The sequence below is a fragment of the Mytilus trossulus genome, chromosome 1 (assembly GCF_036588685.1).
Source record: "Mytilus trossulus isolate FHL-02 chromosome 1, PNRI_Mtr1.1.1.hap1, whole genome shotgun sequence".
NCBI classification, from domain to species: Eukaryota; Metazoa; Mollusca; class Bivalvia; order Mytilida; family Mytilidae; genus Mytilus; species Mytilus trossulus.
Genome location: NC_086373.1, coordinates 26,985,621 through 27,129,799, shown reverse-complemented (window position 1 = coordinate 27,129,799; position 144,179 = coordinate 26,985,621). Strand labels below are relative to the sequence as shown.

General features: G+C 32.1%; 4 protein-coding genes across 10 annotated transcripts in view; 1 reads left to right on the top strand and 3 right to left on the bottom strand.

Annotated features, from left to right (window-relative positions):
- LOC134720695 (tyrosine-protein phosphatase 99A-like) overlaps positions 1 to 29,669 on the top strand; it is a 43,104-nt gene extending 13,435 nt beyond the window's left edge. Inside the window, exons 5-30 of one of the 7 annotated variants that reach the window (XM_063583144.1) lie at positions 1,113 to 1,294; positions 1,853 to 2,034; positions 2,386 to 2,500; positions 2,932 to 3,132; positions 3,468 to 3,563; positions 4,369 to 4,541; positions 5,318 to 5,477; positions 6,165 to 6,185; positions 7,120 to 7,185; positions 8,402 to 8,413; positions 9,528 to 9,642; positions 10,551 to 10,657; positions 11,352 to 11,449; positions 12,182 to 12,275; positions 12,995 to 13,080; positions 13,867 to 14,001; positions 15,186 to 15,320; positions 15,874 to 16,022; positions 17,076 to 17,211; positions 17,899 to 18,045; positions 18,525 to 18,695; positions 19,290 to 19,421; positions 19,992 to 20,123; positions 21,564 to 21,709; positions 22,258 to 22,393; positions 23,066 to 29,669. In XM_063583144.1, coding sequence (XP_063439214.1) covers positions 1,113 to 1,294; positions 1,853 to 2,034; positions 2,386 to 2,500; positions 2,932 to 3,132; positions 3,468 to 3,563; positions 4,369 to 4,541; positions 5,318 to 5,477; positions 6,165 to 6,185; positions 7,120 to 7,185; positions 8,402 to 8,413; positions 9,528 to 9,642; positions 10,551 to 10,657; positions 11,352 to 11,449; positions 12,182 to 12,275; positions 12,995 to 13,080; positions 13,867 to 14,001; positions 15,186 to 15,320; positions 15,874 to 16,022; positions 17,076 to 17,211; positions 17,899 to 18,045; positions 18,525 to 18,695; positions 19,290 to 19,421; positions 19,992 to 20,123; positions 21,564 to 21,709; positions 22,258 to 22,393; positions 23,066 to 23,296 — 3,358 coding nt within the window. In that variant the 3' untranslated portion in view covers positions 23,297 to 29,669. Of the gene's footprint in view, positions 1 to 1,112; positions 1,295 to 1,852; positions 2,035 to 2,385; positions 2,501 to 2,931; positions 3,133 to 3,467; positions 3,564 to 4,368; positions 4,542 to 5,317; positions 5,478 to 6,164; positions 6,186 to 7,119; positions 7,186 to 8,401; positions 8,414 to 9,527; positions 9,643 to 10,550; positions 10,658 to 11,351; positions 11,450 to 12,181; positions 12,276 to 12,994; positions 13,081 to 13,866; positions 14,002 to 15,185; positions 15,321 to 15,873; positions 16,023 to 17,075; positions 17,212 to 17,898; positions 18,046 to 18,524; positions 18,696 to 19,289; positions 19,422 to 19,988; positions 20,124 to 21,563; positions 21,710 to 22,257; positions 22,394 to 23,065 lie in introns of all 7 variants that reach the window. The other 6 variants (XM_063583134.1, XM_063583160.1, XM_063583152.1 and 3 more) reach the window with 6 other exon arrangements.
- Positions 29,670 to 33,405: 3,736 nt separating this feature from the next.
- LOC134708875 (serine-rich adhesin for platelets-like) lies at positions 33,406 to 48,955 on the bottom strand. Its single transcript, XM_063569326.1, has 11 exons — positions 48,827 to 48,955; positions 45,679 to 45,753; positions 45,171 to 45,262; positions 44,654 to 44,927; positions 44,262 to 44,332; positions 42,718 to 43,738; positions 40,100 to 41,644; positions 37,342 to 38,775; positions 35,565 to 35,786; positions 34,151 to 34,520; positions 33,406 to 33,829 (listed from the first exon to the last, which is right to left on the bottom strand). Exons 1-11 carry the CDS (start codon positions 48,828 to 48,830, stop codon positions 33,406 to 33,408), a joined length of 5,532 nt encoding a protein of 1,843 aa, XP_063425396.1. The 5' UTR covers positions 48,831 to 48,955.
- A 20,081-nt stretch (positions 48,956 to 69,036) lies between these two features.
- LOC134708714 (TPR and ankyrin repeat-containing protein 1-like) lies at positions 69,037 to 109,672 on the bottom strand. The gene is made up of 20 exons (XM_063569317.1): positions 109,429 to 109,672; positions 108,504 to 108,757; positions 106,721 to 106,904; positions 104,962 to 105,279; positions 102,837 to 103,121; positions 101,537 to 101,851; positions 100,065 to 100,337; positions 98,813 to 98,971; positions 98,041 to 98,600; positions 96,850 to 96,915; positions 88,526 to 89,390; positions 84,500 to 85,695; positions 83,734 to 84,144; positions 82,527 to 82,623; positions 81,346 to 81,543; positions 79,219 to 79,529; positions 76,568 to 76,720; positions 75,316 to 75,538; positions 71,550 to 74,704; positions 69,037 to 70,393 (listed from the first exon to the last, which is right to left on the bottom strand). The coding sequence occupies exons 1-20, from the start codon at positions 109,670 to 109,672 to the stop codon at positions 70,262 to 70,264; spliced, it is 9,399 nt and encodes a 3,132-aa protein (XP_063425387.1). The 3' UTR covers positions 69,037 to 70,261.
- Positions 109,435 to 132,720, bottom strand: LOC134708589 (uncharacterized). Its single transcript, XM_063569272.1, has 10 exons — positions 132,615 to 132,720; positions 131,403 to 131,650; positions 125,323 to 125,488; positions 119,511 to 119,882; positions 116,606 to 116,878; positions 115,497 to 115,744; positions 113,073 to 113,232; positions 111,961 to 112,116; positions 111,235 to 111,447; positions 109,435 to 109,695 (listed from the first exon to the last, which is right to left on the bottom strand). The coding sequence occupies exons 1-7, from the start codon at positions 132,667 to 132,669 to the stop codon at positions 113,224 to 113,226; spliced, it is 1,371 nt and encodes a 456-aa protein (XP_063425342.1). The 5' UTR covers positions 132,670 to 132,720; the 3' UTR covers positions 109,435 to 109,695; positions 111,235 to 111,447; positions 111,961 to 112,116; positions 113,073 to 113,223.
- Positions 132,721 to 144,179: the final 11,459 nt, after the last annotated feature.

Genomic DNA, 144,179 nt, shown 5'->3' with positions numbered 1-144,179 from the left:
GTGAAATTTTTACATTGTTTACAACATGTACAAGTTAGTGTTTTGGTTATTGTAAATGAAACAACTTATGATAAGTCAATGGTATTTGGTAAACAGTTTTATTATTTCCATTAGGTTATTTAATCTTGCATAGTTTACATGTTTAAATATGGTAATTTGGATTTAATATTTGCTTTTTACAATCAAATTTTCAAAACGACAAGACATATCTGTCCAATGATTATTTTATTTGTTTCAAAGATTTGAATAAAGTCAACTTCTCAATCAAGCTTGTATAGCATATTCTTGAAAAATTAGATAGAAAATCAACCATTTTTCATCCAAAATAGATATAAGAAGATGTGTTATGAGTGTCAATGAGACAACTCTCCATGCAAGTAACAATTTATAAAAGTAAACCATTATAGGTCAAGTTACATCCTTCAACACAGAGCCTCTGCTCACATCGAACAGCAAGCTATAAAGGGCCCTAAAATGACTGGTGTTAAAACCATTCAAACTGGAAAACCATGCTTGTCAAGGGAAATAACTAAAAATGACTGGTGTTAAAACCATTCATACTGGAAAACCAGGTTTTTCAAGGGAAATAACTTAAAATGACTGGTGTTAAAACCATACATACTGTAAAACCATGTTTGTCAAGGGAAATAACTAAAAATGACTAGTGTTAAAACTATTCATACTGGAAAACCAGGTTTGTCAAGGGAAATAACTAAAAATGACTGGTGTTAAAACCATTCATACTGGAAAACCAGGTTTGTCAAGGAAAATAACTAAAAATGACTGGTGTTAAAACTATTCATACTGGAAAACCATGTTTGTCAAGGGAAATAACTAAAAATGACTGGTGTTAGAACCATTCATACTGGAAAACCATGCTTGTCAAGGGAAATAACTCAAAATGCATCCTTTAGAAACCTATCTATTCAGTTATAAGGTAGGCATATCATTTAGCCCTTTGATATAGTAATTTATATGAACCAATCATGAGTGCTAACACAAACTAAAAAAAGGTACCAAGCTGCTTTTAAATACTTTATATAAATTTTGGGACAGAATAGAATTGTGTTTCATTTGACTTGAAATGTAGAATTGTATATTTATATATTTAGGACAAATACAGAAAACTGGGTATTAGGAAATCAAGTGACAACAAACATACACCAGAAGAATATAACAACTAACATGAGCCTGCGACCGTATACTTCTTACAAGTTAAGGATTGTAGCTGTCAATAGTATAGGAGAGAGCATGCCCAGTGAACCAAGCATGTTCTTTATTACTCCTTCTGAAGGTCAGTGTAACATAATGGATTAAAATCTGAATATTTTTTGAAAAGCCATAAAAAAAAACTACAAAGAAAAATGTAGAAAGTTTTGGTATTGAATCTCCATTTTGTGACATATTATGCAAAGACAAATATGATGGAGAAGTTAGAGGGTTGGAGGAAATAAAGCTTAAATTGGAATTCATCAAGCGTTTTTATTATGCCCCACCTACGATAGTAGAGGGGCATTATGTTTTCTGGTCTGTGCCTCCGTTCGTTCGTCCGTCTGTGCTTCCGTCCATCTGTCCTTCTTCAGGTTAAAGTTTTTAGTCAAGGTAGTTTTTGACGAAGTTGAAGTCCAATCAACTTGAAACCATGTACTGTGGACACATTCTTGTTTTTTAATGTACAGAATGAAATAAATGAAAAAGTACATTAAGAACCTGATTATAATTATGATTAAAATAATGCACTTCGGCAGATTAGAATATATGCAGCTGTGGTAGAAATTTATCAACATTATTGTACCGTTATAGGATCTTCTTATGTTTGAATATTCTTGTAAAATTATTTTTTTATTTGTAGAACCTGAAGCACCACCAAGTAACCTCTTGGCAACCAGTAATAACAGTTCTGTGATACATATTAAGTGGGACCATCCAGCATCAGAGAAGATCAATGGAGAATTAAAGGGTTACCAGGTCATGTATAGTGAAGCAAACAAAAAAGTGTTCAGTGTTATAACATTTGAAAGAACAGATAAAACTGTAAGTAATTTTAGCATTCTTAAATCAGTGTTGTTTAAAAAAAATATTGATAGAAATTAGCTGTTACTCTAGGTAACTAGAAATAACACCTTGACTAAAAGAAATTTTTTTTTGAATTTGGCCATTTGACAAAAATGTAAAAAAAGATCACAAAACTTGAACCACAAACTTTATGGGGGAAATTTCATTGGATAAATAGCAGATTGACAACTTCTAATTTTGATCATTGAGAAGCTTAATATTTCTGTAACAGTTGAACACAAGAAAAAGAGTTATCTCCCTGTAGTGTGATGTACCACCTTAAACTATAAATATAACCTCAAGTTATGATCTGTGTGTGATTTTTTTCAGGAATTAGATATTCCAGGTGTGAAATCCTATACTGAATACCTGATCCAGGTTGCAGCAATAAATACTGAAGGACCTGGCCCTGTTGCCAATGCTGCTGTAGTTACTGCTGAAGGAAGTAAGTACCAGTAGTGTTTAATTTTATTGAGCAGTAGCCAAAAATTCAACTTGACATTTTGAAATTTTAAAAGAAGGATAAAACTTGTGAAAATAATAGATACTGGTGCAAGACTTGTTACAATCACTTGTCATTTTAGAAGTTTTTATAAAAACTGTGGATTTCTAATGGTATTGGTCCTCGAACAGTGCTAGCAGTTGGAACAAAAATGGGGAGCTTTAAACAAAAAAATAAATTTGAGACCATTGAGTTTGCAATCATTTTGGTTCTTTGAAAAAGTGGTTTAAAAATAAGTTGTAATTAAAGGTATAAAAATATGAACGTGATTGTTTTTCATTTTTCCATAATTTTTGTACCTGGCGACTTACTGAGAAGGAAAAGAAATTGCACATATATATCTTTTTAAAATTTATTCATTATTTTTGTTTTAGAACCATCAAAACCAAGAATCACTCACATATCAAGAAATACCCCATCTACAGTGAAAGTTCATTGGGTAGAACCAAAGGTGATTAATGGGAGACTACAAAGTTATGAATTACAGTGGATTAACACAAATACTGGTGTTGTCAGGACTAAAGTTATAAATGGCGTACTGAGGAATAAAATCTCAGAAAATATCACTAACTTAGGTATGCTATGTTTAGATTAGAAGTGAAAGCTTAGTTGGAAAGTTAGAAGATACATGTATATAGAAGTATTGCTAATAGATTTGTTGTCTAAATATATTGTAAATTCAGAAGTGTTGTTATGGGAAAAATGCAATAGAAAAAACTCTGGCATTTATAAAAAAAATTAAAATATTTGAATGTAATATTTTCTGTAATTGTTATAATTTAATCATCCACTTTTGTTCATTGTTCAACAATTGCCAAAAGGTTATGTCATTTCAATTATACGGTTGGATTATTATTTATAGTAGAAGGTTTGATACCCAGTATGTTACAGTGAATTTTCTTTTTTACAGATCCTTATACACAGTATGATGTAAGAGTAAGAGCTGTAACAGGTGGGGGCAAAGGTCAATTTAGTGATAGATATCCTGCAATGACAGATGTAACAGGTAAGGTCATAGGTCAAGTACAATTTATAAATTCTGAAATTACAAGGTTATCCATGTCATTAATTTAAATTACAAAATGCATTGAACATTTTTCTTTTCTTTCAAGTTCTTATAGCGAACCAATGAAACATTTTAACAGAGTCATCTTCTCTTGTTCAACTATTTAAACTTTTGTCATTTCTATTGTCCCATTGAATAAATACACAGGTTATTATTCTCTGTGCTGTTTATTCACAGTGACCTTAAAATTTCTTTTAAGAAAAATTCCTCATTCATTGACTAATTTACCTGAGTAAAAAAAATATCTTCTAGTACAGGCATCAACACACAAAACTGTATGTGATGTGGAATTGATTCAATATTCTAAACCCCAACAAACATCATAAAAAAGTATCTTTAAGGACATGCATCAACACACAAAACTGGATGTGATGTGGAATTGATTCAATATTCTAAACCCCAACAAACATCATAAAAAAGTATCTTTTAGGACATGCATCAACACACAAAACTGGATGTGATGTGGAATTGATTCAATATTCTAAACCCCAACAAACATCATAAAAAAGAATGCATGTAAGGATCAGGTTTCCATTTACTGTAGATTCATTTATTTTGGAGGATATTTGATTACATGGGGTTGGCAAAATTTTGCATTTAGGTCAAGAAAATTTGTAATTCATTGAATATTTAGATTTAGTTCACTTATGTTAATGAAAATAATAAAAATTGGTATTTTTTTTTATAAATATGAATTTACAGTAATAGATGATACTATAATAACTTACTGCTTTATCAATTTTAGCGCCAGGAGCACCTACAATTTTAAATGCTACAACAATAGGGACGGATACAGTTTATCTGCGATGGCTTCGTCCAAAAAAGTTCTACCGTGATGTGGAAGAATATTTAATAGAATTTATTGATCTCGACTCATACTTTACAAAGACTAAAAAGATTCCTGAAAAAGAATATGAGGTAAGATTTAAGTTGAAACTTTTTCTTTTTTTTGCATGCATTACATTCAGTCATTGCCCTTTATTTCACTAGTTCATTCATTTGTCTAATATTTATTAGAAAGTATGGTTCAAACTTATCTTAACTGTACTGTTAGTTATCAAATGACTTTTTAAAAATAAGAATAAGATTTGGTATGACTGAATGAAGCAAATTTTGTCCACCAGAGATACACAGCACAACAAAAGAACTATAAAAATATGTTGGAAAGGGATATCAGATTTGTAATCACCACAAAAATATAAAAAGACTAAAGACACAAAGTATTGCTCTAATGCTGAGTTCACACGTAATTCCAATTCGAAACGTTTTACGTTCTAATGTCAATTCTAATTCAAATTACAATGTGCGTCAAATTCTCTAAACTGTCCAAACGACGTTGACTTTCAATTGGAATTAACAAAAGCGTATTTCTAATGAGAATTGGATAAATCGAATTAGCTTCGATTTAATAAAGAAGAGTGTGTGAATGCGATTAGCGAATTCGATTCTCATTCGATTGGAATTAAATGTACGTGTGAATGAGGCATAAGATTTTTTGTGAAAAGTGTAGCAGTTTACACAATAAAAAAATTCAATATCCAAATTCGAATCTTCTTAACTTATTATTTATTTCTGATTTATCATCATTAGTAAGGAATACTTTGACCCTTGTTAACCTTTTATACATTGGACGGAGAGTTGTCTCATTGGCACTCATACCACCTCATCTTATTTATATTATGTATATGTTTTAGGTTGTAAAATCCAATGATATGACTTGGATTGAATCTGCTGTTAGTAACTTACCCTCTAATCGCCATTATTCTGTCAGGATTGCTGGACTTACTCAGAGTCTATTTAATGCTCATCAATATCCAGGGAATTATTCAGCTAAAGAGTTCTTCTATCTCCAAGGTGAATTTTCATGTTATATTTTCTTAATTGTATACTAACTTTTATGTTTGGTGAACTATGAGTGTTCTGCACATTTTTTCCTGTAATAATTTTGTGAAATATTTCATATTTGATTGAGAACTGATCAAAATGTTGTGTTTGTTACTTGTATTGGATTTGATTTAACGTTAAAATAAAGTAGATATAAAAATAATTCTTTTCAGATTTATTTGTAAAAATTATGCAAACAGATGGTAAATTAAATTAACTCTCACCAATGATGTCATTTAATGTTATTGGATATACTGTATACATCATGCTTTACCATGATATAATTGGTGAAAGATTTCTACCTTCATTATTGAAAGCTATCATTTGGCATTGGTCATAATATCATGGTGTAATTAAGATAAAGCCAATAGAGCTCACAGCCACATGAATTCAATGTATCTCATACCATTTAAAGACATAGTTTGACAAACTTAAAGTTTGGATATAATTTTGAAAATATTTTTGACAAATTTATCATTTGAATTTCAGCTTAGACCTTTAAAAATATTTTTGACACAATTAAATTTCGAACATCAAAACATAAAAAGTTGGCTATATAATCCAATATCCTATAACTATATATGTTTGTCCCATCATCATTTGTAACTCCACCTTCTGTGTGCAATATACTAAGAGTGAACGCTTTTAAAATTGCAGGAGACTCGCTGACCACCAAAGGTGATTATCTTCCCTTTGTATTAACTGTGTGCATTCATCACTTGGTATAAACAAAGCATGCAATATATATATCAGTCTCAAGATAATATCTCCCACAATTAGGCTATAAAGCACAATATTATTCACATATACATGTATTTACTAAAAGTGATATCTATTTTTAGACCAAATATCTATTTTTAGGCCAAATATCTATTTTAGACCAAATATCTATTTTTAGACCATATATCTATTTTTAGACCAAGGCTGTATTTCTTTTTTTAATGTATAGATATTATGCATAGACTATCAAATATAAATGCCACCCTTGACACAAAATTAAACTGACTAAATAAGAGATGTAGAATTGAGGCTCAAATGTATAGGTATTACGTGGGACCATAAGTGGGTCCTTGAGTTTTGACTCATTCTTTTATGAGAACACAAGTGTATACATAGTTAAGTCTACAATTTCTTGAAATAGTTTTTTAAAAAATCCAAACCGTACCTTTGCAACTTAATATCTTGACACATGTGTATATATTGCTTGCAATGTAAATTAAATATTGTAAAATTGGTATCATGTCAAAAAACAGCACCTATACTCAGTGTTGCAAAACTCTGTGCACCCAATCCTGTGTCAAAGGGGTAGAATTATTTACTTAATTTTAGATTAAATGGAAATTCAGCATAATTGACTCATAGCATTCATGCAGATAATGTTTCATGCTTTCCATTTTTATAGAAATTAACAAAAACATATACATTTGCTTTTGTGACAATTTCTCCAACACACATTAAAAAGTTAATAACTGAATACAAAATGATAATTTGTTCATATGCTTTATTTTTACTATTGGGATGAAAAATTGTTTCATGAAGATATTATTGGAGTAGCTATATTCATCATGTTTGTTACTAGTATTGACCTATATTTTGACCTTTCACTTCTCAGGTGGCAATGAGAGTAACACAACAGAACCAGATATACCCTCCAATCATTCGAATGTTATCATAGCAGGTGACCAAATGTTGTAAATGTGTATTGGTTTTACATCCCACATTTAGGTTACATGCCACAGTTTTACACTCAAAAGTTTATGCAGAATATGTAAAGACAAGTTTTTTTAGTTTTTTTAATTTTTAATTTAAATTTTAGTGAAATGGGGCAGATTTAAATGGTCCTTTTGGAATCTAAAGGACTATAGTTAATTTGATTGTACATACCCCACTATGTAAAATAACATCACATGTGTTGAATTTTGATTGTAAAGATGGTGTAAGCCTGTCACAACGTTTTGGTGAAAATATTATCCATAATGCATTAGATTCTGAAAAGGCTATATATAATTAGGGAAGCTATAGAATTTTAATTAGAATTGGTAAATAATTCTAGATTTTTGTAGAAAAATGATGATTTTAAGTTTGAAGGATATTTTCTTTCTTTTAGAATATCACTAACTGCATTAGATCTTGATAAGAAAAACTGTGGCAGGGTTGCATGTTTTATACCAAATAGTAGCCAACTCACAAAAAATTGTTAAAAAACTTTTTTTATTTTGCATTTGTTTTTATGTTGTTCAAATTTATGGCTGTGTAAATTTTAGATTTACCCAGTATGGCTTTATTTTTGTTTTGTTTTGATAGAGCATTTACGAATACAGAATGTTTGTAGATATAAACCTATGCATCGAATAACTGCAAAACTACGCTGTTTCTATGACTTACAAAATAAAGAAACAATAATCTATTTGTAGAGATAATGTAGAAAACTTTTTGTGGGTCTTTGAGGAAGTAATATTAAGATTTATCTAGATCATGTTACAATTGTAAATTATCCAACAAAATAATGTGTTTACCAATATTTCTTCATTGTTGATAAGAATAAAGTGCCCAAGGGCACCCAAATAATTTTGTTGGTCATTCCATCCTTCTATAGTCAAAGAGTTGTCTGAACTTTTTTTATATGCCTGAAAGCTATGAAGCTAAAGTAAAGTGTATGAAAGAATTTGCTTTTTCGTAAACAGTTTTATGAATATTTTGTCTTTAAAATTTGTTCCCTTTGACTTTTCTAGTTAGCCCACAGAATTGCCGCTGATTTTGGTACATGTGGTTATAATGATCATTACAGATGTTCAGTATTGTTTGTCATTATACATGTTATATCCATTGAAATTTTTATGATAAAATTGATTCTAATGATATTAGTCTGATCATATAAATTCTGTATTTTTCAGATATCACTCCTGGTATTTAAGATTCAAAATATTGATTTCATTAGTTTGGGTTTCGTGAATTGTTGAACAGATCTTTGCTAACTTATTTTCATTAATTAAACTTTCAATTTGTTTGCATTGGTACTTGGAAATCTTGGTTAATATGCATGTTTTTAATTTTTGTTTGTTATTATTTTAATGGTCTGTTTTAAAATTTCATCGTGGGCAAGGAAAATAATTAACATTGGGAATACAAAAGTAGAGTTTAACATTGTTAATTTTCATCAATACGTGACTTATATTGAAAGATGATTTGTTTTTTACACTTTGTTAGAAATGGAGTATTAAGAAAAGAATGAACATAATAAGATGGTTTCACATGATAAAATGGTGAAAAACATTTAAACATCCAAGGAAAAAACCTCTTATAGCTGTTTTGTAACCATGATGAATTTCAACTAAGCAAAGAAATGTATCATGAAAGACAAATATACCATCTTCCACTTATTCTTTTCTTTTCTTCATAAAAATGATGTCATTGAATTTCTAGAAATAAATTACTATACAAAATGTATTGGTGTAATTTTGTGACACTTAATTATAATATGTTATTTATAAATTGTTTCATATCATTTTTGCTTCATTTGCTTTCAATGTTCTCATCCAATGTATGTGTGTGTGTTTGTTTTTTTGTGTAGTTCGTCAATTTCAGAAATGTGTAAAACATACATTTACAAAAATAAAAAATAATAATTTTAAAACTTTTTATGCTCTGTGTGCATTTTTATCTGTCCATCTGCATGTTTTTCTTGAGGTTAAGGTTCAGTTTAATGTATTTTGATTTTAAGAGCAGATTGAACATATTTTTGTATACATTGTGTGTAGACAACATATAGTGTGTTGTACAGTACACACAATCTGATTTAACATAGCTTGCATATATTTTTCTTTTTCAAAAATATTGTCATTTTCTGAAAACATTTCTGAAATGATGAGCTGTGTGTTGTTTTCGTAAACATCATATAATCATTTATATTTGTGAAATCATTTTAGAATTGTAACAAAAACAAATGTCGTATGAAATATCATTGAAATTTTAGGATGATATTTGTGTACTATTTTATTTATCGTATTATTCTTTTTACAGATCCGAGAGCCATCCAAGCTGCTGAGCAGGACATCATGTCTGCTGGTATAGTGGCAGGCATTGTCTGTGGGATACTGGTAGTACTCTTAGCTTCACTTGTATTCATTGGTTGTAGGTAAGTCAAACATATTAGTTTTTGTATGAGTAAATTTTGTTTAAACACAGTGATAAACAGATTTTTTTTTTTAATTATAAAAATATTAGGATGATTTTTTATACGCCCGTCAAAAATTTGATGAGACGTATTATGTAATACAAATGTCCGGTGTCCGTCCATCTGTCTGTCTCTCTGTCCAGCGTAAACATGTTGCACCGTAACTTGAGAACAACTTATCTAAATTTCATGACTCTTATCATAGTTGTTTCTTATGATGGTCAAATGATCTGTATACTTTTTGGTGAAAATAAGATTAAAACTTTTTGAGTTACGACACTTTGTAACTAAAGCAGGAGTGTGTACTTTTTAGTTTTGATTCAAAATTTTATTTTAGTGATATTTAGTTTTTTTGTAAAATAGAAGAAGGAAGGGGGGGGGGGGGTGTTCATATGTCTCACCGTATCTCAAAAACAATATATGGTTATTGCTCAAAACTTTCTCAGAAACTATTTATGATTGTTGCATAAAACTTTACACAAGACGACAGGTGTATCATGGGCTCATGGCGCAGCTGTTTATTGTTTATTTCTGTTTGAATTAGGTTTATAGAGATCAATAGTACCTTATTTAAGATCAATTTAAATATGAAAAAAATTCCAAAAAGACCCTTTCAGAAAAAAATATTAATGTATATTCCATGCATAACATTCCAGATAGCACGTTCAATTCAGAATTTTAAAGTGGAGGATCTAAAGACGATAAGACATATTTTAAAATAAATGAAACTAAAAATCATTGACCTAAGCAGTGACTAAAAATATAATAGAACCATTTCAATAGTGGTAACCCTAATGATATGTTATTGATTACTTTGAGTTGACTTGAATTACCATTATTTGATAACATTTTAACATTTTAAATTTCAGATCATTAACCTGCAGAAAATATTACCAGGCTGCTTACAATTACCTGGCTGTACCAACCAACTCTAATCATTTTCCTTCAACCGTCATAACTATAGCAGAACCCTTTGGTAAGTCACATGTTTATGTTGAGGCTACTTAGGAGGGGTTCAAATTTGCATTGGATAATGAATTGTCCATAACCATTTGATTATTATAATGTGAAAGGTCCTCCTTATGGGGGAGTCCAGGGCCCATTCCATTCAATGTCAAGAATGGGAGGCCATTTTCTTTTGTTTATATTTGTTATATATTATATTAAGATTATTTAAAAAGATAACTGAGATGGGATGTCCAAAGCTGCAATATTTGAAATGATTAAATCAAATACTTCTATAGGATTATTTTCAAATACAACTACTAGCTATCACATTTAATAAAGTGCTGTAATTCCTCAGTTCTGTCCCTTATAAAAACAAAAGATCTCTTGAAAAAACATAAGAGTGGAGTTTACAAAAATTAAATTTTGATAATGTGTCATTTAACGAATTTTTATTCCCGCACTGTTTAACCATTGTGAATGTATGTTCATCTCTACGTTCTTAAATAAGTTTTCATTCGCAAACTGGTTTACCTCAACTAGATATTATGAAACTTACACACAAAGCTTACAGAATTTATATCAAGTTTAAATTTCTGTGGCATCACTTTCACTGTACTTAAGTGTCTCTTTATAAAGGAAAAAAATGTCTATTTTTGTACTCTAACTTTAGTTTGCCTCAACCAAAGGTTATAAACTTATGTTGTATTGTATTTGTATTTTAGTTGAGAAGACTTATCTTGAAGTAAAAGTAGAAGACTTTATTCAGCATGTAAAGATATTGCATGCTGACACAGATGACAAATTCTCACAAGAATATAGCGTAAGTCAAAGTAAAAAATAATCTCTTATTCTTATTAGAGAGTTTGCAAGGTTGGTTACTGAATAATGAAAAATTGGTAAAAATAGTAAGAATAGAGAATTAAGGGGTGCTAAATATTAACATTGGTAAATTATGGCAACAAAAAAGGAATAGAGAATTATGGTGTTAAAATTGAGGCTTTCAGAAATAAAGACCCTTGTATCCAGACCCTCCAAATGATAATTTAAAGTAGGTCACTGAATCAATATCCTCATATGAGAATTGAAAGTAGGCTGCAATGTGTCAAATAATCATTTGACACAAAAAGTCAAAACAGTTAAGTTCAAAGTGAAAAAAAGAAAACATCAATATATAATGGTGCATCAGTTTTCTGAAGTACAAATGCAGGGATTTGAATGAGTATGGATGAGGTACAGGATTTTTGTTGTTCTATAAGGAGCTTTCATCATTTTACTACGAAGAAAGTCTAATGGTTGCTTCATTCTTCATTTTACTACAAAGAAAGTCTAATGGATGCTTCTAAACACTCACCTTGCTTGAAGTCTAATGGATGCTTCTAAACACTCACTTGCTTGAAGGATAATGGATAATGCACAATTTTTTATTTAAGATTTGCATGGTAAGATACCTGTACTTTTATTTTTCTATAAGATTAAAAAATTGATAAGTAGTAATGTTTATGTATCAGTTTTAATGGGTCACTCAATTATAAGTATATTTTTTGTCTTTCAGGATGTAAACAAGAATACACGAACAGACCTTAAGGCAGATACATCTAATATGCATGAAAATAAGTCAAAGAATAGATATGTAAATATAACAGCATGTAAGTAGAACTTTGTTACTATGTATTTATGCATAATATCTTTTATAGTGAATTCATGTCTCTAACTACCAACAAGGCAAAAAAGGATATGTTTATGTTTACTGTTTCTTGACTGTCCCTAAACAATATTTTTTGTACTTTAAAAAAGAACTGTTTAGTAATTTTTCTATTTAGCACATAATTCTTGTATGAACAAAATTGTGCGTTTGCATTACTTAATAAAATGTAGATAAAAAAGGCTTAATATGCTGATTCTTTTTCATGTATTTCAAGTAAAACTGTTTTTATGCCCCACCTACGATAGTAGAGGGGCATTATGTTTTCTGGTCTGCGTCTGTTTGTCCGTCTGTTCGTTAGTCTGTCCCGCTTCAGGTTAAAGTTTTTGGTCAAGGTAGTTTTTGATGAAGTTGAAGTCCAATCAACTTGAAACTTAGTACAAATGTTCCTTATAATATGATCTTTCTAATTTTAATGCCTTATTATATTTTTTTATCCAATTTCATGGTCCATTGAACATGGAAAATGATAGTGTGAGTGGGGCATCCGTGTACTTTGGACACATTCTTGTTTGTGAATCTGTTAAAGATGTTGTAAAATGTAACAATTGAATTATTGGGGGGGGGGGACACAAATAAGTAGAAGGAAGATGATTTAATGCATGAAACTAGTTGAATTATTTGAATTTATAAAATAAATTGTTTTAATGATTTTATTTTCAGTTGATCATTCCAGGGTATATTTAGCTAAGCAGCCTCAAAGTGAAAAAATCCGTCAGTCTGACTATATAAATGCTAATTATGTTGATGTAAGTAAATATGGTTTGATTGTTTCTTGAAAATCATTTGCCATATTAAGCAACAATTCTAGTTACTGGAAACTAGTTAATTCAAATAGTTTTGATTTATATATTTTGTCTATGCAAATCATCCTGCTTAAATTGAAATATATAAAATAAAGCTAATATAAATAACACAGAAGTTATCAACCTTAAGTTAAGAAGCTCTAGCATGAAGTAGTGAAGACCTTTATTACCTTAATTGTTAGGCTTTTAAGTATAGGAATAGCTTTCATGAATTTTAGACAGCATAGATTATAAAAGAAGGTGAGACCATCGCTCAGTTTGACCTACTGTGTTTTTAGTGAAATCCACTAATTGTAAAACTGCATGCATATTGATTGCTGTGAGTTGTTTCTGTCTTAAAATAATTGCTGTTGCTGGAGAAGCAAATTGGCCAATATAATATAGATACAGTGAAACCTGTCTAAAACAAACCTGGACATAAGAATTTGTTTGGTTTTGGCAGATGTTCAGTTTAACCAGGTTTGCTAAACATAAAATTTGATATGACACGACTAATGAACAAGTTTGGTAAGGACAGATCTTCTGGTTACACAAGATTCGTTTAAGACAGGTTTTCACTGTAATTTGAAAAGTAAGTGAGGATTACACTTTACTGAAAAATTGTTACAAGGATAATTTCAAAAGTAAGATAAGTCTAAAATATCAATGAACTATAAGATTCAAGAATATTCTTCCAATATTTTCATGAAATTTTGTCAATTTTTGTAAAGTTTAAACCTTTTAATGCAGGGATATCACAAATCCAAAGCTTATATAGCTACACAGGGACCAATGCCATCAACATTTGGTGATTTTTGGAGAATGGTCTGGGAGCAGAAGTCTGTTGTCATAGTGATGATAACTAAACTGATGGAAAAAGGAAGGGTAAGTTTTAAATATCAGATTGGATTTATAAATATATATTACAGACTTTTCTATATTTTTTTTTCTTTCAAATCAACCTCATTGACCTTTTTATACCCCCGCTTTAAAAAAAGGGGGGTATACTGTTTTACCTCTGTCAGTCCGTCCGTCAGTCTGTCCGTCCGTCCGTCCGTCCGTCCGTCCGTCCGTCCGTCCGTCCGTCCGTCAGTCCGTCCCATGAATATTTTTTGTCGCATTTTTCTCAGGAACTACAATATAAGGATTTCTGAAATTTGGTTTCAGGGTTTATTTAAGTCAGCTATACCGTGTGATGCCTTTTCAGATTGATCACTTGAAAACTTCCTGTTTACCGAACACTTGTATGATTTTACACATGATAGCCAAGTTGAAAATTTTCGTCACACTTTTCTCAGGAACTACAATACAAGGATTTCTGAAATTTAATTTCAGGATTCATATAAGTTAGCTATACCGTGTGATGTGTTTTCAGATTCATCACTCGACAACTTCCTGTTTACCGAACACTTGCATATTTTTACACTATTTATTTTTTCGTCGCATTTTTCTTAGGAACTACAATACAAGGATTTCTGAAATTTGGTTTCAGGGTTTATCTAAGTCAGCTATATCGTGTGATGCGTTTTCAGATTGATCACTTGACAACTTCCTGTTAGCGAAAACACTTGTATGATTTTACACATGATGGCCAAGTTGAAAATTTTCGTCACATTTTTCTCAGGAACTACAATACAAGGATTTCTGAAATTTGGTTTCAGGATTTATATAAGTCAGCTATACCGTGTGATGCGTTTTCAGATTCATCACTCGACAACTTCCTGTTTACCGAACACTTGCATATTTTTACACTATTAATATTATCCACTTGCGGCGGGGGTAATCATTAGTGAGCAGTAGCTCGCAGTTTCACTTGTTTTTTCTTTTTTCTTTTTATTTTAGAAAAATCATAATATTGCATTCTTTGAAAGGACATTAATGTGAAGAAACATAACATTTTGTATTTTCAATTATATTCTACTGAAAGTATGAAGGAGATAACAATCTATTTTCAAAGAACAAACTTGACAAGCCAAAAAGAAGTATACACTTTTTATATGCTTTAGAGATATTTGTAGCAATCACAAGATAAAATGTAGATATTTTATTGAGCATTTTTTTTATTTCAGAAAAAATGTGATAAATACTGGCCAGAAGAAGGCCTAGAACAGCATGGAAATATTGCTGTAAAACATTTGAACACCTTTTCTAGAGCTCATTATACTGTTAGAATGTTCTCACTCAAAGATACTAAAGCTAAAAAGGTAAGTTGTGATAAAAGGACTATATGGTATATTGTATCTTTATTTGACCTTTAAGATGCTGAAAGTGTAATTGTTCCTCGAAGGTCAAATGTCACCATTGACAAAGTTGATTAAAATGTGCAAAATTTTTGATAGAAATGTGGTCCTGTTTCACAGGAAAAAAAATTTAAATGCTGAGATTAAGTTCTAGAGCAGTTGTGCATTGTCAATGTAATTTGAGAATATACTTACAAAAGTATCCATGCAAAATTTTTACATTAAATTATCTTTTATCTCACTGAAATAAGCTAAATTGTCAAAGCAGAAAAAAAAACCTAATCGCAACATTCTTTGAAAATTCAAAGTTGATAACTGATCAAAGACATAATATGATTTAAAAAAATACATATATTGAAAATATGTGCATTTTGTGTTCACCCTCATTATGAAGGATAATTCAGATTAAACTCTTTCAATACACACAATGCAGTGATTACATAGCCAAATCTGTAGATAGTTTTGAAGTATACTTTACATCTATATCAACTGATGCATGATAAATTTTCAATTGTAGCAATCTTCAGAAAGAATAGTATACCAATTCCACTATACAGAATGGCCAGATCATGGAGTACCAGATTTTACATTGCCTGTTCTTAAATTTGTACAGAAATCAGCATTTGCTAATCCACCAGGGGCTGGACCCATTGTTGTACATTGCAGGTATGGAATTTTCAAGGACAATTTTTTTCAATTTTCTGAAAAATTAAAAGAACTTTTGATTTAGATGACTTTTTCAAATCAGTTTTTAGTATCATGATTAACTCCTTCAAAATTATTTTATGTTTAAGTTTTAACCCTTTAAACTCTATACACGGCATATGCTGCGATGACGTACGCCATCCTTCACTGCTATTTCCGGCATATGTTGCGATGACAATGGATTACTCATCAGGACTCTTAAACCATTCCGTTTTCATTCGGGTCCTCTAATTTATCCTCTTATGAATCGAGGATATTCAAGGTCTCATTTGCACTTGAAATCACGGCATAGTAAAATCATGGAGTAAAAGGAAATTAGAAGGAAAATAAAAAGAAATATTTTGACAAATGCAAATGGCGGAAACGAAGCTGTAAATATGGAAATATTTCAGCATTTCTATGGTGAAACTGACAACGAGGATTAGTTAAAAGGTTTCTTGTTATCTCAATGTGTTTATTACATTTAATTTGTGTGGGAAATATGATTTGATTGATCATTACGAGACGTTGAAAAAGGGGGGAAAAAGGAGGTTGACTGAAAATTTTAAAGACCGAGCCTTTTTTTTGTTCCACAATTACATAATACGTTGTACATGGTGCAATACGCTACGGAATTGAGCAACTGATGTCTGTTTATTATATTGCAGATAAGACAACAAAATAGATGAAGACTAAAAGTAGTTTTTATTCAAATTCAACACAATTGTAATAAATTACACCTATTACCTGTTAATTACCTGAAAATACAGGAAACCTGATAAAAATATTACTGTAATGATTGCTTAACATTACAGTTCCTGCTCTCCTGAGCATTTTTTATGCAATAGCTTTCTCTGTATCTTTTATAATAAAAAAGATACAGAAGTCTGAAAAGGAATATACTATTCTAATGAATGAACACAAAAAAAATGCAGCAGCAGCAGCCATTTTTTTATTTTTTGTGTAGCGTTGAAAGGGTTAAAGTAAAAAATTAAAAAAATGTAAATGAAAAATTATTGTGATATTTATTGACAGTGCTGGTGTAGGAAGAACTGGTACCTACATCCTTATAGATGCTATGATAGAGCAGCTTAAAGACAAGGGTACCATCAATATACCACAGTTTTTATTGAAAATTAGACAGCAGAGAAATTTCCTAGTCCAAACAGAGGTAAGATTAGATACACATTATTACAAACTGCTTTCTACCTATTTAAAGTTCTCTCTCTCTGAGCACTCCTGGTTTCTCAATGAAATACAGGGGTGGATCCAGTCACTTTAGAAAGGGAGGGTTTCCCAACCCAGGACATAGTGGGGGTCAAACTATATGTCCCCATTTAATTGAATTGATCGTCCAATAAAAGGGGGGATTCCAACCTGCGGAACCCTCACCTTGGATCTGCCAATGAAATTTCACAATAATGTTGAAACTCCAATCAATCAATCAATAAATATCTTTATTTTGGTATCAGCCACACCTATTATCTCATACAATAATGGCTTAAATTGCATTATGTCAACAGAAAGCTTTCTTATGTCAAAATTTACGGGAACACTTATTCTATCCAGATATGATGGACAAATAGAAATAAGGTGTATAAGTTCAGTTGTTTCTGTTTGTTAGCACTTTTGGGTAACATGACCTCCTGACAGACATCTAATTTACTTCCTGTTTGCTTATACTTTTTCTTCCCACTTTTCTCTAAAAGAACTGAACAGAATGAAGGACTACAATTAGTCGGACAGTGATAAGTTGTAAAGTGTAAAAACAAATAATTTCTGTCATATACCTTCTTCCTGTCTGTAAGCCATGGTTTGTTTAACAACAAGCATTCATTCTTATATATTTATTCTTTAGGAACAGTACATGTTAATTCATGATGCATTGGTGGAATATTTACTGAGCCATGATACAGAAGTCAGAAATGGCGAAATAAACAAATATATACAGAATCTTACAAAAATTCAGGAGGATAAGTCTTCATTACTCCAGAAACAGTTTGAGGTAATTATGGATATTTAAAAAAAAAAATTAAGATGATGTAAAATTGATTAGACTTGGCTATCATATCAGAATTTTTACAAATTTGGAATAAAAGAGTGGGACCAAGAATACCTAAATTAGGACTTTTTAGGGTCTTTGTAGTATAACATCTGCACACTAATATTTTCAATCTAAAATATTAGTCATCATTATCCATTTATGTATCATAAGCCAGATTCAGTTCTACAGGGTTTATAATAAAAAGTATAGAAATTACAAGTCCAGGAGTGGTAGCCTTGTTATAGATTGGTTCAACTGGAACAAATTGCTAATTCTATCTTTTAGTCATCATAACACACTTACACTTATATAAAACATATATGTTAGCTTGAATACAAAAAATGATAAGTTTGATATCATGGTATTTAATTTTTATCTTCCAAAGTATTTTTGTTTGTATTTACTTTCAAATTTATACATGTTTTAAATATATATTTCAGCTTCTTGTAGCTTATTGTCCCAAAGAGATAGATAAATATCCAGCCTTGGAAGAATATAATGTGCCAAAGAATCGTAGAGAAGAACTTGTTCCCATGACAACTAAGAGAGTCCAAATTCCCACTAAACCAGGCATACCAGGATCTGATTATATTAATGCAACTTTCCTGCAGGTGAAGGATGATATTGATTTATGATTATTGCATCAAACTTTACACACTTCTTTGTTATATTAAACATTAGATCTGTATACTTTTTAGTGATGATTCAAAACTTTATTTTTGAGTTATTGAGTATTTTGTAAAACAGGGGAGGGTGGTTTTTTTTTACATGTCGTGCTGTATCTCAAAAATGATATATGATTATTGCTTAAAACTTTACACACTTCTTTGTTATATTAATCTAAAAATCTGTATACTTTTTGTTGGTTTTAATTCAAAATTTTATTTTAGTGATATTTAGTTTTTTTTTACAAAAAAACAGGGTAGGGGGTTTCACATGTCCGGCCGTGCCTCAAAAACAATATATGGTTATTGCTTAAAACTTTCTCAGAAACTATTTATGATAATTGCTTAAAACTTCCTTACAAGCTGTTTATTGAATTGTGTGCATTCAGAAAATGATTTTATTTTAAGAGAAATTGCTATTTATAGATAAGTAAAGTTTGTGTTATCATGACTTTTTTTTTAATTTGTATGATCTATTTGTTGGTGTATTATCTATAAAGAAATAAATAACATAAAGAAGAAATGTTTTATTTATTTTAGGGATATACAAAAACCAATGAGTTCATTTTAACACAACATCCAATGGAATCTACGATAGACGATTTCTGGAGAATGGTCTGGGATAAAAATTGTTCTGTTATAGTGCTGTTGTCTGATATAGTCGATGATGAGGTAAGAGTTTCAATAGTGGTGTTGGTATATAGGAAATAATATTTGTTTATTTGTTTCTAGTAAAGTATGTATAAGTCAAAAAATGTTCCTAAGTATGTAAGGTTTTGGATATATTTCCTGGTTCTGTCAAATCAGTCCTTTAAAATTGGTAATTGATTGTTCTCTGTCAATATTGCAGCATAATGGAAATAGAACAGATAAGTTATAAGTCAGGGTAGATTTTCTCAACTTTATGAGAACTGCTTACTTGAGAGCTTATATGTTTCAATTTGAACCTGTGTACAGTTCAGTACAAAGCAGGTTATTTTATTATTCAAAATATAGATGTAATATAAGCCAGTGGGAAATGTTTTTTTTGTGTTACATACTAATTTTTTTGTGTCTTTCCAATGTCTAGTTTCAAGTTTTCTTTACATTTGTAATTTTATTTTTCAAACCTAGCTGAAATGAAACACAAGTTATTATCCCTAAATCACTAGAAAATAGTTCCACTTAGATTTACTGTTAAATGGTATTTGATTCATTGTGGATTTTGAACCATCTCTATATTGTGCAATCCTTTTATAGCAGGAATTTATCAAGTTCTGGCCAGAAGAAGATACTCCACTACAAGTAGACACAGGAATATTTAAGTTAACATGTCGTGAAGAAGAAACAGGTTACATGTATACAACCAGAGATTTCTTATTGGAATCTACACAGGTAACCTTCATTTCTGAACAAAATCACCTAATATGTGTGTACTGCAGAAAGGATGCTAGTCTTGAATAACTTATGGTTGCCTTTGATTGCTTACATCCACTTTAATTGAACTTTGCTGGATTGACATCTCATTTACAATCATAGCACATCTTGAGAAACAATGTGACTCTGTCGGAAGGGGACTCATATTAAGAGAGAGCCACATCTCTTGCAAGTAAACAACCCCACTATAGATTTCAAAAAGGGCAGGCTAATGCTGCTACACAGCAGCACTTGCACCCTATAAGTGGAAAGTGATAAATATAATTTTTTTTCCCAATCCACTATTAAAAATTATGTTCAAGCTAAAGAAAGCCATTTTATATACAAGTGGAGGATTTTTCGCAAATACCCTACAAACATGATATATCTGTTTTCATTACACCGAATGTTGATGTACAAAAATGCTTTGATGATCGTGACGTTACAAGCATCCAGTCGTATAGAGTATTTATTGGCAAATACCTCAGCAGAGAGGGCAAAAAAGGCATATCCTTTTGGCAAATACCCTAGCGGCTTTAAAAATGAACGATATTCATTTGATTACAGTTAATTGGTGAAAAATACACTGGCTATTAACCAATTAAAATCCAGGATTCTTACATAAGGTGTAATTATAAGTTTTAATCAAAAGGATTTTGAAATAATCTGATACAAAACGATATTGATGAAGATTCCTGGGTGTAAATGAATAACTGTAATTTGAATTCAAGAAATAAGTTTGCCTGTGATTTGAATGGTTTTACACTAGTAATTTTGGGGCCCTTTATAGCTTGTTGTTCGGTGTGAGCCAAGGCTCTGTGTTGAAGGCTGTACATTGACCTATAATGGTTTACTTTTTTATGCCCCACCTACGATAGTAGAGGGGCATTATGTTTTCTGGTCTGTGCGTCCTTTCGTCTGTTCATCCGTCTGTTCGTTCCTCAGTCCTTCTGTTCGTTCGTCCGTCTGTCCCACTTCAGGTTAAAGTTTTTGGTCAAGAAAGTTTCTGATGAAGTTGAAGTCCAATCAACTTGAAACTTAGTATACATGTTCCCTTTGATAAGATCTTTCTTATTTTAATGCCAAATTATAGAATTTATTCCAATTTCACGGTCCACTAAACATAGAAAATGATAGTGTGAGTTGGGCATCCGTGTACTGTAGACACATTCTTGTTTTAAATTGTTATTTGGATGGAGAGTTGTCTCATTGGCACTCACACCACATCTTCCTATATCTATTAAAAAATATACACCAACTTAAGAGTATTTAAAAGATGCAGAAAAGAATTCTATTAAAGGTTTTCTATTTTTCTATCACTTCTTGTACCATGCATCAAGGCTTCTATAAAATGCCTAGTTTAAGAAGAAATAAAAATAAATATATTTGCCTAGATTTAATTATAAAATGTATTTATAGGATGACTATGTTCTTATGACTAAAATGATATCCTGTTCAAACTGGCCAAGAGATGACCAGCCCTTATGTAAAGCCTTTGATCTGATAGACACTATAAGAGACATCCATAGACTAAACGATATTGGACCTGTTATTGTGGTAGATAGGTAAGATTGTAATTTTAGAAAGAGATAGATCTTTAACTAGGTGTAGAATGGTGAAAAGTTAGACTTATATTTTCTTAAAAAAAAGGGAAAGTTAAGGCACAATTCAGTATAATTCAGATGAAGGAAAATAGTATTAGTAAAAATGTAGAAAAGGTCATATGGGTATATTTCGATAGGGCAGCAATCGAAATAAATTTCGCTAAGAAAACATGAAAAGGCATCTAGAGATTATCACATGGTCTTTATATGTATATCAGTTTTTTAGTCCATTTATATAACCAAGAATTTCAGCTAAAGGATTTTTGTCAACAAAAGAGCTCAGGCTTTTGATTTTGTGTAACACTAGGGTAGCTCTCCCTGATTGTAACACACTCTCATTCTAAAGGACGTGTAATTGTTACAACTTTACTGTATTACCTGTACTAAGTTTGTATTGAATTGCCCTTATTCAGATCTTGATTATATGTATAAGTGTAGTGTGTTAGAAAGTTTAGGACTCCATTTCATTTCAATTTATGAATATGAAATAAGTTTTATTGTAATTTTAGATATGGAGGTGTTACTGGATGTAAATTCTGTGCTCTTTGGTCCTCATTAGATCAGTTACAACATGATAAGACAATAGATATTTATCACTTATGTAAACTTTATCACAAGAAGAGAGCTGGAATCATTGGATCAGTGGTAAGATATAGCAATGGGTTCATGTATTTACCAACTTTCCTGCATAGATGAAAAATTGTGTTTTTAGGATATGTGGATTAGCTTGAAAACTTGTCCTTAGTTGAAACATTTTAATTCATGATTAAATCATACCCAAAAAATCATTGAAAGATGGTTTCTTACGAATAATAACGAACCCAAAGTAACATTATAACAAGAATGTTCTTGTAATTACAAGTCATCAAGGAATACAAATGATGATGGACAAAATGCTTACAATGAATAATTTGTTTTGTATAACATTTAATTTGGTGAATTGATCACTTGTTTTATACTTTATTCATTTTTAAAAGGAGATAACCCCATTTGATTAACCTCTCTTTCTTCAAAAATTACTTAAACTGGAGCAGTATTGTTATACTTAAAAAAACATTAAAATAAACCTCAAGCGAAAAATAAAAATACATTTGATATAATGTGCTGAAAATATCTAAGCAAACTAGCTTCTTATGTTGCATCTACTGTTATTCTTCATTCAATATGCAAATGATAAATCATTTTAAGTATAAAGTTAACTAATCATAGATACCTGACTAATTTTACATTTGTTTCTTAACTAGAAATGTCATTTGTGGGTTGAAGATGGAAATTTGTTACTTTTAATTGTAATCAATGTTGTTTATTTTCTAACAGGGTGATTACTTATTCCTGTATAGTGCTGTAGAAAGTTATTGTAATGACCAAAATGAAAAAGACTCGGCTTTAGCGTCAAATCATTTGATTTTAAGATCATCAAAAAAGAATGGAACTATTCCTCGAAGTCCGTCAATACAAAATAAAGTTCCTCGGAGTCCATCCTTACCAAATAATCACCATTCTAGTAAAGCAGAAACAAATTCTAGTAAAGCAGAAACAAATGTGTGACACATGCTAAAAACCTGAAAACCATAAAAACTTCTTGCTATATTATGTGTTCAATGGATGTACTCAGTGACTATTAATTTAAACAAATTGAACAATCAAGTGCTTTTATTAGAGTCAGATTATGTATCCAAGTGCAGTATTTAGGATTTTTTTCTGACTATATCATATATAAGTCGGTAGTATTGACTAGTATGCATATATATCATAAAATAGAGTATGAAAGACACTCTAAACTCTTTATATATGCACTCTTCAGTGTAAGCTGTGAATATATTACCTCAGCTCACGTAAATATGTGTCAACAGGTATCTGTCATTCTGCAAAATATGCTTTGTATTAATTTTTTTTAATTTGGGCGATCTCATCATTTGTAACATCTAATTTTATTTTAATCACTAAAGGGTAGTTGTGTTTTTAAATATTACACAAAAGAGTTTCTTTTTTTGAGAAATTTCACATATCATTTCTTGCAACCATGAAATCAATCTTATTTTGTTAAAACCATTTTGAAACTGCTGACTTTTTAAATATAATTAACCAACTTCCTTTAGATCTGTCCTTTCTTTCTTTAATAGAACATTTAAAGATGTAATGATGATCATCCTCAATTTGTTTACAATTGGTCCCATGTTTTAATACCTCGATCAGGCAGAATGCCTTGATGAAGTGACATTCCAGTTTAAGGATACAAACTAACAAGTATTATTCACATAGAAACATGTGTTTAATTTATATATAATTTGTTTTTGAAATAAGTCCAGGTTAGATTACAAACTAGTATTGAAAAAAATTATCTTTTTTACTGTGTTAGTGAATAAAACTCAATTAGCTTTGAAATTTGTGTTTGCAAGATGTTTTTAAATTTCATAGATAAACAAATTGAAAACATATATCATGTCATTTTAGAAGAACCTATTTTGGGGGCATTTTAAACAGGTTGTCATACAAACATGTGATATTTCTTTTATTTTACAACTTTTACACCAATAAAGCATTCAATGTTTTATGTTGTGTAATTCTTTGTTGTCTTTTTTGTATTTGTTTTATCTTGTTAATCTGTATTTTATATATACAATTATTGTTTTCGTGCATGTGTATTGTGTATTTGATACTCAGTTTTATTATGTAAATATGTATGATTATGATCTTATTTATAAATACTCATTGAAGAGTTCATTTCACTTGATTTGGTATATTATATATATGTAGATATTAGAAGAGAAAAGTAGATTTTTGTTTCCCAACATATTTTAGCATTAAATCATGATGGCAGACATTTTGAATCATGGCTTTAAAATTTTGTAATAGTATAAGGTTTTTGGGTGGCTTTCTTTTTAATAAAAAAAGGTTGGATAAGTTTTTGATAAAAGATATTAGAAATAATTTATATATCATTTGGTTTTGTTTATGGAAAGAAAAAATATGATCGTGATCAGTGTACAGGCTTTCCAATTTCTTCTTTATTATGATCAAGTATTCTATCATATTTTTCATAATCCTGATGTTAATTTGATGTAAGATAGTTTTTCCTTCAATTTTCACTGAAATACTTGTTAAAATGTACATCAATCTAAACAACACTTCAGTGGCGTCTGCTATTCTGAATTGGTAGGAGTTTTAGATTTTGTCCTTTTTATATTCAAATATATAAAATTTACATAAATAATGTGCAAACTGCAGTGCCTGAAGAAAAACCTGCTACCACATTATCAACATTATCTGTATTAATGTGTCAAAATTAACTGATAATGTCTATTACAATTGAAATGTCTCGATTTTTGTTAGAACAAAACCCCGTATCGTAAGCACCTTTGTTTTTTAAGGCACTGATGAAGAAACTTTACTACATCTATGTTGATTTTTTTTGTATTTTGAAACCATAAATGGATTTACATATTTCTGAATTTATGGTTAATGTTTAAATTAACATGTGCTTTTGTATAACTTGAGCAGCTAACATCAATGTGTCTTGCCATAAACAGTTGTACATATATCGTCCGTTTTTTTGTACATTTGTATATTTTCTTACACCAAGTCATTAAGGTGCTAGCTTTTAAACGTATTCACTTATAAATGAAGTAGCTATGGACAAAATATACAGTAGTTCTTCCATTCATTTAACTGACCATTCTTCTTGAGAAATATGAAAATGAATGTTAAAAAAGAAATATATAACTGAAAACAGTTTGTAAAATTATGCATGGTATTTTTTAATTTTTTTTATCATAAATACCACTGTCATTTGTTGTTATAGTGTAGAAGATTTCTAAATATCAACGAAATAATGTTTTATGTAGAAACATAGAAGTAGGCATATTGTATTAGTTTTCCAAAATGGCAAGAATTTTGTTTTAGGAACGAAAGTAAAAATATTTTAGCAGAATTAAAATCATGCACATAAAATGACTAAAAAATGCTTTGAACATACACAAAGGCAAACTTGGGATTCATTACATTTCAAAGGAACTGAAATAAATTCTCTAATACAGGTAGATATTTTTTCTCCGAAAATGATAGGTTTACTGAATTTTATTTTGCATTTACCCAAAAGTGTTTTCAGAGTAACCTCAGACTGAAATTTAAGTTTTTTTTTAGGTTATGTTCAACTTGATTAGTTACAAAAATCTTTGGTTTCACCTTAGAACTTGAACTTTACCCTTACAGTTATCTTTCCTTTAGTTTATTGCCATTTAGTGATTTATTTGTTTTGACAATCATTGTTTTATGTTAGGACCCAGACTTTGTTGGTTCAGTTTTAAAACATTTTTATATCATTTTACAAGAATGGCATAATTCATACACATGTAGTGGTTGGTACAAGATTTCATACTCTGTATACTGTGGATTCATTATTTTTTCGTTGGATACCAATTTTCATGGATTTTGTGGATATAGGTGAACCACGGAATTCAATGTTCAACAAATGACAAATTTTCTATAGGCTGTATGTAGACTTCATCAAAACCAGGAAATTAAAAATCCACAAATATGCAAGTTCTCCATAATCCACAAAAAATTTGTACCCTTAAAAATAAATGAATCCACAGCGTTGATCAAGATAGGTTGTTTTGTTTCAATGTAGATGCTTTCAATTCATATCAGATGTACAAATGTCTTATCAAAGCATTGCTTGAAATATTGGTTTTCCATTCCAGGATAATTTTATTCCACAGAATACTGCTCCATGCTTGATAATTTTAGATGGTCAGCTCATTTCCCTAGTCACATATAGCTGACCCATTTTAATCATTATGTAATTCATATAGAAATTTGCCAGGTTATGAAAAACTATGTTTGGGTTTTGCTACATTCATAAATTCTTATAATTTGCTCTTTCCAACTAGATCATTAGATCACTAAGGAAACCATATGTCAAAAAATTATGAATGGTAAATTATAAGAAGTCCTTTTCTTTTCATTGAATGTCTACAACTTTGAGAAAAATATAAGAATCTGGTAACATAGAAGATGTTACTCTTTTTTAACATTTTTTGTGTCCATTGTTATATTTTGTTTTGTTGTAGGGTATAAAATATAAGCCTTAGTTTTAAAGGTCTGATTAAGTTTTTTACGTTTTTGGGTTTTTAACTGGTGTTGGATCAACTTTTGGCTTTCTAGTCGGGCTTCACTTTGTACAGAGTGTATGTCGGTTGATTGATGGTTTTTAACCCCACTTTCAACACTAGTGGCGGTCGGTTTTTATTGGTGGAGAAAGTCTTAGAGAACCATCAATCTTCAGTAATAAAATTGACATTCCATGTCCATTAAGATTAGAATCAAGCGCACCTGCTGTGTGTGGGATTGATATTGACAAACCTTAGTGTTGACAGGCTAATGTTCAGTTCTGTATAATAGAGAATGAAATAACAATTACATGTCTGTCTGATAACTCTTCTTTAGGGATATCAATTTAAAATTTGTTATAAAAGGAAAACTTGAGAAGTTTCTAGCTAAAAATAACATACACATTGGAAATCTTGTGTTGTTTATAAAGGTGTAATATGTGAAATGATTTTTATGGTTGTATTCAATTTTACTTTAGTTAAATTACTATATACCAATGTGTCCTCAGCATAGGTAAAAATCCTGCTTTAAAATGTTATACTGATCAAGAATATACTGGATAATGTAAAATGTAAAAGATTTTTTTGTTACTTTTATAGGTCTATATACTTATATCTAGATACTATTTATTATCAGTTATAGCCTTATAAGTGAGCAATTTTCATGAAGTTTTATATTTATGAGAATTAGTTTGCCTGTACTTGTGCCATTTCAAAGTTATGGTGCTTATTGCACTACACTAGTGGACAGTGTTTTTGCAGGAATGTATGCCAAGATTGGTTTATTTTCAGTAAACACAGAATTTTCAATGCTATTTATTTGGTCTTTTTTCTTCTTTTACTATAAGAGTATATTGTTTTTTTTTTTACTAAATTCTCTTTCGTAATCATATTTTCATAGTTTATTTGACAATATTCATGAAAAAACTATGATTTTTTGGAAAAACTAAGGATTTTCGTATTCCAGGCATAGATTACCTTAGCAGTATTTGGCACAACATTTTGGAATTTTGGATCCTTAATGCTCTTCAACTTTGTACTTGTTTGGCTTTATAAATATTTTGATATGAGCATCACTGATGAGTCTTATGTTGATGAAAAGCGTGTCTGGCATACTTAATTATAATCCTGGTACCTTTGATAACTATACATATATCTCCCCTGTGCTGTTCAGTGACTCAAGTTTCCAGACTTGTCATTCCATAATAAATCGGTTTTATGTTTTGTTGTTGCATGAGTTTGGACTAAAAGAACATTTTCAGATTATTGGTGATAACTGTATAAAAGCTTTTTATCCACATACTTCCTTCTAGACTGCATTTGAATAATGGAGAAAGGAAAATCTATGACATTTTCTTCTCTAAAAATTTACTAAGTTATTTTTCTCAATAGAAATTGAACTAGGAACTTCATCTTCGACTATTTGCCATACACCTTAATACGATATACAGTTTTATTATATACTTAGTAGTAAATACAGATAAATTGTATGTGTAATACAGTCAATGGCAAGCGTGCTGTATCAGCCACCCGTGATGATATTGATATCAGCACGGTTGCAAAAGCTTTATCACACCTTTAATCTGTACGACGTCACGTCATCTATTGCAGTCACTGTTGCAAAGGCTTTATCAAAACCCTAATCTGTATGACGTAATTCCAAGCCTCCTTATCTGTATGACGTCATGTCACATAAAAACATCTACTTGAGGTATTTGTATATAATAAAGTGTATATGATATGGCTTTTTCAATATCACACACCGTATCAACCCTCAACCAATATAATCCCTCGAGCAGAGCTCTTGGGATTATATTGGTGTCTCGGGTTGATACGGATGCGATATTGAAAATGCCATATGATATTCTCTATTTAGCAGGTTTTCAATATGAATCTGATATCTTATTACTACTTTGCCTGTACTTACATTACCCATTTAAATGATTGCTGCAAACTACAAATTTGCTTTAAGTCAGCTTTATTGTTGTTTATGAAAATTGCTTAAAAGATGCATAATGAATAATTAATATTTACATTAATTGCCTGTATAAATGCTTTATAAGTTTAAACAAGAAATTTATTGTTTGCTATTGTTTACATATACACGAACCTGATATGTTCAGGAATAAATGAAAATAATTATAAAATGTAAACAAGGTTGTGTCAATGTATGTATTGTATTTCTGTTGTAAATGCACAGGACTTCTGTGAAATTTTTGTACACAGCTGGTTTGCATTTTTGTTGATAAAAGATATTTTGTACCAATCCATTTTTGAGTAGCTATTTTTGAAAAATTGATTCATTAGCATGTAAAGTGATTGTTTTGTATATGTTCATAATTATTTAATGAAATCATTGTCATTTGCATATGTTTATATGAGCTTTAAAGGGAAGATTGCAGTATCTGTATTACATTACATTTTGAATATTTATCATTTTTGTACGCTAAATATATTTATCATATTTGATTTCTCAACCATTAATCTGACCTTCAACTACCAATTATTGATCTTGAAAAGAGTTATTAGTGACTGACACTTTGTTTTTTAACTGTTAAGCTAACAAACTTTTTATATATTTGTGTAACACTTCTTTCAGTACACACCAATAATTTACTAAGTTTTGTATATAATTGATCTAAAAATTTCATAAAAAATATACATATTAACTTAAATGTTTAAATGGTACCTGAATCTCATATTTTGAATAAGAAAAAAGTACACTTATTTGAATTAATTGTAAGTCAGTGTATGTATTGAATTCTCCACTGTCTTTCTACCCTAGCTTGAATAAACCACATTCAAATATATATGTATAGTGTAATCTTGTAAGCCTTTTTTACGGCCTGTTCCCAGTTTGAGATATATGAACAACAGTCTGTGACCTTGTAATGTTGTACTTCATGATCACACTCCATATTTGCATAGACTGTCCTACAGGTCAGAATAAACATATAAATACTATAATGTTTATCTGTCCTGCAACAGCAACAAAAGTTTAAAAATTAAAGAAATGGGATGCAAATCTCCTAGCAGCGGAATAGCTTTTATTAATCAGAAAAAGACTTTGATGGTTCATGCCTTGTATAAAAGATATCTCATGCTAAGAAGTTTCTATCTGTCATATGTGAATTGTCCATGACCTCTGTGTCAGAGTTCATTGACTGTACAAAAACGATATAGTTTTTGGGGTCGCCTGCAACAAATGAGACATTGCTATTGCTTTTTTGGCAAAACTTGTGATAAATTAGTATTTTCTATAAAGTGGCATTACTATCAATACTTGTTAGTTTGACAAAGATATTGATGCACTGCCCTCTATGTCATGGTCCTGTAGATTTCAAAGAATTAGCAATGTTGTTGTCCATCAAATTGTCTGTTTATCTTGTGTAACATAGTACCCAACATTTGTATTAAATAAGGATGATATTATGACCTGGAAATTTATGATGAGAAGTTGTACATGGTTACAAGTTTTCAAATCTCTAAGGCAATCAGATCTTTTTGACAATGCTTTAAATTTTTATGACTGAGGCTAGAACTTCATTATAAGTATGCCAGCACTTGCATAACATTACAAGTAAATGATTGATTCATCTTATTTTGTCTATTCTTTGGAACTCTGACATTTATTTCAAGGCTAATACATATTAAGCTATCTTTCAAATAATTAAAAAAAGTCATAAACATCCCTTCCTTTATCAAATTAAAGGTTCTAACACACAAAAGGAAGTATGAATACATATATTTCACTTGTTCCATTGATTAATAGTGTTTGGTTAAGTCAGTCAAGGTCTATTGACTTTGTAATTTTTTCTAAGTTTTCTTTTATTAGTTTGTGAATAGTTATTAGATGTAGGTCAGTTTTAAGGGAACCAATAAGGGTAAGTTAATTATGTTTGGTGTGCAGTTGTATGAGCATTGGTATATCTCATTTCAATAGAGATTATTTAGCCCCTCTCTCCCTCAGTCATGGTCTTTTGACTTTGAAACTTTTGCATAGTTTGTGATGAGGTCAATTTATGGCAAACTACTAGTGACAGGTCAATGCTATTTGTTATGCAGTTGTAGTAGCATTTGCATATCCCATTACCTTAGAGATTATGTGACTCCGCCCCCTCAGTTATGGTTTTATTTGGATTGAAATTTTGCTTAGTGTATATTTATTAGTTTGTGTTTAGGTTGTTTAAAGGGAACGACTTATGATAAGTCAATGGTATTTGGTATGCAGTTCTATTAGCATGGGGATTGTTTAGCCATGTACCTACAGTCATTAACTTTGAAAATTTGCAAAACTTGCGTGTTTAAAGATAGTGTTGCTTTTTTAATTTCAACATTTGCACTATTGAAATATCAGACATATCTCTGTGATAACGGTTTATTTTACATTTGCATCAATCTTTTCAAAAGTATTGTTAGTATCATTAGAAATCATGCTATAATATTCTTAGTACTAATAAAATGACATATCATGATATGGGTGGTAGAACTGATGTTTCGAAAAGTATGACCTGACTCAATTTGAACATATGTTAAAGACCATAAACTACAGGTGAAAATGATTTTGATGAATTTGATCGATCAAGAGTTATACTTGTTATATTCGTGAAAATTGCGGGGTGTATTTTTTTGGTTATTTGCAGACAAAAGTACCAATTGACAAAACTTTTACACGATGCCATTAACCGTAAACTACACACATCGTTGTCAATTTAATGGAATTCGATGCAACTGTTAAACAAGTGAGAGGTTTAGCTAGCTTCAAAATCATGTTTAATCCACCATTTTCAACATAAGAAAATGCATGTACCAAGTCAGAAATATGCACTTTATCCATTTGTTTGATGTGTTTGAGCTTTTAATTTTGCCATTTGTTTAGCAAGTTCAGTATTTTTGTGATTTTACTTTCTAATGATGAAGTATTAGTTTTACAAATTTGACATCATTGATCAAACTAAGGGATCTTTAGTTTTCTTTCGGTTTTGTTTCTTTTTAAACTTGATGATGGTATATGTTCTACTCAACAAAAACTTTTAAGACTTTCATCACAATGTCGTGAACAAATGATATTTAGGTCGAGGTAGATTTTGACAGTTCACATAGTCATTCTGCGGCTATATGTGACCAGTAGACCACCGAACTCTCGTTTGCTAGATTTGTTTACTCCAAACTTATAGCTTTGAATATAATGAACTCCCTTTGAATTCTACAAAATCAATGAATTGTTGATCCTAAATGTAGATCAAGGTACATAGATAAAAAACAAAATGAGACAAAATCCTGTTTCTACATAAATAAGGCTGTTAGTTTTCTCGATTGAATTGTTTTACATCGTCATTTCGAGGCCTTGTATAGCTGACTGTGCGGTATGGGCTTTTGATCATTGTTAAAGGTGTCTTGTAGTTGTTAATTTCTTAGTCATTTTGGTATCTTGTGGACAGTTTTCTCATTGGCAATCATACCACATCTTCTTTTTTTTTTAGTTTAGTTTAAACATTATTTTTGCTGAAATTTAAGGAAACAAAAAGGACAAATCCGACTAACTGAACAAAAGTAACACCACTTGGAAAGTGCCTTCTACTATAAGAATTCAAACTTTCCGGAAAAAGAAAAGCAAATCTAATTTCACATAAGGTTTATATATAAACCAAATTTTGTGTGTCATTTGGTCTCTTGTGAAGAGAAATCGCATTAGCAATCGTACCACAACTTTTCTCCTTTTTTTACCTATCCAATAGCCAGATTTGGATTTCAATTAGTACCAAAGTAGCAAATATTCGAAGGGACACATATTGCAAGTTTGGTTAATATTGGAACAGTGGTTCAAGAAGACTATTTTTGAAAGAAGACAATTTAGAGCTATCATGGCCACTCGGACCCATATCTAACTTTTCAACTTGATGATGGGTACCTTCTAAAGATATTATTAGTGTCTAAGAGTTTCACTTTCTCAAGATCATGCGTTTTCAATTTACTTGTTTGATATTTTTTCATAATATTCGACAATATCCGATATTTTCTTGCAATGAGTAACACAAAGGGTGCCACTAGTGAAGCATGGGCTGCTTACTATTTCAAACCATCCATGGTTTCCATGGTGTTGGTTTTTTTTTTTAGGTTTCTGATGATCTGTTTAGACTGTATGCTTAATTGTAATATCTTATTATGTGTTGTTTGAACGTGTGGGTTTTCCCCTCGTGATGTTGCCTGTTTCGAAACCAACAAAACAACACGATAATTAATATCAATCAAGTTTTTAGTTTTTAAAGTTGTCATGTCTTGGCTGATTGCAAGATGAACTTGTTATTTCCCTCGGTGATCTGTTTCATTTAATAATACGTCTTACTTTTTCTTTCTTTATTTATTTACGTCATGTTATAATTGTAGCATAACATATGTCATGCAGCTGTACAGAGATGAACACTTTTTCTATATTTGGTTTTTATTTTTAAAATTTTACATTTATCAACAAACATATTTTTTCTAATAAAACAAATCTTAGTTCTTATCATTTGATTTTTTTCTAAAAACCTGCCTTTGAAAACCCTAAATTTGAATTTTCGTCTCCCCTATGTAATCAAATGTTTGACAAACAGATCCATCAACCATACGAAGAGAGTCCCATATTCGGTAATCAGGTGTCCATGTATTGGTCACGCTTTTAATGCTAAACGTATTATTGCAAACAGGTGGTCTACCAATAACAGATTTCAATGGCGCCTTTTTTTGTCTGTATCTCTTCTGAGAAACAACTACATTGATACCAGTAGTAGGATCTTCGTTGCAGTTGTAGTTTATATTTCGTTCTGAAATTTCAGAATCTGAACTCTCGTATGAATTTATCGCAAAATCATCGTCCATCTTTCTTTTATCCATATAATCACGGAAATTTCTTTTACAACATGATTCTGAACTATCTGGCGAGTTCTGAATAAAGTCGTCATCCATTTCGATATTAGATCTCAAGTCCCTTTGAGTATTAATTTCAAGATGAAAATCTTCTGCAAGTTCAAACGATGGCATAGAAAATGTTTCTGTACTTGAATTTCCATGAACGTCTTTTGTCTGATGTACCGGTTGAGCTTTTATTTTGTTTGCTTTCTTTTTAGTTTTTGATTTTTTAACATTGGATTCTGTTGTTTTCTTTCTTTTTGGCGATTTCACTTTTTCTTGCTTTATCGTTTCTTGTATTGGTTTGAGTGGGGCGAGAATTCCCTGACGTTTTAAGGGCTTTCCTATGAGTTTTTTTTCTAATGGTTTGAAACTTGGCATTTGATTTGGTGAATTGTACACATAATCGACAGAAGTTATATCATTTGACATCTTCTGTGTTTGATTCAGCATTGGTGTTCCTCTTAATGGCAATAGAGGCTGCATTCTTGATTTACTGATAGTTTTATCATTCTGGTTATTTTTGTGATCAGGTATCATCCTTTGAAATAAACATGTTTGGATCTGTTCTGTGGCAATATTTTGATCTTCATCGCATTTCTGTAATGGTTGATTTTTAGATTCTTGCCATCTTTCTAATTCACTTTTTGGCATATCGATGACTGAACAGTCGTCGGTTGTATCACCGCCACCGTCATCAATTACTAATGCTCCTCGATACAAAATATTTCTTCCAACTGTTTCAATTGCTCCTTCAAGATTTTCGCTGTCTTCAAATCCGATGTTTGTATTTTCCAATTTATTTTTGTTTAATTCTTCATTCAAATGTTTTTTTGAAAGAATTTCATCTGGCCCACACTTGTGTAAGGTTGGAAGACGTTTCTTTGATAAAAAGACATCTTCGACATCTATAGGAATCTCAGATTTACCTGTATAGTAAAGAGGATTGTGTTGATTAAAATATGTGACATATATATGTGTAGGACTCATAACCGCGATGGTACTCTGAAACGTTTTATTCACACTGAGACGATAAAATGCGATTTTTATCACGTTGATTTGCGATAGTGGCATTGTGCCACTCTCTTGTTTATAGCTTCGCAGAAATGCGTTGGTAGTAACGCTGAAGTGCAATGGATTACAAAACAAGAATGTATCCCTAGTACACGGATGCACCATCCGCACTATCATTTTCTATGTTCAGTGGACCGTGAAAATGGAATAAAAACTCTAATTTGGCATTAAATTTAGAAAGATCATATTATAACGAAAATGGTGAAAACCATCGAACACCAACGTGACCGACGCATTTTAGCGTGACCATCGCACTTCAGTGTACCCATCGAACCTCTAACTCTTACTTATATAGATGGTATACGAATACATATACAATATTAACTTGTAATAATATAGGTTCATGTACTCATAGGAGCATTCCTTAAATTAACACAACTATTTTTATGGAAGTATGTATTAAAGTCTTATGAAACAAGACACGGGTGACTGGTGAAATATAATGTTTATCCAATTCTCGGACCTATGCATTTATACATAAAAAACTTAGTAATCAGTTTTATCATTTTTCATGCATCCATATCGTATAATCGTAAAAAGTGGGTCTATTTTGATGTGAAAATATAACAACTAATTAAATGTCGTGTTTTGAAGCAGCAGTTTACCGATCACAACCTTAGTAAACAAACAACAAAGAAGCCTGGATATTGAGTTCTGTTTTGAATGCGAAGCTTCATATGACTAGTAACACTTATCCTCCAATTTTGAGTTTCTACATTTTTTCATTTATTATCATTTACATTTTGATTTAGTTTCAGATTGTGTAGATTTTTGTTGAAAACAGCCTCTTTCGTTCTCTCTATGTTGCAAATACCCTCGGCTTTCTATCGATTCATTATTACTATGAATATCTTTGTTTGATAGTTGCGTCTTTGATTCATTACCAACTAACGTATCCGTTTTAGGAATTTGTACAGTAGGTTGATCTATACGTTTGATGTCTGCAATGATACTTTTGGTTTCTGAAAGTATAACATCGCTCCAAAGTTAAGAAAACTTCAATAAGGCAACATAAAGCTTAAGAATATCTAAAGGAACTCACACTGTTTTCCATAACGGAAATAAATCTGAATGGTATGGGAATCACTAAATGTTCTAATCACTATCTATAAAGTCATGAGTTGTCAACATGACTTTTTGTTTTTTGTTATAGACCTGTACAAAAACAAGTACAAAATATTCCTTCCTGTTGGAACACATATTCTATTTCATTTTTTGGACGAAGAACACGTTTTGTTTCTAGTGGAAATTGTATCCTAATGGAAGAAATATCATATAGTCTATATGCTATTTTTTCCATCAGGAACTAATATTATAAAGAAACTTATTCCATGTCTAGTGATCCAGTTATTATCATAGCATTCAAATGTTTATTTCTATGTCATTTTGTCTCTTGTTGTAGGGAGTAGTCTCAATGGCACTTATACCGAATCTTCTTATTTTTATATATAATATCAAATGCATTAAAACAACTACTTATATAGTTACCGTAGTATCGATCATTTATCTCTCTAGTGCGTATGGAAAGGGGATAACGGATATGAATTTTTCTCCTTTGGACTGTTTGATTATTTCGAAATATAATTTTAAGAAGAGGAGAGAACATAGTTTATGACAGATATGAAAAAAAGCAACATCGATTCAAAAGAATCTACTTCCTCTGTGCTATTTTAAAACAAATAGTTCCCCCCTTCTTTGTTTTTTTTATTAAAGTTAAATAAACATGTCCCAATAAGCTGATCGATATCTGAATTATCTGATTTTATCTCGATACTGCGATAAAGCAAGACTATTTAGGCGGATATATGATGGTGCAGGGAGATAACTCTTTAAATCAGATTGCGTTTCATCAATGTATTTTAAGCATTTAACTGATACAGATTGGAAATAATCTTTGTAGCATAGAAGCTTAGAATATACTTTTGAAAATGACTGACACAAACGTACTGAGTTATACCCTTAACCTAGGTCTACCTACTTAAAACAATAAAGCTTCCTAATGAAATTAAATCGCACTCAATTATTTCACTTGTGATGGAATTAAATATCAAAGAAAACTAAATGTATTAAATACCCCAAAAATAAAGCTTGTAGTTAAAAAGCTTTACAGTTATTAATCAGTTGACAACTACTTAATACGTTTTGCCGTCTAAAATTACTGTCCACTTAGCTGTATGAATAGATACTTTAAATTACTTCAAAATGGTTAATTTTAATGAGTATATATTAGAAGCTACAATTAAATTTATATTTATTTCAAAAGATCAGAAAAATCCTGCGAAATCTGGTACCTTTTTTTTAAACGGTATAAAATAATTTTAAAATATGAATGCTAATTTGATTGCATGGTAAATTGCTCGTGACATTGTAGTAAAATAAAACGTGGTTTAACCTGGTATACAATCAATGATATTTATGTTAGAAGCAGTTTGAAAAGTGATCAAATTATACAGGAATAAGATGAACTTTCAGCACATCGTAAAAAACTAAGTTAGACTGAAGAGTTTTCATACATACCTTGTAATGGCTCCAGTTGTTTATTTCCATGTATTTGCATTTTTGTACTGTCTGATTCAAGCAAACTCTGCATATGTTTACTAGCTGTCATATTTATAAAATCGTCTTTGTCAATTTCTGAATCGCTATCCCAAGAACAACAACTTGTTACAGATGCATCATCATTATTCAGTAAGTTTTGGCGTTCTGATCTGTCGCTGTCCCAGGAACCATCGCTTTTGATAGATGCTTCATCGAAATTAACTGTATTTTCTCTTATTTTACTGACCACTGGTCCAATATTTTCGACTAAATCATTGTCAAGGTGTATTTCATTTCCTTTGTTTAAGCACGACGAAAAACTTTTGGTGTTAAGAATCTCATCAACAGTAAAAACCTCATTGTCTATATGCCTATTTTTCATTTTTGTTCCACTGCTTGCAGCTGATTTTGTTTCACTGATTGCAGCTGATTTTGTTTCACTGTTTGCAGCTAATTTTGTTTCACTCTTTGCAACTGATTTTGTTTCACTGTTTGCAGCTGCTTTTGTTTCACTGTTTGCAATTGATTTTGTCTCACTGTTTGCAGCTGATTTTGTGTCACTGTTTGCAGCTGATTTTGTTTCACTGTTTGCAGCTGATTTTGTTTCACTGTTTGCAGCTGATTTTGTTTCACTGTTTGCAGCTGATTTTGTTTCACTGATTGCAGCTGATTTTGTTTCTCTGTTTGCAGCTGATTTTGGTTGACTGTTTGCAACTGATTTTGGTTCACTGTTTGCAGCTGATTTTGGTTCACTGTTTGCAGCTGATTTTGGTTCACTGTTTACAACTGATTTTGGTTCACTGTTTGCAGCTGATTTTGGTTCACTGTTTGCAGCTGATTTTGTGTCACTGATTGCAGCTGATTTTGTTTCACTGTTTGCAGCTGATTTTGTTTCACTGTTTGCAGCTGATTTGGTTTCACTGTTTGCAGCTGATTTTGTGTCACTGACTGCAGCTGATTTTGTTTCACTGTTTGCAGCTGATTTTGTTTCACTGTTTGCAGTTGATTTTGTTTCACTGTTTGCAGCTGATTTTGTGTCACTGTTTGCAGTTGATTTTGTTTCACTGTTTGCAGCTGATTTTGTGTCACTGTTTGCAGCTGGTTTTGTTTCACTGTTTGCAGCTGATTTTGATTCACTGTTTGCAGCTGGTTTTGTTTCACTGTTTGCAGCTGAAACAACAAGATCAACAGGTCCTGTGTCACCTGAATGACTACTATTCCATGAACAAATATTCGTGTTGCCTGTCACATCATGTTTTATATCGGGTTTATTGGAAAACACACTGAATATAGACGACTGGTCACTTTTCTTCGATGTATCTTCAAAATTGTTGATTTCATAATTATCAGCATAATGTTCCTTGTCACACTGACCAATTTTGAAATTGTTTTTATGTTCAATACTTTGATGTTCTGAAAAAAAGTCAACAGTAGCTTTGTTTTATAAAAGCGTAAATTGACACAGTCTGAAGGGTAGTCTAGTATTCGGCAATTCCGTGTTGACATGAATATCAATTATAGGTCATGGTCATTTTTATAAATCTACTGTTTGCAAAAGTATGAATTATTCGAAGTACCAAGGATTTTCTTATCCAAGGCGTAAATTACCTTAACCGTATTTGGCACAACTTTATGAATTTTGGGTCCTCAATGCTCTTCAACTTTGTACGTATTTGGCTTTCTTTCTCTTTTGATCTGAGCGTCACTGATGCGTCTTATGTAGACGAAAAGCGCGTCTGACGTATTAAATTATAAGCCTGGTACCTTTGATTACTACATTCTCGGTAATTGTATTCGGTTCTCTGATGTTTCTGACTTTTGAAGTTATAATTTTTCTATTCACCAAAGGAAAAACGAGTAAAACGTTGCATTTAAAAAAAATGGAGTAAAAAAGTAAGAAGATACAAACGGGAATACAGTATCAAAAATAAAAAAAGAGTATAAAAAAATAGCAGTCGACAAACTACAACACAGGCTGTGAGAGGTTCATGGTCCATAAATGATTCTCATAAACAGTAGGTAATGGGATATATAGATAGTTTATTATAATTATACCTTTTGGTATTTTACTTCAACTGAACATTTACAACCATATCAATATATGTATCTGAATTATGAAAACGAGTAGATCCAGTAAGGACAGATTTTTGCCTCAAATTTCAAGTTTATCTGAAGAAAATTTTTAAACAATTAAGTGTCTACTCCAGTCGATTCAATTTGTTTATGTGAAAGATTTTAACTGAATTAGTCATTAAATACGCTTAAGTTCAAGCTTAAATATGAAAATATTTCAAATATGCCATAATATGTCACTTTTTATATAGATTTTGTTAAAAATGAATGTGGCCGCATGCTCTGTGTTTATCCTCAACCTTTATATATGTTATGTATTATCGTCAAATATAACTTAAATTTAGATATTAAAAATGAGCACAATTGCGGCCACTTCCACTTGAGACTAAAACCGTCTAATATTTAACTGAAATGCTAAAATTGTGAAAATTTCAGTAATTTAGCATGAATTTATGATGCTAGTACCCGATATATGTGCATTGTATTGTCAAAAACTGCCCATATATATATATAGGAGAAGCATTCTATTTCTCATAAATGTCTAAGAGATTACATTTTACCAATTTTGTATAACTGCTATATTTTAGGGCCAAAAAAAGGGGTCTTACTGGTCTTACTCCTTTGTCATGAAAGCAAAACAGAAATTATATTATAACTATTATACCTTCGATGTTTTTCATCTTGCTACCAGACAAGTCACTGGGTTCATCCGTTGTCTCTATACTTTTTGGAAGTAGATCGTCATTATCGAGCTGGTTCAGAGGATTTGAAATATCTTCGATTTTCTTGGTAGTAATGAGCTTGCACACTGAAACACCATCGAATGTCCTATTTTTCTTTTCTGAACATTCGAAAAGACCGGGTTGACATTCCTCTTCGCTGAAGTCTGATTCTGTAGATGCCAAGTCTGATCTGCAAGAAGGCGTTGATGGACATTCAGATATGGTTCTAATTTCAGTTTTGTTAATGCCTTGTATAACGGACGGACAGTCCGATGTTGATAATGGTGTACGTAGACATTCAGGTACCGATTTGACTTCAGCACTGTAACAGTTTTGTTGATCGTTGGGTATATTTTGCAAACGATCATTTTTTATATGGACAGGCAATTCTTTATGATCACTGTAGAGGGGTGTTTCGATCTCATAATTGTGATTTACAACATTTTGTTTCTTACTTTCATTACGTTTTAAAGATTTCTGTGTCTTTTGTATCAACGTATCCTCATTGTTAATGGATGTATCCTTGACATCACTAAGTTTTTCTGTTGTCATGGGGTCCGTTACCATGTGATCGTCTGCGCGAAATTCTGGTTTAATTGTAGAAGTGTCACATAACGTGTTCAAACCGTAATGTGGGGATTCCGATGGGATCGTTGGAATATTCCAAGAGCAGCTGTCGCTTGACAAGTCATCGGGAAGATCGGACATACGATTAGCGTGGTCTCTTTGTAGAGTTTCAACAACACTACTTATGATATTTGGAATAATATCAGAACTCAGCGATTCACTAGAAAGGGATACATGTGGTTGGTTATCTATTATATCCTCGTTGGTGTGTTCATAGAGACTCTTTCGATCCTGGGGTTCAATCGACTTCATTGTAAGTTCATTGTCATCTGTCGATTCCTCTAGTTTAGTCTTTATTTGACCATTATAAGCCAAATTGGCTGCTTCATTTTGTAAAGCAGTCCCTGAAACAGATACATGAACTAAACTGCTAGGACTGCTAATGAAAACTTGCTCAGTTGGTTTATCAAATTTTTCCAAGGAGCATTCTCTTCCTCTGGACTGACTTGAGTTGCTTGATTTGTCTGATTGATATGAACTTCGACTGCCAAATTGATCATTTCTTGGATGTGATTTTGTTAAAGATGAAGATAGATTTTTATAGCTATTTATGTCTCTTGTGACTACGTCATTGTTCAAATTTTCAATCTGGAAAAGACTTTTACAATCTTCTAATTCTTTTTTCATCTCCATGTATGTGACAGCAGCAAGAACCCATTTCGCCGACTTCAAAATTCGTCTTTTCATATCAGTCTTAGTACTAGGAGATAATATTTCTAGATCGAATGTTTTGTATGCATTTTCTTCTTGATTAGAAGTTTTAGAACTGACATCGACAGAATTTGAATCTAGTTCTTTCTCTTCATGTAAAATTCGTGTATTTGCACTCTCTAAAATTCTTTTTCTCTTTTCTCTGAGTTCTGTTATAGTAAAGAAGAAATGTTTGTTTCACTAATAAGACATTTTACAATTTACCTTAACAAAATATTGTTTAACAGTACACTAAGATACATTATAAACATAGATCATTGTACACTAAGATACATTATAAATATAGATCACTGTTGGCAAATGCAACTTAGTTATAACAAAAATACTGTTTTGCCTTTATACATTATGTAAATTAATTACCATATTTCATATGCAATATTATGCAGTTTTTCAATGTATAATTATTAAAAGTAACTTTACTTGTAATATAATTCTGTTATTTCTCTATGACGTACAAGTATACACTTTGAAGGGTCAAGTTTGTCTTGTCTTAAAAGTTATATATTTTGAGTTAGAGAAAATGTACGATTAATACGGGGTAGTTTTTAGTTCCCTTTTATAACTATGAGAGTAGTTTTGATCGTGTACAAATTCTGTTTCAATTGTTTGATTTGACTTAAATGAAATAGAATGGAAAACTGACTTTTTGTCAAGTATTATAAGAAAGATCAAGCATAAGGAATGATATGTTACAAATGTATGAGTCCTTGCATTCAAATATGCCAGTTGATACACAAACGATAACTTATGATTTTTCACTTACTACGTACAATGTATATTAAGGGTAAATAAAAGATACTGCTATTTTTTGAAATCCAACAGAATATGCATTTCTCTTAATTTGGGGATAGACAAATCCGAATTAAATTATGGTGTTGCAGTCAACCGGCCTTGTTTGACCATTCTGTAATCAACCTAATAGAAAAGTGGTTGTTCACAATTACAAATAAATGGTTTTGAATAAAAGTAGATGTTTAGTCACGAGAAAGGTATATCTAGACGATAGCTATATTCCCGACGAAGCTATCAATAATAGACATTTTATAAACCACAAAATATAATTAAAAATAATTTAATTTAATATCTAAATGTCACATCCTAATCAATAGTTTTGTTTGAAGGCAGACAAGTGTAGTGACCAAATTGAACTAAACCTACAGTACACTGACTTATGTGCAAAGACGGATAATCAACACCGAAAGAAAAGTAAAAGTATATTTACCTGTGTTCGAATCATAACCAATTCTTTTAATTAGGTTTTTGATGGGTTTCACTGCACATTCTGGTATCTTTTCAATAGATTCATCTATATCAAAAGCAGGTTCAACTAAAGGATTACTTGTTACATTTGGTCTAGTAGAAAGATTAAATGATGATTCGTCTGTGGTTTTTCCAGTTATGTCTTTATCTTGATTTTTACTTCGCAAATACATCTGAAAGCTTCTGTCAGAAGATTCGCTTTCTGACCAAAGCGAACTATCAGTATCATGAAACGATATCGGCACATCCTCCAGTCTTGTGAACATAAGATCCAGTTTTGGCACAACTAACTCTTCTCTATAGTATTCGTCATCAACCACGTCATCGCATGGATCAGGACCATTTCTTGCCCAGTTAAATGGCACCGCACTCTCTGGTAGATAGTATGAAAATGTAGACGGATGTGACTTTGATTCATTAGGTTTGATGCCAATGTGTTCTTCGTCCCTTGTTGTTGTTGATTGGGAAACATTTGCTGCCCGTAGATCGTCTTCAGAAGAATAATATTCAAACGTTGTCGGGGGACTTACTGTTCTACTAGAACCCATGACATTTGAAATCATGTTCTCATTGTCGTTGTCTGTTGTTTCTAATGAGATACCATGTCTTTCCATTTCATGATTAGATGTATATTTTTGATTTGAAATGTCAACAGAATCTGAAACATCAGCAGATACTTGACGTTGATAGGATTTTTTTTCACTGGCAATACGATTTCTGGTGTTCAAGTAATCAACTATAATTTTATCTTTACTGGATTTACATCCTAGGCTCTTGGCGCGCTTATTGCAAGCGTCAACCGTTGCGTTGATAATCGATTGCATCCGGGTCTCAAAATAATCATCATCGATCATATATTTAGAATTCCTATGACTATTCCAGATTTCGTCGATGTCTGTGTTATTTCTGAATAGTTCATTTTTACTATCATTAGTCAAATCATTATTGTCATGTGTATATCTATTACAATAAAATGACATAGCCTGAAAATGAAAATAAAATTATGATAGAATGACCCTCTGGTATCTTTCGTTCCTCTTTTATTGCAATTTTGAAAAAATTATGTACATGCCAATGATACTGATGCTTTATTTTCTCAAGCAATAATCATCGTGATTATTTTCCGTATTGGGTGATTTTAATAATGTATTCTTCTGACGTTTCATTGGAATCTCGTTCGTGAATTATTTCCAACACTTGTGATATAAGTGGAAAATAGCAATGAATTTAAATAAATATCATTATCAAACTTAACTCTATACAAAAAATGTATATTTACAATAAGTAGTTTTTGAGTAATATTTTTTTTATTACCAATCAAGTCAGTCGTTTTATCCAAAATTTTGAGAAAATGGGTGAGGGTTACAAGAAATGATTTTCCCAGAAACATGTACATCCAATATCACTTTTTTTGCTTTTTAATTTATCTTTAATATGTATTTTATCATTCAGTATTAACAAACTAGCATTTTTACTGCTATTTATAGGATAGAAAAATGTGCTTACCTCATCATTTTTGTTAACAAGATGGCCCATGCAGCAGTCAAGGAAACACTTTACATTGCTGATCGAACTATCTGAAAAGCAAACAACGCAATGAAATACACATAAAACAAATACAACATATAAGTTTATAATATTTCTGAATATATTAACCCATGGACGATATATAAAGTATCAGCCATATTTTTTACCAAGTTATTATGTCTCTTCTTCATCATCTTAGTTTTCGTGTAATTTAAAATCATTTGTGTTTATGCTCATTATACACAGAATTTCGTGGTTAATAACAACGTAAGTTATTTCCCTTTGAAAAGTCGAAATGCCTTATAAGAAACGACACTGCTATTTGCATTTAAGCATGGCTGTAATTTATTTTTCATCACTTTAAAACCTACCTGGAATCTTTTCAACTGCAAACTCCATTAAAGTTTTCAGTTTGTTCATATCAACTGTTTTCTCTGTGTTGTTTTCTGTTTGTGTTTCTGTGTCTTTCATATTGCCATACTGATGACTGAAGTATTTAGGAAGCAATTCTTTGAGTATTGCTGTTGCTTTGAGTAATTTATCACCATCAGTGTCACTCTCGGTGTTGTTTTCGAACCTCTCGTTGTTGTTTTCGAACCTTCTTGGTGATCGAAATGCCAATTTATGACGATTGTTATTTGAATTCTGGAAGCAACCAAAAATTTGTATCTAAATGTGAACAAAATCCTTTCAATATGCAATTATTTTGAAGAGATATATTAATAAATAAAATAAAAAAGAAATATCCCTGCCATTCGATTATAAATTACTATTAAAGTGTCATTTCATTTGATGTCTTGAAACATTTTCACTGCATCTAAACATATTTTTAATAATGATAGCAAAGCGATTCAAATCTACAAAGACCTGGGTATCTTTTTATCTTACCTGAAGAAAGAATTCTCGACCATTACGTTTTAAGTCCATAATTCTTTGTCGGGTTTCCTGTATTTCTGATAAATCTTTGAACTGCTCAATCTCTGTATAAAATTATTTGAAGTTAAATCAAGATTTGATATATTAAATAGCTTTAATAAGGGAACTGATTTGACATGTTTTTCATGAATTGTGAAACTGATCTTTCCTCCTTGCATTGGTTAGACACTTATGCTATTATCAGAACTGTGATTTGTTTTATGACGGATAAAAGCTCAAAAGTCGTAGCTATTTATTGCTTGAAGAATTAAGATATTCGATAAATCAAAAGTTCCAAAAGAATTCTTAAAAAATAAGTCTGAAGCGTGAGTCAGAGAAAACAAAATAAAACTCATACATGACTATGAAAGATTGTATAAATGTTTCAAAAACAAAGCTCAACTCTGAAAAGTCGAAAAAAACACTATTGCATCATACATTTTCTATCAAACAAAGTTTCTAATTAACTCATTTTACTTACGGTTCTTTGTTAAAGGACCAGTAATCCTTAAGATGTCTAACATATAAGATGACAATCGGCATTCACCATGGATATCTAAAACGATACCAAAATGGAATAAAGTGCTGGCTGTCGAAAATGGTATCAATACAATATTATATATATTAAAGTCCCTGTTGCATGCTTTTATTAGAAGTAAGGAAAAGTCTAGTGATTTGTCATCTATACCTTTTCTTTTATACTCGTATACAGATCTTTAAATAGAATCATGTTTGGTTATCTCGTTTGAAATGTTTCACATTTTATCATGCCTCCGTTTTTTAGTTGACTTTACAGTATTGGTTTTGCGTTCTGTTGAACCATGTGGTGACACAAAGAGGCCATAGTTGTTTTCAGCCATGTATTTTGGACACTATCGGTTAGTTGACTCATTTGTAATCACACCATATTCCCATATTTTATATCGCATTTTTTTTTTAAATGTATGATTATAGATGGATGGATTCTTAACGTCCATCAACAGATGCTATATGCATATTTTATGTGTATATACCCTGCTTTGTACTTTATCTACCCATTGACTTATATGTTTAACTGCAAATTTGGGTAATACAGGTACGGATGCTAAACTTTAGCTTGACAAAAATGATCATTTGCAGTTGAGGTTGAACACTCCCTAACGATACCAAAGTTAAGCATCGGATGTAATGTCTTCCTTCCGATCAGACCTGTGGTCGTTCTTATTTGTCCTACAGTCGGACACCTCTCTGGACGAGTTTTAGTGTGGACGGGAGAAGTCCCAATGATTTTATTTTTTGTACACAAGTCAATCCTATGTGTGAATAATAAAGTCGATTGGACTTCAACTTCATCAAAAACTACCTTGACCAAAAACTTTAACCTGGAGCGGGACAGACGGACGAACGGACGGACGGACGGAAGGACAGACAGACAGACGGAAGGACAGACGGACAGACGGACGAACGGACGAACGGACGCACAGACCAGAAAACATAATGCCCCTCTACTATCATAGGTGGGGCATAAAAAATTAGTGTTAACCCACATCCATTTAATGTTATAATGATGCATTATATAATAATAATAAATGGTCCATGTTTTGATATACTCAACCTATTTTACCAAAAATTAGTATTTTAGATGTAAAATAACAAAACAGTTCAAATTAATTTCAGTTTAGTTTTGTTAATTCTAAGTAAATTTGTTTATTTTCGGAAATTTCAATTTGTGTATAGTAAGATAAGGATTTCCTTTTTATAATTATTTTAATTAATCCGCGCAAACGAAGTAAATTTTCAACAGATAAATTGCGCGCAAACGTAATGCTTTTTTTTTTTAGAATATGATAATTGTAATTCATTCTTGTGATGTGTTTGGGCTTTTCATTTTGACATTTGATTACGAACTATCCCACGACGACATATGAAAAATCGAGGAGCAAGTAACTTATTCAAATATGATTGACTTGTTTCTATTTCAATTTTTGGAACAATTTTTTTTCACTTGTTAATGTTTTTTGTTTTCAACCTATAAATCATTGTGTTTTATGCTGATATTTTAGTCCATGTAAGATATTCTTCAAACGAAATCATTCACCATCGATTGCGGGTTACAACAGGTAAAATGTACATTTCATCGTGTTGTATATTTGGGCGTATGACATTTGCGTCGATTTTGAAAATTTTCATTCTTTCATTTGTGCCGATTTCATTTTTTCATTTGAGCCGATTTTTTCTCTCTCTCCTAATTGGTAAGTTACGGGTAAGTGAATACTTTTACATGGGCTGAGCAGAGAGTATAAAGACAAATTAAGCAAAATTGGTAATTGGTTATCCAATTTTTTCGGGTTACCATTCCTTCCCCTAAATGAAATCGATGACTGCTTCACGTTTGACAATATGTCTGACGCTCTTTCTGATGACAAATGTCTTACATTCTTAGCCTACAGACTAAGTACATATATATGCACAATATAACGCTACCCACCTCATTTTCTGAGCAGCTGCACCCCAACTTATATGTTTTTATAGATTTTATCAAGAAAATCCAGGCCGTAACGTATGTTAAAATGCGAACTCTATAGAAATGCTCGCATCAGTACGTAATCCAGACAAAGAAAATATGGACCTCGTTAGCGAAACTAATAGGAATATATTAGATGTGTTGCCTATAAAAAAATCGGCAAAAATGATATGCAGATCGGTGCAAATGCAAAACGCCGGTATATTTCTCCGCCTGTATGATATAAGGCCTTATGTAGGCGTTTTTTCCACAATATTCAAATCAAATAAATAACATTAACACATCAAACAACAATTTTTAGATTGCAGTATAAAGACAAGAATAGTGCATTGAAACGACAGAGCCTCGTATTTTCCCGTTTCTAAGCCTCATCCTTATGTCACTGAAGTCAATGTACTATTATTGTCTATTTAAACGATTAAACAAATGAAAAAATAATAGCATTTTCCGCGGTTTGAATATGTTTATTTTTATATATGCTATCATACGTTTTTTGATTGAGTTAAGTCTGCCAATTGATATTTTATTGTATGTTTTTTTATATGTTGTGATGTTATGCTATTGTTTCAGAAAAAGGGAGAAGGTTTGGGTCCATTAAAACGTTTAATCCCGCTGCAAATGTTTGCACCTGTCCTAAGTCAGGAATCTGATGTACAGTAGTTGTCGTTTGTTTATGTAATATATACGTGTTTCTCGTTTCTCGTTTTGTTTATATAGATTAGACCGTTGGTTTTCCTGTTTGAATGGTTTTACACTAGCAATTTTGGGGCCCTTTGTAGCTTGTTGTTCGGTGTGAGCCAAGGCTCCGTGTTGATGGCCGGACTTTAACCTATAATGGTTTACTTTTTAAATAATTTGGATGGAGAGTTGTCTCATTGGCGCTCACACCACATCTTCCTATATCTATCATCATTATATTCATTATTAAAAATAATATCCCTCCATAATGTTAATATCTACACTAACAATAAATATAGCATAGTTTATTTATACAATGGTGATGATAAATATCTGCACCCTTGTCGAATCGAACATATTATAGCATTGTTTAAATCTTTATATAAATGAGAGATAAAGATAAAAAAAATCTATATTAGATACAAAGATAATAATAATAAAAACTTACCCATGGCCGATTGTTCACCAATATATGTTCTTGTACAATTCAAATTGTAGATATCTGATAAAGATTGGATAACAATTTTCTTGAAATCTGAACACTTCAATGATTTCCTTGAAAATGAATTGGGCGGAAGTCAACGTTAACACGGGAACGTCAGTGACGTTAATGTCATTGTTTGCCGTTCGCATACTTACTAAGACGTTACGCACGGTATTTGGTCTATGTTTTATTTGACCATTTCGTGATACATAAGTGGGACAAAAATAAATCAATTATGCGTATTATTAATTAATTACTTGTCTTGATTCATCATTTGAAACGAAATTAAATAAAACCAGATTTTTTTTTATAATTTAATGGTATGTATTATTACATAATTAAGCAATGATTCTAACTTCAAAATGCCATTTTTGCCGTGTAAGACGTAACAACAATAACTAACCATCCAAATATAATCGAAGAAAAATACAAACTACTGAATGGATTTCGATGAAATTTGTACAGGTGGGATGTAATATGATCATATTCATGGTGTGAAACGGTCTGGATAGATATCATCTCAGTTCCCAATCTAGTGGGCATTTTCGAAGTTTCATAGAGCTGTAAGATTTGAAAATTCAAGTATACAAAAATGCAAGCAAGCACTTCGATATTAAAATATTTTCACATTAATTATAGAAAAGGTTCGTCACCTCTCCATGCAAATGTGATTTTATTGAATTTTACGAACACATTTTTATGTCTAACACAGCTTCTCTCGTTTGATTTGTTTTCAGTATTTTCCGTGTCTCCCTTAAATTTTACCATAGAGCCATTGTTCAAGATTTTTCAGTACCATGCTAATTAAGGGTATTTTAGATTTGTGACAGACAAATGAACTATGAAAACAAATGTTACTACTGGAAAGGGATTTTCTTTTAAAGATTTGTTCAAGCCTTCAATGTTAAGGTAATGGTATTTTTTTCATCAATTTCCAATAAGTTGTCCATGTCTCCCCAAAATGTTACCACGTCCAAATTGAACGTTTTTTTGTACGTCAATGTAACGTAATATATATTTATTTTATTTTCCATTGACTGAAAGTTTAGCAGTTTTGTGTCTTAATCATTTGACACGTTCTGTGTAAAAATAAATATTTTTTTAAATATTTTTTTCTAACTGGAAATAAATCAGTAAGAAAGTTTGACTTCCATCAAAGTTTTGTAAACCATGTGCTGATCTTAAAGGCGTCAAAGTTTTTGATGAATAATAAGTTTTCTATAATATTGAACTTTTCGACTTTGGGACCTAGTCACATGTCTGTTTCTGCTAGTACGAATGTTTTTGTTGTAAACAGTCATTTCCATACACCCGACAAACAGACGCATGTGAAAAATACTGATTGTATTTCAAGGACTGTAGATCACTTTTTAATTTTAAATATAATGATCATTCCAAACTGCCGTTTTCTTTCCAAATTGAAATTATAGATCAAGCAAAGAGAGGATATAGAGCATCTGTTTCTACCAATGAGCCAACGAGGATTAATTTTTCATTTTAATCTTCTCGAAAGACACATATTTACGATGTTGGTAACTCGGATAGAAAGACCCTAAAATTATTCCTTAATTGTATTTTAAAAACTACAGATGAATGCGGGTTGATAACATCTAAACTCTTTAAGCACTAAACAGCTTTGATACTGGCTATTTATACTATACATGTATGCCTAGACTTAAAAACTTGTGATTACTTAATCGAAGAACCATCGAGGATACGCATTTTGCAACAAATAACATGCTTGGGCAGTGACAAATATTTGAAATATAAACTTTCAATAAGTTAAGATTATGAGGAAATAAATAAAATTTAGAATGGAAGTTTATTTGTCAAAAATATATAATCAGTCATGTTTAGAGTCTATTTTTTTTAAATACGTAGTTAAACATTAAAATGTCAGCTGTATTAAAAAAAAGTGCAAAGCTTCAACGTTTTATACAGAAGTCGGTTGAGATAACTAGAAACGTCGAGTAACGGCCCGCTAGCATTACTAAACCGAACACTACATGAGTAGCGTCTATATTTTCAATACGATAACAATAAACGCAATATTCGCTGGACAAAATAGCTGCATCAAGTTGAAATCGGATGTAAATGATAAGAAACTTTTGAAGCTCGTCGTACATGTTGCACATGAGTTTAGCTGCCTTGTTAAGAATTCAAAATTTAAATGAAGGTCAAGATTATTTACAAAATTGGTGGATGAATTTTGCAACGTTCATTTATATAATAATAGTATATATAACAACAAACCGGTGTATACTGATTTGTATCACTACAATATAATAGTTAGTACGGTGATGTTGGATGTCCTGTCATTTATTCACGAACTTGTCCAAGAAAAAAATATTTCATATACATTTACCTCAGTTTCAGGTATAGATATTCGGAGACAAGTGCTTTTGACCATCCACAAGAACATACGGTCATTCGATGTTCAGTACTTCAATACTTTGATTAGTGTTTGGTGCAGGTTGGCTGTCACTGTGCACCACAGTTAAGCATAAAGGATAAAAACTCTCAATGTCAGAAAACACTGTCAAAGATCCAAATATACTATCCACACTGATCTGTGTCCACATTGGTTATGTACAATAGAAAATGAGCGAAAAACAAATAAGTAACACAGCAACAAACGGAAATCATTGAATTACAGGCTTCTCACTTTGGAAAGGTTATACATGTTAGTTGGATCCCATTCCTTCCCTAACATGACACAGTGTTGTAACAATACAACATAAGAACAAACTATAAAAACTAGTTGAAAAAGGTTTAACTCATCAGATGGATACACATAGAAATTCATCTAACAAAAACACAGAGTTGACCTAGCTTGGTACTTGTACATCCCAACAACTAAAAGACACTAAGTACAGATCTGACAGCTAGGTCAAAACATCTTACAACTGATAAAAAAATTGTTCTTAAGATAAGAGATTAGGAATTTGATTTCATCACTCGTAACCTGTATCACACTTTAAAAAAATATATATTGTATCTTTGTGTCATTGAATGAGCCTGACGAAAGCATATATATTAATTTGGGCAATGCAAAAATATAAAATAAATTTACTACATGAAATTTGCTATCTAATAAAAAAAAAACTTCTACATATTTATTATCATTCATAAGATTGTTTAGATGTTATTATTTAAATCCCTTTCGACCCATCATATTACGTATTACCTAGTTTGCAAATGAAATAAGAATTTTTCATGATATAAGATGCAGACACATTTTCATACCTCTATTTATATCGTGATATTGTCTTCCAAGATACATGTATGCATATATACGTGATATAGAATGAAATTCATTGAAAAGTGTTTTAAACTTTTAATGTCACAATTTCAACATCCGACGTCTTGATGCATGAGATTTATTTGCAGGAGTTTCTCTCTGCATTGAAGACCCATTGGTCGCCTTCGGCTGTTGTCTGATCTGTGGTCGGGTTGTTGTTTCTTTGACACATTCCCCATTTCCATTTTCAATTTCATGATTTTTTTTTTGCGGCCCACCCAACATCATGAACATCTGAAAGCAAGTTATGGAATGAGTAAAAAGGCTTTATTTTAAAGTATTGGGAAGCCAAAAAAAATTTGGAAAAGCACAAGGATTGAGGCAACTTAGGAATATGCTTAACCTTGTAAATTGGAATGTGAGAAAAAAAATATTGGAATAGGGAAAAAATTGACACCAAAAATTTCAGGGAATTATGGAAAAGTCAATATTAGGAATACTGTCATTTTCTCAATTCCAATATCGAACATGAAAAGTCAAAATATCAAAAAGGTCTGAACTTCCCCTAACAGTAAACTGTACTAAATGTTGTCTTAAAATTATTTTGAAATCTGTCGGAGAAAACTTGAGTTATCTCATACGACATAAGAAAGTTTAGATAGACAGACAAAGTGATAACTTTAAAAGGTTCCTACCGAATGAAGGCTGGCCATAGTTAAGACATAGTTCTACTGCTAGATATTGTAGTCGCTCATAATTATATGTAACTTTGGTGTTCGTTGCATTTCGAGCGTCATATTATATTTTTTTTTTGTATCAACGCGACAGAATTGACAATTGGTTGAATAGTCAAGTACTGATTATCTACATTGTATTATCATGATGATATGTATCAGTCTATGGAAGAAGCGTATCGATAAAAACTTTTCTTATATCACATAGCGATATTGTCTAATATCAATTGTAAATATGCAGACATTCCATGCGGAAAATGTTGTTTTCGGCAACGAAAAATTAAGAAAATACCAACTTTAAAACTTATTGTTCAAATATAAACAGCAATTGAGTCTAAATATACATTCAGAAGTTAGTTAGAAGCTAAAGTTTATGTCCGTGTAAAATTTGAAGTGCTGTGTTTTTCTTATATACATAAATAAACAATGCGATACTTTTAAAATATCATAGCGGTGTTTTTGTTATATCAATATTAAAACTTATTAGAATTAATATTTGACTGCTGTATCCATATTTTGACAAGTTTACCTATTAATCCTGTTTTGTTCATGCATCGTTGTAAATATGACAGAATTTGATGATACTGTCATACACGTGACATGTTTAGCGCAATAACACCAGGTTCAATCAACCATTTTTATTATTTGAAAATGCCAGTACCGATGGGGTTTAATAAACAATGTCTTAATCAAAAAGCTAAGTATCAAAATCATTGTTCACATATATATAACATTTAGCAAATTTATAATGAACGCACCGAAATAATATATATCAGATATGCTCGCAACGCATGCATGGAAGACTTTCTTAATTGATAACAATGAAACTAACTTTTGACAAAGATGAATCATACTGTCCTCGTTCAGATTGATTCGACAAAATTTGGCCTGTGCATTTTTGAATCTCCTTTTTTATACAAATTAGACTGTTGGTTTTCCTGTTTGAGTGGTTTAACACTAGTAAATTTTTGGTTCGCTGTGAGTCTAGGCTCCGTGTTTAAGGCCATACTTTGATCTATAATGGTTGACTTAAAACAAACTATTACTTTGGTGGAAAGTTCTCTCATTCGAACTCATGCACCATCTTCTTATATCTATAAATCTTATAGTTTAGTATTCATTGAAGAAATGAATTTATAACAAGCGATACGGATTGTTATTTTGCACTAAGAAATTTTCGCGTATTTATACGATCGATTACTAGTCAAAAACGCAATTCAAATCTCTGTGGTAACAATACATCGGAATGCCCTCACGGTCATCGCGATGTAAAAGAGCGTCCAGGCGGCGAGCTGATTATGTTCATAGTGATATCGATTTACCAACGGGGACATTCTTTGATATAAAAAAAAAAAGAACTGTTTTCCTTCTCAATATTTGATATAAGATACTACTCAGTTGGTATCTTCAAAGTTCGGGACATCAGCATTTGTACATTTTAATTTGTTTGGAATATTTATTTTACCATTTGAATATTCATTGTTATTTGGAGCTGTATTGGATTGGACTGTTTGAAAGAATGTTTTTTCTTTCTTTTAAGTAAATTATGATATGTATGGTCCGCAACGAAGTTGTCGGTGCCATATAGCTTTACTCTTGTTCGAAATTCCGTAAATCCGTAAATCCGAAATTCCGTAATTCCGAAATTCCGTCATTCTGAAATTCCGTTATTTCGAAATTCCGTCATTCCGAAACAAACCATTATACGGAGGTTTTTTTTAAACGCCTTCATATATTGGGCTGATTTTTGTTATGTGAGTTAACCATGATGAGTTACAGATCAAGTTTAAGTTTTGTTCTGCTTGGCTAATTAATGCCGAAATTACGGGCTATGAACTTTGATAAATTGTTGAAAATCACAGTTATACAGACTTTTTTTTCTAAATGCTTTCAGAGATTGGACTGATTTTTTTGTATGTGAACTATGATGATTTGCAGATGAAATTTAAAATTGTTTTACTCCGCTAAATTTGGCCAAAATAAAGGGTTAACAACTTCGAAAATTGTTGAAAATCACAGTTATACAGACTCTTTTTCTATACGCCTCTAGATTTTGAGATTATTTTTGACATGTGAGACTACCATCATGTGTGTGTCCACATTTGTTATTGAAATTGCAGATTTTTCAACATTTTAAGACGGGACAATTCGTGTTGCTTTGACATATCTAGTTTTTGTCTGTTCTGATATTACCCATGTGGATAGGCTATAGCAGTGTGACCTCAAAGGCAGATTCATCCGTTTTCATAAGGGGGTTCCAAACCTAGGACAAGGGGGTGGGGTCCAACTATATGCCCCAATTCAAATGCATTGATCGGCCACTGGACCTATATTAGAATCTAATAGGTTGGTAGTCTATTTACAACCGCATTTAAATTCCACCATTGCATCATCACTTCAAACAGAATTAGTCGGTTAAACCATGTGATTGAAAACAATAGACTGAACAGGTTGTTAACACTTTCAAATATCAATAGGGTCAAGCAACATTTTTAAAATGATAAGATCGTGTAAGCGTTAATTTTGTTACAGATACGAAATTTTAGTGATATTGATCCTCAAACATTAAGCCGGTCATGATCTAAGTTTGTGAATTATGTTTGCGGTTCTTTTGCATTGTGACGTGTCATCGTATCAATTTTATATTAGAAAACTATAGCAGTTATATTAGAAAAGTATCGCATTCATAAATTTTTGATATTAAAAAAATATAGCTAGGATAAAACACAAACATCGCATTGATATTTTAAAATATAGCAGTATTTTTGACTTATAGGCGATTTTGGCTTATCAAACAATTGAATTCATCTCAATTGCATTCCACCTAATTTGCTACATGACATTTATTGAATTTGTACATCTACAAATGATAAATCGTGCATTTATGTTTCATTTATTCAACAATTCAATTTTCTCGTATAAATACACCTTGCTTGGTATAACTTAAAATAATTCATGGAAATTGAATTCATCTCAAACGGACGACGTATGTCTTGTTAAATGCCACCCTGTTTTAAGAAAAGAATCATTATTTTATACCGAGAAATCTGCCTTTCTTCGTACAAATGCTAACATTCGTCTGAAATTTCCCACAATGCAACTCGTTGATATAAGACAATATCGTTCGTTGATATAAGAAAAGGTTTTATCGAATCGCTTCTTCCATAGACTGTACATGCATGACGCTATCAATGGCTTTATCAACTAGAGAAATTCAAATAAAATATATTTATTATACAGCTCTGCATTATATTATACAAACTTAAAAGTAATAACAGATTTTTTAAAAATGTGTTTCGTCCAGAAAACCCCTAAAAATATAAATAAGAAAACAAATATAAGATGGAATTAAAAACCAATTGTTCAGAGAACAATTGAAGGTCTTTCCACCAAAACAATGTATTTTAATATGAAAGGTGTAAAAATAGGTTTAAAATGTCATTTCAATCGTCAAATGATAGCTTATTGTACGCTGATTCCAAAAATATATGGTTTCTAAACAATATTTTTTTAGATAAGGGAGATAATTTCTTACTTCCGGTTTGAAAAACTCTATTTCCGATAATATTTGACTATTTACTTGACACTGATTCCAAAAATATCTTGTTTTTTATACTTTTATGTAATAAAGTACAATAAATAGCTACTTCCGGTTTACACACGGTCACTTCCGGTTGTTTTTTTAAGTTTAAATGGTTTGATACCGTTTGTCAAAAAGTCTCATGACTTTATTATGTATACACATGGGGTAAAAGCAAAGGTCAAAATCTAGAACGTCAAATTAAGCTATGACCTTGTGATCAATTTCAAGGTCATTAACCAAGAACCACAAATCAAAAGACCATAGGTGTTAATTATGTTTAGTTAATGAGTTATATCACCATACGCGTATTTTTAAATACCAAAGGGGAGAAAACTCCCTTTCACATTCAACGTACCCTTGCAATCAAAATTTACGTGTTACGACATGTCACAACAAACGATTTAGAAAAAGTAATTTGTCGATATCTTAAACGTTTTTTGGAAATGAGTGGAAATGAGCCATATTCAAAAATTAGAATATGACCTTGACCTTTGACCTTGACCTAATTTTCATTTTTTGGGACCAAGGACCTCAAATCAAAAGATCCTAGGTCTCTATCAATTATGGTTTACCAGTTAGAAATGCAATTCACTTATAACAAATGAATAAGGGGAAATAACTCTCATATGGAGCATTCATATCACTTCGGTCAAAATAGGACAAATCATGCAAAAGATATAACGAGCAATTTTGTAAAATAAATTTGTCATAATATTTTACGTTTACGAAGGAGTTGCGCTCACAAGGAAAACAGTGTTTGGGGAGATAACTCCTACAAAGAAAAGTTTTCGGTTACGCAGGGTAAATTTCAAAAGCGCATCAATTGTTTGATATCATATATCAAATATCTAAGCGACATATTGCGAAACAAATGTGTATCGCAAGAACAAAATTAGGCGGAGGAAAAAAAATAAAAAATTCAGAGAACAATTGAAGGTCTTTCCATCCTTTTTGATATGAAAAGTAGTGAAACTAAGTTTAAAATGTCATTTCAATTGTCAAATGATAGCTCCTAGTAAGCTGATTCCAAAAATATATTGTTTCCATACATTTTTTTTTAAATAAGGGAGATAATTTGTTACTTCCGGTTTGAAAAATGTTACTTCCGATTATATTTAAATATTTACTTGAAACCGATTCCAAAAATATCTGGATCTATATACTTTTATATTAATAAAGTACAAAAAATAGCTACTTCCGGTTTACAAAAGGTCACTTCCGGTTTTTTTTTCAAGGTTGAATGGTTTGATACCTTTTTCTAAAAGTTGTATATCTTTATCATGTATACATATAGAATAAAAGCAAAGGTCAAAATATAGAACGTCAAATTAAGCTATGACCTTGAGATCAATTTCAAGGTCATAAACCAAGGACCTCAAATCAAAAGACCATAGGTCTTAATTATATTTAGTTAATGAGTTATATCACCAAACGCGTATTTTTTAATACAAGAGGGGAGAAAACTCCCTTTCACATTCAACGTACGCTTGCAATCAAAATTTACATCTTACGACATGTCGCAACTAACAATTTAGTAAAAATAATTTGTTGATATCTTATACAGTCTTTGGATATAAGTGAAAATAAGCCAAATTCAAATATTAAAATATGACCTTGACCTTTGACCTTGACCTAATTTTCATTTTTTGGGACCAAGGACCTCAAATAAAAAGATCCTAGGTCTCTATCACTTATGGTTTATAAGATAGAAATTCATATCACTTATATCAGATGCATCAGGGGAAATAACTCTCATATGGAGCGGTCATATCGCTTCGGTCAAAATAGGACAAATCATGCGAAGGATATAACGAGCAATTTTGTAAAATAAATTTGTCATAATCTTTTACGGTTACGAAGGAGATGCGCTATCAAGGAAAACAGTGTTTGGGGAGATAACTCCTACAAAGAAAAGTATTTGTTTACGCAGGGTAAATTTCAAAAGCGCATAAACTGTTCGATATCATATACAAAATATCTAAGCGACATATTGCGAAACAAATGTTTATCCCAAGAACAAAATTAGGCGGAAGAAAAAAAAAAAAAAATAATAATCAGAAGAAAAACAATAGGTCTTTCCACAGAAAAGTGGAAAGACCTAATGAAACAAGTAAAATGCTCCCGATCACACGAAACCAAACGGTAAATAAAAATATGTTCTAAAACTATCAGATATGTTCTTCTTCTAAAAATGCAGTCATTCTTTTTTTTTTATTAACAATAGTTACGGAACAGTTGTTTAAAACTTAAGGACAAAGTATAGTACGATTTATGTTTACGGCAGTTTCAGTAAAATCGTTAAACAGTTTATTTAGATTAACACCAGGTCCTTGCGATGATTCATTAAATGGCTGCGTGCTGTTTACTTTTTGAGTTGTACTTAAAAATGTTTTTGTATAAACGTATTGCATGTCAAAGGTGCACTAAATGACAACAGCGGCGCTTTGTATTCCTTTGCAGATACGTATCTTATCATTACATCAACCCGCTGAGACAAAGAAAGGGATGCTACTGACTAAATTAAATGTCCAGTTACGGCCATGATCTGTGCATTGCAATATGAGTTTTTAGCTAGAACACTAGCCCCGATAGCACGGATTGTATGGTAAGTGTAAATTTCAGACAAGTTGCACTTCTTGCTCAGGAATGACATGAAATTGTCAAGCGTTTTTCCCAAAACTGATATTTTGGTCTCTGCCAGAGTTTGTCACACTCTGGATTTAATTTATTTACATACTTTTCAAAGGAGGACACGGGGCAATTTTCAGAACCGGAATTGGCTGGCAGTATCCCTGAAGTTTTTTCTTTGTCACTGCTGCGATGATCCACTCAACTAAAGTTTTAATAGCAAATTTTAGCCCCGTCTTCAGGTACACCAATACACAGTTACAAGTTTAGTTTCGCATTATAGCCATGGTGAATTTTTACTTAATATGAAAGTTTTTGCACAATTGAATTGATTTTTAGATAGTTTCTTCTTTTTTTTTTTTATTACTTTGAGCAAATGATGCTCATCAGTACAAATATAATATACATGCAAATACAATATATCATAAATAAATACACAAAACATACATAACTGATAAATGAATACATCCGAGAAGAGTAATAATCTATATTAAGTATTGGTAACTTATAACATGTCTGTTCTACGTTTAAATGCATGGAAAAGATATTTACAAAGGTTATATATGTCTTTTACATTTTCTGTGCCCAACAACTGTATAAGTTAAATGACGATGGACGCTTATAATAATATGGCTTAATATACTGCCTCCTAATTTCATTATAACAATCACACTGTAAAATAAAATGAAACTCGTCTTCTATCGTATTTAGGGTACAGAGAGTGCATTTTCTTTCTGATCTATTAACCCCGTGATATCGTCCTGTTTCAACAAATAAGTTATGTGAAGACAATCTTATTCTAGTTAGATACACTCTAAAATTCACATGTTTAGTAAGGTAAAATTGTAAACGAACATTATTCACATAGTATTTATATAAAAAACACTTTGGCGAGCCATCCAATAATTGATTCAAATATTGATAAGCTTGATCAAATATTCTAGTTTTGACAAAATACTTAAGAGTGTCATTTACAACTAAATTATCTTGGTTATACCAGAAGTCATTCAGACCCAAATTAAACAATAAATACTTCAGTTGATAAATCCAACTATTTCTGTTATTACATTGATTCCGTACCTGCTCTTTGTAACAATTTTCAAGAATACAATTATTAGTTGATAAAAGTTTAAACCAGTATCTTATAATATTAAACAATCTATAATATATCAAAGGATATCTACCAAGTTCATAATACACCATTACATTCGTTGTACATTGTTTGACACCTAAAATATTTTTGCAAAAATCTAACTGAACTTTTTCAATATTCGGAGCTTTATGAAAGCCCCATATCTCACTGCCATAGCATAAAATACTACTTATATATGTATCAAACAAATTAAGGTACGTGAAAACATTCAAATATAAGGATGACACTTTTGATTTCAAGGCAAATACAGCTTTCCTGCCTTGCTCAGCTAATTGTTTTTGAGTTTTCAAAAATTTTCCGTTATAATTCAACAGAATACCTAAATAACAAAATTCATCAACAATGTCAATAACACTACCATCAAAATACCACTTTTCTTCAACCCTCACATTACCACCATTTCTAAATACCATAATTTTTGTTTTAGCATTGTTCACAGTTAAACCCCATTTTTGAGTGTACAATAAAAGTGTGTCCAACATATCTTGTAAACCTTTTACAGAATCAGAAAAAAGTATCATATCATCGGCATACATAAGCAAAAATAGAGACAATTCTTGTACTTCATACGGTACATTACCGTTATTTAAAAATTCCATTTCAAAATCGTTCACGTACAATGAAAAAAGGATTGGAGAGAGTACTTCCCCTTGCATTAAGCCAACTGTACTCGTGAACTGCTCTGAATAAAAACCATCAATTCGTACACATGATTTTACATTTGAATACATTGATTTTAGTAATGATAAAAGTTTCCCTGTTATACCAATTTTTGACAATTTCAACCATAAATTCAGTCTACATATTGTATCAAACGCCTGTTTGTAGTCTACAAAACAGCAATACAAACGATTCTTACTGGAGAGTGTTTTTTGAATGACAGTTAATAAACTAAACATCGCATCAACTGTACTGCTGCCCGGACGAAATCCAAACTGTGCATCAGTTATAATGTCATAGGTATCGGACCAAAGTAATAATCTCATATTCATAATGGAAGTGAACAATTTGGCCAAATTACTAACCAAACTTATGCCGCGATAGTTTACAGGATCAGACGGATCGCCTTTTTTAAAAACTGGAACAAGTATCGCAACTGTCCATGTTGTCGGAAAGTAACCAGAAGACAATACCCTGTTGAACATTTCCTCTAAGAACGGAATCAGCACATCCTTATATTCAATTAACATTTCGTTCAGAATTCCGTCAATTCCATGACTTTTCCCACGTTTCAATTTGGAAATACATTTCAAAATTTCGTCCTGCGTGATAACACGGTCAAGTTCTTCGTATGTAGTGTCTTGTATACTCTGTGTGTCATTGACTATTTGAGTGTTACTTGATGATAACTCTTTAAAATGTTCAAAAAATGACGAAAGGGGCACTTCTGTATTCTTAGCGCGCTTCTTTTGGAACATTCTATAAAACTTTTTAGGGTCGCTTTTACGTAGATGCTCAAGCATGTCCCCTTCTTGATGTTTATACTGCCGTTTTAACTTATTTTCGAACACTTTGTATTGTCTCTTCGTAGAGATAAGTCTCTGATGATTTTCTGCTATTTTGTTCTTATTAAATATATTTAACGCACTTAAATAAACATGACGAAGACTTCTACAATCACAATTGAACCATGGCTTATCAGTAGTTTTACATACAAATTTTCGGCTCGTACGTTGACAGTCAATAGATTTATTACTGGTACTTCTAAAAAATGGAGCAACAATATCCGTTAACCGAGTAGTAAAAGTTTCAATATAATTGTCAATACCATCTTGCGATTTTTTAGCATCACAAAAACTATTTGGCTGAGTAACCCACTATTCAAAATTAAGGATTCGTAACACTGTTCTTTTAAGTCATCGTTCCACCGAAAACTGTCAAATGTACTTGAAGATACATTAAGGTTTTGTTGTTCATGTGTATAAGACAGCGCTTTGCATTGTAGACGAATGTGGAGAGGCGCATGATCACTGAACGAAGTAAAGTTACTAACTATAAACTGTTCCACAATGTGAAAATAGTCAAACGGTACTATCAGGTAATCAACGACACTCATACCCCGCGAACCACAAAAAGTAAAATCGTTTGCCGTTCCGTCTTTGTGTCGACCATTCACAATTCGAAGTCCAGTACTTCTACACAAATTTAACAGTTTTGTTCCGTACTCATTAGTACCTTGATCAGGGTTCCTTCGAACAGGTAGATTATTGTCACTCATATAGTTAAAAATGTGATTGAAATCGTCAAAAATTGATCCATACAAACTATCATGTTTAATAAAATCATTACCTATTGCAGTTCTAGCATTCATATCACCTAATAAAAATACCTTAGAAGACTCAGTTGAATATTTTTCAACATAATTAATCAGTTCATAAAATATATCACATTCATACATTTTATAATAATTTGAGCTAATTGGTGGTAAATAGACACAACCAACATAATAATCTTGACCACAAATTGTCACATCTTTTGATACTTGTAACCATATAATTGTATCATGGAGAACTTTAACAACTTTAATAAAGTTAGAAAAACAGTTTTTAATCATGAGAAAAATACCTCCTCCCTGTTTATATTTACTTTTTAATAAAGGAACGGCTTTACATGTAAAACCATCTATAACATTTTCATATGCATTATCAATCCAACACTCAGATAAAATAATTACATCATAAGAAGAAATATAATTTAAAAAGTTAGGCTCAGACAGTTTGTCATGTAGACCCCCATTAATGTTCCAATACAGAAATGACAATGATGAAATACTTCTCGATGTTTCCTAATCAGATTCAGTATGCATATCGGCTAATATTTCAAACCGGGACCCATTTTGAGAACTAGAACTAGCTTTCGGACTACTAATCTTGGAAGGAATTCTGGACTTGGTTGCCTTCTTCTTGATTGCCTTCTTCTTGGTATCTAAATATCCTGGAGCTGACTGAGCACCTGTTGTCGAATTATCTGACTTGTGAGTGTTTTTTGTAGACCTACTCGATTTCATATGACTGTTTATGCGTATGGTTTGGTTTATTTGTTCATCTGTATTCACAATTAAATTCCCATCTATATACAATTTATCCCTTGTAAGAAATGCTGATTTTCCTTCAAGTTTTGCTTTTTTATACATTGGAATCAAAGTTTTACGCTTTTCATGCACAGACTTGGGAAAATGTTCTGAGATTGAAATGTTTGTATCCTTTAACTTAGGAGAATTTTTTCGTACGTTATCTCTCTGTTGACGTAGCATGAATTTAGCAACGATTGGTCGTGACTTGGTGGTTTGAGTGTTATCAGAATTTGTTTTACCAATACCTTTAATAGTTGAATAATGATATAGCCTTCCGAGCGGGTTTATATGAACATTTAAATTGTTTTTAGCATGTTTTATAAGCCATTTTTCAGTTTGACCGTCCAAACGTTCCTATCCGTACCGCCATAGATTTAGAAATTTTGTATTGTTTTTCAACAAAGATTTGAGGCTCGATCTTTTCAATTCAATTTTATAGAAAAATTGACACCCCACCCTAGTGCATAATTTTCTCGCTGCGTTGGGTTGTTTCTTCTATTTGGTCAGCCTTCTGTTTCTTTTACATTTTCCTCATTTCTATTCTCAATTTTATCAAGGATTTACTATACTCAAAGATTTTTTTTAAAGACATGTACAATTATATATATATATATAATCATGTTAGTTGGGTCAAAGCATGACAACTTATAATAAAATATACAAAAAACAAAACAGTCCTATGATGAAAATGATTCAGATGTATATGGAATTGAAGATATGACTGGACTAACTCATATAAGTATGCAGGTGTCATCCCATTTAATATTTTATAGAAAAGTATAAGCTTATGTTTATTACGTCTTTTCTCCAGAGATTCTAAACCTAATTCAATATATAGTTTTTGTCTGGAGGAATTACGTCGTAATCCTGTAATAATTCTAGCAGCTTTTCCCTCCTCATGTTCAGGTCTCTTTATTCAAGTGTCTGTCTGAAGACAGAACCATTCATTATAACTAATTGTTATTTGTTACTTATCCACATTTATATGTATCTACAAATACAATCACAGAATTAAAAACAAAGCATCAGATACAAAGAGCAAACTCTGAATTAATCTTGTTTTACATGCTATTTGCTTTAAGAAAAGATATTTTTGCCTAAGCTACTTTGATTTTTTCGAAAAACTAAGGATTTCTTATCCCAGGAGTAGATTACCTTAGCCGTATTTGCCACAACTTTTTGGAATTTTGAGTCCTCAATGCTCTTCATCTTTGTACTTGTTTGGCTTTTTTACTGTTTTGATTTGAGAGTCACTGATGAGTCTTATGTAGACGAAATGCGGGACTGGCGTATTGAATTATAATCCTGATACCTATGATAACTATTTACGTGTTGCTAATTCTTTAGTTTTCTATGTTGTATCTTGTGTACTGCTGTTTGTTTGTTTGTCTTTTTCTTTTTTGGCCATGGCGTTGTCAGTTTATTTTTTATCAGTATAGTAAAAAACAAGATTCACGTCGGTAATAAAAGGGGAAATTGCGGAAAAAACCCAACAATTGAGAAGTTTGAGAAACACGAACACATGCAGTTCCTTCTCCGCATCTTTGCGACTTTTTTTTTTAATTCTAATCAAACAATGAGCACAAGAGATTAGTTGACCATGACAAGAACATTAAAAAAAAATTAAAAAAAAATCTATATTTCATAAAAAAAAATCTTTAGCTTAATATTGGCTTTTCGGATAATCAATTAATATAAAAAAGAAGATGTGGTATGATTGCCAATGAGACAACTATCAACAAAAGACCAAAATGACACAAACATTAACAACTATAGGTCACCGTACGGCCTTCAACAATGAGCAAAGCCCATACCGCATAGTCAGCAATAAAGGCCCCGATAAGACAATGTAAAACAATTGAAGCGAGAAAACTAACGGCTTGCCTTATTAATGTAAAAAAAATGAACAAAAAACAAATATGTAACACATAAACAAACGACAACCACTGAATTACAGGCTCCTGACTTGGGACAGGCACAAACATAAATAATGTGGCGGGGTTAAACATGTTAGCGGGATCCCAACCCTCCCCTAACCTAACACTAGTTAACAATTTTTGGATTTAAACATAATATTCTTTAACGTTTTTCTTACCTGGACATTGTTAATCAAAACATAATTGTGTCTCCTGACTGCTTGCCTGACATTTGTCACCACCATTAGAAGGGGGAGGATAAGAGCAAGTTCTAGTTCTGAATGTAACACATTGACCACACGTTTCAGAACAAAATCCCCATGGCCCAAAACTAGTCCATTCACAATTAACTACAAACTATTGACACTGTCGCACTTTTTATCTTATTTGCCACAACTTTTTTGGAATTTTGGATCCTCAATGCTTTTAACTTTGTTCTTGTTTGGCTTTATAAATATTTTGATGAGCTTCACTGATGAGTCTTGTGTAGACGAAACTCGCGTCTGGCGTACTAAATTATAATCCTGGTACCTTTGATAACTATTCAATTTTATTTATCTTATTTATTCAATATTGGACTCAACATCCAACGCCATGTTTATTGAAAAGTTCTTTCATTGGCAAGCATTATGTTTACAAAATAATATATGCTCGGGATGTATAAGTACCCGGCCACGTCCACTTTTTTTTTGTCTATATGATGAGTTAAGCCTTTTTCAACTGATTTTTATAGTTCGTTCTAATGTTGTACTGTAATAACACTGTCCCAGGTTAGAGGGAGGGTTTGGATCCCGCTAACATGTTTAACCCCGCCACATTATTCATGTATGTGCCTGTCCCAAGTCAGGAGCCTGTAATTCAGTGGTTGTCGTTTATTTAAGTGTTACATATTTGTTTTTCGTTCATTTTTTTTACATAAATAAGGCCGTTAGTTTTCTCGTTTGAATTATTTTACATTGTTTATCGGGCCTTTTATAGCTGACTATATGGTGTATGGACTTTGCTCATTGTTGAAGGCCGTACGGTGACCTATAATTGTTAATGTTTGTGTCATTTGGTCTTTTGTGGATAGTTGTCTCATTGGCAATCATACCACATCTTCTTTTTTATATTGTAATTATATCAGTCACAGAATAATCCGATTATTATGAAATGTGGTACCTTCAATCAACAAATATTTTAAATAATTTTTTTTTATTGTCATATAAACTTTACAGTTTGTGACCAACATAGTTAACACAATAAACATATGTACATACATATATTAAACATACACAATAGCAACAGCATCAAAATTTATAACAACAAACAAGCTGTTAAGAGTCCCCTGCCCTCAGTTCTAATGACTTTTTCAAGAAGGATCCTAACATATTTGTTTGTAAAGGCGATGATGGATTTAGTAAATAATATTTTTTTTCTTTTCATTTAATTTATTAAAGTTATTATTTTCCGTACATATGTGATGAAAAAAGTCATTTCTTAGAGTTTTATTATACTCACAATAAAGTAAAAAATGTTTCTCATCCTCTAGTATTTTACATTTATGGCAAAGTCGTTCCTCTCTTGGGATTTTAAAAGATCTTAAAATATCTCCCCTTTTCAATCAAGAGGGAGTGACCACTGATTCTAAATTTAGTGATTAATCTCCTGAAAATTATTTGTATTTGGTAAGATTCTAGTTTGTAATCTTTTTTAAGTCTTTTATAAAGAAAAAAATACTTTTATTATCAATGTTTTGAAATTTAATTTGAATTAAATCTCCATATCTATTTTTTATTTTTTACTTTATATCGTTTTTAATTTTATTTACATCTTTTATGTCCTTACAAGTAGAAAGAATATTAAGGTCAACATTAGGCCGTGTTCACATTGACCTAAACTCGGTGTTGTGTTAGTGTAACTCACACATAATTCTTACCCTTAAAATAATGGGATACGCATAACATTTGCGTACTGTTTAGTAATATATTTGATTAATCCGAATTGGATAATTAGAAATTAGGATAACAATACAAAAAAAACAAACCAAAAAAAACAGTTTAAGCACCAAGAATTCCATGAAAGACTGGAGTAATCTCATGTGATCTGGAATAGTAGGTAGATCATAATTTCTAATAATTTTAAACCTTTTGTGGAAAAAGAGGGACGAAAGATACCAAAGGGACAGTCAAACTCATAAATCTAAAATAAACTGACAACGCCATGGCTAAAAATAAAAAAGATAAACAGACCAAGGCCGTAACTACCCTTGAGGCAAGTGAGGCAATTGCCTCACTAAAATTTCGACACTGATTATTTTTTTTTTACATATATATAAGTATAATAGTCATTTGTTGTTCTGTCTCAACCTTAATTTCTATAACTTGTTATCATTCCTTTTTAACCATTCTTCCTGGATATAACTCAGCATCTCAACGGGTGATGTTTCTCGATTACATTAACCTATAGTAACGATAATCGTCATGGATCTCTGGTTAAAAACAGGCTCTTGCAGAAAAGGGAAAAGCGACACTGAAGGTAAAGAAGGAATAAACTATTTTTTTGTGAACAGAGTCTGAGTATTGCAAATAAATTCTTCATTCGAACAATCCAAAAACGATAAGTAGACTGACAAATCAAGTACATGGCTTTGCAAGGGGGCAGTCCTGTCTGCGTATTAATTTCTCCGTTTCACCAACTTTTGACAAATCAAGAACTGGGCATCGCAAGGGGGCAGTCCTGTCTGCGTATTCATTTCTCCATTTCACGAACTTTAATCTTTCTCTTTACAGATAAATAAAATATAAATAATATGAAACATGCATTGATTAGTTTTTATCAATGTTTCTTTAACCTTAAAAATTGAAAGAATATCCCATATTCCAATTTGATATTATTGAGGAATGGTAGAACCTTTAACACAGGATTTTGTCTTTATTTATTCGGGACTACGGAATTTCGTTTTCTTATATTCGGGGTTTCGGAATCTGACACCCCAACCCCTAACCCCTAAATTTATAGATTCTGGAACTAGAATACCACCGACTATTTCCAGAAATAATTTGAAATTACGGACCTACATGTAAACGTCAAAAACTCCATTCAAATTCCCCTGTACCCATATCATATATACTTACTTTATAGATAGAATCATATACATGGGCATACATGTATCTTACCTCATTATATCCCTAGTTTGTCTACTCTATGTCAGCATAAAAGCGAGTTTAATATTTTGTAAATGCGACTGTATGATGGTGCTTACAGGAAAGCTTAATTCCCCTTTGCAAACAAAACTGTTACTACCGATGCTGCTACCGAATTGCTGATGGAGAAGGAATTGGAAGAAGACATTGATCATTGTGTTGATGATAATGTGCCACCTTTAGAAACAAAGAATGCCCTGAAACGACTATAAACTTGGAAAAGAGCATGCATGAGTGGCGAGAGATTGTGCGGTCTTGCCATGCTCCATGTTCATCACGATAAGGATATCAGCAGACCCTGATGATTCTGAAACGATTTAACTGAACCGGCCATAGAAAAAATTGGAAAACTCTACTGAATCGATGTTTGTTTTATGTTCTGGCAGCAGACTCAAATTGATTTTTGGATGATTATCTTACATATAAATTTAAATAAAGTTGTTAAAAATTTGATGTTAGTAAAAGTCTTAAAATATGAAAAATTTATATAAAAAGTGTCCAATTTCAAAACATTATCAAACTCTCTAAAAATGCCTAGAATGCAGGATTTTACACCATTCATTTCATACCCTCAAAAAAAATTTTCGCCTCGCTTCGCTCGGCTCAATTATTTTGCCTCACTAAAATAAGAGGCCTAGTTACGGCCTTGCAGACAAACAGACAAACAATAGTACACATGACACAACATAGAAAACCAAAGAATAAACAACACGAACCCCACCAAAAATTAGGGGTGATCTTAGGTGCTCCGGAAGGGTGAGAGCATAACTATTTTAAACCTAAAATTCTCAAAATTTAAATAACTACAATACAAATGTATGTGTGTACTTTATTTTATGAATATTAATTGGTCTCAAACTTTGATCAACCGAACGTCAAGGTAATTACATATTTAAAATTGAACGTGAAATAAGAAAATGGACCTTAAAGTATAAATTTAACACGTGTGCCAATTATCAGGATCAAACCAAATGGAAAAGATTGATTTTATAAGGGAATGTGTATATTCTGAAATTTTCTATTCTTCACTGACTGTAATTTGGGTAAAAACTGTCATACATATCGGACACATAAATTTAAAGTGAATATGTGGTGCACATAGTTTAAAACGGATTGAGTGGGTAACTTTGTTTTTGCTGTCTAATTTTCGATAGCCATGATTTACCTATAACATTTGAAATACTTATACAACTGATAATTAATGTTCATTTAACAAAAAAAAATGATCATTACATCCGGTTATAAAATAAACTTAATATGGTTTGTTTTTGTTGGTTTATATAGCTCTTGGAGTATTTTCAGGACTTTTTTCTATTTTCTAAATGATGCGTAATCAAAAATGAGACCTTTGACAAGCTAAACTTATTTGTACCAGGATCAAGTGTTAAAGAAACTAAATATTGAAGGTAAAAGAAAATAAAACTTTTAAAATAATTAAGCAGCAAAATGCAGGATTTTGAAATAGGTATAATCCTAATTATCCTCTGGAATATTCCATGTATTTAGCTATGCACAGCTTATTAACGGACGAACGAGCGGACGGAAGAACGGACGCACAGACCAGAAAATTATAAAACAGTACTTAATGACTTACCATTTATAAATATAAAAATAAAGGGGACGTGGTATGATTGCCAATGATACAACCATCCACCAAAGTGCAAATCTAGTGGATGTAAGAAACAATACGCAACCATACGGCCTTCGACAAGTCTCATATCACATCACATTTCTTGAAAATTATGTAATGGTAATGTAAAGATATAAACTAGTATCTACAATTTTGAAAATGTTGCGTAGCCAGGATCTGTGTGCATGATTTATTCTTTAGATAAAGTTTATTTGACGGTTTGAACGGTCCTATTTGTATATGACCTTGTAGAGTTCTAATCAACAAGATTCACATTAATTTTGCGCCAATTATTCTTTCTTCTCCCTTTAGTTTTGTGTTTGTTCTTTTCTTTCTGTGGTTTGTATTCTAGTTCATCTATATCGTTGTGTGGTTCTGCAATGTCGGTCTGAAACATATAAAAAGATTGAAAAGATAGGAAACGAATTATATAAAGCGATGGATAAATTGGAAATTCAAAAGAAACTGTATTATTCACACGATGATCATTTAGTACTTTTCAGATCTAGTTCAGACATTGAAAATATTGTTATGATTTGACCCCGAATTTAGTCAAAGCTGATCTCAATTGACCCTGTTGATTCAGTGGAGACGATTTTAAAAGTTAAATGATTAAATATTCTGAGAAAAATTATATTTTGATGTTTGATGATAGACGAAGTAATCAAATACAAGTTTTTGAGAGGACCTTCAATATGACTATTGATGCTCCAAATTCAGAAGTCAGTGTTAGGTTGCAATCACCTTGTCCGTCCGGTCCTCTAATGGTCAGTTCATATTTCAAAAATATTAGTTCATCACACTTTTTGTAAGTACTACTATAGCTATTGACCTCTCATTTGCTTGACAATAATGAGTTGTAACGTGCAAAGTCTTTTCTGGTCCGTCAGATACGTATTTTGTTTTGTTTTACGACATTTTGTATTTTGCACACGTTGAATGCTTTTCATCGCTGGTGAGATTTAACCGCGCTTTATTATGTAAGTGCCTGTTCCAAACCAGAAGCCTGCAATTCAGTGGTTAATTTTGTTGTGATGATGTTTGTCATACTATTTTTTCGTGTCTTTTGTTTTGGACATATATCAGGCAATTATTTTTCTCGTAAAAATTGTCACATAAGGCCTAATTAAGATAAAGAACATATTTAATCTAAAAAAAATGCTTCAAACTATGATGAGGGCTGTCAGACTCATAATCGCAAATAAGTAGTATTCACAAAGTGCTAGGTATTTAATTCTAGAATACGTGAACAAAAGTTAATCTAAACTAAGTTTAAACTTGGAAGGTATAATGTTTGAGTAATATTAAAATATAATGCTAGGTGATATGAAATAATATTCAAATGTATAGCTCAGTCAAAACAATAAAAAATATCATTTCCTAAAAACGAATTCAGTTTAATAGGTAAGGGACAGTGTAAGGCTAAAAAGTACGTTATCAGATATAAAGTAAACGTATGTGCTTAAATCAATCAGATATAACACCGATAATGGTAAAGGAGATTTCCTGATAATGCATACAATGTAAAATACTATCTAACGTACCTTAAGCTTTACACTGGATAATTCTTTGACGCTATCTCTCAATTTCAATTTAAGCTCTACAAGTTGATGCAACTTTTTCTCCACATCTTTTAATGTCTTCCATTGTTTTGATTTAATCATTTCAGCTAAATCTGCATTACAATCCTCAAAACGTGATAGCAGTTGGCTTATTCTTATTTCATCTTCCCCATACCTTTCACTTATATCGCCGGATAATTCGTATTTTGTTATAAATTGTCGAACTTTTTCTAAACCAGGTTTAATATACTTCTTATAATCTTCATAAAATATCTGAACCTCTTTCATTTTTGTTTTATGAGAAAGGGATGATGTGTGCTCTTCAAATGCTTGCATTGTCAATCGTGCTTGGTCATCAGAGGTCGATGACAAAGACCTTACAAAATCTCGATTATCATCTGACTCCAAAGAAACCGATCTCTGTGACAAATATCCCCCGGAATGAATAGAAGGGGCATTAATAATTTGTTCATTCTGTATGATAGATTGAGTGTTTGATGATGTTGCTGTTGGAAAATTTTCCGTCGATGTAGACGACAGAGACCTTGCTATAGATTTCAATTTCATTGAAACTGTTGATGGTGAAGGTCTTTCATGGTCATGCTGATGATTTGTGGTTATTCCAGCATCGTCTTGTTCCTCATCGTCACCAATACCTCCAAAAGAACAGCCACAAACGTCACAGCCTCCTTCATTGACAAGTAGGCCAGAAAACAAGGGATCATTTAAACATTCGTCGTTCCCAATGGATACTTTGGATTGTAGGTTTTCCTTAACCGTCAAAGTTTGCAATATGAAATTTTCTATTTTTTTCTTTTCAACTGTCACTTGTTCTTCACGAACGGTTCTTATTTCTTCATCGTCGATTTCAATTTCTTGTTGTATTGTTTGGATCTCTTCGTTTGTCTCTTGAGCATAAGAGGTGGGATCTGATAGTATTCGTAGTGTTTGTGGAAGGAAAAAACTATATCGAGTATTGAATACCGACTCAATTTGTTCTTTTGAAATATGCTTCTTCTGATTATCCCATGCACATTTTATCAAGCTATCCCCTTTTTGCTTTAACAAATTGTTTACACAAATGCAGATATCTGCTATGCCAGAGGAAGTCTGTATTCCATGTATAGCTTCATAAATATATCTGGGATATCTTTCGCTATTTTCTAAAACCGCAAATTCCTTAAAAAGAAATGGCTCCAGTTTGTATGACATGCCTTCGCCCATATTTATGACGTATACCATACTCAATAATATAACATCTTCTGCCATATCAATAATTGAGGACAGAGCTTCATCTTCTCTCGTTATTTGTCCTGACGACTCCTGTAAGTGCAGATATTCATTAAGACGTCGAAAAATTATACTTATGATATTGATATTTCCTCTAATTCCGGCCAATATCTCGATATTTTTTTCTAAAAAATCTGGTATATCGTCACTAATTGACGCTTCTTTGCTTGAGCAAATCATTGCGTCAGTTGTCCATGCGTTTGAATAAAACATGCATCGCTCGACGAATTTTGAAGTTGTGATATATGACGACGGAATAACAAAATGACATTTCTTTCCAGACTTCTGCATTCCGCAAAATTTCGATTGCATACTGAGACCAATTGAAGTGAAATACTTGACCCAAATTATAAGTAAAGTCAATTCTGGTATTGTTTCCTCTGTTTGTTGTTTATTCATCCTCTCAATAAATATGCTAAACCGTTTCAAGGCTTTGTATGGATTGTGGTACAACTTTAAATAATCAATACTTTCTTTGAAAGAACGAACAACGAATAACGCAAATGGATTTTGTATATTTATTTTTGAGATGAAGCCACAGCAATACGCTTTCTGTCGACCTAACATATTTTTCTTTCTCTCTTGTAAGACTGTAAACTCGAGATTTGTCAGACTGTCGTTCACCTTCTGTTGCAGACCTAAGATCTTTTTGAAGAAAATGAATTCGAAAAATCGAGCTACACTTGTTTCTATCTTTTTAGAAGATGCCAATTCCGATTCAAAGTAAATTTCCATTTGGGACCGTACACCAATCAAGATTTCGAACACGTCTGGTTTTGTATTACTGATATGCGGTACAGTAAGTATCAAATCTTCCATTAGTCTTCTGCATTTGAAAAACTGAAAACTTCTTTGTTCGGACTGATTCAAAAGAAGGTTTTGCTCCCTGTTTAGACCTAGCTTTGTATTACACTCGTTTAAAATTTGTTCCAGTTTAACATTGTGCATGTCCAAACGAATGAGCTGCAAAACTTCACTATGAGTGAAAGGAACTTTTGTTTTAATGACTCTCAGAGACCTATCTTTAAAGTTTTGCGATTTTATAGTCGGTTTAGACAGTTTTTGTCGTTCCTCCTCAATTGATTTTATTATTTTATATAACCATAATTTAGTTTTTGTTAAAAGGTCTTCAACAATCAGTTTATAAATAGCAGGTACATCATCGACAACTGTTTTAACAGTTTTGAGAGTTACTGGATCGTGAACCTTTGCCAGAACTTCAAGTATACGCGGTTTGTGGATAGGATTGTAATAATGGTTGCCAATTTCAAGTTTTACACCATTATCCCTCAAAAACTGTTCCTTTTTTGGCTCCGTAAATCTTGTTGATAGTTTTGATAATGGGACTAAAATGAGAAAGGTTTTAAACAAGTTTTCCATGCCTATCACAATTTTTGATAAGTTTGCGTCTATTTTCAGGTTGGAATTATTGACCATCCAACTAAGACACTCTAATTTTCCTACTTCATTTGTATGCGGTTTTCGTTTCACAAAGCAATTGAATGCAGTTCCAATAAATTTTTGCTGGCCATTTAGCCTTCCAAGAAGCAAGTTCGATTTCCCGATCTCGTCAGTTACCTCTCCGTAATTGCATTTCCGATCCCTGTACTTGTTTCGGCATTTATTGAAGTAAAAAATTGCTTCTTCTAACTGTTTAGTCATCTCCTTCGTATTCGTACTGTAAGAACATATAGCACTACCATCAGCTCTAATGGTGATTTGTTTGAGAGAATCTAAATATGAACATATGCCTATCATATATGTTTCTTTGTCTTTTCGAAACAACGGACGTGCTTCTTGTGCATAACCGTAGTCAACATATAGACTGGCCGCTTTTCTTGTCTGTCCTAGGAGTAAAATAAATAAAACCATATATGAAATATCAACATATATATCACAGCTAAAAATTAAACTTGTGGTCAATGATCTAGATGATTGGGTCTTATCAAGTTATTGTTAATATTTTTCTTTCACACGTTTTGAATACAATACAATACATTGAAAATTGAAACATTCATGTATATCACTATGTGTCTATGGTCTAGGTTCTTTTTGTTCAAGACTAACTCTATAATAGTACCATTTTTTTATGCGATTGATTATCGTTACACGTGTTCCAAAAAATATGCTAAGTTAGTCAGTGGTGTTATTATTGAAGTTCGGATAATTTCAATTAATTATAAATGAATTAAAATTATATTCAGATAAACAATGAGTTGACTTTCTGTAGTAGTAGTTCACCCAATCACATAAAATAAAAACAAAGTTGTTCATTAACCTCTGAACCTCGTTGTGTCATTTAGTGAACTAGAGTGTTAATTTAAACAAACAGTTATTTCGTATGTAACTTTTCAAATCTCATTATAGATACTGGTTATTATAATTTTAAACAATTGTAATACGAAAGTGTACTATTTAATAAAACTGGTTTAGAAAGCAGAACTTGATAATCATTTACCATTTTCCAATAAAATAGATGCTGCAAGCTTAATATAATCATTTTCACCATCGAATTTTTTTTCCAGGAACATAACTCTGCAAGGAATATCATGAATTCTATTCAAAGCTTTTTCCATTTCGTCACGGTTTTTATGTGTATGATAATACTCAGCAGCATTCCTATTTATTTGGTCTTCAGTTTGATTATCCCGTACTTTTGTTTTTTCTGGGTTCGGGTTTTCCTGAAACATCCAATAAGACGTTAGAAGAAGTGTGCATATAGATAGACAGGTGTTCAAATTTTCATAAATCTTGCATTAAAAAGAGTCATATACACTTTTTACCTCGTTAAGATGTTCAGAGAAAAAGGACAAGACATTATTTATATATCTTGATTTTAGTCATTTGAAAAATTTACAAATGAAAAAAGGAGGTCAAACATTGACTGTGAACTTACTGCATGAAATCGAATAATAACGCTTAATACGGATTTAGATTTTTCTAGTATACTCATCAACAATAATATCTGCATGTATTAATCTAAAACCAATATCTTTTTTTATGATAACGATTTTTTTGTGTAAATTTAGTAATAAACTAGAGGCTTTCAAGAGCCTGTGTCACTCACTTGACTCTACTTTTGAAATAATATTAAAGAGCTAAAATCATAACATATACTTAAATAATGATTGAGGCCACTGGTGGCTATCTTGAATGATGAATCGGCTACAAAATAACCACACTTAGTCAGCATCTTATAAGGAACATCCGTGCTATCTTTGGTTTCATTCTATTCAGTGGTTCTCTATCAGAAGACCTTTGTATGCATTTTCCATAAGGCCCTATGTTGAACTAAGTCCCCCGCTTGTGGTCATTTTATATGATGGATCGGCTACAAAGTTTCAACACTTGGTCAGACTTTGTTAGGAACATTAATGCCATGTTTTGAACTACTCCATTTAGTGGTTCTTTAGAAGAAGTTCAAAATGTAAAAAGTTAACGACGACGGACGATGTACCCAAGGGATGATAATAGCTCCCATCGGTCCAGGTGAGTTAAGAATTGTAAACATGTCATGTACAAGTTTACAGTTCTATAGAGGAATGTGGTCGTAAATTAGCGTTTTGGCGGTCGACAAAAAGTTTATCTTCATCTGCGTTTTTTTTTTTTTTAAATATTTCATTCGCTTGTTTTATTTGCTCAAGAAAGCAGATAGTGATTTTGTATTCAAGCGCTAAATATAATTTAAGACAGTGAATTTTACTTCTCACCTGATATCTGTGTAGTGAATGAATAGCTTCTTCAAACTGTTTGTTTTCAAGATGTACATCAATGGATTTTTCGTAACGTCCAGCACGTTCGTAATATTTACAACTTTCTAGGGGTTTCTTTGATCTTCTATACATTTCAGCGGCTTTTTCAAACTTTTAAAATAAAAGATGAATCTTTAAAAATACACGAAAAACATGACCCAGTGACACTATTCTATATTGAACAAAAACAAAATATCATTATATAAACGACTTTCTCATGTTTATTTCTATTTGGGTTTTCTACTGTTTTTGACTCTACAACTGTCTATCTATTTTTTGAAAAAAAAGTGCGGTTGAAAAAGATTATCTTGCCACACAATCATTTAATGCAGTAAAAATAAGTGAAACTGCGAGCTACTGCTCACTGATGATACCCCCGCCGCAAGTGGATAATATTAATAGTGTAAAATATGCAAGTGTTCGGTAAACAGGAAGTTGTCGAGTGATGAGTCTGAAAACGCATCACATGGTATAGCTGACTTATATTAATCCTGAAACAAAATTTCAGAAATCCTTGTATTGTAGTTCCTGAGAAAAATGTGACGAAAATTTTCAACTTGGCTATCATGTGTAAAATCATACAAGTGTTCGGTAAACAGGAAGTTGTCAAGTGATCAATCTGAAAACGCATCACACGGTATAGCTGACTTAGATAAACCCTGAAAGCAAATTTCAGAAATCCTTGTATTGTAGTTCCTGAGAAAAATGTGACGAAAATTTTCTACTTGGCTATAATGTGTACAATCATACAAGTGTTCGGTAAACATGAAGTTGTCAAGTGATCAATCTGAAAAAGCATCACACGGTATAGCTGACTTAGATAAACCCTGAAACCAAATTTCAGAAATCCTTGTATTGTAGTTCCTAAGAAAAATGTGACGAAAGTTTCATAGGACGGACTAACGGACAGACTGACGGACGGTACGACTGACGGACAGACGGAGGTAAAACAGTATACCCCCTTTTTTAAAGCGGGGGTATAATTATAAAAGACATATAATAAATTAAGGTGTACTTCGAACTAGTTTAGTAGGCTGGTTTTCACTCAAATAATTTGCTGAAAAAAACCCTTTTGTATTACATAGTTAAACCATTTAGAATTATGTCAATACCCCTGATTAGTTACCCTCTTCAGAAGAATTGGACAGCAGTCCCATGTGTGAATTATATTGTGTTAAACCATTATCGTAACTATGAAGACAAATCGCTAACGTTAAAAAGGTATCGGCAAAATCAGTTACGGTAAATCGGTATCGGTCAAACAGAAGTAAGTATCTGAAAAGTGATAACACGTGACAAATTAACACTGTCAAGCTATTTACAAAAACATTGCGTAAAACAGGATCTCATAAAATTGTGAAGAAAATGTGTGTTTGAACACACGCACATGCAAAGAGATGAATACGCAATAAATCTCTACTCCAAGATTAGATGTAAAATATAATTCAGATATGAAAAATGACATCATGGTGACATAGTGGTAAATTCAAATGAGACAACAACATAAGAATTTTTAAAAACAGAAAAAAATGCAGTTCACTATGCATCTGAAAGAGAGACAAAAGATACCAAAGGGGCGTTTGATCTCATTAGTAAAACATAAACTTACAATGGCATGGTTAAGAAACAAACACACAACAATGGATGTGCCAAGTGATGAGAAAAGCTCAATTGTGTCTTAGAGTCTTTTGTAGACGATTTTTTTTTACAACCACAGGGTCGATGACACTGCAGGTGGAGTTTTAATTCCCCGAGAGTATCACCAGCTCAGTAGTCATCACTTCTATGTTGACCAGAATTATCATTTAAATGGTACTTTTTATAAATGAACAAATTTGAATTTTTGAAATACTAAAGCTTTTCTATTAAGGAAGAGACAACCTTAGCTGTATTTGGCAAAGCGTTTAGGATTTTCGATCATCAATGCTCTTCAACTTCGTACTTTAGTTGGCCTTTTTAACCTTTTTGGATTCGAGCGTCACTGATGAGTCTTTTGTAGACGAAACGCGCGTGTGGCGTAAATACAATATTAAATTTGGTATCCATGATTTATTTGGGCCATGTGATCTAAAAATGTCAGCTGCGGTTAATTTGACGATACTTGCCATTTCGTGATGGCTATATATAACTTTATCGTTATCCTCTTTTATATGGGCAGTAGTTGTTAGAATCTAAATAAAAAATCATCTTCAGTTTCATGATTCAATAATCTAATTCCCTGATTTCAAGAATAAGAATAAAGATAAAGATACAATTGATACTATCAACCACACAAAACATGGCATTGTGTAAGGTAGGAAAGCACAATTTCGTCAAATTCGAAAGTGTATTCTGATGATTACCATATCATAAGTTTATTTTGAATAAGTCTAAAAACATTTTTATGTTAACAAATTGATAAATGCCCTTGTAATTTAGAAATACATTTGGTTGTTGGTAAGTCAATTCTAAATTTATTTTCGCCTGAATATATAGTTGTCCACCATTCATCAAATACAGTACTTTACATACTGGAAAATTTCTGTTTACGACTTTGTACATATTGACAGATTCAGTTATTGAAAATATAACATAAATAACGATATCAAAGAGTTATCTTTTATACTAACCTGTTCTCTTTTCTCATATAGTTCAGCAGCCAGATCAAATTGTTTTGCTGTTTCTAGACATTTTGCAGCCTCCTTGATTTTTTTTGCGTCTAAAAATTTCAAAGTTGCCAAAAGAAGTTCCTCTTTCCATTGGGGACTATTTTGATGTAGAGTGCTAGCAATTTTGTAATGTTGATAGGCATGTGCTATGTCTTCCATTCTTGAATCGCCTGCAGTATTAAAGCATTTTACAGCCTGAGTATACATCTTCAATTTCATAAATTCCTCTCCTTTATCAACCCATTCCCTTGGTGTAGACTTTCTTGTAAAAGCTAAAAACACAGAACAGTGAATTTATAAAGCAGAAACTAACACGGATTTCTGAGAAACACCTTAAGCATTTTAAAATTAAAAAAATAAATCAAACTAGAGGCTCTAAAGAGCCTGTGTCGCTCACCTTGGTCTTTGTGAATATTAAACAAAGGAAGCAGATGGATTCATGCCAAAATTGTGTTCTGGTGATGTGTTTGTACAGCTTACTTTACTGAACATTCTTGCTGCTTACAATTATCTCTATCTATAATGAACTTGGCCCAGTAGTTTCAGTGGAAAATGTTAGTAAAAATATACAAGTTTTATGAAAATTGTTAAAAATTCACTATAAAGGACAAAAACTCCTTAGGGGGGTCAATTGACCATTTTGGTCATGTTGACTTATTTTTAGGTCTTACTTTGCCGTATATAATTGCTGTTTACAGTTATCTATATTAATATTCAAGATAATAAAAAAAAACGGCAAAATTTTCTTAAAATTACAAATTCAGCGGCAGCAACCTAGCAATGGGTTGTCTAATTTATCTGAAAATTTCAGGGCAGATAGATCTTGACCCGATAAAAATTTTTACCCCCATGTCAGATGTGCTTTAAATGCTTTGTTGTTTAAGTTATAAGTCAAAATCTGCATTTTACCCTATGTATGTTCTATTTTTATTTTTAGCCATGGCGGACATCTTGGTTAGTTGGCCGGGTCACCGGACACATTTTTCAAACTAGATACCCCAATGATGATTGTGGCCAAGTTTGGGTTTATTTATCCCAGTAGTTTCAGAGGAGAAGATGTTTGTAAAAATTAACAACGGACGACGGACGCAAAGTGATGAGAAAAGCTCACTTGGCCCTTCGTACCAGGTGAGCTAATAAAAGGTGATATGCAACAATCGCTGTTGATGTTCCCGACCTACGACAGTTGCAAATCTATGTGTTGGGCTAACAATTTGTTTTTGTTTATAAATTTGGCTATCAAATCTCAATCAGTTGATCAGGAGCGACACCCAAGATTACATTCGACAACAACTAGTGCAATCAAGAACTAAACTCAACTATTAAGAGTAGATAACTAAAATGGACAAATCAAATATTCTGCATCCAAAAATAATAGCAAAAAAAAACCAACAAAAAACGGAAAGCAAAGTAAAAATACACGAGCTGCTGATATGAAATCAAGCTGGTCTTCAATTTACATGCAATGTATTAATTGTGTCATAGTTTTTATATTTTGTCATTTTGTTGCGTATCTACTACATTGCTGCGACTACATCAATACATTTGGTATTGGCATAAGAATATTGTGTTATTAAAAATTGCTGTACAAGATTTAGAATTTTGAGCTCCCTTATGCAAAAATCATTGAGTTGCCCGGCTTTCGCTACACTTTTTGTACTTTTGGTGTAATAAACTATTAGTTCTATTCTAAGTTTTGGATTATCCAATACTTAAAAGACTCTTCGTAGAAATGTACAACTGCTGCATTCAAATGGGTACTACTGATGTTAGCATGGCATATTTGAACTAAAGTTATAGTTTTAGAATAGGGGTGTTTTCATTCAAACGTTAATTTATAGAATTTAATTATATATCTAAGGAGATTGTTAAACAAGCAACTAATTCAGTAACACAATGACTTTAGGATAGTTATACTCTTAACCTAATCATTTATGTCATGTTGAACTTGAAACATAAAAACATATTTAGATCAATATCTACTTGCCACCCTACTAGCCATCAATTTTCCAAAATACTAAGCATGTGTGCAACACCCCAACCCCAATGATTTCATTCTCTCTGAGATATGCAATATACTGATTTTACATTTAACTTCCTTATCTACTGCAACAAGTTCAACCAGATGTAAAGCCTGAAAGTACTCGAATATTGGCTTCCTTTGTTCTTTATCTTCGTCAAATATCCAAACATTTTGCCTGGCTCTTGTAATTGCTGTATACAGCTGCTTTAATTCAGAACTTAATACTTTGTGTTGTTTCGGATTGAACGGCAAAGGTCGTAAATCTGAAATATTGACAACATTTACACCAAAAGTAAATTACCAAGAAAAATATCTGCCAAACATGACTTTTTACTCTATGAATCTTTTTTTTGAACAGAGCAGTTTGTGAAAACTAAGTGAAAAACCCAACTTTATAATTTCCGCATACGTGAAGTATTTAGTAGTTAACTGTAAAAATAATTTTAGCGTGTATGTTAAAACTTATAATAACACTTTAAAACATGCATTTAGTTATTTGGAATGAGAATGTCGTGGTTTTGGATCAACTTAAAACTGTATTACTGACCGATGTACATCCTTATTTTCCCTCAGTGAACCTCTGACACTCTTTTAATGTTTTGTATACTTGAGACTGCGTCACACAGTAACAGATTACCTTAGATGTATTTTGGCACACCTTTTTGAAATTTTGGGTCCTCAATTCTTATCAACTTTGTACTTGTATAGCTGTAACTATTTTGATCTGAGCGTCACCGATGAGTCTTATGTAGACGAAATGTGCGTCTGACATATTAAATTATGATTGAGGTTCCAATTGGGGTAGAATTGTTGTCCAATCATAAAATTCGGCACAATTGTAATCCGTAATCCGTAATATAAATATAAGAAGATAGTGCCAATGAGACAACTCTCTCATCCAAATACCAATTTGTAAAACTGAACTATTATAGGTCAAAGAACGGTCTTCAACACGAAACCATGGCGTACACCGAACAGCAAGCTATATAGGGTTCCAAAAATGCCATTTGTAAAAACAATGTGTTTATCATGTAGGTAATTCATTATAAAGAAATGTATAAAAACACTGAAAGTGAAACAAGGGAGCAAGCTTGACATAAAATCGAATGTATATACCACACTAAAACGATATAAGAAACAACAGATTCTGAATTTTTTTCTCTTACAATTTTTGGTTAAAAAAAGAGTTTTTACATGTACAAAATTATCTTCATATTTAATGTATGCTTAGTGCATATTGTATTACCTGCTGACACTTGCAAAGGTATTTTTGATTCATTCTTTGAGTCTTTCTTTGCAAGCTTTTCGAGAAACGATAATACAACTCTCCATTCTTTTGTAGCCTGAAAATACATTTCAATTTGTTAACAGATTTCAAAATAACCATCAAAGGTTGTATAGCCAATTACTCTAACTAATGTATAATATTTAGAACAAAACCGTTAAACCCGTTACCAATGACTGAAATTAGTAAGACTTACTTTAGCCGTAATGTTAAGTATTTGCATTGTCATCTGATGAAATAACGTAGTAAAAAAGGTAAACAATTTTCTCTGTTTCGATAGCATTCCTTCTGCTCTTGATCTATTGATATTAAACACTATACTTTTTCGAGGGCAGCTATACGGAAGTCAGAGGGGGAAAGAGATAGCTATTCTTTGTGTAGAACCCGACATCTTCGCACGACGATGCTTAACTATTAGTTGAATACAATTTTACCCACCATCTTGAATTTATTACGTAACAAAAGTCAGTTCTGATTGGTTTATTATCGTAATATTCATTTGGTGTAAATCGATTATAGATTTGAGAATGCCGTATGAAAAGGAATAGACCCCACACTTATAGAATTTCGTTGTTTTGGATTAACACAAAACTATATTACTGACGGATGCACGTCATTATTTTCCCTCAGTGAACCTCTGACACTCTTTTAATGTTTTGTATCCAAATACCAATTTGTAAAAATAAACTATTATAGGTCAAAGTACGGTCTTCAACACGAAACCATGGATTACACCGAACAGCAAGCTATATCGGGTTCCAAAAAAAGCATTTGTAAAAACAATGTTTATATACGTTTATAGCATATATACACAATATTGGATAAGTGAATACTTCTACATCAGTTTCTTATAGCTGACTATTCAGTGTATACAATATCGATTTCGCTCATTATTGAAGAATAGACAGTGCATTATGGTAGTTTATATTTGCGTTTTTTTGTCCCTTATGAATGAGTTTTTCATTATCACAGCTTATCATGTTTATATACGTTTACGCATGGTTGAAAATATACATGAATAAATATATGTTTTTGCTTATTTTGTAAAAGAAGGGACTAATACATGCGTTTTCCAGTCCCTTCCTTTTTTTAAAAAGCTTACTGATCATAAGAAATTCAGATGACTAACAATATTCAATAGATAATTTCTTAGAACAAAAATCACTACCTCTGAATCAGTAAATATATTATAAAGCAAAACATCATCAAATTCCAATCCTTTTGCTTCGTATAATGTAAGAATAAGTCCACTTTTCATTTCATCTGGAATATTGTCACGTGCTTTGTCATTAACCACTAAAATCGCTTGATGTGCACCAAATTCAATTTTCGAGGTTTCTCTCAAATTTTCACACAAGATGAGACTAAGCTGATCAGAGGAAACAGTTTCGAGGAGAACTGGTTTTGGTCCTTTAAATAGACATTGATCACTTGGAAGACTGTCAAAGGAATCGGGAAACAAGTCTTTTAGAATATCAAGTACGCTAGTGGCCAAAGCTGTAATTCCTGAATGTGACCTATAATTGTGAGGAAGCTCGTAGATATGGTCTGGTTGAACAGAAACGCCGACAGTTTTAACCTACAAATGTTCAAACTCAGATTAAAACGTCAGTATTTTAAACAGATATGCTATTAAACCAAACATAAGGTCTCAATGTCATCAATGGTAAAAATTTGGATGAACAATCATTAATTATGCTTCTTTAAAAATACATTTTTATATTCTTTCGACGTTCCAATTATATTTTGAAGTCCTCATCGTAGGTCCTTGTTTCATCATAACTTTTTGTAAAACGAAATAAAAATATTCTAAAAATTGAATTTATTAAATTGGTGTAGTTTATTTAGGGCAAGGGAATCAGAGTTAAAGGGCTACACATACAAGAATACAAAAACATCAAACAATTTTGTTCTTTTTTTTAATTTAAACTTACTGATGAGTCCTTACTGGCGTAATGGAAAAGACTGATTAGATCTTTAAACCGGAATGCTATTCCTTTCATGATACTTTGAGCTGTGTCACCAGTTACAAACATGCCATGCGGACTTTCACAAAGTTTGATAAGCAGAAACAGTTCAGCCTGTGCAAAGTCCTGTGCTTCATCAACGTATATTTCTTTCACTTTCCATTTTGGAATTTTCTGCTTGCGAAATCTTTGATACAAATTTTGGACTAGATCTGTTTGATCGAACATATGTCTGTTTTGTCGAATATGTTCATACTCAAGAAAAAAAGTGTAAAGTATTTCCCTTTCATCGACGAAAGCTGGGGCTTGCTTCTTTCCTATTTCAAAATAGCTATTCTTATCCAAATATCTTCCGCCATAGATTGCTTCATAAGACCCTTTGATAATAGACATAATTTCGGTCCAGACTAATGAAGGATGATATTTCCCTTTATGCTTTTTAAACTTTCCGATAATGCGAGGCCAAATAACGCCTTCAAATACCTCGTAAGTCACTTCACGTCTCGGATCAACTTTCTTCATACGTGTTCTTTTGTTTTCAATGAGAGTTATATTTTGATTCACCACTTCGAATTCCTCCTCTTCGTCACTTTCACTTTCATCACTATACTCGCTATCAAATTCATCATCTAAAATTGTTTGCATATCATCAATATCCGTCCATCCTTCTATTTCGGACTTTGAACTCCCGTCAATATGTCTTTCAAAATAGTATGGAGGTCCTAAGGTAGCATCAAGCATTAACCAAAAATGTTTAGCGGTAATAAACACTGGGTACTGCATTTTGTTTATATCCTGGAAACGATTTGGTAAATCTTCATCTTTCGTTTTAAACAGTCTTGATGTCTTTTCATCGCCATCGATGAAACTTTTAAACATTTTCTGGACTTCCCTGCATAGCACACCATTTTTTGTTATGAATATTTGGCGTAATTCATCAACATTTTCATCACATCTCATTTCATCTTTGACGTCTTTTTTTTCAGTATTGAAATGATTATTTTCGTCTTCATTGCAACCTAAGGAACTTTTGTCACAGCAAGCTCCACTGCCCTGTCCATTCGTTTCACGAATTTGTGCATGTAAGCTTTCATCTTCGACGTTCTCATTGACTGATTCCTGTGTATTAGGCAAACACGTATCTCTTATATCTTCCTTATCCTCTGGAAACGAAAGACAAATTAAGTTCCTCAAAATGATATTGTAAATGATATGATATTTAAATTCTATTTTCAGCTGTCTTGGTTTCATAGTATATATATGTTAGCGGCAATAAGTAAAACTAGGCATTAAGCTAAAATCCTAGGAAATAAGCTAACGCCTAGGCAATAAGCTAACGCCTAGGCATTTAGTTATTGCCTGAAATTTTCAGGCATTAAGCTTATTTCCTGAAATCGGATGATGATTATTCATCCTATTGCCGAACATAATTTTAGGCAAAAAGTAAACTCTGGAATTTATGCATATTTGGTGATTTATTCTTGATATTAATTCGTTTCCTAATTATCTTTCTAATATTACATACATATGAATATACATTCATGTGACAGATCTTCAAATTTAGTATACAAAGTTTATTCAAAGGTAATTTCAGCAGTTAAAAACAGAATTAACTCAAACATTTTTTCATTTTTGGTATTACAAAATATCAAAAAGATTTAAAAAAACCTGATTGTATGCAATTTTTTTAAAAAGTTTAAAAAAGGGGAAAGATTCTATAGAATAATAATATAATATTTATATGAACATTTTTACACTTCACTAGTCCAGCTGGTTTTAACTGGTCAAAAATAAACCAAAACTAAGATTTCATTTTTTGCTCACACCATTTTCCAATTTTTGTATTTGATAAGTAAATTTTATTTGTGTAAAAGTTCCACAACTTGTGATAACAAAATGATTTTAACACAAAGGAGTAGGTCCGGTAAGGGCCGATTTTGGCCTCAATTTTCAAGTTCATCTGACGAAATATTTTAGACACTTTTTAAACACTTAAGTGTCTATTTCAATTCATTTAATTAGTTATTGTGAAAGATTTTAAATGATTAAGTCATTAAATACGCTCCGATTCAAGGTTAAATATGAAAAATCTATTTAATTTGCCAAAAATCGTCACTTTTCAGATGGTTTTTGTCAAAAATGAAGACCACACCCGTGTTCATCCTCAACCTTTATATATTTTATGTATTATCGTCAAATACAACTTGCATTTCAATATTATGAATGAACACGAATGCGGCCACTTTTATTTTTGACAGAAACCGTCTAAAATTTAACTCAAATGCTAATTTTGTGAAGATTTCAGTAATTTAGCATGACTTTATGATGCTAGTACCCGATATACGTGCATTGTATTGTCAAAAACAGCCCATATTTATGTAGCAGAATCATTCTACTTTCCAATAAATAGCTTCATGATTACATTATCACAATTTTGTAAAACTACTATATTTTGAGGCCAAAAAGGGGTCTTACTGAACCTACTCCTTTCCATTTCATATTTTAAATCTTCTTTTTTTTTGCGTTTTAATATAAATAACATATTTTATTAGTGATTTTATTTCCGGTCTCTTTGTGAGAGTTTTCCAAATTGGAAACCATACCACATATTCTTTGTTATATTTAGAATGAAACTGGGCCCTGTAGTTTTGTTTGGTAAAATTCGATTTATTTCTTTTGCTCATACATGTATTAAAACGTATGTTATGTCATGTGTACTATTGTTTTTCTGTTTGTATTTTTCATTTTTAGCCATGGCGTTGTCAATTTGTTTTAGATTTATGAGTTTGACTGTCCCTTTGGTATCTTTCGTCCCTCTTTTAATTGCAGTAACAAAATAAAATAGTTGAAGAACTCAGTATTTATATGAAAGATGCACGAGATTTGACTCTGAACTTTTAAGTATGAAACTGCGACAATTCAAATTCATCTCCCTCAAAGCATATACTGATTTACCGATTATATATTTAATTTGAACTATTTAAAATTTGTTTGTTCAATTCTAATATAAAACGTAGTTATATTTTTGACTTGTGTTCTGTTTTAAAGAGTTTAAATGTACAATTAAAATATCAAAACTCTTGTATAAACTAAAAGTTATTTTTTAATAATTAATCGGTTTTTCGATTAAAGTTGTTGATCAAATTTGATACAATATTTCAATTTTTCATTTTTTTTATTTTCGTTTACGTCAATACTTCGGACAGCGGTTAGGACATCCTAGCTTAGTTCATCTTCAAATAGCTTCGTTGCGCATGCTGAGACATGTCGTAAGTCGTGTTGTTATTATGTAACAAATATATTTTTATTTAAATGAATAAATTTCCTTTATTTACTTGCATTTATATTTTAGGCATTAAGCTTAATACCTGCACACATTTAATACTAATGCCTAACACCATTTAGGCAATAGACTAACTGCCTAGGCGTTAGCTTATTGCCTAGGATTTAAGCTTAATGTATAATTTCACTTATTGCCGCTAACATATATATATATACAAGTATAGAATAAATGAACATTGTACTATTGAGTGACTCGACTTTATAAAATTTCATGTATCATGTGTATGTGGTATTATGCTTCTTGCTATTCTGTTATACCAATATTATATATTGAGGGGTTTGTCTATTTTGATATTCATTGTCCATTTTATATTTGATCTTTAGTTCTTTTACTGACTAAGGATGCAAAAGAGTTGTATACATGACACATAAACACCGCTTGAAGAAAAAAAGAGTATAAACACCATCCTAAATTAAAACATTGAACAACCTCTTTTCCGAATGAGCAAATTTCAATACGATTAAAATGTTAGAATGCATAGATAAAATTATAAATGATAAGATTTCGTGGGGTCAATTTTCATTGAGAGGCCAAGAGAGAACTACCGACCGTCAGCATGTATAAAAGGCCTCGCCCATGAGCATTGGATATCTTAGACCATATATGCAAAGTATATGATAGTATGTTTTACATTGTACAAATACCCTTACGATCGTCTGTATTTTCGCTTTGAACTTCTTCCGATGTCGGCTCGTCAATAATCGTCGACCACCAATACTGTTGAAACCTGTACCAAAGGCGATAAACACAACACGTTGTTTTTCCTGTCCCACTGCGACCAATTAAAACAATTGGAGCGTCAAATGGTAGGTTCGTTATCTGGTATTCAACATCTGTGACACGAAAAGGGAACTCTCCTTTCATCCGGTGCAAAATGTTCAATGCAACATTGGAAGAAAATGTATAGAACTTGATAGTACTGTATTCTGTCTCTTTCGAACTTGCAGGTGGGAAAAAAGATATTTCTTCAGCCTTGTTCTCCTTGCCTTCATCTAATTCGACATAAATGTTTGGCGTTTTCAACTTGCGATTATCGTTTTGGTTGTTCTGTTGTGTACTTAAATCAATATTTCCTGCCTTCATACCACAAAGTTTTTTCTGAATCAGACAAGATGCTCCTTTTTCATGAGATTTCTCAATTGAACTAACAATTTTTTCCACGGCTTGATGGATGTTTTTATGTTCCATTACAACTTCCCAAATTCTAATAATATCTGTGTACACATTCACTTGTTGTTCACATCGCATTGTTAGTCGAGGTGAAAATTGTTTACCTACCTCCCATATAAGTCTACTTGCAGATGAAATTTTTGATTCAAAAAGTTTTATTTTATCAGAACCCGTCACTAACGGTTTAAAGCAACTTTTTGAGTAAATCCCAGAAGCCAGGGCGTTGATAATCTTTACTATTCTTTCCTTATACATTGTTTTAATTCGATTACTTTGTAGACTTTTTAAAACACCAGAAGTGCATTCAACTTCCCATTGTTTTCCCTCTAAGCTCCCGTGCCAGATCTAGAAAAAAAATTGTCGTTATTTTCGTAAATCAAATATGATTAAAGCAAATACAGAATATTTTTTTTATTTATCTCCAATGTTAAATAATCAAATCCAGGCTATTTTATCGTGTGTTTTCTATGTTGTGATGGTATGCTATTGTTTCAGAAAAAGGGAGAAGGTTTGGATCCATTAAAACGTTTAATCCCGCTGCAAATGTTTGCACCTGTCCTAAGTCAGGAATCTGATGTACAGTAGTTGTCGTTTGTTTATGTAATATATATGTGTTTCTCGTTTCTCGTTTTGTTTATATAGATTAGACCGTTGGTTTTCCCGTTTGAATGGTTTTACACTAGTAATTTGGGGCCCTTTATAGCTTGTTGTTCGGTGTGAGCCAAGGCTCCGTGTTGAAGGTCGTTCTTTAACCTATAATGGTTTACTTTTTAAATTGATATTTGGATGGAGAGTTGTCTCATTGGCACTCACACCACATCTTCCTATATCTATATATAGGTTGCATTTCTGTAAATATTGACATTGCAATTTCCCATAGAAACTCCTTTTACGACTAAATCTGTACCACCTTTACTAGGAAGTTTTGAAAAAAAATCTTATCCTAGAATTGAAAGTTCATATGCACCACAATTTTTTTCAAAGGGCTAAATATAGGGATATGAGGCATAATTTCAACGTTTATATGCCCTGAACTTCCCAGAGTTTAAACTAACACTAACTTTCATAATTACCTTTACCTCGAATGAAAGGTTACCACAGATTTCAATGTTAACAATCTGCACATGTTTGTTTACTGGTAACATTCCCAAGTTATGTCTCTGTGAGATGGAACACAAATAGCATAACTGGGAACCAGTATGTAAACAAAATTAATTTTCTATGAATATTCAGGATCTCCCTAAAAGAGGCGTGTTTTGAGAGACAGCTGTATTTACAAAGTGCAACCTATACAGACATTTATTCAAATAGAAAACTCTCTAAAATAAGTTTTTCTCACATTAATACTCATTTATCAGAATTATAGTCTCAAAGAAATCACTGCGTATTACATATAAGGTTTTTTTACTATACATTTTATACACCCTCCCTTGTTTCAATTTTTTTTTAAATTTCAAAAACAAGGCTTTTATCATTGCCAGCGTACCCTATTTGCATATTTTCTGATAAAAATGTCTAGAACCTGTTTAAAACTGTTTTGATAACATATTGAAATCATATCAGAATACTATAAATGTAATGTTTAGCAGTCGATTATTACAACATTCAAGATAATATAAAGTATCCAATCCAGCCTATGTATCAAGTCCACATCTTACTGTATGCCTATTTGTCAATTACAGAACACATTTTCTACCTCAAATGGTCAATTTAGAATTCTTGTCTCAACAGTATCATCTGTTACCATATATATGACACAATTCAGCTAATATATATACTAGAAGTGTTCAAACAAAGCCATATTTGCAATATTTGTATGGACGCAGATACCAGTCTGGGATATAAATTCAATGTTGTATGGTTGCTAACATCTGATATTTGCATAACTTCCATTCATACTTATTGTTTTCTTTATCAAGAACTTTAAAATCATAAAATCATAGCATTTACAAGTTAAATTATTTGTTTTATGACCCAGGGGTAGGCAATTTTCTATGTGTTTTGCCACTGGGGCCTCAAATTTCCTAAATCATTCTGCTGTTTCTAGCAATTCGGAATATTCTGTACATATTCAGGATAGAACACACTATTGTCAGTTTTCTTGAGATATTTCTGTTTTTATAGCTTGTATTCATTATGCCATGGTGAAAAAAGAGCAGATTTAGGTGTTGCAGGGTACTGTTGGGTTATCGAAAGGACACAAATACCCCATAAATAATATTCAAGAAGGATCTATGAGTTTCAATGACTGCGAAGAGTAAATATAAGCACTTATTAACAATTTAACATACAAATATGCAAATATTACAAATTAATTTTGTATCCAGGACTGTAAGTTAACTATGCATATTGTAAATTGTGAATTTATGCTGAGTCATCATATTTAAGGCACAGGAATCTATCAATCTTCATTAAATATTTATAAAACTTCATATTTGAGTTCATTTTTTTAAAATCTGTGAAATAAAGCAAATTTGGTTAAATTATGAATGTTACCCTATTTAACTCTATATAGGCTGCAAAAGTATGAACTAATCACCACATCATGCAAATTAAAGTAATAACGAGACAATAATTAGACAACTGTCCACAACTATCATTTCATTATGTTGTTTAAAGTTGCTCCATAAGGCAGACAAGTGTAAGTGTAATAGGGATGATAGATTAAAAGTTTGATAATTAAAGTGCATAACAAGATTTTGTAAGGGAGAGGAAGTTATGGTCATTGTTCAAATTTTTATAAGAAAGGCTTTAAATTGTATGTTCGTGTATGCCAAAGATGACCGAAACATGTTTTAGATGTGTTTTTTTCTTCATTGAAAAATGTTTATGTTCTAAAATATTTTACCTATAGCTTTGAAAGTCAAAGATTTGGCACACCTGATAATGGTTTGCATACTGCATTGTTCGCATTAAAAGTGTATCTTCTTTTTTTGTTATGATTGCCAATGAGACAACTGTCCACAACTATCATTTCATTATGTTGTTTAAAGTTGCTCCATAAGGCAGACAAGTGTAAGTGTAATAGGTATGATAGATTAAAAGTTTGATAAAGTGCATAACAAGATTTTGTAAGGTAGATGAAGTTAACCTTAAAACGATCGTATGACTTTTGATGTTCAAAAATAGACCGATCGGACATATTTTGACTTTATTTAACGACTACTTTAGTTTGGGATTAATTGTAATTAATATATTCAAATGAGACTAAAAATGCTTTGTTTTTGTTAAGAAAAAAAATAATTGTACCTAGCGTAGCCGTGCATAAAATGTATTTCTACATATCTTTTTAAAAAAATTACTTGGTTTTAGAATAAAACGTCTTAATTGTGAACTTTCACTTTTTTCTGCACAAAAGTCTTTCAAAAAATCAAATGTGAAATCGGAAAATTTTGTGAAAACAGAAGAAGTGGCAATTCTAACCTTTCATGCTTTAACTTTCATCGATAAAAAATAATATTGACTCGTCCAGTGTCTAATTTGAATGTCTTTTAAGTTTCTGTACACCCTCATGCACGTTCTGATTTAATCCATAGTTGTGTATGAAATGCATTAACAGTTTGTAGGAAAACTAATAATAACCTAATCAAATCAAAATGTATAAGATTCAATAAGAATGACCGGTCCAAAGCATAATAAGAAATAGGGGTAAACTGGGTAGGAAGAAAATATCAGCTATTCTAAGTTCATTATTTTGCAATAACAAATAAAAAATTGTCACCAAAAGTTTTGCTGTAATTCCATAAACATATCGTTCTGTATTATTATAGTGTTTAAATCTATCACTACATTTTTTTGGATCTGTCATTATAGTTTTTGGATCTATAATTTGTGTATGTAAGGCAATAGAAATTTTGGGCTTCAAAAGTCTGCATATTTTTTTTCTTTATACATAAAATTCGACCTATTAAAACATGAAATATTTCATAAATAATACGGGACTTCAAAGTAAAATCATTTCTTAAAACACTGCAAAACATTCATTCTGATTGATAAAGTTGTTTTGTCATTAAATGCGTTGGAATACACAGTGGTATAGCAAACATAGAATTCCCTCACAAAATTATCTCATACACGCAACATTAAAACTCAAACATGTCTCATGAACTTACTGTTCATATATTATATGCCGTTCAGATAATTAAATTGTAGGACAATATGTTACAAAATTGATATAAAATATTAGTTACACCATGGAAGTATTATATTTACAGGAACTACAACGATTAATTAGCATTTATTTATAACCGGGTAGCCCTGTAGAAAAGATATGGAAACGGTCTAATTAGTACACTGTCGTTAATTTCTTTTGTGACTATCTGCGATGCCGCGGTCATCAATTGACCAGAAATACTTCTTATCAATCACGTGGTTTTAATCGAGACAGCTTAAAGGAGCACTAGCTACGATATATATACAAAAATAAAGTATGATTTTTTTTAGATTAATCATTAATTGAATTGGAATAATGAAATAATAATTTGCTTTTAGCAATCAATTTGCTTTAATTTTGTTGAAATAAGCGATTATACATAATTTTTGACGGATTCACTTGCAAGTGAATACGTCATCATCATTCTAACCGATATTCATGTGAACTCAATTTAACCCCCTAGCTAGAGACTGACAACGCATGCATTGTACGTGAACTGGTTATTTAAAGAAACAAAATGTCAACAATGAAAGTGAAACTACGGTAAATCATTTGATTACTAATTCGATCCACATAAATCATTCTTATACGGTTAAAAACAATAAGAAACTTATATTTTTAATCTATAAATTCAAATCAAACAGATCTATAAAAATCCAATTGCACGTGCTGGTTTAACCTATTCATATCTTTATTTGTGTTTACATCGCTTATATGGTCATCTGAGGTCAAATCGATAGTTAATTAGATAGCATCTGGATTTTAATACACACGAAACGAACCTACATATCATCTACCCCATGCTCCGTAAACTGTTTATTTTAAACGTTTGATAGATTGGATAAATGTTTTACATTGTTATTAATCAAATGTGAGAATTTGAGTCAAATTGGTGCCCATGAATTTGACAGCTAGTGCCCCTTTAACAATATTAACTGTCGAAAAACACCTTTACATATCTCAATCGCGTCGGTAGACCTTTATTCGTGAACAACTTATTCAAACAAATCGACTGATGCATAAAAAATGAAAATCGGCCTAGAATTAATTATGCTACAACGATTTAAAACAGTGAGTAACATTATTTTATTAGTTTGTGGGTGAAGTTTAAATCGCGATTAAGGTGTGTTCCGGTTACCGCCGGTTAACAAAAAATATATTTGATAAATATTAAAACTGTGAACTTTACAGTAATATATATGGTTAAGTTACTGGATAATCCTGGAAAGTAGAAATTTCCAGTTTACAATACGAAAATTAATCGAGCAAGTATCAATCAACAAAATACAGCAGAATAAAACAGAGTTCTAACTCCGTTATATAGATATTTATATAATACATTTCTGTCCCCTAAAATATGATATCATTATGCGACCAAATGATACTGGTAAATATTATTGAACAGTCGCACAACAATTTGTATAATGTCACTATACAAATCTTTGAGTCGCAGTACTAAAAAAAATCAACACATCGGGGTTCAGCTGAACATTCGTATATACCAACCAATGATCTTGCCCAGGATTTAGAGTGAACCTTTATAATTCCTACATTTATTTAAAATCTCTTTGATCTTTTGATTTTATCAGAACGATCATTTACAATCGTCTTAAATATGCAGGAAATGTGTGCCTCTCAAGTAAACAGTAGTTATTATAAGATCACAACTTGCGATATATATATTTCATATAGTGCAATTTCTACCAAAAAAATAAATCAATAAAAATGGGGAATTTATTCAATAAATTTGAACCAAATTTTCATTGTCAATGTGTTTTTCTATAGAATTAATGATGACTCGCATTAATCCATCAATCAGTCAATCGGCATAGTTAGGTAACGGAATCTGCCGAGGTTTGCCGATTGTTGTTTCCTACAAATTAATCACAACTTGAGATTTCTTCGTATATTTCCGTAATCCCGAAAGCAACCGAGAATGACAATATTATAGGGCACCACACGCTGGTATGTAAATAACGTGCCATGTTTCAAGCTAATTAACATGTCATTAAATTAGGCGCGGCATCGCACATGAAACTTTTGAAGTCGGGTCGTAGTAGTTCCTGTCAATATAATACTTCCATGGTTACACATAGTTGCTGCCGCTACTAAACCATAATGCACACCTCTCACCTTGTTGTTAGTTTCAAACAAAAAATGTTAATGAAGGACCCAGAACACCGACTGCAGAGATAAATTATTTAGGCTGCATAAATTAATTTTTATAAACACAGTCTTTTCAAAGTATATGGAATAAGTGAACTGGTTAAATATTACGTCTTATCATTTATTCCAGCCTAACGATCAGTTATTTACATAGATCAAAAATAAATGATTCTACGGTATATATGATTAAGTGCAGTTTCTCATCTCGTTTTTATTTCATTAATGATAATGCAAAAAATATATCTTCCTTTCCATTAACAAATTATATCAACATATTGCATCTGGAAATATCTTCGTACATATAGTAGTGCATTTATTAAATCGATACGTGAAAAATTGTCTGGTGATTATTTCATATAGAAGTGAATATGTTTCAAATTATATATCATACTTATGAATATCAGTTTGAAAAAACACTAGTGTTGTCAACGATTAACCGGTTAACCGGTTAACCGGTCGAACGACCGAATACCGAATACCAAAAACGCTAACCGGTTAACCGGACTTTTTTTTTTTAAATTTTGATAGATTTGATATTAATGTGTATTGAAATCAATAAATAGTTGTTTTATTTGAAATATGTCGTCTTCGTAATTTATTTGACAGATTAATTGTTCAGTATATTGATTGCTATTGTTAATCCTAAAAACTTAAAATTAATTAGAGCTCGAGCAGGATCTTAAAGAAACATAATTAGTATACATGTTTTTTATCAGTAACTCTAAATCAGCGATGTGATTGACATTTACTAATTACTTCATTATTTCGTTTTTGATTTAATATTGTGTAAACATACATCTAAATGTACAACCTCCGTTGTGCTTGGCTTAGTCTTTTTTAAACGAAATGCTTTCTCAAAAATTGTGAAATGCAACCAATGTGAATGTACTCAATGTATACGTGATAGTACGAGTAACATTATTTAAAGAAACAAGCCAACAAAGTAAAGAAACAGGTCGTACGGTGACCTATAGTTGTTCATTTCTGTGTCATTTTGGTCTCTTGTTGGGAATTGTCTCATTGGTAACCGTACCACATCTTCTTTTATTTAATAATTAATCATTTCTAATTGAGACACTCTACATTATTTTCAGAGACAGCAAGAGAAAATGAAAGAATAACCGGTTTCAGACATATTCATATTCCTCCAGATCAAGAAGTTTTTTTAAACTTTTCAATCTGAAGTTGGTACAATCGTTATATAGTTGTTACGGTGTTTTCGAAAATTAAAAGTCAAATTGCGCCAGAAATCATATCATACACGTAAATTTATTACTTGGACTAAAGGTTGTCAAATTAACACCTATACATATCTATGTGTAGGGCACTATTGATAAGGCTTTCAAGCACCAACGTAAACTACCGGTTAACCGGTTAATCGGTCGAACGATTATCCGAGTAACCGGTTAGGAAAAAGTGTACGATTTGACAACACTAAAAAACACCCATCATTTCATAACTCAGTAACTCATTTTTTTTACTTACTCCCAACTCCATCTGGTCAATATCTGATTCATCAACATCTTCACTGTCTACAGGTATTTTTTCAACCTAAAAGGAAAACAGAGTAATCGTTATCCGATGAATTATTCAGATCAAAGTATATCTTCAAAGGATAATACAAATATAAAAACATTTCAATATAACACGGTATATGTATCAGGAAAATCAGTGTAAAAAGACGGAATAAATATATATATTAAAATACTATAACCATAATGCAAACCTTTATAAAGTTTTGTTTAAGGCTCTGATTTATAGTTCCTAAAAGGTGACAGGTTTGAGTATTTTTGTTTTTTTGTTGTTGCAATTTTAGGATCCAAAAGATGGTTCTTAACTTAACAGACTTAATTTGTTGCTGATACGTTCAATGGATCGACCTAATAGTCAAATCGAGTTTACTTATGTAGATTAAAAGAATGTGTTGGTTATATGTCAAAGACTTGATTACTCGATAACACAATAAAGCAAGAAAAGACTAAGGTATTGTACAAAAAGAGACGAAAAATAATTAGCCTCATATAGACAAACATATCATGACAAACATAATCATGACGCCAAATGATACACCCACTAAAAGTTGAAGGTACGCATGAACCCTTAAAGGAATGAGATAGGGTGCATCAATAGGTTAAGAATCTCCGGATATGCGTTTCTTTCACTGTGCTAATCCAAATATTCAGTGACAACGCCACAAACAGAAACTTACAGACCACACGACTATTATGGTGTTCAAAGATCTGAGACTTTGTGGTAATGTCGGTAATGAGTTGTGACACAAATTTATCTCAGTCGTTCTTTTTTAAATTACTTGAGCAGAATTTTGGTTATTTTTTGTATAATTAGCATTTCCCTAGAAATGAAGTCCTTATATCAAGAGCATGCATGAGAGTTATGCACCAATAGGTAAATGACAAACATAGGAGTGGAGATTCTAGATTTTTTTATTTTACTTTGGACTGCTGGAAAATTAGGATTAATGCGTGACAAAACATTATTAGAATATTTAAAATGAAGTTAAAAAACTAGTTCTGGCTTTTTTTTGTTTGAATGAATTTTACTTCATATGAGAACAGAAACCAGTCAAACAATAGCCAAATAATTAACATTGTTCTAATTACATCAACTTGGTAACATATCAAATAATCTGTTAACCTAGTGAAGAATTCAACTTACATTTATTTCTTTGCACAGATCCCCACTTGAATGATCGAATATGGATTGTTTTGGACCAATCGAATCTATTAGTTTTCGAATTTGTAAAAGATATGATTCATTTGTTATTTTTGGTTGTATTTTGGGTTTGCTGTCAATACTTTTATCATATTGCTTCGGTTTATCTTTAATACGTTCCATGTTTAAAACGGATGGGTCTTGTCTTTTCTCTACGATTGGCTTAGGAATTGTAGGTTCATCAGTTGTCTTTTTTTGTTTTTCAGCAGTTTTCATCTGACTTGTGTCGTATTCAACTGCTTTCTGGAGGATTTTGTATCGAGGATCGCTCGCTTTAAGATAATCGAGAGGTAATTTCCCATCTTTGTTCTGTACTTTACATGGGACACGTTTTTGTTGTAATATTACAGCCACTTGCTTCAATTTGGTGTTATATGTTTCTTTAGCAACTAAATGAAAAAGCGTGTTTTCATTTATGTCTAACTGCTTTGGATCCAACCTTGCATATTTATCCGGATTTTTGGCATACAATTCCAGACATTTATGGAAAACAGAGAAGTTTCCTGCAACGGAACAAAATTTGCATTTAATTTAAAAAATAAACGCCATTGACATTGTACGGACCGGACCCTGTTTTTATTTGTGTCATTGTGTTGTTCATTACATATGATCATATCAAGTATGTGTAGGGTTTAAAATATATACAAATTTACTGTTCTCTTTACTTTGCAAAACAAACGAGTTGACATATTGGCGGCATAAGAAATATACTTACCTGGATCTTTATGCAATCCAAGAAATAATGCAGAATGAATAGGAGTAGTGCAGGATTCCAGATTTAAGTATTGAGGATCGCAATGATGGTGACAGATTAGTGTATTGAGCAAGTTATACCACTGTCTTTCAACAGCATTTGTTATACAAATATGACCACCTACAAATAAATAAAGGTTAACAATAAAATATAAAAGTAATAACAAAACATTTTTGTGTTTCCTATTCTGATTTATATGAATTACTGTAGCTGCTTCTCGTCATTTATTATGTATTATAACTGGATACTATGTGTCATAAACAATACCATGATTGACATTTGCTAGTGGAACAGGAAACAATAGTTTCCCTCTCATTTATCTGAATTAATTTCCTGTTAATGGTTGCGTTAATTTTATTAAGTTCAGTTTTTATTTTCTATGATGTTTATATAGGTGGTTTTTTAATAAATATTTTCTTATTCTGTCACTCATTTTATTCTATTAATCTTTCTTGATATTGACGTGCATGGAAATTAATGCAGAAATTAATTAATGAAATTTTCTTCAGAAAATCAAAGAAATTAACTTTTTTCAAAATCAGATAGACTTATTTAAATTTCTCTATACAAATCTCAATTTTATGTCATTACATGCGTTGAATTAATCAATTTGGCTGTATTATTTTCATATTATTTTTATTTTAAACGTTATTGAACGATATTCTTTTTTTAACAGGATATCAATCACCCTTTTGCTAATGCAATTTGCCAGTTCACGAAATGTATGCTTTTTTTTTTAAAGGAGAGAGAAACATACAGTGAATCATTCTTGTGGCCAACGATTGAAATATGCATGCATTATACAATGAGTAGCGGACAAATAGTTACAGCATTATCTAATTACTGATGATATTTGCTGATAAGTAACTACTACATGCCGGGATCTATCAGCATGAAACTAAAATTCGCTCAAATTGGTGTCAAGTGAACTGCAACGTTATGTGTTATGCTCTGCGTTGGTGGTTTCAATGTAATTTGAGTATGTAAGAGAAAATCAATTTACTATAGCTTTTTTTTAAACTTAAAAATTGAGTGGATGTATTGAATTATTCAATTAATGCCGCATCCACTTTTCTTAATTTTAGTTTTAACGATTTTATGCATATCGTTTTCTGAGATATATTATAAATCATGTATATGAAAAGTTTCTTACATAAAAGTCATTGTAGAAAAATAATTTTACAAATATTTACATCACATGTGTAAACGTTACCTCGGTCTACTCTTCCACCATTCCGGAGAAAACAGTCTACTAACTTCTCAGTTAAGTTTGAATACTGTTCATTTGGAAATTCTTTATCTAGGTGAGCAATTAATTGTTCAATTTGTATTGTAAATGCAAATCCGGGAAGACTCTGTATGCCATGCACTCTGTTATGTGTTGTTACCAATTGGTATGATTGCATCCATTTTTCTTGCTGTATTAAAGTATCCAATATCTTCTCAAATTGTTTTTGGGCAATTTTGCATAATTCTTCAGGAATTTCTTAAACGAAAATTTTATTATTATTTAAAATTGAGAATGGAAGTGGGGAATATGTCAAAGATACAACAACCCGACCGTAGAAGGTCACTAATGGGTCTTCAATGTAAGTCCTTAAATAAAAGAAAGTAGACCTAGATGTGATTGATTAAATAATAAAAATGTAAAATACAAATCTAAATACTGGCTCAACATCATCATACAATTGAAAGTTTTCACCGTTTATTGCTATTTCATTGAATTGCTGCGAAGAAAAATCTGCCCAATTAATATTAATTAAAAAATGTAAAGTACACTATTATGAGAAAAAATCAATATTAACAATCCGACAACCTTCATTTTATGTAACTTAAAGTCATAAGAAACGAGTGACCGGTGAAAAATTATGTTCTTCCAATTCTTGAACCAATGCATACACACATCATAAACTTAGTCTTCTGTGAACGAATTTGTCATTTTTTTCTTGTAAATTTCGTATAATCGTCAATTTTTTTTTCAATCGGTCAGTGTTGTTGTGAAAATATGGCAGGTAATTAAAGTTCGTGTTTTGAAGCCGAAGTTTAACGATGGTCACCTGTTTGTCAACAATCGACAAAAAATAAACAAAAAAGCATGGAAAGAGAGCACGTGTTTACCATGTGTATTCAGATAATAGTTTATTTTAAGGACATCCATGCGTATTGTGATCACCGGAGTTTCACGAGATGTGTTACACTGAGGTCACTTTGCATACGGAAAATATGTCGGGGGAATTGGTTGCTGGAAGCAAGCAATTAAAACAAAGTCAACTTCTTCTAAAAATGAATAAATTAAAGAATTTTCTTCAGAAAAAAGTATATGTACATAAGTTTTATAATGAAAACTATCCATTGAGTTATAAAAAACATCTGCATTATTTTTTTTGATTTGAGGTTTCTTATGACTTTAATACCTAGATACACAAAATAGTTATTGATATGAATTACACTTTTTTTTATTGAACCACGTTATCCTGTACCTTGATCCTTTTGGAGCTGATTTCATTAGTTCACACAAATAGAGCAGTAAGACTCGATACGTGGAATGTGAAATTATATCAACTTCCCAAGTGAGAGAGACGAAAGTAATAATTTGCTGTTGATGGTATTTATTGGGTATCGTGGAAATGTTTTGTCCTTCAAGCGCAGATTGTCATTTAAAAACCCTGATACTAGAATACTTACCAAAATCTGATGATTCAGCAAGAAAGTCAGAAATCATTAAAACTGATTCCTTTTCTATTTGCTTGTGCCTAGGAGATCTATGTTTAGACCTAATTAGTCTTATCAGATCTTTGAATGCGAGTGATGGATCTTCTAAGATTATGTTTTTGCATTTATTAAACGTGTCCTGACATGGTTTGCATTTATCTTCAATCTCATTATTTTGTTCTTCGCGTTTCTGGATTTGATTTTCTGTTTGCTGTTTTTTATTTAATGCTGCAGCTGACTTTAATTGTGTTGCTGGTGAATTTGCTCTACCATGATGTTCTGGTTTGTCTATAAATAAAACATAAAATCTGACTCGACTGACTGATAAAATCGCATAGAATGACGATGGCTGTTCAGATATGAACCTTAACAAGGTGTACCAAACTATTTCTAAATGATTTCAACATTGTTATGCATTAAGTCAAAACTTGATTTGTGCTGCTTATGCATCTTTACTTCATAGTGATCTGGTTTGTTAGGTTATATATATATAAAAAAGTAAATACTGAAAAAATGCAAAATATGCATACAACAACACAGTAAGAAATGAAAAAGACCTGGGATATGTCATAGCTTGACATTTTTTAACAACAATCATACCTTTTTTCATGATTAAGTCAAAGTACTTTGTAAATCATTCTATTTTTGCTTGAAAGGAGTAGCACAACTAAATCCTCTGTTTGGGCAGAAACTGCTTTCCTTTCCAAAGTACTTGAGTTGATCCCTAGTGTAGTCTTAGTTATTGAGATGCATATTGAGCTACCTATGCATATTACTAAATGTTTTTTTAATCTCAATTGTTTGTTCTTTAAGGTGGTTATTTTTAGTTTTGTTTTGGTTACCATATAAACGTTGCATGCACATGTAAACACAATGAACCTTTATTTCTCTTGTCGTGCAACAGGCTACTCTGCCCTTACATTGCTCGTGGTGACCTTTTCGGAATTTTTTTTTAAGTTGAATTATAAATTGTTATAAAAAACATTCCGCATTTTCGGCTTTTTGAATAAAATTTGATAAATATAATATCGAATTTTATGTATGTATATAGATGTATGACTATATAACGTTATTATGCACCTCACACAAAAGTATTTACTAATAAACTGGCAATGCTTTCTTTGAGATCTAACTGAACGCTTAAAAAAAGAATGATAATTCCACAACATCTCAAGAACTTTCTTCAATAAATTCTAATACCACATTGTATTAAGCATAGAATAGAATTATTATTATCAGAACTAAGTACTTAAAGTCGATATCCTGTACGAACCTTCAAAAGCAATCATTTTCGTCATATGCTTCTCAAGGACTTTCCTTGATCTTTTGTCGTCTTTAGGAAGAAGGTCAATAGCGAGCTTTCCATCCTTATTTTCAAGAGAAGGGTTTATATTAGTTGTTATCAGAATTTCGATAACCTCATGTCGTCCTATTTTAGTTTTTTCTATTTTTTGAGCAGCTGCAATATGGAGACCAGAATTTCCTTTACAGTCTGTAATACTGCTATTTTCTCCAGTTTGTAAGTGATGACATACGCCTTTTAGCACGTTTGGAATACCTTTTATGAAAATATAAGTACCTCCAAGATTAGTCATTAATATATATATGCAAAGCACAATGATATCATTTAAGTTCTTTTTTGGTTCAGGCCATAAATTAGTCAATATTCTCATCATACATTGTTGTATGATACATATGAACATCTTTTTGTTTATGGTCTTCAACTTCGTACTTTATTTGTCCCTTTTAACATTTTTTATTCGAGCGTCACTGATGAGTCAATTGTAGACTGGTGCTTATATAAAATAGCGATCCTGGTATCTATAATGAGTTTTTTTTTATTACGAATAGAAAAAGAATAATTGATAAACAATCGAAAGTTCTAACAGTATGACGCACAGTTTTATACAAAGGACTGCAAAATATGCTATGCTATAAAAGTTATCGTTTCGTCTACATAAGAATCATCAGTAACGCTCATAAATATGTATAAAGCCAAACAAGCACAAAGTTAAAGAGCATTGAGGATCCAAAATTCAAAAGAGTTGTGCCAAACACGGCTAGGTAGTCTATGCCTGGGATACGAAAATCCTTAGTTTTTAGAAAAATTCAAAGTTTTGCAAAGAGGAAATTTATAAAAATGACCACATTATTGATATTCATGTCAACACCGAAGTGTTGACTACTAGGCTGATGATACCCTCGGGGACGAAACATCCACCAGCAGTGGCATCGACCCAGTGGTGTGAATAGTTATCAAAGGTACCAGATTATAATTTAGTACGCCAGACGAGCGTCTAAATCAGACTCATTAGTGACGCTCATATCAAAATATTTATAAATCATTAAAACCAAGTTTGTTAAGTTCCGAAGTGACCGCATCAAAGTCGATAGCAAAATACTCAAAAAGTAAATTGGAATGAAGGCAACATAAATAAATGGAAAATGTTTGCACATGTAATCTTCTAGTCCATATTAAAATTAATTTGTCTCTTGATGTTTTATTGATGTTTCCTCACGTTTAAAATGAAAATGGCCACTATTATATTATAGTTAGTTTTGTGTGTGTTACATTTTAATGTAGTGTTTCTGTGGTGTCGTAGTTTTCCTCTTGTATATGCTGTGTTACTCCCAGTTATAGTTTGTACCCCGGATTTGTTTTTTCTCAATCGATTTATGAGTTTCGAACACAGGTATACTTCTGTTGCCTTTATCTAAAACTTTGCCTAAACTTTTTTCTTCTTCTCTTTCTGTTACATGCACAATGCATTCAAAAATTGCCCAATATTTTGCAATAGTCAATAATTGATAGGGTTTTATATTGTTGACCATTTAACGTTTCACTTCATAAGATTGACTTCTTAGTTGAAATATCGATAATGGCAGCAGCAGCACCAATTTGTATACCCATATAATAAAATTCAGGACAGAGCCATTGTCTTATAGTCTCATTCTTATACAACTTGTCTGTATCTATGCTTCGCTTGTCAGGATCTTCAAACGCTCCGTTCTATTTTTCTGTTCGAATAAGTATAATGACAACATATTAAACTTCAGCGGACAAGTTTGTTTGGAAGTGTATCAAAACGGCAAACCAAATTATCCCGTACAGGCCTTCATAAAATAGAAACCAGGATCGTATCAGAGCAATATCATTGAGACATGAACAAATAACCTGTATTTCAATCCGATTTAACTGTGTGATTGATATGTTATAAATTTTTTTTTAGAAAAGGTCATATCGACACCCTTACGAGATGAACGATTGGGAAATGTTTTCTGTACATTTAAAATTCACATCATATATTTAAATATAAATATGTTTTAAACAACATTCATGGATCAGTTTATCTACATATTTCAGTAAACCTGATTCAATTGTTTTGGAAACAGCTTACCAGTGAGACAAGTCATTCTAACAGCTGCGTTGATAAAAGTGTCGCCTTGCTGTGTCGATAAACTGGTATATTTACAGCCACAGATTATTAGGTAAGCAATGAAAAACATACATTCAGGAAACTTTGCCAGGAGTTCAATACCACAGAGCGGTTCAAGGTCAAAATCAAGCTCTACATAAACAACATTTATAGTCCGCATGAAATTTGCGATGTATTTCGCTGCTTCCAGTTCTCTTTCCAATATAAAACTATGCAAGACCCAAACCCATATGTCGAATCCAACTGGAAACGGAATCAATGCTTGTATGTTTTTCGACGCTGCAAAATAGAAATTGTTTTTATAATTTGAAACAATAAGGGTTTAAATGCATGCATGATGTTTACTAAATCCAAAGTTTTTGACGGTAATACATTGAACTCGAAAGTCTATAGCGCTTTTTCATCGTCAATAAAACTAATATAGTCCAAATTGTCATGTTATGTCCACGAGGGTATCACCAGTCCAGTAGCCAGTACTTTGGTACTTGCATGAAAATACGGATTTTTTTGTGTTATTAAAATTTGCTGTGACAAAATGATAGAAATTATCATAAATTAAGGAATATATCTCCCTCATGCAAAGCTCTGATTCCTTTCACGGATTTGGCTATACATTTTGGACCTTTTGGATTATAGCTCTTCATATTTTATATAAGTATTGGATTGGCCACGGCATAACTAAAGAGACATGTATTGTCGAAATGCGCATCTGGTGCAAGAAAATTGGTACCGTTAATTTTATCATGAATCGATAAGTCCCACTAATCATGTTAAATTGGAAACCTTTTTTATGCTTTTCTAATATTGTGCATTAACAACCCTGTCGAACACCGTCATATTCTGTATGTTACTGCCCATGTTAGTATTGTATTGGGTAAGGCACCAACAACCCTGTCGAACACCGTCATATTCTGTAGGTGACTGTCCCATGTCAACGGTTTTAGTTTAATATTGTATATAATATTTATGTTCCGTTTGTTTGTTTCAAGACAGGCCGTTGGATTTTTAGTTTGAATTATATAACATTTTCATAAGTCGGGGCTTCTGTAGCTGGCTTATTACTCAATTACTGAGTTCCTGTTCAGTAGGATATGAAAAGGAGACTGGTGAGCATGCAATTTCCAAGGTTAATTCAAAAGGGTGAAAACCTGACAATTTATATACTCTATATTCAGGTGATGCTTAAATGTTCCAATATTGGGGTAAACTTTGAGTTATTTTCGTTGTTCTATAGTTAAGACTTGAATCTAGCTTCATTATTAATTTCTAGATGGAACACTTGAAGCCGATCTAAATATATATGTGATATATGTGATATACTTTATTGCAAGTTCAATGGTGCAATACCCCTTCCACATAATTAAATAACTTAAATGATTACGACTAGATCTTGTATGATATATGACAAGGGCAAATAAACATGCATATGATTTATTGAGCTAACTGAGTAACAATAAAAAGTTGAACATGAGTTTGATTTTGTTTTTTGGTTGGAGACTTTTAAGTGGCTGATATATTTTTCCATTTAAAAGAGATGTAAGAAGACGTTTTAAAACAATGGATACGTGTACGAAAGGGCTACGGGGATGAGGTGCATAATCTTCAAATGTCTGTAATATTTATTAATTTATATTATTGAAATGTTTACATAATCTTCTTAATTAATCTAAAAAAATATCTTTTATTATTGAATCAAAAGTTCTTATTAAAATATACACACCATCTTTATTGTTTAAGCGTAGAAAAACAAGACAAATTTTCTTTAAGATTTCTACCATCCTTGATATATTTGTAGTTGGAAAAGTAAGACCGTTGGTATGAATCACGAGTGCGTTTGTATACGTATGTATGGCAGGTTGATAGTTTTTGCCGGAAAATAAAACATCACCAAGCATACAATACGCCTGTAAATATAAGAGCATTAATCAATATATATTATAAGTCCATAGTCTTTGTTTTTTTAAAGAAAAGTTAAAATATTGATTGCAAGTAAATATTAATTGTCAAAAGGGTACTTCACGTCTCAATGCCATACTTATAAAAGTAATTAATCAGAATCTGTTATCTTCTTATTTATAATATATAATGTTATAATCGTGGATGATCGTTTGACTATTTTTCTTCGACATATAGTTAGCGACTTCCTCTTCTCAATTTATAATGTCTATCTTAAGACGCAATAACAATTGAAAAATCATGAGAGAAATATAAAGAGAATACGATTAGAATAGTCCTCTTTCGTATTACTCACTTCGCCTTTTCAACATAAAATATATAGTTTTCTTGTTCATACTTTTTTTTATTCTTGTGTGTTCTTTTGACTATTTTTGATCAACTTATGGTTAGCGATTTCCTCTTCTCAATTTATAATGTCATCTTAAAGACGCAATAAAAATTGAAAAATCTTGAGAAAACTAGATACCATTGAGATGGGAGCCATCTCTGTGGGCCCCGCTGTCAATAATGTGGGGTAAATAAGTTGTATGGATAATCTGATATGAAGCATTATTTGAAGTTATTTCATAGTCTCATGTGTGATTTTATTCTAAGATTTTAAGTTAAAACTGATAAATATTCTCAACTTACTTTCATAGTATAATAGTGATATGACTGCATGATGTGAACTCATTGTTGACTACTCTTAGGTGACTTCTGGATATATGGATTGATATTTGAACAATATGTTTAAGTTTACATACATCATGACACACGCCCTCTGGTGGTGGTTAAAATGGATGTCAAGTATAAACTTTGAAATCATAACGGTTATCTAGATATGGAGCGGACACGATCTTCACCACAGGACACGGGGTTGTCAACTGAAACCAAAGTTTTTGACCTTGACCTTTGACCTAGGAAGTTGAACATACATCATGACACGTCCTCTGGTGTTGGTTAATAAACATGTTAAGAATTAAGTATAAAATCATAACGGTTATCTAGATATGGAGCGGACATGATCTTCACCATCGGACATGGGGTTGTCAACTGAAACCAAAGTGTTTGACCTTGACCTTTGACCTAAGAAGTTCTACATACATCATGATACACCCTCTAGTGTTGGTTAAAATGGATGTCAAGTATAAACTTTGAAATCATAACGGTTCTCAAGATAAAGAGCGGACACGATCTTCACCACAGGACACAGGGTTGTCAACTGAAACCAAAGGTTTTTATTTTACCTTGACCTTTGACCTAGGAAGTTGCACATACATCATGACACGACCTCTGGTGGTGGTTAATAAACATATAAAGTATAAAGTATGAAATCATAATGGTTCTCTAGATATGGAGCAGACACCAAGTTAAAGTATTACGGACGGACGGACAGACAGACGGACAGACGGACGGACGGACAAAATGATCACTATAGGGCGACCCGCCTGAAGGCGGGACACTAATTATAAAGAGAATACGAAGAGAATAGTCCTCTTTCGTATTACTCACTTAGCCTTTTCAACATAACATATATAGTTTTCATACTTAATGATCCAAATGCTTACTTTATCACAAGTTGGATTAAACTTTACACTATCATTTGCAGTCTTTAAAGCAGCTTGCACATCCCCAAGATTCAAATGACATTCTGATATATTTCTCATCAAACTGGATACTTCTTTGTTAATTCCTTGCATCTCATTTGGGTCAAATGTCATAAGCGCACTATTACACGATCGTAAGGCGGCAGTGTAGTCTTTCTGTGATAATTCCTTTTTAACTTGTTTAAGAAGATCATCCCTTGAACCACTTTCTGAGCCTATAAATATTTAATACTATTAATAGGACTCAATGTTTATACTTGTTTACATTTAGATTTTAGCTTGAATTGTTTAACATTTTATCATACCGTAGCCTTTTATAGCTGGTTATACGGTATCAGTTTTGCCCATGGTTAAATGTTTCATGATGACCTATAGTTATTTATATCGAATTGATCTGCACTTTTGGATATTTAATGTAGTTGTGAGGTGTGTGTGCATGTTTTCCGATAATAGCAACCTATATTTTCTAATCAATTATAACTACAAATAAGTAAAAATTATAATAATAAAATAATTCCCCTTGAAAGGTTTTCTAGAAATTAAGGGGAAACATCAGACTAAAGAAATTATCTCGTACTTCCATATATATTTATCATAGGGTTCTTGCGTTGTCTGTCTCCTGTAAAAATCTATTTACATACTGACTATGCTAGAACAAGATGAACAATTATATCGAAAATATCTTAAAACTCATATATTGCGTGTGCTTATCAGGAACCGATTTTGTTATTTTGCATAATTTTGTTAAAGAACGTCAATATACACGATGTAATTTATTAAAAAAAGAATAAAAAATAAGTTTATAAAGACAGCGAGCTTCAATGAGTAATCAGAAAAGTTTTCATTGTCTTTTGTCTCTAATTTTGAAAATAGGTCTTAAACTTACTCCTAGTTATTTTCCGTAGATCTTCGTATAATTCGTCAAACTGATGTTCCTCCAAGTAATATATCGGTAAACAGTGTCCATTGTCTCTTAAACTAGCTGTGAAGTTTTTATCTATCAAAATTAACACGACTTTTTTCATTAACTGGCAGTCTTTGGTAAATCCGTTCTTGGTTATCACATGGTAAGGAGACTCGTTGTTAGCATTCAAATATTCATTGACGAAGGGAGTTCCTTGTACAGGCATTTGTTCTAACAGACGTACGTCACCTGTATCATATCAATTGATCTCGTCATAGGTTAAATTCATTTAGTAAATTAAAAAATTACAGATTATTGACAGGCAATTATAGATGACCAAACACTAAATCTAACATTATAAATCCCTGGGATGTATTCACTACATAATCAACATAATAATGCCATTCAATTTTATGTATTTGTTCACATTTTCGTTTAGATGGAAAAAAAATAAAGTTGGACTCCTTTGCATTTAATTTATTTCACTCTGGAACCATATCGGACTTGTTCTTAAGGATGTATTCTTCTGACGTTTCTGTCTCGTTGAAATCTCGTTTTGGATTTTTTTTCCAAAACATGTAGTACTATAGAAAAATAGCAATGAATCGAATAATATTTTAATCATACTTAGCTCTGTAAAGAAATTGTTTATTTACAATAAGTAGTTTTTTAGTAATATTTTTTCAAATTTTATTACCAGTCAGTCTTTTGAGCTATTTTTTTTAGAAAATGGGAGAGAGGTACATGCAATGAGATGAACTGATTTAAGACAGAAATATCAATAATGTGGTCATTTTTATAAATTTCCTGTTTACAAAACTTAAAATTTTTCGAAAATCTGAAGATTTTTTTTCATCCCAGGCAAAGATTACCTTAGCCGTACTTGGCACAACTTTTTGGAATTTTGGATCTTCAATGCTCTTCAACTTTGTATTACTTGGCTTTATAAATATTTTGATATGAGCGTCACTGCTGAGTCTTATGCAGACGAAACGCACGTCTGGTGACCTAATTTATAATTCTGGTACCTATTAACAAAATCACTTATATCCAATATAACTTTTTTTCTTTTCAAATTTTTTAAATGTGCATTTTTTCAATCATTTATAGCAAAGAAGTTGAAATAATATGCATTTCGTTGTGAAAAAAGAGAAAAAAAAACACATTTACAAAATTGACAGCATGGTATTTGACATATAAAAAGTATTAAAATATGATAAAACTTTCTTATATTAAAACCATCCCATTGTTTTTTAAGATTAATTTATTTAGATCGGTCCACTTCATGTTTTTTTAAAGTTTGAAAAAAAGTTAAATTGTTGAATTATGATTTCGTTCACGATAATCGCACAAAAATGGCTACAATTTGATAAAATATGGGGGAAAAAATAAAAAATTTGGTACTTTCAAAGGGTCGTAGCAAAAATAGAAATGCACCACCAGATGATTATGATCTTCATCAATTATTTTTTAACAGTCATATAAACCTAAAATCAGGTTAAGAAAGAAAGTTCAATTCTAGAAAATGTTGGCACCTCAGAGGTGTGCATCCTTAAATGAATCTTTACCAAAATCAACAATATCACATCTTCATGCTTGTACTAAATGTCATCGAAATATTGTTATATGTTGGTAGATTCGTGCACTTTATAGCATCATGTGTCATTTAGAAAAAAAAATGCGAAGTACACCACATCTTGGTAAGACAAACTACTATGTCTGATAACAAAAATATGTTAGGGGTTGTAATACCCAATTCATTGATGTTCTATAGTTGTTACGTTTTACCTGTAATAAGAGAATATTTCACAGCAGCGTGGATACAATTGTCCTTATCATCGTTTTTAAAGTTGAGAAATTGTTCATGCTTGAACAGAAGAACAATCAATGTTGGCGTCAACCAATTTGAAACTGATTTATCAGTTTTATTTTCTGCTATAAATTTGAACACGGTGCTCAGTTGCATCTTACTGGTGTCAACGGAATATGCAGCCCCATAATCTAAAGTCAAAAATAATAATTATTACGATAAACTTTCAAGAAGTTCAAAAAGCTATATCTGTTTGCAATATTCCTTGAAAATTAAGTCAATTTCTTTGAGAGGAAAAACCCATGTCACCACAGGCTTACAACTATTGTTGAGATTTGTTCATTGATGTTGTAAACTCCATGACACTATGATGAATTTGTAAATTATTTCTGTGTTTGCCTTTTTGAAGTTCTGTTTACATCGTACACGAAATGATGAGGGTAACATTATTATATATATGTAAATTACACACTAACACAAAAATCAAAATCTTGTGAACACGCACACCTCTATTTTATGTACAAACAACAAAAAAATATGAAAGTTGTAGCATAAGAACTTGAGGAGTAGATAGCCGAACATATCAAGTATCTATATCCGCACGGATTAATTGACAGACTGACGAACAAGGGTAAAGTAATATGCCCTTCGACATTACTTCGATCGGGCATAAAAAAAAACTTTTTATATGTTTGCAAATTTACCTGTAAGATTTGATGGAACCTCTGTAATCAACCCTAAAATCAAATAGCTGATCACTTTCCATTCAGACTCTTTGGATAATCTTTTCAGTACGTCAGGCCAAAACTGGACTAAAGATGTGTTTAACAATTTTTCGTATCTCGTTGCTTTAAGATTGTCTGAAAATAAATCCATTGACTAAGACATTACTTTTTAAAACATTGAAAAGTATTAATCATTCTATTTTGATGAAGGAAAAAATAAATTTATAATGCTATCTTTCTAGCTATAAAGATTTTGAGTAACAGATCCACAACCAAATAAGAAACAGGAACGTTTAAAATAGATTACCAATCAGTTAGTATTTGATACAGGTAATTCGGTCTTTCGCCTTTTTCGAAGAAAGAACTATTGATTTTATTTTGAATATATATTTCATTTTGTCACATAGGTTTTTTAAATGTCGCTTTTGTTTCGCAACATGTTGATGAGTTATTTGGTTCTTGATATTTAACACTAATATAGCGCTTTTGAAACCAAGTGTTATAACCAAACACTTTTCCATGTGGAAACTATCGTCCTATATACTATTTTGATTTTGATCGCATTTCACATTTAAAAAAAATAAAACGGGAATTTTTATAAATTTCATTAGTCCCTGATGATTTCATGCTCATTGAAACATTATGTTGTTCTCTGTCGATGGTTTTAACTCTATAAAATTGAGAATGGAAATGGGGAATGTGTCAAAGAGACAACAACCCGACCAAATAAAAAACAACAGCAGAAGGTCAACAACAGGTCTTCAATGTAGCGAAAACTTCCTGCACCCGGAGGCGTCCTTCAGCTGGCCCCTAAATAAATATATACTAGTCCAGTGATAATGAACGCCATACTAATTTCCAAATTGTTCACAAGAAACTAAAATTAAAATAATACAAGACTAACAAAGGCCAGAGGCTCCTGACTTGGGACAGGCGCAAAAATGCGGCGGGGTTAAACATGTTTGTGAGATCTCAACCCTCCCCCTATACTTCAACCAATGTAGAAAAGTAAACGCATAACAATACGCACATTAAAATTCAGTTCAAGAGAAGTCCGTTTGTCCGTTGCATGTTTGTTATTTATTTCATACCTGGTATATTTGGAAATGCAATGACAGCACCGATGATCAAATCAACTAAATCTTTATCGCCACATGCTAGCTTAAAAACTTCAAATCCATTCAGGAATGTTTCAAATGCCTCGTCATATTTTTTCAGAAGATACAGTTCTTTTCCTCTCCTCTAGTGTGCCTGAATTACAAACTTTACAAATAAGTTGTTTGATTATTACATATGTTCATATGTCAGTCAGTAATAGAAACTAGACTGATTGTAATAATAAAAACATATTTATTTATTACTGCGAATTTTTTATTTAGAATGAAATGTGTAAACGATAAATCTATAAAAATAAGTTATGCAATGGATTGAATGGGGTGAAAGACAGGCAATTTTACCAACATTAAAAGTAATCTAATAAGCACTTTTTTTTTATAAATTGTTATTTTGATGGAGAGTTGTCTCATTGGCACTCACACCACATCTGCCTATATCTATTCTCTAAATGCTCGTATTAGTAAAAAAAAATATCAATTAACCTAATCATTTGCTAATCATGCTTATGTAAATTTGAACTTTTTTGGATCACAGTTAATAGAAGAATATATTCAAGGTATTGTGTGTTCTGTTCAAACAAATAAGAAGAAAAAATCGGAAATAACGAAGGCCATCATCGAATGTGTAATCTTACCATCCAAAATTTTCATGAATAACAAATAATTATTCGTGCTTATGAAAATTTTAAATAATTCAGATGAGTAATTGATTAATTTTCAAAACTCTTACAAAAGAGGGGCGAAAAAACTCATCATAGATACCCGGATTAAATCTGATATTAACACCAGACGCGCATTTCGTCTACAAAAGACCCATCAGTGACGCTCGAATCCCAAAAAGTGAAAAAGGCCAAATAAAAAACGAAGTTGAAGAGTATTGTAATACCAGAGGGAAATTCAAACTCAAAGATCGAAAACAAACCGACTACGTATTGGCTTTAACAGAAAATAGGCAAACAGACAAATACTAGTACATAAGACACAACATAGAAAACACAAGACTAAGCAAAAAGAACCCCGCCAACAACTAGGGGTGGTCTCAGTTGCTCCGGAAGGGTAAGCAGAGCCTGCTCAACATGGCGCAGCCGTCGTGTTGCTAATGTTATTACAAACCCGGCGAACAGTCTAATTCGATAGTTTACATTCGTTAAAAGGAAACGGGATTGAAGTTACGACATTAGAAACATATCCGATATCATCTGTGAAACGAATATTCTATAACGGTCAACCATCTCGTTTTGGCGTCCGTAAAATTTACGAAATGTTTGATTCTTCAACATTTGGAACTCTTGAGTAAATAGTTTCCTCGTGAGCAGTAACCCTCTGTCAAGGAAATCTTGACAAAAAATACAATCCCGGGAATATCGTATCAATTGGAAGATATATACTCCGTATGCAGGCGCTGCTGGAATGTTGCTATTGGGAAGCTGAAATCGTCTCTTTTATCGTAAAGTTTTGTTGCCAACCAACCCTCATTGTCAATTTCTAATTTCTAATTTCTAATTTCTTAATTAGATGTAATTTAAGATATAAGGCAGACTCAACTGGTTCTGTTGTATCCTTTATCTCTAGTTCAATGGGATAGATGCGTTTAACATAGTCACCATTTTAAAAATTATTTAGTTGGAGAACATCATAGATACAGCGGAAGGTAAAGTTTAAGATTATTGTTAACCTTTATTTTTCTTCCTAAACATTTCCTATATGAAGTCAGCCTCATAAGAATAAATGAACAAGTCGGCAAGAAGAGGGACACAATTGGTTCCTATTAGAATGCTGATAGTTTATTGAAAAACACGTCCTCCAAACGTATAAATCAAGCATATGACAATGTCAGGTTCAGAGAATTTTTTGTTTGAATCAGAGGGATTCTTTACAAAGTAGGATTAATTCCTCCTTAGGACAAGATACTGGTAACATTACAATATAGACAAAAGATGTGGTATGATTGACAATGGGACTCTCAACAAGAGACAAAAATGATACAGAAATTCAAAACAACTATAGGTCAACATACGGCATTCAACAATGAGCAAAGCTCATACCGCATAGTCAGCTATCAATTATTGAAGTCAGTAATTATCAATTGAGATGAGTTTTTCATTCTTTGTAAAAAAATATTGGCATTTTTTCTATTAATTTTTCGTGGCATTTGGTAAATGTCCAAAAAAAATGGCAATTGATAACATTTCTAAGTCACACACGTAATTTAGATAATGCGTAAAAATTTCTAACATTTTCCTAAATGTCTGAATAAAAAAATGCCTGTAACATATATTTACAAGGAATGCTCAGTAATGTATTATTTATTCTTCATTAAATGCAAAAAGTTTGGTCTTCTTCATATCTACAGAAGTAATAGAGATGTTGTGTCACCTTAATTACCAAATATTTCAATACCTTATGCCATGACGAATCAGCTAGAATAGCACTTTCTGCATCTTTTAATGCCATTTCATGTTGGTTCAGCTTAGTATATACAGTTGCCCTGTTTGTATACATTATTGCCTCATTTTTGGAGTCTCCCTCATCTGAACAATATTTTATTCCTTTTGTGTATATTTCAAGCGCCTTATTTAAGTTGCCTGCCTGAAGAGCCTCTTTTCCAATCTTCCGAACTCTCGTTATATTTGCACTAATTCCACTACCTACAGATTCGATGAGTGGAACTCTGATTAATTTGTTGGATAATATCTAATGAAATATCACTTATCCATGCAAAATGAATATATTTTATAAGAGGAAATTGCAAATATTTTTTCCCCTAAAAAAACTTCACAAATAATACACAATGGTCTTGAGGTATAGATTCTGGGTACTGACGTTGTGTTAAAGTATTCTTTTAATTGTCTAAATGAAATATATTATTTTTACTGTTTAGTCTGTTTTTGTTCATATCTATTTGACGTGGCTCTGTACTTTTACATTGTGTCATTGTGCTATGGTTATTTTTTGTATTCTTGTCTTCCGTTTTTACTAAAGAGCTTTGTCTATATTCCTTTGTGTGTTTCTTTGTAACTTATGACGTGGCTCTGTACTATGATGTTGTCTGTCTTACCCAAAGTTTTGATATTTTTACCTAATATGTCGGTTTGTTTTGTTTCCGAATCGTTGTCAATATAATGGAATTTAATGTTATAAAAGTGAGGAGTTTATCTAGCTATCAAACCATGTTTGAACCACCATTTTTCACACAAGAAAACGTATGTTCCAAGTCAGAAATGTGAGAATTGTTATCCATTCGTTTGGTATGTTTGAACTATTAATTTTGCCATTTGATTCGAACTTTACTTTTAACCAGTACCTCTTACATAAATAACACCAATATCTGACGCTGGACATTTAGCCTTACAATTGATATGTGCTTGAAGAGTACTGACCCTTTCACAGATGAAGTTGGGAAAAAATCACAATATGTTCTTATTGTAAATGATAGAATATGAAACTGTTAAATTGATGCATTGATGCAAAAAGAGTGTGTGCTTAAAAGGGGTAAAATATTTCCTTACCTTTACTGCTACCTGAGGCATTCTGTAATAAGCTGAATACTTGGTCAGATTTACTCGTATATTCAATGGCTGTTTTCCCCGCACTGTCTTTTATATTTAAACCACAACCATGATTAACCAAAAGACCAATTATCGTTTGACCAATAGTCGTTTTACGTATTTCTGAATCCTTCACAAGAACGTGAAGTGGTGTATCTCCGTTGAGTTTGACATTCATGCTTGATGTTGTTTTTATATGAGTTGATAGCAAATATTTCAAAAACTCAACATTACCTGCAGAAAAAAGGGACTATTATTATAATGGTATATTAATTGGATTTGTTTTTGTCTTCCTGTACCCAATCATTAGTCTAACAGTAATTGGTTTTGAATCATGGTTTATTACATAAAGACCTTTCCCGAGTACACGAAATTGTTTTCCTTTTTTTAATATTTTATTAGGCTTTTTTAGGGGTAATGAGAACAAACTTTTGACGTATATCAGGAACATATATAAATATACTGTTCCTAGCGTATATTAAGCAGAACTCGGTCTTTTTTATACACATTTATCCATTACCGACAGAAACAAAACGGATATTAAAATGAATAAAAAGGAAATGCATCAGATCAACCAAAAAGAAAATATTACAGGAACCCTGTGGTAAATCAGATGCACCAGGATAGAAGAGTAATTACTGTTCCAATATTGCACGCGCTGTGTATTTCATGGCAAGTAAACAATCCGTTTTTTTAAAGAAGGCATCATAATTGTTGCAATAGAAAAAAAAAGGGGAATATATCTAGTGAAGTCATCTTGTTTGTACCTTTGATCATTCTTTATACAATATTATCCTACAAGGATGTCAATGTATATTTATCATAGTTTGAGTAAGTACTGAAAGATATCAAAAGCATTTTCCAACCACATTTAAAAATATACCTGTACCGATTGATTTAATTCATTCTTGAAATTGGGATAAATCAGAACGAGCTCTAACTGCGATTAATATTGGATGAAATATAATATATTGTGTCGTGGAATTATTTCAAAAATCCGTGTCATTGCTGTACTGTTATACCACTGTCAGAAGAGAGCTAATCGCTCATAAGTCTGTTTATCCCGCCAAAATATTTATGTCCCGAGTCATTTACCTGTTATTCATTACCCATGGGAAGTTGTCTATCATAATTGTTCAAGCATAAATTAAACCTTGATTTTCTTTTTTTTCTTCTTTGTCACATTTTGTCATCCCAGGGCCTCAAAAATATAATTCATTATGCGATGACCTTGAGTCGTTTACGTCATTGTCCCGTAGTCTTCTGTAAAGACTCTAATGGGCAATTACATATTTTTAGCTCACCTGGCCGAAAAGGCCATGTGAGCTTTTCTCATCACTTGGCGTCCGTCGTCGTCTGTCGTCGTTAACAATTTTTCAAACATCTTCTCCTCTGAAACTACTGAATGGATTTGAATGAAACTTAACATGATTGTTCCTTAGTATATCCTGCACAAAATGTGCGCTTCAATTTTTGATCCGTCAAAAAACATGGCCGCCGTTACTTAAAATAGAACATAGGGGTCAAATGCAGTTTTTGGCTTATATCTCAAAAACGAAAGCATTTAGAGCAAATCTGACGTGGGTAAAAATGTTCATTAGGTCAAGATCTATCAGCCCTGAAATTTTCAGATGAATCAAACAAACCATTGTTGGGTTGCTGCCACTTAATTGGTAATCTTAAGGAAATTTTGCAGTTTTTGGTCATTATCTTGAATATTATTATAGATAAAGATAAACTGTAAACAGCAAAAAAGATCAGCATAGTAAGATCTACAAATAAGTTAATATGACCAAAATTGTCAATTGACCCCTTAAGGGGTTATTGTCCTTTAATGACAATTTTTCACAATTTGTTCATTATATTTGCTAACTTTAAAAAATCTTCTCCTCTGAAACTCCTGAATGGATTTGGTTAAAACTTAGCATGGTTGTTCCTTAGATTATCCTGCACAAAGTGTGTGCTTTGATTTTTGATCCGTCAAAAAACATGGCCGCCGTTACTTAAAATAGAACATAGTAGTCAAATGCAGTTTTTGGCTTATATCTCAAAAACGAAAGCATTAAGAGCAAATCTGACATGGAGTAAAAATGTTTATTAGGTCAATATCTATCAGCCCTGAAATTTTCAGATGAATCAAACATCCAATTGTTGGGTTGCTGCCACTTAATTGGTAATTTTAAGGAAATTTTGCAGTTTTTGGTCATTATCTTGAATATTATTATAGATAAAGATAAACTGTAAACAGCAAAAATGATCAGCAAAGTAAGATCTACAAATAAGTCAATTTGACCAAAATTGTCAATTGACCTCTTTAGGAGTTATTGCCCTTTAAAGACTTTTTTCACAATTTGTTCATCATGTTGACTTACTTTAAAAAATCTTCTCTTTTGAAACTGCTGTATCAATTTCAGCCAAACTTAGGCTAAATGAGTTTCAGAGTTTCAGAGTATCTAGTATAAATTTTATATTTCATTTCCTTGTATGTCAAGAAACATAGCTCCTATGGCTAAAATAGAACATAGGAGAAAATGATTTTTTTTTTGCTTTTGAAGAAAATAGGACGATTCAAAGAACATTTAAATAAATTGAAAAGCCAAAATAATCATTGATGAGAGATTAAACCAAAAAAAATCAGGTGAGCGATTCAGGCTCTTGAGAGCCTCTTGTTTTGATACTTTTAGATGGAAATAAAAAATGACCGGCCAATGCTTTTTTATCAGTTCTTTTCTTTTTCGGACGTCCTGAACATGCATTAAATATTTGCCACCGGACGTTAATCAATCGAATCATCATCAGTTTGTTCTTTTAAGTTCCAACTTAGTCATTGTTGGTTTTAAGAAATAAAGCTTTTAAAAAAGTATACCTGTTTTCAAAGTAATGTTAACACAGAAGTGAATAACGCTCCCGTCCAATCCGCTCTCAAATTCTTGAAATGAAGCACCATTTTGTAACAGTTTAATTGCCAGTTTGCAGCCCCATTCTTTTTGCTGTGAGTCTATGGTCTCAGAAAACAACTTCAAAACTGATAAGGAAGAACAATTGCAGTTTGAACAACTTCCTGCAAGTTTTGAATCAGCGCCTGTAATAGCACCTATTAACAAATAGGAAATGGCTTTCCATTGACAATGACCGTCTGATGACAGCTGGTACAGGAATATATCCTTAAGAGTTAAATTTCCTGCATCAACTATGCCTGATTCTGCACCAATTATTTTTGAATCTAGGTCAAATATATCTGGAAAAAAATGAATATGTAATACATTTTTGCTTATATAATTTTATAGTTCAGGATTTGGAATTTGTGTCAAATGTTCGGACTCCTTGTTTTTTTCCATGCAATAGAAGGTAAAACAATTTTTCCCATAGCACCCATTTATCCTTTATAAAAGACTAACTAGCGCTTAAAGGGTCAATTGTATGGTGGCCGGTTAAGGCCATTTCGCGTTTTCGCGTTTTCGCGTTTTCGCCCATCATATTATATAGGGCGAAAACGCGAAAACGCGAAATCGCGAAGTCGAAAACGCGAAAACGCGAAGTCGAAAACGCGAAAACGCGAAAACGCGAAGTCGAAAACGCGAAAACGCGAAGTCGAAAACGCGAAAACGCGTAATATTTTTTCTTTCCGATTTCGCGTTTTCGCCTTTTCGCGTTTTCGCCTTTTCGCGTTTTCGCGATTTCGCGTTTTCGCTTTTTCGCGTTTTCGCGATTTCGCGTTTTCGCCTTTTCGCGATTTCGCCTTTTCGCGTTTTCGCGATTTCGCGATTTCGCCTTTTCGCGTTTTCGACTTCGCGATTTCGCGATTTCGCGTTTTCGCCTTTTCGCCTTAAATTATAGGTATATTGATCCAATATCCACCCGTTTTATAGTATGGATCACATTTCCGACCTTACATTGATTACGTGCTACGTGTACAATGTTTCGAGTTCTTTCGGAATTATATTCCAGGTAACTCTCTTCAGAGGTCGTCCGTTTTATTTTTATTTTTTATTTTTATTATTATTATTATTTTTATTTTTTATTTTTTATTTTTATTTTTATTTTTATTTTTAAATGTTTGTTTGTTTATTATTTTGTACATTTTATTTATTATTGTACCTTTTATTTATTATTGTTCGTTTTATCAACGTATGGATAACTGGTTTTGGTTATTGTTTAAGATACGTTTCAATATGCATTTTTCATTGTCAACGCACCTTCCTTTGGTTTTAGTATAACTGTCTAATTAATTTCTATTGGGAGACATTGATTTATTTCAAGTGTTTCTTAACGATTTCCCCAATGTTCCTGTTTCTTTTGAATGCTATTGTGGGTTTTTTATCAAAGAGATTTTTGAACTGTGGGTTGTCTTGAATTAAATGCCAATGTTTTCTTATAATGGTTTGTAAATTTTCCGCATTAGCGTGGTATTGTGTTATGAAAGATATATTATAGTTATCTGTGTTTTTGTTTATTCTTGTTTCTTTGTTTGTTAATTTGTTTAATCTTTCTGTATGGGAAATATTTCTTAATATTTTATTTACAAAAGCGATTTTGTAACCTCTTTGTATTAATTTTTCTGTAAATAAGTTTATTCTTTCATTAAAATTGTCAGGATCAGAGGTATTTCTAAGAATTCGTATTCCTTCACCTTTAATAAAGGATTTAAAACAACTTTTAGCGTGGTTAGAATTTTGGTGTAGATATTGGAATTTTTCAGTTGGTTTTGTGAAACATCTAATATCTAAGATATTTTCTTTTTGAAATCTCTGTCCTTTATACGTTTCTAAGTCTAGAAATTTCAAACTTTGTCTGTCAATTTCATAAGTAAATTGCAGTAGGTTGTGGTTTGTGTTTGCTATTTCGAAAAGAAGTTTAACTTCTTCCGTAGTACCTTGAAATAAAATATATCCATCATCCTTCATACGTTTATGAAATAATATTTTGTTTTTGTGTGGAAAGATGTTTAGAATTTTATTTATATGTTGGTATATAGCTATATAAAATAAAAATAAAACGGACGACCTCTGAAGAGAGTTACCTGGAATATAATTCCGAAAGAACTCGAAACATTGTACACGTAGCACGTAATCAATGTAAGGTCGGAAATGTGATCCATACTATAAACGGGTGGATATTGGATCAATAAACCTATAATTTTAGGCGAAAAGGCGAAAACGCGAAATCGCGAAAACGCGAAATCGCGAAAACGCGAAAAGGCGAAATCGCGAAATCGCGAAAACGCGAAAAGGCGAAATCGCGAAAAGGCGAAAACGCGAAAACGCGAAATCGCGAAAACGCGAAAAGGCGAAAACGCGAAATCGCGAAGTCGAAAACGCGAAAACGCGAAAACGCGAAGTCGAAAACGCGAAATCGGAAAGAAAAAATATTTCGCGTTTTCGCGTTTTCGACTTCGCGTTTTCGCGTTTTCGACTTCGCGATTTCGCGTTTTCGCGTTTTCGCCCTATATAATATGATGGGCGAAAACGCGAAAACGCGAAAACGCGAAATGGCCTTAACCGGCCACCATACAATTGCCATAATTAAAGAAGATTTTTGATTTTTTTCACTTTTGATTTGAGAATTAAATAATACCAATGCAAATATAACGTAAAAGTTCGAGTCAGCTTTTTCCCGCCATATTTTAATAATCATATATATCTCGAAAAGGAGCTCCATAATTTAATTATGTTATTTTCGCGACGTAAAAATGACTGCAAAAAGTTTTGCTGTACATGTTAAATCAATACATCACTTAACATTATTGCAATATAAGCACACTTATAATGCGTGTTATTACGTCTTTTCCAGTTTGCGTTGGATATATACTGACTGATACTTTAGTAACATTATTTACCTCTTAGTTGTAATTTGCTTTGAAATAACTTTCAGTTACTACAATAACACTTTTGTCAATATTTTATGTATATGATTTTTGTGTCTGGACCGACATTTTGAGTTGAGCCAATTGCAATTATACAGTTGTTTCAATCATGTTTTGCTGTAACACCAGTGTCCCAGGTTTAGGAGTGGGTTGAGGGGCTCACATGTTTAATTCCGCCGCATTCTTTGTTGTGTCTGTCCATCGTCTGGAGCCTCTAGTACATTGGTTATAAAGATCTGTCATATTTTTTTTCGTTGATAAATAATTCATATAACGTTATATATAAAATAAAAATAAGAGATGTGGTATGATTGCCAATGAGACAACTTTCTACAAGAAGCCAAAATGACACTGAAATTAATAGATCACTGTACGGCCTGCAACAATGAGCAACGCCCATACTGCATAGTTAGCTATAAAAGGCCCCGAAATGATAATGTAATATTATTCAAACGAGAAAACTAACGGCCTTATTTATCTATAAAAAAGAACGAAAAACAATTATGTAACACATAAACAAACGATAACAACTGAATTACAGGCTCCTTACTGACTTTTCTAGTTTTATATGTTTCACCTTTTTTATATATATATAAGGGGGCCTTTTATAGCTGACTATATGGTATATATTTACTTCATTGTTGACTTTTGTATGTTGAACTATAAAAGTTGCTTTATACACCTACATGTACTTCATTTAAACTTTGGTGGAAAGTTGTCTCACTGGCCAACACACCACATCTATATGTTAAAATATAACAGTTGGAATGCCATTTAAGGCACTCGACAAACTAAGTTCGACGAGCTTCTATGGCTGCTTTCGTTTAGGCGAATTTGGACCATCATCGGCATTTGAAAGAACAGTTATTTTTGCAGTACTATACTTTTTGAAACTTTATTTCCTCTGGAATATATTTATTAACAGTTTATTTCATCTGGAATAATGTTGATAGTCCCAATTCTCAATAGAAACATTCCTATTAGATGTACGTTGGTTAAACATTGTAATTTTGGCTTTGGATGACTGATACGTTATGTTCAACTACTTCGACTAAGTGAACACGGCCTAAGTTAACAGATAAAAATTTACAATAACATACAAGAAGTATGATATTGCGTTTATTTTGAGTTCTAGGAAACATTTGAAGGCACGTATTAATTCAATGTATAGTTATTTATCATTGCTTAAGGTATTAATACGCAAAAGTGTATGCACGAAAAGATATTCAGCATTGTTTATCTCATAAAACGTATAAAATTGCACCATGTTTGTGCGTTTTGCATCTAGCAGTTTTATCAAACGTTCTCAGCAATATCTAAAACTTACAATAACTGTATAATTGAATAAATAAACTAACTTGCACATTGACATATTCATTTTAACCCCTTAAAAAGATTCATTCATCATCATTGCCGGACGAACATACGATTCATTTGAAAAGGTCTTCCCGAATCGACTGGACGTACACACTGACAGAATTATTTGCCATTGGTCTTTACTTAAACAACGATTCATTCATAAATGCATTACCGAAAAAATGTGAGGTTGATTGTACTGTTTGTCTAGTATCTCAGATCCGTTGAAATACAATTAGAAATAAATAAAAAAAACATTGCCCGCTCCCTTTTAAATACTCCTTAGAGAAAAAATTCCATTTAAAACAAACAGAAAAGATAGAAATGTAGTGATCCTTAACATCGCAATTCTTTTTCTTCGTCTGTAAGCACGCTGATGCAGCCTACGTTTTTAAGGCGTAATCGAGACATCTTTAAACTACTGTAAATAATCCAAAATTACTTTCTTAAAGCAGCAACCACTTTAAAAAAAAAAAAAGGCGGGCGGTTGAGTCAGAATGTTTTCTCGCGCGAAAGATTATATTTAGTTTTTGTTTCGATGGTACCAATTCATATTTAAACTTTGGATTCAGAATATTTGTTCATTCTTATCATCTGTATGACCCGATTTGTTTTAAATCATATTGTGGAAAAATCCATCCCCCCTTATTTTTTAAGTCAAACGGTCGTTCCCTAACTGCTAGAAAACTTGTTCGAAAATTTGAATTCGGTTCTACGTTTAAACATTTAAATGACATATAGTTTACAAGTGTGAACAAATCTTATACTTTTCACAAGTAGTTAAACAAGGTGTATAGATGTGAACAAATTTAATGTGAAACTAGTGTACATTACACTAAACCAAATGTAAACATGTTTACTGTACACGGCGTTTGGTGTGAACACGGCCTAATACTTCATAGTTTCTATTTTGAAACAAGTGTAAATTGAATATATCTTTTGTTACGAATAACAATAGATTTTGACAACAGGGTGTGACTAGCGGGGTTTCTGGAAACCTCTGCTTCTATATCCCGCAAAAGTCCATTGTTATTCGTAACAATAGAAATTTAATATTCTTTAAATAACATGAACAAAAGAAATTTCTTGTAGTGTTCACTACAACTTGTTTCAAGATATTAAGAAAAATCATTTTAGGAAATTCCAAAAGCGAAAAAAATAATTAAGCATCTATTTTGAAGATAGAAATAATTCTTTAATTTCTCCTTTAAAAGTAATATTTTTCTCCCAGTCATTTGTCTTTATTCTAAAGCATTGATCTTTTTGTTTTAAAAGGGGGGATTCAAACACTCGGACCCCCTCGTTATCCAATGGCCGATCCGGGGTAGGGGTTCCGCAGGCTAGACCCGATTTAAAAGAATAATGTATTTGTACATTATTTATACTGGAAAAGTTGTGAATAAATTGAATAAGAACTATCTAACTAACAAAGATCTGCCATGGTGTATATATAACCTACCTTCAACTTCACAAAGAACCTTTATCAATTCTACATAACAAACAGCCACACCATGTGAGCATAAATCTGAATATTGTCTACATATATTCACTGCATTTATAAACGATGCCACAGCATTGACTGGTTCGTTAAGCTTTTTGTATGCAAAACCTTGTCTTAAATAACACTACAATAAAAAAATAAGTTTGATAGAATGTAGAAGGTATATATTTCATAGCTTCCTTGTGGCAGTTATTTCATGTCAAAACTGTACCTTATCCTGTCTTGTGCTGCAAAAATCAACATACCTTTATTTGCATAGTAAAGCGTACTGGTTCCCTTTAGTTTGAAAGTACAAAAACAGGAACTTCTAATCTGATCGGATCTGGTCAAATGTGCCCTTCTTTCAAAATTTCATATACTTCTTTATAATTTGAACAAATCTTTCAGCATGGGTTCTAAAGTGATCACAGGTCCCAAAGCTTTCATTTGAGGGTGATATAAACAGTTTCGTATAAAAAAAAACTAGGGGTTATTCCCCGACTAAAAATAACCATGGAGGGAAACCCCTGTTTATTTACTTACTTGGTGAAAAAGTATCATGTTTTTTGTATTTGATTGTAAAAATTAGTTAATTAGCTTTCAATTAAAACAGGTTGAATGATTGAAATAATTTTAAAAATTATATTAAATATACATGTTTCGAGGGGAGACTACACTGTAAACAGCCCGTTTTTTAAGCAGTGAAAATTGAAAACTTAATTATTTGCAGCCACTGTAGCTCTTTTCTTGGCAGGAAATCGTACCCTGAAACAAGATTTTTTTGAAAGGCCAGGTAAAAACCAACAAAATTCATACAGTTTTGATTATGAAAAATGTGCATGGATCATGTCTTCATGGGTGTGCACATGACCTGATTTCAAGTTTTTTTATGTTAAAATTATACCTTTTTTCCCCCATGTTCATTGGATGAAATTTTTATAATATATTAAAATAACGCATTATTTTTATTTCATTATAAACTAGAGAACATTCTGATTCCAGTGATATCTAGTTTTATACAAGTATCTTTATAAATCAGTCCACCAGTAAGGGTCACGTATGCATGGTCCCACAAAATATGACGTCATAGAAAAAAACTGTTGATTGCACCCTGATACCACAAATAACAAAATATGCCCGCAATTGGCAAAGATACAGCTATGCGTTGGAAGTATTTGAAATATGTACTTCTTTGTATGTTCTTTCCGATCGGGTCTGAATTAGTGGTTCTATACCTATACAAGCGCTGCTTGAATGTTGTTTCTTATAAATTTTTAGACGTAAGTCAAGATATGAGGCAGATTTAACTGTTTCTGTTGTATCATTAGTTTTGTCTCTAGTTCGATGGGATATATGCGTTCAACATAGTCAACAAATTTTGAATTCTTTAGTGAGAGAACATCATCTTTATAGCGGAACGTTAAGTTAAAGGATATTTTCAACTGCTTATCTTTCTTCCTAAGAAGTTCCCGTTTGAAGCCAGCCTCATAATAATAAAGGAACAATTAGGCAAGAACAATTGGTTCCTATGGGAATACCGACAGTCCGTTAAAAGTTCGTCCTCCAGACGTAACAAATACGAGATATGTTGTCGATCAAGAAATCAAGCATCTTGATAATGTCAGTTTCAGAGATTTTTTTGTTTGAATCAGAGTATTTTTTTACAAAGGAGGTTTATCCCTCCCTAACCCCTGATACTTGTTTCTACGTTAGTCATTCTTTAAAAAAAGCAGCAATACCAACTCTTTCAATTTAAATTTTAGGCTAGAATGGGGAATACTTTAAAGTGTAGAAAGTCAAATGTTTTAATACTATTGCACGATGAAAGAGTCTTAGATTGTATGTACTCTAAATAGTCTTTGAATTGATTAAGTATTCATATCTGATTCACGCAAACTCTAGAGTAGGTTGTTTCACAGTAGCTTTGAAGCTTTTATTGCTGATAAAATAGATATTAATTACTTGTATTTAGAAAGAGATTTCGTGGAGCACTTGTAAGACCCAGCAATATACCATTGTTACACTTATTTAGTTTAGATATCCAATACATTGATGGAAGATCCAGTTCTTCATCTTTGGTTGAAAATTCAAAGGAACATAGAACAGACCTATGATTAGGTCTAGGATTTCGTTTTTGGTAAGTGACGTGAAGGTATATGTTGAGATTCCAAGTGAATTGTCAATACCTAATTCATTTATCAAGCAGTTTTTGTAATGGGATTTACACACAACAGCGATATGTTAATTGTGGCTTTATCTGAAAGCGGACCAATTACATGTATATCAAGATTAAAGTTTGGCATAATTATGCTGAATAACTTTATTCTGAATCAATTATAATGAACATTGGCTGAAACGCAAAATAAGGGATTCTGACAATTTAACATAAAAAAAATGTCAAGAAAAAGCAGTCGAGCAAAAGCGGGCAATCATCTAGATACTGTCATAGCAACCTTGAAGGCCCCGTCTTTTGCAGAAAGGGTAATTTCTAGTCCATTGATTGAGGCAGGTTCAGTCGCCAGCGGTGGTGGGTCGCCAACGGTAAAAGAGCATGGTCCAGAAAAGGCTATGGCCAAAATGTTAAACGACCTACAGTCAAAATATGATTCTCTTGAATATGAAATTGAACGTCTGAGACTGGAAAAATCAATGAGTAAACCTACAATTACCTCGCTATCTTCTGATGTGGTAGATCAAGCCCAAGAACATATAAATCAGTTACAACTTCAAAACTCGGGTCTAAGAGGTAAGAAGGCCCGTAAGATAACAGACTTTGTTTGGCCAAACCCCCCTAGACTTTTTAGAGAGCAGACACGTAAATTATTGACATTGGCCATGGAAACCAAACTCGTACGGATTGGTTAACAAAGAAATTGCATGACACTTGGTCAGGTCTCCAGTGAACAATATGGTGATACTAGTTTTGAGATCATGAATGACATGCTTCGTAGTGGGGATTTATAAAAGAGGGACGAAAGACACCAAAGGGACAGTCAAACTCATAAATCTAAATCAAACTGACAACGCCATGGCTAAAAATGAAAAAGACAAACAGACAAACAATAGTACACATGACACAACATAGAAAACCAAAGAATAAACAACACGAACCCCACCAAGAACTACGGGTGATCTCAGGTGCTCCGGAAGGGTAAGCAGATCCTGCTCCACATGTGGCACCCATCGTGTTGCTTATGTGATATCAAATCCGGTAAATAGTCTAATTCGGTAGGTCACATTCATGAAAGGGAAGGGAATTGTAGTTACGACGTAAGGATATCATTTGTGAAACGGTTATCCATAACGGTCAACCAACTCGTGATGGCGTCCGTAAAATTCACGAAGGGATGATTTCAACTTCACCATTTGAAACTCTTGGTTGAATAGCTTCCTTGTGAGCAGCAACCCTCCATCAAGAAAATCATCATAGGAAATGCAAGCAATTAATGGTTTTAATCTGATGAATAATTTGTTTCACTCTAATTTTGTATGTGATTTTAATTAACCTTTTATTTAAAAAAAAATTATAAGTCAGCGTTAGAAAATCCTGACAAGGTTGACCTGAAATTAAGGTCCGAATTTAAACTGGGTATTTATATTTTGTGCAATGAGATAGAGACTCCGAAACTGTAAGTGCTCTTGGTGCAATACAAAAACCTAACTGTTCAGTAAGATTGATTCATGATGCAAGTTTACCAGAAGCTGGCGGTATAAAATATTATGCATGTGATACATCATGTAAATATATGTATGGACTTAAAAGATGCAGGTAAAACTATTTAAGAAGGTGATTTCATAGCAAAAGTAGATTTGTCAAATGCATGCTTCTAATTACCCTTATACTGGGTTGCACTGGAGATTTCAAGGTGATAATCAGGATACATTTTTCTATGACACTAAGTTACCTTTTGGAGCAGCTCACAGCCCAAGTATTTTTCAGAGACTAAGTAGCGTTGTGTGTATAATTATGAAATCAAAATAAAATGTTTGTGTTATTGCATATTTAGATGTTTTTTTTTTAATTAAAAAGTCTACATATAATAGATGTTCTGCTGCTCTAACTTGTTTGATTAAGCTATTGCGTAAGTTAGGTTTTTACATAAATTGGAATAAAGTTGAAGGACCTTCACAGCGTTTAATATTTCTAGGTATTTTGATAGATACATGTAAGTTAACACTGAGTTTACCAGGTGATAAGTTAACAGATTTTTTAAATTTATTATGTGATTTAAAAGGTAAACATAGGGCTAGTAAAAAACAAATAGAGTCTCTTATTGGGAAGCTTAATTGGAGTTGCCAGGTTATAAAGAAGGGTCGCACTTTTCTTAGGCGTTTGCTAGATCTCAAGCATTCTCTGAAAGGAAGCCAACACAAAGTTATCTAGTCAGATGATTTTCAAAAATACTTAAATTGGTGGATTCAATTCATACATGAATTCAATGGAACAGTGAATTTTATAAACAACAAACAAATAACCAACATTCAAACAGATGGGTGCAATTTTTTAGGAGGTGCATTCTTTAACAGTGATTACTTTTATATTAATTGTAAAATTGACATGCCTGCCGTTGCAGATTTTCATATCAACATTAAAGAGACAGTAACGCTTATTTTAAACATGTCATGATATTTACAGATAATATGACAGGCACATGCAAATCATCATAATGTAATGAATTTATTGCGACAACTTTTTTGGTTACAAGCGACTTTTAATTTCACTGTTCAAGCAATTTTTCTTCCTAGAAAATTTAATGTATTAGCAGACTGTGTTTCAAGATTGCATGAAAAAGGAAGAAAGTTGTGGAGTTTGAACTATATATACTCGTGTGGTTTTATACCGTTTACTTTGAAGGAACTTTGTTCTTATATGTCACCGGCCTATGTATATTACAGGTAGGGAAGAGTTTCGTGCAAGACTGTATAGTAGTGTGCAAAAATACAAAACCTGTGGTTTGTCAGAAGGGACAAAGCGTACATACAGGACTCAATTGAATTGTTTTCATACCTTTTGCCAATTATTAGACTTGGCTTTAGTGCCCTTTTCAGCAGATAATGAGTGTTTATTTATAGCATATTTAGTGGATGTGAAATCGTTTAAATACTGTACAATTGTGAATTATTTGAATATTATTAAGCATTTACACAAAGCAAATGGACAAGAGGAGTCAATCTCCGGTAATTGGCAGCTTCAGAAAGTTTTAAATGGAGTTCGTCGTTCTATAGGTGATGCACAGAAGGTGCAGAATTAATGACACATCGATTACTCTTAATAATAAAAGCTAATTTAGAATTGAATTCGCAAAATGATATTTGTATTTGGTCAGCTTGCTTAATGGGATTTTATGGATTATTACGTCCAGGAAATTTTTTGCATTCAGGAAAATATGTGGAGCATAGAGATATCCTAATTTGTGATGTTCACTATCATAGAAATGGTTACGTTATTAAGCTTCAGTGGACAAAAACAGTACAATTTCGTGAACGAAAATTAAATATTGTGTTACCCTCTATAGTGGGGCATCCATTGTGTCCAGCTTTAGCAATAAAGGAATTATTGCATTTTCATTTTCAACGTGTTGCAAAGGAAGGCGCACCTTTATTGTGCAATTTATCATATCAGATGTTTATTTCACGCATTAATAGTATTCTAATAAGGGATGATATCAAACAGCATATAACAGGTCACTCTTTTCGACGGGGCGGTGCCATTTGGTGTTTGCACATTGGGATGTCGGACAGTATAATAAAGGATATTGTAATGTGATGCATATTTACGGTACACAAAAGTGGACCTCAGCAGAAAATTTGACATTGTGCAATCTTTTGATACTGGCCTTCCGACCTAGCTAACTTGGCAACTCTCCCTTTTTTGGTTCAGCTGGGGATTGTATACCCTTCATTGTACTGATTGCATTATTAATTGCATTTTCTTTTTATTAAAATTTGGCCCATTACACAGCCTTATGTTTATTTACAATAAATATATATTGCCAAACTTGAAAATCAAACGAATGTTTTTTTAACAAATTTTTTTGTATCTCTGTGAATGTAATTACCTTGAAATATTCTGGATAATGTAGCGAGGCTTGATTAGCATCAAACAAACTTCTTCTGTAATCTCCCATATTATAATAGACAAACGCTCTATTGGACAGTAACTTTCCAAATTCTTTAGGAACATAGATTTGAATCCCCAAAGGAATTGATCGAGTGTAAGCATCAAGAGCTTTTTCATAATCTTTATTGTTCATTGCTTCCAAAGCGACACGGTTCAATTGTTGTATTGCAGACAGAGTAGTCTTAACTGAAAGGTAATAGATAGCACTTTAGATTTGATTATTATCAATGTGAAGGTCTTGACTAGATTTTATTTCTTCAAATTCCCCCCTTAGTGTGTGCAATTCGTTTTCTTAATGTGAATATACATGACTACACTTGGCAAGACTAGGAAGTCAACAACAAATGGAGGTTTTTAACGACATTGACTGGCTATACAGCTCTGGCACGATCGGTAAAAAAAAATCACTCCCATTAGAATAACAGTATTAAGGTGGTCGTGATGGTGATACGATCGTTACCTCACATCTACAAAATAGCGTATATTGACAACACTTCGTGGAATCAAATAGCTTTAATTTGTTTAGGAAGTTTCATAGTACATACTTTTTCCGTGTATCTAGTGGCTTGTCATATGAGAAAAGGGAAGGATTTCATTAAGTATAGTGCGAGGAACAATTATAAATAAGAGTCCCATATCTCTTATTTCTATTAATATATAGGTTTTTAGAATATTTCTATACGATAAAATAATTTCATTAAGAAACACTAAAAAAAAAAGATTTTTAAACGATATATAAAATAGTAATGAATTGATAACGTTCCATAGAAACGGGTTCTTAAATAAACTTGGACACTGGAAACTAATAATTTTCAGTTTTCTAGGCACTGGACTGACTAAACTGGTCCGCCGTTCTATCTATAGCTTCGCACCGAAGGTCATTGTAGCGATAAGTGAACACAACAGGGGTCCAGTTTATGGGCTGACACCACTGCAGGTGAAACACCCTTTTTATTCGAAATTAAAATGCGTCTTCTTTTTTATCCACCTCCCAAGTATGTATACTCTCAATATCTGGTAAATCACTCCAATGCATAATGAAATTCTTTTGCACCTATAGGACATAAAAACTATTCACTGCCAAGAAATTTGGTTATTCCTTATATTGTTCAAATAATCTATTAAGAAATAGAAAATTATACAAACATACCAAATTGTAGATCCGGAATACCTTGCACTCCCGGAGGTTGTGGAGGGTATGCCATAATTGTGTTGTTTCTTTACCTAAGGAATTTCTCTGACAATTTTCATCGTCTCGTTAATGTCATGTTAACTAAGCGTCTGAAATAATGTCGATAAGTAAATTACCTTTTAGTTAGGAACCTGAATAACATAAACTTTAAGTTAATAAAAACATTGTATTTTATCGTATATAAGTTGCTAATGAATAATATGAATTATAGTAACATGTATAATACAATTGTAAAGATAAAAATGGTACACAGTCTTGTAATTATTGTAATGATCGAAAGTCGGAATATTTCCCCTGCAGTAGCAGTGTATGTCAAGGTGAATACATATCCCTTTTTATTTCCAACGAACTTGATACATATTCAAATTTATGTGCTGTTGCCAATGTGCTGATGCCAGAAAAGCAAGTAGATCTCCATAAGAAACTTGTCTCAGAACATGATCATTGTTCTATACGGAAACTAAATGCTGGTAAAAGTAATGTCATTGCTGTTTCTAACGGTACACTTCCGAGAAACCATAGTTTGAAATTGAAAGATATAGAACTAGAATTGAAAAAAGTTTTAATTATTTATGTATGTAATTGGAAAGGAATGGGAACTGTTCAGTGAGCGAAACAATCCATAGACACCAAAGTTGTAAATAACACTTCTCTACGAAACGTGTTATCGAAAGGTCCGAAATATCGTGAGCCTAAATCCATCAATTGGAAATACAACTTTAAATTTTGATGGATTCAGTCGAGGATTATGCCAGGCAATGGGCTAAGCGCGAGAAGGAAGACGTAGACACTCTATCCGAATGGATTAAGGCAGTGAGGTCGTTAATACAAATCAGAATTATGAAACTGAATGGGTCCATCAATGCCCATGCTACGTCAATCTTCAAAGATCCAAATGACCTATCTGACCTCCATGATAAATATATTGTTGTCCCCGCAGACAAAGCCCCAAATAACATCGTTTTTGTCTTTAAAAGTCATTACATTAATTGCTTGATCAACGAATTAGGTATAGACAATTCACTTGTAAACCCAACATATACCCTCACGACACTTACCAAAGAGGAAATCCTGGATAATCATAGGTCTGTTCTTTGTTCCTTTGGTATTTCAACCAAAGATGAAGAACTAGATCTTCCATCACTGTATTGGATACATAAACTACATAATTGTCCTTACAAACAAAGGTATATTGCTGGGTCTTCTAAGTGCTCCACGAAACAAACCCCTTTCAAAATTATTAACATCCATTTTATCAGCAATCAAAGACGGGCTTCAAAGTTATTGTGAAACTGCCTATTCTAGAGGTGGCGTGAATCAGATGTGGATACTTAAAAATTCCAAAGATCTTTTAGAGTACATACAATCTAACTCTCTTTCATCTTGTAACAGTATTAAAACATTTGACTTTTCTACTCTTTACACAAGTATTCCACATTCCAAACTAAAAGACAAATTAAAAGAGTTGGTATTACTTTGCTTCATAAAAAAGAATGGCCAACGTAGATACAAGTATCTTGTCTTAGGGAGGGATACATCCTACTTTGTAAAGAATCATTCTGATTCAAACAAAAATTTCTCTGAAACCGATATTATCAAGATGCTTGATTTCTTGATTGACAACATATTTGTTACGTTCGGAGGACGTGTTTTTCAACAGACTGTCGGCATCCCAATGGGAACAAACTGTGCCCCTCTACTTGCTGACTTGTTTCTTTATTATTATGAGGCTGACTTCATGCAGGAACTTCTTAGGAAGAAAGATAAGAAGTTAGCAATATCCTTTAACTCTACTTTCCGCTATATAGATGACGTTTTTTCACTAAACAATTCAAAATTTGGTGACTATGTGGATCGCATCTATCCCATCGAATAGGAGATAAAGGATACTACAGATACAATTAAGTCGGCTTCATATATTGACTTACATCTAGAAATTGACAATAAGGGTCGGTTGAAGACAAAACTTTACGACGAAAGAGAAGATTTCCGCTTTCTAATTGTGAACTTTCCATTTCTAAGTAGCAACATTCCAGCAGCACCTGCATACGGGGTATATATCTCCCAATTGATACGATATTCCCGTGCTTGCATTTCCTATCATGATTTTCTTGAAAGAGGGTTACTGCTTACAAGGAAGCTATTAAACCAAGAGTTCCAAATGGTGAAGTTGAAATCATCCCTTCGTAAATTTTACGGACGCCATCGCGAGTTGGTTGACCGTTATGGAATAACCGTTTCACAAATGATATCGGATATGTTCCTTACGTCGTAACTACAACCCCCTTCCCTTTCATGAATTTGACCTACCGAATTAGACTATTTACTGGATTTGTAATCATATAAGCAACACGACGGGTGCCGCATGTGGAGCAGGATCTGCTTACCCTTCCGGAGCACCTGAGATCACCCCTAGATTTTGGTGGGGTTCGTGTTGTTTATTCTTTATTTTTCTTTGTTGTGTCATGTGTACTATTGTTTTTCTGTTTGTCTTTTTCATTTTTAGCCATAGCGTTGTCAGTTTGTTTTAGATTTACGAGTTTGACTGTCCCTTTGGTATCTTTCGTCCCTCTTTTACTAAGTCGTTAATCGTGTTAATAAATGGTGAACTTGAGAGATATCCTCTAGAAATAACATGAAAAAAAGTAGAATGGTATTCTAGGCCTAAAAAATTTCTGTAAAGAGTCAAAAGTGTCAGAAATTGTAAATTAATTTTCATAACTTATCTTTTCAGAGAACAGATTTTAGTGTTAAATCACATAAAAAAAATATTCTGAATGAAAATTCACCCAAACTGCATATTCGGAGTATTTAAAGATAAATTTAAGTTAGGAAGTTTACTGGTATATATTTAGTTCAGACAAAATTCTGGCAGATTTAAATCCTAAATTACCTATTGAAGCTGTTGGATGGTGGAACACCAACAGACAGAACAGAACATGTACTTTGTAAGGTAAAAATTGGAATCACAGACGAGTTACGCTTTATCTTAGATTGTCATCTTTATTTCTAGAGGATATCTCTCAAGTTCACCATTTATTAACACGATTAACGCCTTAGTATCTTTGGTATCTATGGATTGTTTCGCTCACTTAAAAGTTCTCATTCATTGAACAGAATAAATAACATACAAAAAATTAATTGCAGCAAAACAAATATCTTAGTCAACAAAACAAACGATACACGACTTTATCAAAAAGTATTAAATATAAAACTAAATGAGATACAATATTTTAAAAAGCTTTCATTTGCAATGTATAAACATATGATAATAAAGATCAAAACCTGTCGGAAAGTAAGTAAATTCTATAGAACGCCGGAACTGTCTTATAGTGTAAATATTTTTAATGTATTTTATCGTTTTGCCTTCCTGCCATTTCTTCTTTATGTTATGTACAGATGCCTTTATTTCCTGACACGGCTTCTATGTGTTAAGTCAAATGAATTAATTGTTTGGTCAAAAAATTGTATGATGTGTCTTTTGATATGTCATTGCTAAACTTTGTTGTGTGCAATAGGCATTACATTAAACTGTAACTACTATATATTTTCTGTAAATACCTCCAAACTTTATACATGTTATAATCAACCACCTGTACATTATTTCATGTTTTCTCTATGTTGATTATATTTGTCCTATAAGTAAGCCTGGTAATAATTATGTCCTGTCACAAATGTGATTGTAATGCCGAAGATTCTGAAAAAGAAAAAAAATGGTTTCGTCTTAAATCAATGTTTTAGATATGAAAACAACAAACTGTCAATTTGGAACCTTTCGGATTAGTTTTAAGATTATTAACGTTTTTTTAAATTCACTTTACACATACTGTCAATGGATAATGTTTACATTTTAACGATTTCTGGTGGGGCCGAACTTTGCTTTACAAACAAATAAAGAAACTGCATGGTTTTTAAAAAAAGAATTGATGGTAAACATTGTCTTTATCTTTAAATGAGATGTTGACATCATTAGTTGGAACATCTGTTTTCAAAATTATCGTTTTATTTAAATGTTGTCAAAAGATTTTAATTTCACCAAATGACGTCATGAAAACGATTTTTTTTTTTTTTTAAACGGATTTATATTTCCATGGTCATTAAATATTACAACCTTCAATATTGGTCCTATAAACGGAAAACTTCATCTTTAATTTGAAAAAAAAGTCGTGTATCGTTTCTTTTGTTGACTAGTATATTTTAAAATATGAATTATCATGATGGTATGAAAAGAGAAAACAAAGCAGATATGTCAATTGAGTTTTAACCTTGTCCGTCGTCCATGCGTCCTAAAGTTGGTTTCCGTTCACTTACTTTAGTTTGCCTCAACCAAGTGTTATGAAACTTATACACAATGCGTATAACCACAAAACGGCAAGTTTGACCTTGATGGCGTCACTTTTTATACCGTACGCGCGTTCTATAGTTGTGCAGCTGTACACATTGAATAATTGCTGGATTTTTCGTTTTCGTTCTCTAACTTTGCCTTTATCAATTGTTATGAAACAAATACACAATGCTTATCACCACAAAATATAGATCAAGTTAAAATTTTTGGTGGTCACCACCTGAACCGTTCGACAGTTGCCCCTTTACAAATGGAAAAATTGCTGAATTTTGTAGTTTCCGTTCTCTAACTTAAGTTGACATTACCAAATAATATGAAACTTATTCATAATGTTTATTACCACAAAACACAAATCAAGTACGAATTTTGGTGGTGTCACTTTAACCGTTCTAGAGTTATGCTCCTTTACAAATGGAAATATTGCTGAATTTTTCGTTTCTGTTCTCTAACTTCAGTTTGATGTGCCAAATGTTATGAAACTTTCACTCAATGTTTATTACTACAAAACTCAGATTAAGTACAAATGGGTACATGTACTAATCTTTCTTTCAGAATCCAAGTAAGCGGATTTTAGCTATAATACGGTCTTCAACAATTTGTCCATTGAAATGACAAATGTATCCGGACTACCATAAATCTGTTTAAGACAAAAATATGAACTTGCTTCTGACGATTAAGGAATTCAGAATGTGTCCTAAAGGTGTATTGTAAGCGCATCTCTGAACAGATACACGTTTTTAAAATGTCCAATTTAAATTCTGGTTGTGATAAAACGTAGAAAGGCCTGTATTTATATACCAAATATATATGGAAGGTTCACAGAAACTATCTTTCACTTTTACTTTTCAATTCAAATTGTACTTTCCCCTTCAGATAAGATAAAATAAAACTGTGTTGCCTTTATCTCCTATATTAATGTTTATCACGTTACTGGTAATAAAGTTTTAATAAAAGTTTAAATTCATTATTTGTTCTTGATCCCCTCTCTTTTTGTATATTAAACCTTGTACGTGTCGGTGACCTTTCCACTCTGTGATGTCACTATCATACTTCACGTTTAGAATTGTCTAACGTTCAATTAAGAAGCTTGCTTACACCCAGCCACACTTCGTTCGCTGTTTTGTTTTAAATTATTTTTCTGGTGATGTTTAGTGGTGATTCAGCAGACGTGGAAAACAGATTCAGTAAGACAAAGTGGTTTGTTCGAAATAAAAGGAATTATATCATGAGCTGTCGACTCCAAATATTGTACAAGAATTGCAGTATATTATGGTTATATCAAGTTTACAAGTTTAACAGTCATTCCGATTTTATGATTACTGACGGATTGCTTTGGCGGATGAAAGTTTTAGACGGATCGCTTTATTTAAATACTTAATGCATACTTATTATATTATATATAATTAGAAACAGACAGTGCTCGTTTTATTTTAGAATTTCAGTTTTATACATTTCAATTAAGGGGTATTTCTAATGCATTTTGATAATTGTTTTCGTACATAAATTATTTTTAATAAAACTATTGTCGCAGTGTTAAAGCAGGGGTGGGATCTAGCAAGATGACAGGGAGGATATGATCCTATAATTCCACTTTAGGGCATATGCATATGTGGTACCAAAGCGATGATGTGTTTTTTATAAATGTTTTTTTTTCTTGTTAACACGTGCATCCGGTTCATTACTGCCACAATTATTTTATCCTCCGAGTACCGGGGAAGAGTTTTTTGGGTTATGACCTAGCGTCAGTGTGGGGTTGTGCTCCTCAATCACTCTAATTTCACTAAAGGAACTTTTGTTACTTCAGTTACCAGAAGAGCACCCACTTGCCAATATTACAAATGACGGCGGTTTGTATCGTCTTAATGTTGTAAATACGGCGCGAACACAACGCGGGAACATCACTTATGTCTTATATTGTAACGTCAAGACTTTGTGACGTGTCACTTGTATACTTGGGCATTATATAGATAGATTACATTATTAGAACATGCAACGTTTTATTCCTTAATTCACGTATTCCCGACATTTTGGTGCCGTGACCTGGATTTGAATAAGCTTAAATCGATAAGGAAAGCGAACAGAAGTGTAGTTACAAGACATTTACGGAAAATCGACGATTGGAAAAACGAAGCGGAGTTAGCCAGGGTAGATCTTTTAGCAACATTCGAAAGTGTGAAACAGAAGAAGAAACTTTTAGGAGATTTGAATCAACAAATTATAAGTGCAATCGATACAGAGGATATTGAAGAAGAAATTCTCAACACAGATGAGTATACTTTAAATTTAGAAACTAAACTAAAACACTTGCGTATCTTCATACAGAGTTTAGACAATTCGAACAATCATACAAATCAACAATCAACTTAATCATATCAAACACTGAATTATGAAGCACCACCATTTATTCCAACTACATGTATTGAAAATCAACAACAGAGCTATATCGCACCGTCATTGTCAACGTTTAACAATCAAACACACCATCTTCCGAAATTAACTTTGCCCAATTTCAGTGGAAATATTATTGAATGGCAATCTTTCTGGGATTCTTTCGAATTAGCAGTACATATGAACCCGAGTCTACCAGATATTCAGAAATTCAACTATTTAAAATCACAACTCGGAGGTGAAGCTTCACATTCAATTTACGGGTTCGCATTGACAAACGCTAATTACAAGGAGGCAATTAATGTATTAAAAGAAAGATACGGACAATCTAGTAAGAATACGCAAGCACACATGAAGGCATTGCTAGACATTACGCCTGCGAATAATGATTTAGTCAGTTTACACATATTTTATGATCGCAGAAGAGGCATCCGTACGCGGATTGGGAGCGTTAGGCCAATCGCAAGACACTTACGGCACATAACTGGTCCCAATAATTTTGAGCAAGCTTCCCGGAGAAGTAAGGCAACATTTAGCGAGAGATCATGGATCAAATACATGGATTTTATCAGATTTACGCAAATCTATTCAGAATGAGATCAATATTATCGAAGCAGGTCAGGATTACGGTATCCGACAAAGCTATTCCACTACGCCTACATGTAAGTTTCTCGTAGAAACGCATGAATCTTTCGAAAAAGAATCGTATACGCCAAAAAGAGTCGATAATGTAAACAGTAACCAACGTGTTCTAATCGAGAGACCATATATATATACTGTCAAGAAATTCACGCACCGGTGAACTGTACACGGATTACAGACACAAACGAACGGATAAATATCGTAAAACGCAGCAATCTTTGCTTTAATTGTCTCGGTACGCACCGAGTCAATGAATGTACATCTATACATGCAAGAGAAAACATCATACTAGCATATGCTATGAATCAATGGTTGATAACAGAAGTAATTATGTCCAAAGTGGAACTTACATGAATCAAATCGCAAATCGTACCGAAAACGACGAACATGAACACGAGTATTTAACGGAATCATCACAATCCTTAAATGTTAACATTGTGAATGACAAAGAGAGAAAAACAAAAGACGACACAAAAGTTCTTCACACATCGCATAAGGCACATTTTACTGTATTATTAAAAACGGCAGTTGCACCCGTTTGTTCCGATCGTATAGTTATCGACGCAAATATACTTTTTGATGAAGGTGCGCAACGTTCGTTCATAACAGAAGATCTTGCTATGAAACTAAACCTGAAAGTTGACAACACAGAAACTATACATCTATCATGCTTCGGAGACACTGGCAATACTATACAACACCTAGATAAAGGTACGTTACTGGTCGAGACAGAGACGAAACAGAAGATACCAATTGATGTACTTGTCGTACCGAAAATAGCCGTTCCGTTCAAAAATCATATCCGCAAATTAGACTTGACTGAAAATAAGTACATGTATTTACAAGGATTAAATCTGGCTCATCCGATCACAGACGAAAGTATATTCGAAATTGACGTTTTGATAGGAGCAGACTACTATTGGCAGTTTGTTGGAGACAAAATCATCCGCGGAGATGGATCTACAGCAGTACAATCAAATCTAGGCTACCTTCTTTCCGGTCCGTTAAAGGAAACAAGTATCGTGAAAGCCTATGACAATACAATAAAGAACAAAAAGCAAAGAAGTTTCGTTCGAAGAATTGATAACGAGAGATGTAACAGAAAAACAAAACAGTACATACAGCACTATCGAGTTAGAAAAAAGAAGATACGTAGGAACAATGTACCGTACAAGTCATTCGACCGTCCAAGATGAATCTACCAGCAAATCGAGATGATAAAGAACAGATGTGAACTGTTAACTACCCTTTTTTAAATGAACTGTGAATCGTAATTAAAGTGTTAATGTGTCAAATTTCAATACCACTATACAGAGACAGTAATTATTTTCTATACAAAGAAACTTTAATTTTCAAGCGTAAATATTAATTTGAAATTTCATATTCAAATTAGAGATTGTATTTTATCATTTTGCGGCCCCCAGAATGTTGTAAATACGGCGCGAACACAACGCGGGAACGTCACTTATGTCTTATATTGTAACGTCAAGACTTTGTGACGTATCACTTGTATAATTGGGCATTATATAGATCGATTACATTATTAGAACATGCAACGTTTTATTCCTTAATTCACGTATTCCCGACACTTACCATTCCTCGTTTACTGTTTTATCCTGCGGCCGATATTATTCCACATAGTATTTCTTGAATTATTTAAATCTTAGATCAAAATATAAGAGATGTGTATTGATTGCCTATGAGACAACTCAAATGTTTTTAAAACAATGTGGGTGTAGGCAACCAAAGGTGACCGTACAACAATTCATTAACATGAATTAAGTTCAGTTCCTCTATTTGATTATTTAGAGTTTAATAAGTGCAGTGGCATAGCTATTCAGATGATAATTAAATATATATATTTGAATGTTGCAATTGTCGTAACTTCATTCCCGTCCCATTTTCTCTAAAAGTGACCTATCGAATTATCACCGGGTTTGTACCAACATGAACACCCCGACGGGTGCCACGTGTGGACCAGGATCTTAACCTCCAAGAGCTGAGGTCAGTCCCAGTATTTTAATTAGTTGTGTTGCTGAATCATTATTTTTCAATTTTGTGCTTTGTGAACTGTTGTGTGTGACGTATTGTAATTTTATAACACGGGGGAACTAGCGGTAGATTTAAATAAATAAGATATACACAGGTTGTACTTTTAATGTTCTATTGTGAAATCAAAACTATCTCAATATAATTATATAAGTTTCATATGGAAGTCCATAAAACATAACAACGGCACAGTCCGCTGGAAAGTCCTTAACAGTAGCAATACAAGTTCCGTATTTTTTCTATTTTTTCTTTTTTTTCTTTTGGGGTAGGCATTTGTTGCCCCCCTTAACAAAAAATTATATAACAATCTATTAGGGCCTGGGCTTATCTCGCCCTTTATTTGAATAATTTCAAATGCAAATTGTTCTGTTCAGCTAGCTTTTCAATGTCTTTCACTCGCTGTTCTGAGTAGAGATAAATCCTCTTATCTCTGATATCTAACCAATGGTCATGGCTTCTCTTGACATCCTTATAGAAGCCCTCATTGACTTGTTTCTCTATCAGTCCTTGTTGCTTTAATGTGTTACAATTTTCTTTAATTATTGTTGTTTCTCCTTCCATTTCTATTAGGTAAGTCTTTTGTGGAACGTCTAGTGTAATTTGTTGTATTCTTATCTCCCCCTTTTTGTGTTTGCGGCGTTCCTTTCTTTCTCTACCAGTTGTCGATGTACCCTCGGCACCAATAGAGGAAGCGGGACCTTTTGGTGATGATGTGGCTGTTGGTAGTGGATGAGCTTCATCTTTCTTAGAGATTAGCTCAGCCGGTGCGTCCGTTGCCGAATCTGTCTATATTGGTTGAACGGTATTGCCTAGCTCATCAGATTCCGAGGAGTCATTGTCTAACATTTGAGCTGGAGATCCAATCTCTGCAGTTGACTCAGACTTTTTGACCAAATTTGCCCTCAGCTTGCGGTTATTCAGACTGGGACTTTGATGACTTCTTTTTTGGTGGTAATGTCGACCTCTCTCTTTCCGCTATCTTCCCAGGTGTCCATTTTACTGTAAGTTTGTAACGTTCATTCCGAGCTGATAAAACGCAGTCGGCGGTTTGGTGTTCTAACAAATGCAAAATGGTAAAGATATCACCAGATAATAACGGCTGTTGTTGGTGTGTTTCACTGCCATCATCAGACATTATGAGAGTTTCCAGGACATAATGTAAACACGTCCGTCCAGGTGAAAATCTACTCACACTGTCATCGTAATGTTCCATATTCTAACGTTCGGTAATCCTCACTGCCTTTAATTTCTAAATGTTTCTTTTTATAACAAATGTTGAGTTACTCTAATATAAAATGACACTAATTAATACAAATTTGGGCTATTCACGAGAACTTGCTAAGCTTAATCCGTTACCTCAAAATTACATTAAGTTCTATTTTACTAATTGTACTTTAAGAAGATTACGATATTATGGATTTGTGAAAATTTGTAACAACATAAAACAGTATTAAAAATTATGAAATAAAATCACAGAAATTTACACCATGACAACTCTCCTCCTCTCCAACTAGACTCTGACCCAGAGTCTCAATGATATAGAAATGACACTATTTTGTAATTTCCAAAGCCTCTTCTATTAGGACGGTTTCTTCTCGATCGATGGTTTTGACCTATTGAGTATCTCATATTGTTTTGCATAGTATTGTTGTTGCCATAACTTGAAGATTGTTTCAACATAGAGATTTCAATTTGTGTGTCTTCTAATTTCAATTTTACGTTTTCCCACAACGAGCGATAGTGTGTTATGTCTTCACTTTGCTTTTCACAACTCTTTATCCATTCCGGTACAGTTTGCTTTGCCTGTTGAAGTTCTTGATAAAGTCCGCGGTTGGCACTTTCCACTATGTTTGAACGGAAAACAGAGTTGATTTGGCAAAACGTCTTTGTTTTTCTAATTCCTCATATTGTTCTCCTTGAGCTTTGATAAAATTCTCCAGTTGTTCACAATCTTCGTCGTGCATTTCTTCTTTGACTTCTAAGGATAAAGCCAAATAGCTTAATCTTGTATTTTTGTTGACAATCTTTTTTTCCTGCGCGACTATTTCGTTCCTGAGTTTTTGGATGTTAATCTTTAAACTGTTCATTTCCATTTTAAC

What these genes read in the sequence shown, in the direction of transcription:
- LOC134708714 (XM_063569317.1), bottom strand. Translation starts at nt 109,672, where the DNA reads ATGCCTGTACAAGGAACTCCCTTCGTCAATGAATATTTGAATGCTAAC. An exon ending in TCTACGGAAAATAACTAGGA is followed by an intron (nt 108,758 to 109,428) that starts GTAAGTTTAAGA and finishes AAATATTTATAG; the next exon opens with GCTCAGAAAGTGGTTCAAGG. An exon ending in TTAATCCAACTTGTGATAAA is followed by an intron (nt 106,905 to 108,503) that starts GTAAGCATTTGG and finishes TTATATTTACAG; the next exon opens with GCGTATTGTATGCTTGGTGA.
- LOC134708589 (XM_063569272.1), bottom strand. Translation starts at nt 132,669, where the DNA reads ATGGCATACCCTCCACAACCTCCGGGAGTGCAAGGTATTCCGGATCTA. An exon ending in ATTATCCAGAATATTTCAAG is followed by an intron (nt 125,489 to 131,402) that starts GTAATTACATTC and finishes TTTTTATTGTAG; the next exon opens with TGTTATTTAAGACAAGGTTT. An exon ending in GGTTCTTTGTGAAGTTGAAG is followed by an intron (nt 119,883 to 125,322) that starts GTAGGTTATATA and finishes ATTTTTTTCCAG; the next exon opens with ATATATTTGACCTAGATTCA.
- LOC134708875 (XM_063569326.1), bottom strand. An exon ending in GTCGAGAATTCTTTCTTCAG is followed by an intron (nt 44,928 to 45,170) that starts GTAAGATAAAAA and finishes GGTTGCTTCCAG; the next exon opens with AATTCAAATAACAATCGTCA. An exon ending in ATAACTTCTGTCGATTATGT is followed by an intron (nt 33,830 to 34,150) that starts GTACAATTCACC and finishes TAATACTCAAAG; the next exon opens with GGACTTGAGATCTAATATCG.